Source organism: Dendrobates tinctorius, unplaced genomic scaffold, assembly GCF_039654945.1.
Source record: "Dendrobates tinctorius isolate UK_male_01 unplaced genomic scaffold, ASM3965494v1 ptg000239l, whole genome shotgun sequence".
Classification (NCBI taxonomy): domain Eukaryota; kingdom Metazoa; phylum Chordata; class Amphibia; order Anura; family Dendrobatidae; genus Dendrobates; species Dendrobates tinctorius.
Window position 1 is genome coordinate 1704981 of NW_027361906.1, and position 144179 is coordinate 1849159.

Sequence of the window (144179 nt, forward strand, 5' to 3'; positions counted from 1 at the left end):
ACATGAAGACACTGGTGTGTGTGAAGAGAAGGGAAGGGGGGTTTGTGGGTGGTGCTGCAAAGCTGGCAGCCTACATTGTCATAGAATGGAGGATTTCTAGAAACATCTTTTACAGACAAAACCTCATACTTCACAGACATTGTATATCACACCTCCCCCCTTAAGAGGGCGCTACGGAGGAATGACCTGTTGGTAATAGGCCATGCGCACCTCAGCGGGTTCGCCCCGGCGGGACAACCCATCGGCATTGCCGTTTTCACTGCCCTTCCTGTGTTTTACAGTAAAGTCATACTGTTGAAGGGCAAGGCTCCAGCGGAGCAACCTTCCATTGGTTCCGGACACTGTGTGCAACCAGCTCAGAGGGTTGTGATCGGTTACCACCGTGAAGGCGCGCCCGTACAGGTAGGGCTGCAAACGTTGCAGTGCCCACACCATGGCCAGACACTCCTTCTCAATGGTCGAGTATGCCACTTCCCTCGGCAAAAGTTTCCGACTCAGGTACAACACGGGGTGCTCCTGGTTCCCCGAGTCGACCTGGCTGAGCACCGCACCGAGGCCGAACTCGCTGGCGTCGGTCTGTACCAGAAACAGGCGACTGCTGTCGACTGCTCTCAACACTGGAGAGCTGCACAGGGCTGCTTTCAAAGCTTGGAAAGCCGCCTCACAGTCATCTGTCCAGTTGACTGTTTGGGGTAGCCTCTGCTTGGTGAGGTCAGTCAAGGGTTTTGCAAGGACGCTATAGTCCTGTACGAACCGCCTATAGTACCCTGCAGTGCCCATGTAGGACTTCACCTGTTTCTTGGTCCTGGGGGTGGGCCAGGACACGATTGCGTCCACTTTTCCTGGCTCCGGACTCATGAAACCCCCGCCTACCCGGTGCCCCAGGTAGTGGACCTCGCACATGCCCATCTGGCACTTTCCCGGCTTGATAGTCAGGCCTGCCTGGTGAAGACGCTTGATCACCTCCTGGAGATGCTAAAGGTGTTCCTCCCAGGTGGAACTGAAGATGGCGATGTTGTCTAAGTACGCCACTGCGTACTCCTCCAGTCCCCGAAGCAGGTGGTTGACCATCCGCTAGAAAGTGGCAGGGGCATGACTGTGGACTCGTACAGTCGAAAGGGGGTGATAAAGGCGGATTTCTCCTGCGCCTCAGGGCTCAGGGGAATCTGCCAGTATCCCCGACTCAAATCCATGATGGATATGTACATTGCTTTTCCCAACCGCTCAAGCAGATCCTCGATGCGCGGCATCGGGTGGGCATCAGAGGTTGTGATGGCGTTGAGCCCCCTCTAGTCCATGCAGAACCGGGTGGTTCGATCCTTTTTAGGCACAAGGACTACAGGTGAGGCCCACGCGCTTTTTGACCGTCGAATCACCCCCAGCCTTAACATCTCATCGATCTTTTGACGCATGACTTGTTGCACCGCCTCAGAGATCCGATAAGGTGTTCGCCGTAATGGGGCGTGATTCCCAGTGTCCACCTCATGAACCGCTAACTCCGTCCTCCCAGGTCGGCTGGTGAACATGGCCCGGAATGGTTCCAGGGCTTCCACCAACAGCGACCGCTGGGATACGGTTAGCAAACCACTTATCTCCATGTCCTCAATGGACCTATCGGCCTTGGCCTGGGCCAGCATGTCCAGGAGGAGATCAGGAGGAGATCTTCCTCCCCATCCTCGGACAGGTTGCAGACCGGTAGGACGCAAGCTTCACGTTCGTGGTGCGCCTTCAGCATGTTGACGTGAAAGGCCTTGCGCCTACCCCGAGCATGGTCAAGCGTGACCACGTAGGTGACCGGGTTGAGCTGTTGGTGGACGATGTATGGGCCTTCCCAGGCTGCCTGAAGCTTATCCATTGGTACGGGGACCAGCACCCACACCTTTTGACCCAGCTGGTAGGTCCGCTCCCGAGCGTTCTGGTCATACCAGTGCTTCTGGTCAGCCTGAGCCTGCGTCATGTTGTCATGCACCAACTGTGTCAAAGTCTACATCTTGTCACGGAAGCGCATGACATAATCCACGATGGACACTTCTGTAGGGTTTCGCTCATCTTCCCAGGATTCTCTTATCAACCCAAGGGGTCCCCGGACTCGCCTGCCATACAGGAGCTCGAAGGGGGAGAACCCGGTCGATGCCTGCGGAACTTCTCTGTAAGCGAACAGCAGGTGTGGGAGGTACCACTCCCAGTCGTGCCCTTGGGTCTCAACCAGCATGCGGAGCATCTGTTTGAGGGTACCGTTGAAGCGTTCACACAAACCATTAGTCTGTGGGTGATACGCACTCGATACCAGGTGTGTCACCTGCATTTTCTCACAGAGAGCCTCCATTAAGCGAGACATGAATTGGGTCCCTTGATCGGTAAGCATCTCCCTGGGAAATCCTACCCTTGAAAAGATGGTCACCAGTGCGTCAGCCACCTTATCTGCCCTGGTTGAAGACAGAGCTACTGCCTCTGGGTACCGGGTAGCGTAGTCTACCACGGTGAGGATGTATTGCTTTCCCGAGCTGCTGGGGACAGCCAGCGGGCCTACAATGTCCACCATGATTCTCTGAAAGGGCACCTCTATCACCAGCAAAGGAATAAGGGGAGCCTTAAGAGAAGGCCCCGCCTTACCCACTTTTTGACAGGTGGCACAGGAGCGGCAGTAGTGTGTTACATCTGTCCCTATCTTGGGCCAATAGAAGTGTTGAGACATCCGTGCCTTTGTTTTGCTGATCCCCAAGTGTCCAGCGAGTGGAATCTCATGGGCAATCTGCAACAACTCAGTTCTGAACTGTAGGGGGATGACTAGCTGTCTTTCCCTCAACCACTCCTTTTGGGAATCTCCGGGTACTGTCTCCCAGTACAACCTTCCTCATTCCCAGAGCACCCTCTCCTTATCAGACTCAAAGGTGGGCGTCTTGGCGAGACCTCTCAATTTCTCCAGACTCGCATCTGAGTGCAGAGCAGCCTGGAACTCCTTGCTGGAGGCTGCCAGAAGTGACATCAGGGTTCCTTCCTTACTGGGACCCTCTGGAACCGGCTCTGGGTTCACCTCTGGTTCAGTCTCTCCTGTAGCAGACGAGGGTTCAGAAGACAGTGCGCTACCTGCGATCTGGGCACTCTGACTGCGTGTGACAGCTGCTACGTATGCTGTCTCCCTGGGGATTTCTACAGACCCACCAATCGGCGCTGCCATGGGCCCTACCTCCCCATCCACCCCCAACACTTCAGGAGCAGTGCTACTTATGGGCCAGTTACCTTCCAAGGTGGCACTGGTCAGCTTCATGGCATTACCTTCCTCATGGTCCCCATGCACCTCCCCATTTCCTTGAGCACAGTTGCTTGCTCCTGCCAGGGGTTCCTCAGCCGTCTCACTCCGAAGAGTGACGGGGCTGAGCACTTCGGTACCTGTGGACACATCTACCGTTTCAAAGAAAGGGTTAACAGGTTCAGTCGGCACAGATACATCATCATTATCATCATCATTCCTAGGAACAGAATGGTTATCAGATTGCTTGGGTACATTCACATCACCATCGGCATCATACCTGGGGAAAGAAGTGTTGTTAGTTGCATCATTACTCATCAAGGCATTAGCAGGTAACACATTCAGTTTCCCATCATCATCATCACCAACAATAGGGTTAACGTTACCCTTATTATCAGAATGGGAAGGGTGTCAGGGACATAGCATGCAACCATCCGCCCCAAGTCAGTCCCCAATAAAACATCAGTGGGCAAGTTTTCAGACACTCCCACCTCCCTCAACCCGCTCCCAGCACCCCAATCAAGAAAAACCCAGGTCACTGGCAAGGGACAACGGGTGTCTCCAATCCCGGTGACAGTCAGGGTTTTCCCCTCAACAAACTCTTCAGGGGCCGCCAGTCCTGGACGGATGAGGGTTCGTTCAGCCCCGGTATCCTTGAGGCCTGTAGCAAGACAGGTCCCCACCTGAACAGGTTGAACGTTGTCATCAATCCTCCCAACCACACCTCCCACCAAAAGAACAGAAGCGTTTGGCCCAGAGGCCTTGGCTGGGGGGATCTTCGGCCTATCCACAGAGCTGTAAAAGAAGTTACCAGGCCGCTTGCAGTGGTGACACAGGCGACTGTCAGTAGTAGGCCTGGTGTTGGTAACAGGGACAGGGGCTCCGGAGAGATGGCTAGCTGGGGCACTGGGGTTGGTTGCAGGCTTACCCCCTCTCCAGCTGGTGGTGACTGGCCTCCGCGTCTCTGACTTCCGGTTGACCTCGTAGTTGTCGGCGATCTGCGCCGCTTTGTCCGCTTTCGTTGGTTCGCGGTCCAGGATGAACTGTCAGACCTCAGCTGGGCAGAGATGCAGGAACTGGTCTTTGATCATCAGGTCCCGTGGCAGCTCAAAGGTGTTCACTGACAGTCCATGGATCCACTGGTCAAAGTGGGTCCTGAGTCCTTGCACCACATCACTGTAGCTATCATGTGGGCCACGTTGGTGGTGCCGGAACTTCTTTCGGTATACCTCAGGTGTCAGCCGAAATTTGGCGATCATTGCCTGCTTTATGGCGTCATAGTCATCATCGGCTTCTGGCGGAAGAGAAGCAAACGCCTCCAGAGCTTTGCCTTTTAGCCCTGGGGTCAAGTACCTGGCCCATTGGGCCTTCTCCAGCTGGTACTGTCTACAGGCTTTCTCATAGGCTCGCAGAAACGTGTCCAAGTCCCCATCCTTTTCCATCATGGGAAAATGCTCTGCCCGGGGTTTAGGAGTCTGGGCGCTGCTGGGCTCACTGCTTCGGGCTGTGGGGGTATTCCCCCCTTGTCGGAGCATCTCCAGCTCATGGGCCCTCTGCGCCTGGCGCTCGGCTCTTTCAGCCTCTCGTTCGACTTGGGTCTCCTGCCGATATTGCTGGATCAGCCTCCTCCGTGCCTCACTGTCTTCGGCAGGGAGTGCGTCCAAGGCCGCTTGCAGGTAGGGGTCCAGCCTGGCCTGGTTGCATGTGGGGCCAGCGCTCCGGAGTGGAGCCTCTGCTGCAGCCCCATTGTCACTTGGGTCAACTTCTGCATCCGCTGGACCCTGGGTGTTGTCCAGCTGCACCAGAGCCGTGATCATTTGATCTTCTATTCTTCTACATAGTAGCAGTATTATAGTAGTTATATTCTTGTACATAGGGGCAGTATTATAGTAGTTATATTCTTGTACATAGGAGCAGTATTATAGTATTTATATTCTTGTACATAGGGCAGTATTACAGTAGTTATATTCTTGTACATAGGGGCAGTATTATAGTAGTTATATTCTTGTACATAGGAGCAGTATTATAGTAGTTATATTGTTGTACATAGGGCAGTATTATAGTAGTTATATTCTTGTACATACGGGCAGTATTATAGTAGTTATATTCTTGTACATAGGAGCAGTATTATAGTAGTTATATTCTTGTACATAGGGCAGTATTATAGCAGTTATATTCTTTTACAAAGGGGCAGTATTATAGAAGTTATATTCTTGTACATAGGAGCAGTATTATAGTAGTTATATTATTGTACATAGGGCTGTATTATAGTAGTTATATTCTTGTACATAGGAGCAGTATTATAGTAGTTATATTGTTGTACATAGGGCAGTATTATAGTAGTTATATTCTTGTGCATAGGGCAGTATTATAGTAGTTATATTCTTGTACATAGGGGCAGTATTATAGTAGTAATATTCTTGTACATAGGAGTAGTATTATAGTAGATATATTGTTGTACATAGGGCAGTATTATAGTAGTTATATTCTTGTACATAGGGGCAGTATTATAGAAGTTATATTCTTGTACATAGGAGCAGTATTATAGTAGTTATATTATTGTACATAGGGCTGTATTATAGTAGTTATATTCTTGTACATAGGAGCAGTATTATAGTAGTTATATTGTTGTACATAGGGCAGTATTATAGTAATTATATTCTTGTACATAGGGCAGTATTATAGTAGTTAAATTCTTGTACATAGGGCAGTATTATTGTAGTTATATTCTTGTACATAGGGGCAGTATTATAGTAGTAATATTCTTGTACATAGGAGTAGTATTATAGTAGTTATATTGTTGTACATAGGGCAGTATTATAGTAGTTATATTCTTGTACATAGGGGCAGTATTATAGAAGTTATATTCTTGTACATAGGAGCAGTATTATAGTAGTTATATTCTTGTACATAGGGCTGTATTATAGTAGTTATATTCTTGTACATAGGGGCAGTATTATAGTAGTTATATTCTTGTACATAGGGGCAGTATTATAGTAGTTATATTCTTGTACATAGGGGCAGTATTATAGTAGTTATATTCTTGTACATAGGGGCAGTATTATAGTAGTTATATTCTTGTACATAGGAGCAGTATTATAGTAGTTATATTCTTGTACATAGGGGCAGTATTATTGTAGTTATATTCTAGTACATAGGATCAGTATTATAATAGTTATATTCTTGTACATAGGGGGCAGTATTATAGTAGTTATATTCTTGTACATAGGAGCAGTATTATAGTAGTTATATTCTTGTACATAGAGGCAGTATTATAGTAGTTATATATTCTTGTACATAGGGCAGTATCATAGTAGTTATATTCTTATACATAGGAGCAGTATTATAGTAGTTATATTCTTGTACATAGGGAGCAGTATTATAGTAGTTATATTCTTGTACATAGGGGCAGTATTATAGTAGTCACATTCTTGTACATAGGAGCAGTATTATAGCAGTTATATTCTTGTACATAGAGGCAGCATTATAGTACTTATATTCTTGTACATAGAGGCAGTATTATAGTAGTTATATTCTTGTACATAGAGGCAGTATTATAGTAGTTATATTGTTGTACATAGGGCAGTATTATAGTAGTTATATTCTTGTACATAGGGCAGTATTATAGTAGTTAAATTCTTGTACATAGGGCAGTATTATAGTAGTTATATTCTTGTACATAGGGGCAGTATTATAGTAGTAATATTCTTGTACATAGGAGTAGTATTATAGTAGTTATATTGTTGTACATACGGCAGTATTATAGTAGTTATATTCTTGTACATAGGGGCAGTATTATAGAAGTTATATTCTTGTACATAGGAGCAGTATTATAGTAGTTATATTCTTGTACATAGGGCTGTATTATAGTAGTTATATTCTTGTACATAGGGGCAGTATTATAGTAGTTATATTCTTGTACATAGGGGCAGTATTATAGTAGTTATATTCTTGTACATAGGGGCAGTATTATAGTAGTTATATTCTTGTACATAGGAGCAGTATTATAGTAGTTATATTCTTGTACATAGGGGCAGTATTATAGTAGTTATATTCTAGTACATAGGATCAGTATTATAATAGTTATATTCTTGTACATAGGGGGCAGTATTATAGTAGTTATATTCTTGTACATAGGAGCAGTATTATAGTAGTTATATTCTTGTACATAGAGGCAGTATTATAGTAGTTATATTCTTGTACATAGGGCAGTATCATAGTAGTTATATTCTTATACATAGGAGCAGTATTATAGTAGTTATATTCTTGTACATAGGGAGCAGTATTATAGTAGTTATATTCTTGTACATAGGGGCAGTATTATAGTAGTCACATTCTTGTACATAGGAGCAGTATTATAGCAGTTATATTCTTGTACATATAGGCAGCATTATAGTACTTATATTCTTGTACATAGAGGCAGTATTATAGTAGTTATATTCTTGTACATAGAGGCAGTATTATAGTAGTTATATTCTTGTACATAGGGCAGTATCATAGTAGTTGTATTCTTGTACATAGGAGCAGTATTATAGTAGTTATATTCTTGTACATAGAGGCAGTATTATAGTAGTTATATTCTTGTACATAGGGCAGTATATTAGTTTTATTCTTGTACATAGGGCAGTATTATAGTAGTTATATTCTTGTACATAGGGCAGTATTATAGTAGTTATATTCTTGTACATAGGGCAGTATTATAGTAGTTATATTCTTGTACATAGAGGCAGTATTATAGTAGTTATATTCTTGTATATATGGGCAGTATTATAGTAGTTATATTCTTGTACATAGGGAGCAGTATTATAGTAGTTATATTCTTGTACATAGGGGCAGTATTATAGTAGTTATAGTCTTGTACATAGAGGCAGTATTATAGTAGTTATATTTGTGTACATAGGGAGCAGTATTATAGTAGTTATATTCTTGTACATTGGGGCAGTATTATAGTATTATATAATAATTTCTCCTTCCACTCAATATTCTATTAATATTCTTGGATACAGCACTCTGTGAACAGCTGGCTTCTTTAGAAATGACCTTTTGTGCCTTCCCCTCCTTGTGTAGTGTGCCAATGACTGCCTTCTGGACATCTGTCAAGTCAGCAGTCTTCCCCATAATTGTGGAGCTACTGAAACAGACTAAGGGACCTTTTTCATCGCTTATTATTCTAATTTACTGAGATAATGACTTTTGGGTTTTCATTGGCTGTAAGCCATAATCATCAACATTAACAGAAATAAACACGTGAAACAGATCACTCTGTGTGTAATGACTCTATATAATATAGGAGATTCACTTTGTGTATTGAAGAACTGAAATAAAATTCACCTTTTGATGAAATTCTAATTTAGTGAGAAGCCCCTATAAACAGTATTAATAGGAGCGTCACAACAGATAGTCGTCTATACTGCTTAAAACCAGCAGGTGGTGGTATTAAACATAACTTATTACACTCCTCGACATTGAAATCACAAGAGCAAGAAGGAGCAGTTGCTGACTTATGGAAATCACAGGCTGGACACACACTTTACTTTCTCTGCAAATGATGAAACAATGGAAACTAAATTTTCAAAACATCTCGATTTATTCAGTCTGGAGTATGAGCGCCACACGCAGACATCTCCCGACACTTACTGCCTCGGCTGCAATCAGTGAGGCTATTAATGGTCGTCTGAGGAAGGTTCTGCCGCTGTATACACTTGGGCAAATTATAAAGATCCACTGCTGGCAGCTCCTGTGTAATCACCGATCAGCGATGTCTCCTTTCTTGGTGCTACAATTCCAAAGTTGAGGAGTATATTAAAGACTTCTTTGGAGTAAAACTGAAGATGTTTAAGCCCCCAACCTCTGATAAATTATTACTCATTACCAGTCCCTGCAGTTTCCATCTGATGAGCGGCTTCTTCTCTTGGTCAGGGGCTGGCTCTGGCCCTTGTGTCATGACCACCTCTCTTCTGTGCTCTTATCTGTGCAGTGCTGACGTTCGCATCTTGCTTAGAACATCTATTATCAAATACCCTATTAGGGCTCCCCAAAACTATAACAAGGGTCCCTCATTCAGAACCATCATCATTGCAACAGAGCAAACAATGATTACAAAGACTGTAAACAACTTCTCCTTACAATCACTGATATCTTGGGCAACATGTAATGTTTCATTTCCCCTGTGGAGAAGCTGTAGGGTAACGTAACACTTGCTGCTTGGAGATTTCTATCATCTTAATTTCTGGTGATGTTTTTATCAAAATTACTTTTTTTAGCAGAAACTTGACAACATCTTCCTGAGATGAAACATTGAAATTGATACTGTATGTTTCAATTACAGGTCATGTGGGGTGTTCCCAGTATGTGGTAGGTCTTGTGGGATGTTCCCGATACACAGCGGGTCTTGTGGAATGTTCCCGGTATACAGTAGGTCTTGTAGGATGTTCCCGGTACACAGTGGGTCTTGTGGGGTGTTCCTGGTATACAGCAGGTGTTGTGGGATGTTCCCAGTATACAGTAGGTCTTGTAGGATGTTCCTGGTATACAGTAGGTTTGTGGGATGTTCCTGGTATACAGTAAGTCTTGTGGGGTGTTCCCGTTATACACCAGATCTTGTGGGGTGTTCCCAGTATACAGTACTTCTTGTAGGATGCTCCCGGTATACAGTAGGTCTTGTGGGATGTTCCTGGTATACAGTAGGTGTTGTGGGATGTTCCCGGTATACAGTGGGTTTGTGGGATGTTCCTGGTATACAGTAAGTCTTGTGGGGTGTTCCCAGTATACAGTACTTCTTGTAGGATGCTCCCGGTATACAGTAGGTCTTGTGGGATGTTCCTGATATATACAGTAGGTGTTGTGGGATGTTCCCGGTATACAGTGGGTTTGTGGGATGTTCCTGGTATACAGTAAGTCTTGTGGGGTGTTCCCAGTATACAGTACTTCTTGTAGGATGCTCCCGGTATACAGTAGGTCTTGTGGGATGTTCCTGGTATACAGTAGGTGTTGTGGGATGTTCCCGGTATACAGTGGGTTTGTGGGATGTTCCTGGTATACAGTAAGTCTTGTGGGGTGTTCCCAGTATACAGTACTTCTTGTAGGATGCTCCCGGTATACAGTAGGTCTTGTGGGGTGTTTCCAGTATATGGTAGGTCTTGTGGGGTGTTCCCGGTATACGGCAGGTCTTGTTGGGTGTTCCCAGTATATAGTAGGTTTTGTGGGGTGTTTCTGGTATACGGCAAGTGTTGTGGGGTGTTCCTGGTGTACAGCAGGTCTTGTGGAATGTTCCCGGTATATGGCAGGTCTTGTGGGGTGTTCCCGGTATACACCAGATCTTGTGGGGTGTTTCCGGTATACAGTATGTCTTGTAGGATGCTCCCGGTAAACAGTAGGCCTTGTGGGGTGTTCCTGGTATACAGTAGGTGTTGTGGGATGTTCCCGGTATACAGTGGGTTTGTGGGATGTTCCTGGTATACAGTAAGTCTTGTGGGGTGTTCCCAGTATACAGTACTTCTTGTAGGATGCTCCCGGTATACAGTAGGTCTTGTGGGGTGTTCCTGGTATACAGTAGGTGTTGTGGGATGTTCCCGGTATACAGTGGGTTTGTGGGATGTTCCTGGTATACAGTAAGTCTTGTCGGGTGTTCCCAGTATACACCAGATCTTGTGGGGTGTTCCCGGTATACAGTACGTCTTGTAGGATGCTCCCGCTATACAGTAGGTCTTGTGGGGTGTTTCCAGTATATGGTAGGTCTTGTGGGGTGTTCCCGGTATACGGCAGGTCTTGTTGGGTGTTCCCAGTATATAGTAGGTTTTGTGGGGTGTTTCTGGTATACGGCAAGTGTTGTGGGGTGTTCCTGGTGTACAGCAGGTCTTGTGGAATGTTCCCGGTATATGGCAGGTCTTGTGGGGTGTTCCCGGTATACACCAGATCTTGTGGGGTGTTTCCGGTATACAGTATGTCTTGTAGGATGCTCCCGGTATACAGTAGGCCTTGTGGGGTGTTTCCAGTATATGGTAGGTCTTGTGGGGTGTTCCCGGTATACGGCAGGTCTTGTCAGGTGTTCCCAGTATATAGTAGGTTTTGTGGGGTGTTTCCGGTATACGGCAGGTGTTGTGGGGTTTTCCTGGTGTACAGCAGGTCTTGTGGGATGTTCCCGGTATATGGCAGGTCTTGTTGGGTGTTCCCGGTATACAGCAAGGTCTTGCGGGGTGTTCCCGGTATACAGCAGGTCTTGTGGGGTGTTCCCAGTATACGGCAGGTCTTCTTGGGTGTTCCTGGTATACAGCAGCTCTTGTGGGCTGTTCCCGGTATATGGCAGGTCTTGTTGGGTGTACCCGGTATACAGCAGGTCTTGTGGGGTGTTTCCGGTATACGGCAGGTCTTGTCAGGTGTTCCCGGTATATAGTAGGTCTTGTTGGGTGTTCCTGGTATACGGCAGGTCTTGTCGGGTGTTCCCGGTATATAGTAGGCCTTGTGGGGTGTTTTCGGTATACGGCAGGTGTTGTGGGGTGTTCCCAGTATACAGTAGGTCTTATGAGGCATTCCTGGTATAAAGTGGGCCTTGTGTGGCGTTCCCAGAATGATACTCTACCCTGTATATAAATTAAGTCTTATCAGTCAACTGAGCGTGATCCTCAACTCTTCACTGCTGGTGTCTACTTGAAGGCCACGCCTACTTGGCTAACAAGTCTAGTTTTATATACAGTAAAGAATAGGACAAATCTCAAGGACAGAGAGGAGCCAGAACAAAAGAAAAACATCACCAAATTCAGGAGAACAGCGACATATTAAAGACAAGTCACAGCTCCTCTTTAAGGAACCCTAACAGATCTCCCTGACTGTCCCCAACTACTTCAGTGGGTGCAGATTTATTTAATTGGATGAGGTTACTAATGCTGTAGTGTTCAAAGAATGAATCTTTATCCTGTAGCATCACATATTTTAATGAAGGTCTAGTTCTGCGGGGGAGTCTCTTCGCCCTGACTAGTCCTGCCTCAGGTCTTCTAATCATGACTCTCCAGGAAGACGTGATTAGAAGATCCAAGGAAGGATCTGTCACCACACAGTACATACCCACTATCCCTCCAGAAGAGGAGCGGACATACCAGAGGCCCAAGAGGTAAGGGGGGCACGATCACCTCTAAAACAGGTGGAATTGTGCATTATGATGGGCTATTGGACTGCAAATGGTCCATCTATTGTTCTTGCCCAGGAACCCTCTTTTCTATGTGTCCACCAGCGCTCCAGACAATTGGTGGCAATTTGCTCTGTATGTGGCTTATGCCAAGAATTATACCTCAGCCTGGATTATGCCCTGGGTAGGGAATTTAATTTTACATTATTGGCCTCATCAGTGTTTTTTAGAGTCATCCTCTGCGATTTCTAATTTCTGAATTGTAATTTTTTTCTTTCTTCACGCCAAGGGTTTTTTTTTGTTTTTCCGCCAAAATCATAGAATGCTAGAACGTTAGAGTTGGAAGAGACCTCCAGAGTCATCGTGTCCACTCCCCTGCTCAATGCAGGAGTCACTAAACCATCTCAGACAGATGTGTGTCCAGGCTCTGTTTGAAGGCTTCCATTGAGGGAGAACTCACCACCTCCCATGGCTGTAGTTAGCTGTGTTAGGTTTTGTTCTTTGCAGGTCAAGTTCTAGTTTTGATTGCCACCATCCTTTTTACCATACAATGTAGCGAAAAACTGAAAAAAAAACCTAACCACAATTCCGCCATTGTTTTTTGCGCTTCTTCTTTTGCGTATTATTTCTTCACTTTGGTGCAATGACGGTAAAGCCAAACCTGTAAAGATTTTTTTTCTATTTTCGTGGTAAATGAAATTCTGAGACCCATTTTTTTATTTTACTCTTGATGGAACTGGGTGAGGTTTTGTTTATTTCTTTTGCGCCAATCTGAAGTTTTGATTGATACCATTTTCATGTACGTGACATGTATTAATCACTTTTTATTGCATTTTTTGGGAGAGGTGCGGTGACGTAAAAAAATGAGGGTTCATTAAAACAGCCCTGGCTCACATCGCTAACTCAACTTCTCCAGCGATGCTCTAGGAGTGCTGAACGCCTATGGAGAAAAACCTGCACACCAGAAGACTTCATCCACTTCAAATTTATGTTAAGAGCCTATAACGCTGCCCTTCACCTCTCCAAACAGACCTACTTCACCACCCTGATCTCACTAGCCAACAACCCCAAGAAACTTTTTGACACTTTTCACTCCCTCCTCAGGCCAAAAGCACAAGCCCCTATCACTGACATTTGTCCTGATGACCTGGCCTCTCTATTTACAGAGAAAATAGATAATATCCGTCAGGAAATCTGCTCCCAACCACCAAGTGCTGTGACTCCCATCCCTTCCTGCATCTCCCCTGGCTCACTTTCCACATTTGATCCCATCACAGAAGAAGAAGTCTCCAGACTCCTCTCTACTTCTCGTCCAACTACATGCACTACCGACCCCATTCCCTCACATCTCCTCCAGTCTCTCTCTCCAGTCGTCACAGCCCACCTAACTACAATCTTTAATCTCTCCCTCTCCTCAGGCATTTTCCCATCCTCCTTCAAACACGCCATCGTTACTCCATTACTAAAGAAACCCGCTCTCGACCCATCCTGCACAGACAACTACAGACCAGTCCCCAATCTCCCCTTCATCTCTAAACTTTTGGAGCACCTAGTTTACTCCCGCCTTACCCATTACCTCTCCACTCACTCCCTTCTAGACCCTTCACAGTCCGGCTTCCGCCCCCTACATTCGACTGAAACTGCACTCATCAAAGTGACCAATGACCTTCTGACAGCAAAACGTAACGGTGACCACTCTCTGCTCATTCTTCTTGACCTATCTGCAGCTTTCGACACTGTTGACCACCATCTCCTACTCTCTAGGCTCCAGTCACTAGGCATTAAGGACACTGCTCTCTCCTGGTTCTCTTCCTATCTCTCTGACCGCTCCTTCAGTGTTTTGTTCGCTGGCTCCACATCATCTCTCATCTCCTCTTCCTCTCGCTGTCGGGGTACCTCAGGGCTCAGTCCTTGGCCCCCTTCTTTTCTCTCTCTACATGGCCCCAACTGGACAGACCATCAGCAGATTTGGCTTTCAGTACCATCTTTATGTTGATGACACACGACTATATACGTCTTCCCCCGACCTTACCCCTGCTGTACTACAGAACGCCAGTGACTGTCTGTCCGCAGTCTCCAATATCATGTCCTCTCTCTATCTGAAACTCAACCTCTCCAAAAGTGAACTTCTTCTGCTCCCGCCATCTACTAACCTCCCTAAATCTGACATTTCCCTCTCCATGAGTGGTACCACAATAACATCCCGGCAGCAGGCGCGCTGTCTGGGTGTTATGTTTGACACCAATCTCTCCTTCACATCCCATATACAATCTCTTGCCCGCTCTTGCCGCTTACACCTAAAGAACATCTCTAGAATCTGCCCTTTTCTCACCATGGAAACAACAAAAACCCTCACTGTAGCATTGATCCACTCCCGCCTGGATTACTGCAACGCTCTATTAATTGGCCTCCCCATCACTCGACTATCCCCTCTCCAGTCCATACTTAATGCAGCAGCCAGGGTCGTCCATCTGGCTAAACGGTACTCGGACGCGTCCGCTCTTCGTCAGTCGTTAAACTGGCTGCCCATTCTTTATAGGATCCAATTCAAAGTACTTGTTCTCACCCACAAAGCTCTCCACGGTACGGCACCCCCCTACATCCCCTCCCTCATTTCTGTCTATCGGCCTAGCCGATCGCTGCGCTCTGCAAACGACTTTCGACTAACCTCTGCACTAATCCGTACCTCCCACTCCCGACTCCAAGACTTCTCCCGTGCTGCTCCTGTCCTCTGGAATGCTCTACCCCAAGAAATTAGGACTAACCACAATTTGCATAGTTTTAGGCGCTCCCTCAAAACACATTTGTTCAGAGCGGCTTATCACGTTCACTAATCAAAATCATTCTATGTGTAAGTGTGCATGAGTAGCCCATTCACTATCTCCATCCATCCCTCACTCCCTCAAGATGCCTGGACCATCATTGTAAATACACAATTGTAAATACACACCAGTACTCTGTATCTCCCCCACCTCATTTTAGATTGTAAGCTCTCACGAGCAGGGTTGTTTTATTTTGCTTTAATCATTGTATTATTGTTAGCGTTGTTACTTATGACTGTTGTGTTTGAAACTGTTAAACTGTAAAGCGCTGCGGAATATGTTGGCGCTATATAAATAAAGATTATTATTATTATTATTATTATTATTAATTGTACATTTTCATAGATCAGACTTTTATGTATGCGATGATACCACATATGTTTATTTTTTGCTTATTTTTGAATTGGGAAAAAGGGGGTCCTTCAAACTTTTAGAATTTTTAAATATTTCTAAAAACTTTTTATTTTTTAGTCCCCTTAAGGGACTTAACCCTTTTTATGCTGCAATATTACACTGTAACAGAATATAGTAGATACTGTATGATGATGGCTACAGCTGGGCTTCATGGAAACATGGAAATACAAGATGGCTGCAACAAAGGGTCTTCAGTAAGCCCCCTACAGAAATGGTAAACCATTGGCACCTTGTGATCGTGGCATGGTGGCCGATGGGCGCTGGAATGGTCTCTTCATGAGGACGTTCCAGTTACAGTAAATGCCACTAGATTGGCAGCAGCACTTAGGGGTTTAAACTGCGGCGATCGGCGGTAGCTCCAATCGCTGCAGTTAGAGGCAGGTGCTGGCTGCATCACACCGCTGGCACCTGCCCTGTATTGAGGGGTCTCAGCTTCTGAACATCCTCCATAAATCCGCACCCGACTATTTCTTCCCTCGGCCTTGTTAACAAGCCATTGATATGTTTCTCACCCTATGAGCTGCTTGGTCAACCCTGGAGGATCCAAAGCGAGCACAGGACAGGGCACAAGAAGTGAAGGACTGGCCTAGGACGGGTGAGAATAATCTTTTGTTTTAACCCCTTCCAGGCCCTCTGTTTATTATCTTTTGAGACTTGGAACATGATAAACTTTTTGAGCTAATTTGTTGCTTCTTTAAGGGCTTATTCCCGATAATAACACTTATCCAGAAGGGATAGCTTGTTGATCCCTGGGACTTCCAGCAAACTCAACATTGGGGCTCTGGAACGCTAAGAAAGGGACTCTGCAGCCCCATCTGACATGAAGCTGGGGTGCGCATGTCTGACCTCCGCTCCATTCACTGTCTACCCTGCTCGGTCATTTCCATCAGTCTCATAATCAGGAGTCTTATAGACAAAGAAGGGAGCAGAGGACGAGCAGGTGCACCGCTGCTCCATAACGGATAGGGCTACCGTGCTCCGATCTCGGGATCTCTACAGGTCCCTCATCGATCATAAAGCTATCCTCTAGAAGGGAAAACCTGCTTTTTTGGGAATAACTCTTACGACTTGTTCACAAGACCGTATTTTTGCTCGGAGTGCTCTCCGTAAAAAATCTGATCACACTCGGACCAACGTTATTCAATGGGGGCAGTGCAGACTAGCCTTTTTTTTCACGCCCCCTGAGGAAGGCGTAATTCTCCGAAACGTGCGTCGGAGTGGCTGGTGGACCACGTGTGACCCCGCTGCTGCACTCTGCAAGGTATATACAGCATATTAGTATATTATATGGACAATTTGTATAACTTGTCACCTCTCTGCAGCAAGTATGGGGCATGTGCAATATTACTTTTCCTATGATGTAAGGGGTCTTGTTCTGCTTTACTAATATGAGTACAGGTTAACTCTGTATATGTACAGTTACATTTCTACTGATATGGGTCTCCCAGCCTTTTTGCAAGGGTGCTGATGTCGTTGCCATATTTGTTCCCTGCTTTTATCATTGTCCTGGTATATTGAATAAAGATTTTGCTTATTTTCTCTACCTTTTTGGACTTTATGACTACTTGGTGGTGGTTTTGTTTTCTAGGACCAAATCTAAGTGTGGAAAAAAATGGCAGCATGCACTAGTTTCTTCTGTAAATCAGATGACACAAGTTTCTGGGTGTGGAAAAAAAAAATCGGAAGCCATAAGGAGCCACAGGGTAACATCTGATTTTTGTGGATCTATTGCAATTCTGCAACATAGATCTTGGTTTTGAAAATTGCCGTAAAAAATGGATTAACAAGTGAGAAAACATAGTTTTCTAAATGAAACTCTGGCAATCTTTTATTCGCTTGTGTGACCCCGGCCTTAGGCGCCTTCACGCGGCAGTGAAAAACACAGAGAGCACTTGTGCCAATGACGCTCTGCAGGCATACTTCACATGACCAATTTTTTTCATCAGACTTGAAGGTCAGCACAAATGGCCGGAGCCAATGAAAGTCTAAGGGTCCGTGAAAAAATCGGACAACACCCAGATGCATAATGTCCTGTCCCTTTTTTAAGGACTGCTTGATAGGAGACGCTCGAAGCAGTTTTGAAAACTCTGATCAAACCCTTAAGTCTCGTTCAGATGCCTGATTTTGTCACACTTGCGAATAAATTGGACGAGGGCAATACGATGAAAATGGTTTTCTATGATTCTCTGCTCATCTGCGATTTTTTTTTCAACTCATATCGGAACGAGATCGTACTAAAAAATATGGTTAAGAGAATCGGATCGCACTCACCCATACAAGTCTATGGGTGTGAGTGAAACATCGCACTGCAGTCAAGAGGTCACCCGAGTGCAGTGCGATTCCTGCGGATGACGGCAATGGAGGAGATGGAGGAGTTAATTTATCTGTCTCCTCCACACCTGTGCTGCGAACTTCTCATGCGGGAGGATCGGAGCTCAGAGCACTGACACTCGGCTCATTAGCATATCGCATCCAACGCTCTCACATCCAATGGCATACGCTAGTGTGACTCCAACCATATGAGAAAAAGGGACCAATGAGTGTGGTTTGAGTGTGATCAGAGCGTGGTCCGAGTTCTAGCAGAGCGTGATCAGTGTGGTCCAAGTTTTATCAGAGTGTGGTCCAAGTGTCATTAGTTTTTCATGTACATGGAGAGAAAAAACAGTTTCTCCACCCTCTCTTATGTGACAGTCCATGAAAACTGGAACGCACTCAGATGGAATCAGAGTGCGGTCGAATTTTTTTCACGGACTCATAGACTTGCATTGCCAATTTTGATTCCACCCTCGGATCAAAATCAGACATATTGGACCTCTTAGTCTGCGAAAAATCATGGCTGTGTGAATTGCCCCATAGACTATCACAGGTACGCGTGCTCTCCGTGAAACCACGGATAACTCTCATATCAATAAATCAGAAGTCTGAATGAGCCCTTATGGTAAAAACTGACCAAACTCTGATGAAACTCTGACTACTTTTTGAGCGTAAAAAAAAAACAAAATCCCTGACGCGCGAAGGAAACCTGTCGAAAACTACGGGGTCATTTTGAATAAAATCTAACTTAAGGCGTAACATAAAGCAATGTGATGGCACCAGGTCCCAATCATTGATCACAACTCTGAACAGAACTGCCTGACAGCCAGGACCACTGGATAATGACGTCAGCCAATGAGAGCCAGCCCCTAGCCGCGCCCCCTGACTCCTCAGCCAATCCCCTCACAGTAGGAGTAAACAGTTCCACCCCTCCTCTCGGCTCACTGGGTGTCAGTTCCTCAGGCCACGCCCATTTCGAATGTTTCATGACTCTGAGCGAAGAAAGAAAGTAACATTGTATCACATCAATGGAAGCAGCAGCGAGTGAATGGGAGCAGGGGAGCTAGAGAAGCAGGAGCAGGGGCCAAGCCAGCAGCGGAGGGCAGGCTCACAGCACTGAGTGCCTGCATGGAGAAGCCCTGCAAGTCTTCATAGGGCTGCAGCTCATCTCTGAACCCTTGCACCCTGCAGGGCTCCAGCTTGCTGCTGTCTGCTGTGACACTGCTGCAGTGGCATTGAGGTGAGCACCCTTTGTCCCCCCCCCCCCATTCCATTGCCTTTATAAGATCTGGAAGCTTCTCATCTGATTATATCTGTATATTATATAGAAGGTCCATCACCTCTGCATCATTATCATCAGCAGCAGGACCGGCGCTTCTTACCGCAGGGATGCGGATGTTTTTAATGCTTACTTTTGACAGGGATGGCTGGGAATTTAACTGCTGCATGTCAGGATCATATGTAGCGACGCGCTCATAAATAGTACCGCAATACGTGTCACGTATAGAGAGGGTTCATGATCCTGGGGGAGTCTGAGGGATGATGTCTAGGTGGATATAGACCGCCCCTAACTTTAAGAAACCATCTCTCCTGTCTGCAGTTCATTCATTCATTCATATATATTACATTATTAGGTTTTCCGCGCTGTAGTATTATTATAGTATTCTAATGATGGCTGCTGCAGCCTCATAGACGGACACCGCAGCGTTGTAGCAGACACATAGATGATCCATCCGGCGACCTCATTCTTTTTTTTTTTCAGCTGTGGATATGTTTCCAGTACAGACATATGAAAGGTTCATAAAGGGTCGTTTAATTTCGGCTGCACGTCCACAGGCGATATTTTTAGCAGCTCTGTATACTTACCATAAAAAAGAAAAAAATCCTCAGGTCATTAGTTATCTGCTGTACAGACTTGTCAGATAGACTCAAGTGAAATTAACCATGCATAAACAGTGGTGACTTGACTCCTGGCTTGAATGGAAACTTTTCTGGTTATTTGACATTAATTCTTGCAGATGTAGCAGAGCTGAGATGGTTGGCGAAGTGTTCTAGGATTAGCGACAAATTGCTGGGTTAAAATAATGCAGGAGATTGAGAGAAGAAATAAAAGCACCTGTATCATTCACCATATGGTTTTTTTTTTACATTCTTTTTGTAGATGATTAACTCGGCTCTGCTACATAAGTTTAACAATGAATGTATTGCGGTGTTTGCTGTTCTCGCCTGATGTTGTCTCTTCTGCTTTGCAGACCATTTTAGTTGTACTTGAACCTGTCGGTGCTGTGAGATTCCCGATGCCTCCATCTCCTCTGGACGACGCTGTTATTGTGGCACTATCCAGACCCGTGAGACCACAAGAGCTCAACCTCTGCCTAGACTCTTCCTACTGTGACACCGCCTCGGTGAGGGGTAGCTGCAGGTCTTTACTCAGCACAAGCGTAGCGTCGCTCACCGCTGCTAATCTGACGTATATGCCCTCTTCCAACGGCTCTGCTCGCTCCTTGGGTTGTGGATGTAGCAGTGCCAGCTGTTGCAGTGTGGCAGCGTACGAAAAAGATACTCAGAGCCAGACTATAAGCAGTACCACAATCACCAGCAGTGCCGCCGGTCCCTCCACCTCTTCTTGCCCTCCCAACCCAATGGTCAACAATACTGAAAACAGTGGCGCGTTAAGTCCATCCGGCGGGGTTGGCAGCCCTGTGTCTACTACCACCACCACCAAACAGTTTGCCAACATAAAAATCATTTATCCCAATGACTTGGCCAAGAAGATAGCGAAATGCAGCAAAACTCATCTCCCCAACCAGGGGCCCATCATCATTGACTGCAGACCCTTCATGGAGTATAACAAAAGCCATATCCAAGGGGCCGTTCATATTAATTGCTCCGATAAGATCAGCAGGAGGAGGCTTCAGCAGGGGAAGATAACCGTGTTGGATTTAATATCATGCAGGGAAGGCAAAGACTCATTCAAGAGGATATTTTCCAAAGAAATCATCGTTTACGACGATAATACTAATGAGCCGAGCCGGGTCATACCATCGCAGCCGCTCCATACGGTTCTAGAGTCGCTGAAGCGGGAGGGGAAGGAACCTCTGGTGCTCAAAGGTAATAGTCACACTGTAATAAGAGAGAGATTTACGTTTATATGATTGATTTACTATTGGTTCTTTAAATATTTCTTCCAAATCGTTGTTGACAATTTTTCTTACTTTCCTGCAAACCCTCTATGGCACCCATTTTTCATCCATACCTTTCAGAAACAGATAAAATTGTGCCAACTGGTTGGATTGACATCTACACACTATGCTTAGTGCCCAACTCTGTCCCTGCCAACATTGCCACTTCGGCACTGATGTGGATGATGTCCCTTTATGAAATTTTGCATCTGCGCATGCGTGGAGAATCACTTTGTACTCCCCTCAACAGGGCAGCGGGAGTCACGCATTTGCCGATCTTCTAATCAATGGCAATTTTTCAGAGGCTGTAGGAGACGTCACTCAGATCAGTCAGGGACAGATGGAGCGCTAACCGTGCCCATTACCGTACCGCACAGGAAAGTTTCAAGCTGTGGTGGGCAGCAGTGGTGCTATAGAGGGGGTTGTAGGGAATTGAAAGAAATAGATATTGATGTGGCGGTAAGAGTTTATATAGGAAAAAGGCTTCCTTAAATTTATCTGTTCCTAAGATCTCTGGGTAACAAGATGGCTGCCATGTATGAGGATTGTAAACCAGTGCATCAGGATTTTTTCAAAGCAAATCATTGGAGGTGCAGCTAGGCTTTCCTTTACCCGGGGCAAGCATTCATTTTGTTGCTCTAGCTATGTATCCCTCCCAAAGGAGGTTGTCTTGTGGACACCTCCCTATCGCCCCCCCCCCAGGCGCTCACGCCTGTAGCTCGCTCCTAGGTAGACACTTGTGTGGGTGAAGGTGTAAGATGTGAGTTCATATGTAGAACGCTCTTTTCAGACAGGACTTTCTCATGGGGAGGCATTACACTTAATGGTTACAACTCAGATGAGGCACAAGCATGGTGGTCACACATAGGCGGAAGCACTGTCTTCTTAAACCACAGCAGATATTAGAGGAAAGTCTCTAAAACTAGAGCCACCTCCTAAAGTACAGTAAAGTTCTCACCCCCAGTGGGATGGGGACATCAGTAGATGTGTCTGAATGTCTGAAGGTAGACCAAGGGTCGTTTTCATGGGGGATGGTTGCATCAGTTTACTCCTGGTAAGTAGGGTTCAGATATATGGTGAAGCAGTAAAGACATAGACTGTATATACGTATGTCACCAGAATGTCAGCCTGGAATAGATCCCTCATCTGAAATTTATATCAAGCCCATATAGACGACTCTCATTCCCTAAGGCTTCCATTTCTGAGCAGCCGCCACCACTTGACCATTTGCCAGACTTCCGGGTCTTCTCCACCATGACCTCTCTGTCAGGGCTCCCAGAGGTTCTATGCTGGGCACTGTGATGGGTCAACCTGCCTTTTTGGTGCCCTATTTAATATCGTCCATACTTTCCAGCATCACTCCAGGGTTCCCAAGGACTATGGTCCATGCAAGTAACCCAACCTCCTGCCTAATGGCAAGCGGGTCTTACGTCTGCTGGCAACAACCGGAGGCGGCTGCCCTACATAGTGGCCGAGTTGGATCCTTGCCAACTCCATCACTTTACAGTATGACACAAATACAACAGTGTTTAGGAGAGTTGGGTCATGCCTTATTTGAGAGGCCATGCTGACTGTCTCCCAACCTTCTCAGAAACGTATGAGACTTTGGAATGGAAGACAAGAAATTGGGAAGGATTTATACTCACTAGTGAGGTGTTATTTTAGGATGCGTTCTACAGTTTAGCAAGGGTGCAGCCTCTGGGACCCCAAACAGTCCTAAAAAACAAGGGGCAGCACTAATTTAGCGCTGCTTTGCCATCTACGGTTTCCTGGACAGTGACGCACCTGGCTACCAGCAACCTGTCTGTTACGTTTATCGGGACATCTCTGCAGTTCTCCTGCACAGTGAGGGGATTGGGGGGCCTGAGCATGACAAGAAACAGTGGAGGGGACACAGCCCTAAATCAATGCTGCTGCCTCTTCATTCTCAGCTATGGTGAGAGGTATCAGAGGTTGAGCGCCCGATCATCAAGAGCTGGAATGCCCTTACCATATGTCTTTATCTGATATGGTGGGAAGCAGCTACGGACTGGGGTTGAAATTCAGCCCAGGCATTTGAAATTACACAGGCCCACGTTGTCCCCGTCCCCAAGCACCAGATGGGATATATTACTATTACCCTGGATGGAGGAAAGCAAGATTTTCTATAACACCAATATTTCTAATGATACCAGAGGCCTGCTGGGGTAAGTGACGGAGTCAGCGACTTTGTGCTACATCACATCTCTTAACAGTATGGGTGTCATGAGAGCACCGATGCTGCTAACAACATAGCAGACAAGGCAGCCTATGACCAGACAGGCCTTTCTGGCATTTGCCAGAATTGCCAGATGGCCAATCCGGCCCGGTGGGAGGTACCATTTAAAGGGCTTCGATGCTTTTGGGTTTTGTGATGTCCTATGTGGGTTAGCTGAGCGGACGCAGACAGAAGAGGTCCCTGTGTAAGATCAGTGTATGGGCCCTTTGCCGTCCAATAGCTCCTCCATAATGCACAATTCCACTTACTTTGGAGGTAGTGATGGCCCCCTTACCTCATGGACCCCTGTTGCGAATGTTAAACCAATAATATGTCTTTCGCTAATTAGCGCTCATTTAATGTGGGGTGACGGGACTCTATCTATTATCTATCTATCATCTATCTGTTATCTATCTATTATCTATCTATCTATTATCTTTCTATCTATTTATTATCTATCTACCGGTATTTATCTTTCTCCTATCTACCTATCTATCTATCTATCTATCTATCTATCTATCTATCTATCTATCTATCTATCTATCTATCTATCTATCTCTATTATCTGTATATTATCTATATATCTATAGTGGTTAGCGCTGCAGCCTTGCAGCGCTGAGGTCCTGGGTTCAAATCCCACCAAGGACAACATCTGCAAGGAGTTTGTATGTTCTCCCCGTGTTTGCGTGGGTTTCCTCCCACATTCTAAAGACATACTAATAGGGAACTTAGATTGTGAGCCCCATCGGGGACAGTGATGGTGATGCGTGCAAACTGTAAAGCGCTGCGGAATATGTTAGCGCTATATAAAAATAAAGATTATTTAAAAAATAAAGATTATTTATCTATCCTAACTGCAGACAGTAGACTTTTGGGCAATGGTGAGTTATCTTCCCTGCGGCCGTCCCTCTGGCACAGTCAGTAGAACAGGTTGACTTCTGTAAGAGGAGAGACGGAGCAGAGGAGCTGTCACAATGTGTTGATGCTTCTTGAATGTCACCTGTAGCCAACGCTCAGTGCAAGGAGTTCAGCCAAATGTCTGCACTGCGGACGGTATCGCCCTGCGCGATATCATAGATAGCTTCTTAGGAAAAAGCATATAATATAAATCCGAAAAAGGAACACATCCTTGACAACATCGTCCATTGTACTGATGCCATGAGCGTTGCCAGCTGATCACCTCTACCCTTCTCCGCAGTGGTCTAGGGTTTGCACACTACTTGCACAAATTGCCTCTTCAGAGAGGAAGAGGACCAGAACTCCAGCGCCAACTATTGTAGTAGCAATCCTAAAAGTCAGTACCGACTGTTGAACGAGTCTTGCCACATGGCTTAGGATTTAAGCCTAACCAGACGCTCTGTTTGTAGATACGTGTTTCAGGATGATGGCCCCTCATCAGTGCAAAGCAGTAAGTCTCATTTGGCTGTATAAGAGGCCTCTGATGGGGTTCTAAGGGGTAATTGCTCTCTCTGTGATGAGTGCCATGTTGGTGTAAGGAGACTTCTAGACATTGCAATTCTCCTCTGGGAAATTAGACATGCACATTGGCTCTTCAGAGAGGAGCTGTCATGATCCCAGTGCAGGTTTCTGAGCTGCACGTCAGGGGTTAATGTCTGGAGCTCAGTGCAGGTTTTGACCTGCACACCTGGGGTTAATGATTGTGGCCTCTTTCTGGTTCTGGGAGAGCTTCATAATCCCCTGGGAAGCTCCAACCCCTGTCAGTTATACTTTTGCCTTTGGCCTAGTGTGCTGACCCCTGTGTGCCTGTTTGTTGCTATAGCTTGTTTATATGGTTCTGACCCGGTTCTGTCCCCCGTTGTGAGTTTGCCTGTTGATTTTGCACTGCGATATTATCTGTGTATGACTCATTGCCTGTGATCTGACTACTCTCTGCTCGCCCCTCTTGCACCTTGCAGCTATCTCTGTGTATGACTCATTGGCTACGTCCTGACTATCCTCCCTGTCTATGCCCCCTGGTAACTTTGTCTCGCAGTTACCCTGCTAGGAGTTCTCCTGCAGCTCCTAGCTCTCTGGAGTTTAGGCCACGCCCCTAGCAGTCACATGCTTCAGGTCCTGCGGCCATCTAAGACTTGGGGGCACAACAGCATCTTGGATAGAGAGCCGGGACTCAGGAGTAAGGAGTCCCCGAAGCAGGCTACAGCTGTCTGCCGTACAAGTAGAGTTCTTGGGAACATCTGTCAGGAGGCACTCCAGTGTAACTCAGTACTAGGAGTACTTCACACTTAAAGGCGCTATAGAGGAGACGTTCAGAAAGGTACATGTTGGCGGAGTGTTGGAAGGGAGCATTCCACCTTGCCTGGAGGTTGATTGAGCCTCTGACCCGGAGGACACGGCACGGAGGCAGGCACCTGTGTGTACTACAGACTGTGAGTAAAGCTTTGGAACTACAAGCCCTGGTGTCCTCCATTGATTCCTGCGCTAACACACCCAGCACTGCTACACCTGGGTACCAGCTTCTACACCGCTGGTGCCTCTCCTCTACCCCTACATCTACACTGCCCTAGGGCTACAGCTTCACCTGTGGGGAGCTTCACCATCTTGGCTGCAACACACCACCAGCCCCAGAGGATCTGCACGCAGCGTCGGCTCAACATCTCACTTGCCGAACATCACAGGTGGCGTCACGAACTATTTCATTAACTACATTCCACCATTCAAACTATCTCCCCTATTAATTGGGCGCCCAGGGCCACGGACCGGGTCAGCGCTGCTGTGACACATCCCGCCGACACCGGCCCAGTACCGAGTACCCTACAGCCCTGGGAGGGCGACCCAAGGGCAGAGGGGTGTGTAACGGGGCTTACAGACCGCATCGGGCATCGCAGCCTGAGAACGTAGAGGATCCTGTCTGTGGATTTATTCTGCTGATCTAATGACCTCCCCGGGGATGAGCGGTGCCTGCGTGCTAGCTGCTCATGCTTTCTCTCTCTTTAGAAACAACATCCTCATTTTGTGCATTTTTTTTTAATAGGGGAACTGGTGTCTATGTAATGACTGCGGCCATCTTAAAGGGGGTGTGTCATTATTTTCCATGTAATTATCTCTATTATTAAAATCCTAAAATCTTAATGGTTTTTTTTACTGTAGACACTGAGCCTTAAAATAAACTGAGACTTCCTGTTCCGTAGAAATCAATTCTCAGCCGTCATTTTGTCATCATCACAGACAGGATTACAACATCTGTCTGTACAGTAGATAACACAGCATCCACCATGTCACAGCTCACCTCCTCCTCTACAAACACGGGTAACACCTCTATATACAGTAGATAACTCTGCATCCATTATTCACTATAGGTGATATCACAGCTCACCTCCTCCTCCTGTACAAAGACAGTTAACCCCTCTATATACAGTAAATATCACAACATCCACCATTCACAATAGGTGATGTCACAGCTCACCTCCTCCTCCTGTACATTGACTGATAACACCTCTATATACAGTAGATAACACAGGATCCACCATTCACAATTGGTCATGTCACAGCTCACCTCCTCCTCCTGTACATTGACTGATAACACCTCTATATACAGTAGAGAACACACGACTCACCATTCACAATAGGTGATGTCACAGCTCACCTCCTTTCTCTACAATGACTGATAACACCTCTACATACAGTAGATAACACGGGATCCACCATTTAAAATAGGTGATGTCACAGCTCACCTCCTCCTCCTGTACAATGACTGATAACACCTCTATATACAGTAGATCACACAGGATCCACCATTCACAATGGATGATGTCACAGCTCACCTCCTCCTCCTGTACATTGACTGCTAACACCTCTATATACAGTAGATCACACAGGATCCACCATTCACAATAGATGATGTCACAGCTCAACTCCTCCTCCTGTACATTGACTGCTAACACCTCTATATACAGTAGATCACATAGGATCCACCATTCAAAATAGGTGATGTCACAGCTCACCTTCTCTCTCTCCATGCCCAATGATGTATTTACAGATCCTGTCCATGTTGCTTTTCACATAATCACGACAGTAAATGGAATGAAAAATTTCCAATCTCTGAAAATAGATTGGGACAAATGAAAAAAAATCAACATGATTCAGAATAAGGTTTAAATAATTAAAAATATAATATACAGTGGGGAAAAAAGTATTTAGTCAGTCAGCAATAGTGCAAGTTCCACCACTTAAAAAGATGAGAGGCGTCTGTAATTTACATCAAAGGTAGACCTCAACTATGGGAGACAAACTGAGAAAAAAAAATCCAGAAAATCACATTGTCTGTTTTTTTTTCATTTTATTTGCATATTATGGTGGAAAATAAGTATTTGGTCAGAAACAAAATTTCATCTCAATACTTTGTGATATATCCTTTGTTGGCAATGACAGAGGTCAAACGTTTTCTGTAAGTCTTCACAAGGTTGCCACACACTGTTGTTGGTATGTTGGCCCATTCCTCCATGCAGATCTCCTCTAGAGCAGTGATGTTTTTGGCTTTTCGCTTGGCAACACGGACTTTCAACTCCCTCCAAAGGTTTTCTATAGGGTTGAGATCTGGAGACTGGCTAGGCCACTCCAGGACCTTGAAATGCTTCTTACGAAGCCACTCCTTCGTTGCCCTGGCGGTGTGCTTTGGATCATTGTCATGTTGAAAGACCCAGCCACGTTTCATCTTCAATGCCCTTGCTGATGGAAGGAGGTTTGCACTCAAAATCTCACGATACATGGCCCCATTCATTCTTTCATGTACCCGGATCAGTCGTTCTGGCCCCTTTGCAGAGAAACAGCCCCAAAGCATGATGTTTCCACCACCATGCTTTACAGTAGGTATGGTGTTTGATGGATGCAACTCAGTATTCTTTTTCCTCCAAACACGACAAGTTGTGTTTCTACCAAACAGTTCCAGTTTGGTTTCATCAGACCATAGGACATTCTCCCAAAACTCCTCTGGATCATCCAAATGCTCTCTAGCAAACTTCAGACGGGCCCGGACATGTACAGGCTTAAGCAGTGGGACACGTCTGGCACTGCAGGATCTGAGTCCATGGTGGCGTAGTGTGTTACTTATGGTAGGCCTTGTTACATTGGTAACCGCGTGGTTCTGGGATTTTTGCTCACCGTTCTTGTGATCATTCTGACCCCACGGGGTGGGATTTTGCGTGGAGCACCAGATCGAGGGAGATTATCAGTGGTCTTGTATGTCTTCCATTTTCTAATTATTGCTCCCACAGTTGATTTCTTCACTCCAAGCTGGTTGGCTATTGCAGATTCAGTCTTCCCAGCCTGGTGCAGGGCTACAATTTTGTTTCTGGTGTCCTTTGACAGCTCTTTGGTCTTCACCATAGTGGAGTTTGGAGTCAGACTGTTTGAGGGTGTGCACAGGTGTCTTTTTATACTGATAACAAGTTTAAACAGGTGCCATTACTACAGGTAATGAGTGGAGGAAAGAGGAGACTCTTAAAGAAGAAGTTACAGGTCTGTGAGAGCCAGAAATCTTGATTGCTTGTTTCTGACCAAATACTTATTTTCCACCATAATATGAAAATAAAATGAAAAAAAAACATACAATGTGATTTTCTGGATTTTTTTTTCTCAGTTTGTCTCCCATAGTTGAGGTCTACCTATGATGTTAATTACAGACGCCTCTCATCTTTTTAAGTGGTGGAACTTGCACTATTGCTGACTGACTAAATACTTTTTTTCCCCACTGTATATGTTGTAATGACTTTAAAGAGGACGTTCCCAAAGCCGAAAAGTGGCATCAAGTATCGAGAAACGCCCTTGACCCCCAAACCGCTCGCCGCATGTCAGGACAAGGCCTGTTGGTGACCCTTGATCGATCGCTGGCAGCTGTTTCTCTGCTCCCCTCTGGGAGCTTCCACCATGCCGCTATTTTGCACAGCATGCAAGGTAAATCCATACTTGACAAATCCTTATGAAATCTGTAGTTATCATTGTAATATTCTGAGAGAAAGCCACAAATACGATCTAGGGTTTATATAACTATAAACCTGCCATATAGTGTTCCAACAAAGCCGCTATAATAATGCTACAACTGATGCCATTGCTTTGGGCATTATTATATGAGTTCTATATGATATAGTGTTCTACTTATATTACTGCCATATAATGGATGCATAAGTGTCATATGGTGTTATAAATAATTCTGCCCTAAAGTGTTCAAATATTACTGATATACTGTGCAAAGGAAATGAGATAATGCTAACACAGAGCCACCGGGAAAGGAAGTTCGCAGCAAGGAGATATGGTGGTGGAACCTTGGAATGGTGGAGGAAGCGGCCACATTTCCCTCTTTGCCGTAATCTGGTCCTAAGTTCTTTAGGTTTATAATAGAAATGATGCGGTAAAGATGTTCTTTCCTTTCCGCACTATAATTAATGGCTTCTTTAAGTTCAGATCGGAAGGTGATGTAGATTATTCCCACGCTTGATGTGCAGGGCGTGAGCCGTCCACTCCTATGTGTACACCCATGTGTCCCGCGCCGCTGTAATTACACAACACGGGTGAAGTAGAAGATTCAAGGAATGTTCAGAAGTGATAGGAAATGACTGCTGCTAATCCTCATTAGTCACGAGCGCAGACTAATCGGGGGGGGGGGGGGGGTTGTAAAAGATTTTCACTTATCAATATACAATGTTGGGTGTTATCCTCCTTTCAACATACACAACAACGTCCTTCGTATCGGGCCTGAGAGGTCTTCGAACTGAAGTGTTTTCCTTGTTTGTGTCTGATTACTTCCCGCTGTGATCACATGCTGTGACTGCTGCAGCCAATCCCTATCCTCAGTCATCCAATGGCTTAAATACTACCCCAGTGCTGAGGCCAGTGATTGGCTGCAGTGGTCACATGGATGTTGTACAACCTGTGATGGCTGTATGAAGAAAGCAGAGACTAACCCAAAATCTGTAACCGACCCCTACTAAGTATATATCATTGATAATATTGTGTCAGAAAGACCCATGAACCTCACAGTACCAAGGAGTGAGTGCGGGTGAGTTCTTTGCACCCCATATAGCGGTGACAACCTCCTCCACCAGTTAAGTGCTCCCTCAGATCATCCATTAGGTGGATGGAAAATTTCTAGAAGCAGATACAATTCAACACAACGGTGGAGCAAGGAGCCGTGAGGTCCCTGCTCCACCATCCACTGTACCACCGGAGGCTTAGAGCAGAAGGCGCAATGACCTCACTAGAAGGCACCTGCTGCACTGAGCCTCACACTACATTCCACCCCAACTAAAATTAGCGAAAACTAAACCCTTACCCAGAGCCGACCTCTATAGAACCACGCACTATGCTGAGCCCGTCTGCTCTGATAGTCTTGGGAGCAGTGCTAGGTAGGCATTTAACTTGCTGAATTTAATTGGGGTGGAATTTAGTGTTTCCTCTAAGCCGAGGACTCTGGAAACGAAAGTGTTAAAACAGCCTGATAATGAGGTTGAGAAGCCTGTGCGGGCATCATGATGTATGAGGGGCACTGTGCGGGCATCATGATGTATGAGGGGCACTGTGCGGGCATCAAGATGTATGAGGGGCACTGTGCGGGCATCATGATGTATGAGGGGCACTGTGCGGGCATCATGATGTATGAGGGGCACTGTGCGGGCATCATGATGTATGAGGGGCACTGTGCGGGCGTCATGATGTATGAGGGGCAATGTGCGGGCATCATGATATATGAGGGGCACTGTGCGGGCATCATGATGTATGAGGGGCACTGTGCGGGCGTCATGATGTACAGTATGAGGGGCACTGTGCGGGCATCATGATGTATGAGGGGCACTGTGCGGGTGTCATCATGTATGAGGGGCACTGTACAGGCATTGTGATGTATGAGGGGCACTGTATGGGCATCGTGATGTATGAGGGGCACTGTGCGGGCGTCGTGATGTATGAGGGGCACTGTGCGGGCGTCATGTATGAGGGGCACTGTGCGGGCATCGTGATGTATGAGGGGCACTGTGCGGGCGTCGTGATGTATGAGGGGCACTGTGCGGGCATCATGATGTATGAGAGGCAATGTGCGGGCATCAAGATGTATGAGGGGCACTGTGCGGGCATCATGATGTATGAGGGGCACTGTGCAGGCATCATGATGTATGAGGGGCAATGTGCGGGCGTCATGATGTATGAGGGGCACTGTGCGGGCGTCATGATGTATGAGGGGCAATGTGCGGGCATCATGATGTATGAGGGGCACTGTGCGGGCGTCATGATGTATGAGAGGCAATGTGCGGGCATCATGATGTATGAGGGGCACTGTGCGGGCGTCATGATGTACATTATGAGGGGCACTGTGTGGGCATCATGATGTATGAGGGGCACTGTGCGGGTGTCATCATGTATGAGGGGCACTGTACGGGCATTGTGATGTATGAGGGGCACTGTATGGGCATCGTGATGTATGAGGGGCACTGTGCGGGCGTCGTGATGTATGAGGGGCACTGTGCGGGCGTCATCATGTATGAGGAGCACTGTGCGGGCATCGTGATGTATGAGGGGCACTGTGCGGGCGTCGTGATGTATGAGGGGCACTGTGCGGGCGTCATGATGTATGAGGGGCACTGTGCGGGCGTCGTGATGTATGAGGGGCACTGTGCGGGCGTCGTGATGTATGAGGGGCACTGTGCGGGCGTCGTGATGTATGAGGGGCACTGTGTGGGCATCATGATGTATGAGGGGCACTGTGCGGGCGTCATCATGTATGAGGGGCACTGTGCGGGCGTCATCATGTATGAGGGGCACTGTGCGGGCATCGTGATGTATGAGGGGCAATGTGCGGGCATCGTGATGTATGAGGGGCACTGTGCGGGGATCGTGATGTATGAGGGGCAATGTGCGGGGATCGTGATGTATGAGGGGCAATGTGCGGGCATCGTGATGTATGAGGGGCACTGTGCGGGGATCGTGATGTATGAGGGGCACTGTGCGGGCGTCGTGATGTATGAGGGGCACTGTGCGGGCGTTGTGATGTATGAGGGGCACTGTGCGGGCGTCGTGATGTATGAGGGGCACTGTGCGGGCGTCGTGATGTATGAGGGGCACTGTGCGGGCGTCGTGATGTATGAGGGGCACTGTGCGGGCGTCGTGATGTATGAGGGGCACTGTGTGGGCGTCATCATGTATGAGGGGCACTGTGCGGGCGTCGTGATGTATGAGGGGCACTGTGCGGGCGTCGTGATGTATGAGGGGCACTGTGCGGGCGTCGTGATGTATGAGGGGCACTGTGGGGGAATCCTATCACACTGGGGACATTATACACTCACTGGCCACTTTATTAGGTACACCATGCTAGTAACGGGTTGGACCCCCTTTTGCCTTCAGAACTGCCTCAATTCTTCGTGGCAGAGATTCAACAAGGTGCTGGAAGCATTCCTCAGAGATTTTGGACCATATTGACATGATGGCATCACACAGTTGGCGCAGATTTGTCGGCTGCACATCCCTGATGCGAATCTCCCGTTCCACCACATCCCAAAGATGCTCTATTGGATTGAGATCTGGTGACTGAGGAGGCCATTTGAGTACAGTGAACTCATTGTCATGTTCAAGAAACCAATCTGAGATGATTCGAGCTTTATGACATGGCGCATTATCCTGCTGAAAGTAGCCATCAGATGCCTGTTCTTAGCTGAGAGGAGTGGTACCCGGTGTGGTCTTCTGCTGCTGTAGCCCATCTGCCTCAAAGTTCGACGCACTGTGCGTTCAGAGATGCTCTTCTGCCTACCTTGGTTGTAACGGGTGGCAATTTGAGTCACTGTTGCCTTTCTATCAGCTCGAACCAGTCTGCCCATTCTCCTCTGACCTCTGGCATCAACAAGGCATTTCCGGCCACAGAACTGCCGCTCACTGGATTTTTTTTCATTTTCGGACCATTCTCTGTAAACCCTAGAGATGGTTGTGCGTGAAAATCCCAGTAGATCAGCAGTTTCTGAAATACTCAGACCAGCCTTTCTGGCACCAACAATCATGACACGTTCAAAGGCACTCAAATCACCTTTCTTCCCCATACTGATGCTCGGTTTGAACTGCAGGAGATTGTCTTGACCATGTCTACATGCCTAAATGCACTGAGTTGCCGCCATGTGATTGGCTGATTAGAAATTAAGTCTTAACACACAGTTGGACAGGTGTACCTAATAAAGTGGCCAGTGAGTGTATATTGTGAAGAGGAGCGCTGTTGGGGCATTTTACCAAATTGATGACACAGTGGTTGGTCATTTACTGTGTGTAGAGGGTCACTGGGAGCATCATACTGTGAAGGGGCATGAAAATAAGTGTGTTGCCTTTCAAAGTTGGGAGATAGATAATAGATAGATAATAAATAGATAGATAATAAATGGATAGATAGATAGATAGATAGATAGATAGATAGATAGATAGATAGATAGATAGATAGATAGATAGATAGAAAAAACAGACAGCAGCCCAAACTTGAGCTGATTTTGGGTGCAATAGTCCTGAGTAATGCGGTAGTTTAATGCAAAAATATAAATAGGAAAAAAACCAGGCAGCGCTCCAGTTACAAGAACAATGTGGACTTTAATCCAGCACCAAGTGGTGCAACGTTTCGATATCACAGCACGGTCTTTGTCAAGCACACCTAGATAGATAGATAGATAGATAGATAGATAGATAGATAGATAATAGATAGATAGATGATAGATATATAGAGATAGATAGATAGATATAGATAATAGATAATTGATAGATACAATGGATACTATACTGTAGATAGATAGATGATAGATATATAGAGATAGATAGATGATAGATAGATAGATAATAGATAGATGATAGATATATATAGATAGATGATAGATAGATAGATAGATAATAGATAGATGATAGATATATAGAGATAGATAGATATAGATAATAGATAATTGATAGATACAATGGATACTATACTGTAGATAGATAGATGATAGATAGATGATAGATAAGGAAAGAACAGTATTTGCTGTAACTAAAACAAGTTAATAATGTGCAGAAGGAGAGTTCTCTTAGTCTGACACCAGACCCGGGTCACATGTACCCCGCTGGCCGTCATTTACGCCCGTCCTTTATGCTCTACTTGGGATTTTGCTCCTTCCACAACACTGGCACGATGTCGACTTTTCAAGCACATGCCACTTATGCCGCCCTCGGCCATCACACTGTCCTTCTGCGCGGCGTCACAGCTGCAACGTTGGATGAAGCTTGAAATATTGAAGGCAGAAGCCAAAGGTTGTCATGTGCAGTTGTTTAGAGGATCCCGAATGTTCTAGTCGCCATTACACGGCCATAAATAGATGAGAAGGGCCGGAGATTGGCTGTTAATGAGATTCCGCCTGGTTTATCTACTAATCTGCATTTTTTTTCCCTATTTTTTTTTTTCTCAAAGTTTTCCTGACCTCCCTGTAAACATGGATGTCACTTTCATGGGGTAATGAACGTCACTTGAGATTCGGGCGGCACAGGCTAAATATAGGCGAGCCTGCTTTAGATTCAGTGACCGGGTGAACGTCGTCTGCTGATACTTGGTGCAAAGTTCTGAGCTCTGGAACAGATCCTGGTGCTGACAAAGAAGAGAGAAGGCCATTCCCTGTAGATATTGGGCATTTATGGGCCATTGTAGGCAGTAGGTGGGTTACTTTGCTCGTGTAGCTTCCCAGCTGCACTGGTGGGAGACCGCCGCCTCAAGAAGTTTACTCTCTGGTCCTCCGCTGGTTTAGGTGTCACCATGTGGCTTTCGTTCAGAGTTGGGGAACATAACCCTTCCTGGTATATAGATTTAGAATTCATTTGATGGTGGCAGTGGTCTAGTAATAATCCACCAGACGAAAAGCTACTGGGGACCAAACCACCAGGACATCAGGGATAATGTGCCATCAGGAGGTAGACACTTCCTCAGGTTGTATCTTGTTATCTTTTGGGTTACTAGCTCAAGATACAGCATAATCTTCATGGAGCTAAGGGACGTACTGAGGAGAAAGCCACCGGGATACCAGGGACAATGTGTCCTTAGAAGGTAGACACTTCATCAGGTTGTGGATGATTATCTGTTGGGTTACAAGCCCAAAGAGCAGCCTGATCTACATATATAGCCAAGAACATTAAACCTAAAGATTTTTTTTATTCATAAAGTCCATAGCATTTCCAGTTTTTACTTCTTTCTATAGATTTAGAGTTGATTTGATGGTGAAAATAAAAGACTGGTGATATTGCCTGAGACCGGCAAGTACTGGGGACTAAGTCATGGGACACCAGAAACACGGTCACCATGGAGTAGATGAGCCTGGATTTTTAGTATTTTACTGGCCCAAGGTTAATAGTCATTATGAAGCAAAGATCTATGTTTGTGTTAATAATCCCCCTAGACCAAAAACTACTAAGCATTGAACCACTGGCACACAAGGGACACTGTGTCACAATGCACCGTGGAGGAGATGAGATTGTGAATGCTTTTGTAATTGGTTTACTAGCCATTTTTTTATGGAATCAAGGTCTATGCTTGTGGTGATTATCCATTAATACCAGCAATTACTGGGAGCTAAACCACTAGGACATCAGGGCCACCATGCCACGAGCCTCAGGAGAGTTGGTGTGATTGCGCATGCTTGTGTTACTGGTTTACTAACCTAAGATTGAGGAGCTTCATGGAACAAAGGAGCATGTACCTGACAATCACCTAGACCCAGCCACTGGGACACCAGGGATACTGTATCACAAGTCTTACTGGTTTACTAACCCAAAAAATTAGGGCCAAGCAGATGTTTTTATATTATATCACGTACTGGATGCTAAGCCACGAGAACACCTCGATCACTCTGCCACCAGGGCATATACACTTCTGTCAGCTGTAGATGCGTCATCTTTAGCCATTGTAATCTTTATCCCATTGGAAGATATGAATGTGCATTTACTTAGGTTTTTTGGTTGCAGAAAGTTTAAGTGGAAAACAAACCCTTATATCCTGAAGATGGGACTGATCATACAGTCCGAACCGTCATCCAACTTCATTCTACTGGTGTAGAATGTATTTAAAGGGAATATTCCAGCAGGTTTTTGCTACCTCGTCTGAGAGCAGCATAATGTAGGCAAAGAGATACTGAATCCAACGATGTATCACATAGATTACTGGGCACAGCCGTTCTCACACAATCGGAGCTTTTAGATTTAGAATGAAGCAGAGCTGAGAAAGCTAACCCCGCCCACACCAGACTCTCCAAGTACAAAGTCCATAGACAGTGAGGTGCTTATCACAGGAGGGGGCGTTGCCAGACTAGTCCCAGAAATATTAATCTCTTGATAAATCTTTCACAGTTAGTAAACTACAGCATGCACTCTGACAAGTGACATATCCCTGAATTCGGTGTTTCAGCCTCTTTCACATTCTGTCTTCAGATTACATAGCAAAAACCTGCCGACAGATTCCCTTTAAATATGGAAACCAGAAACTGCAGGTGCTATATGATTATCCCCTAGGACATCATTGCTATAGTGCCACCAGGGACTAGATGTTTGTGGTGGTGGAAGCTCATCTGAACTACTAGTCTTGCCTTATGGCTGAGCAGAGAAGAGTGATTGTCCACTGGGCGTCTGTGATGTTGATATTATGCCACTAGACCACCAGGGAGTTGATATATGGTCATTGAGATATCTAATAAGTCACCAGGAAAAAACTATCGCCTTTCTTCTTACAATCTGATCTAAATACCTTTGAGGGATCAGTTCCCCATTCCTCAGCTTGCTTAAACACGAGGTCTTCCTAGACTATGGCTGCCGCCACCGTGGGCTGGGGATGTCATGGAGATGGAAAGAAACATTTAATTATTCAATTAAGTAATTAATCTTCTGCTAACGACGACCATCTGGATCGGCTTCATGTGTTGTCTGAAGTCACCTCCCCCATCAGGAGGTGCGGAGCGTCTCCCACCGACGTCTGTGAACATTATGGGGTATCTCGGATATAGCGAAGAAAGTTAAAACTTTTGTATATCGAAAACTTTGAGAATTCCCCAAATTACTGCAAGATCTCTTGCATTCTTGAGTTGGGAATTTTTTTTGTCTTTTTTCCTTGCGGCCGCATTACCGTTATTTGCACCAAATTTATCACCGTGTCGCACAATATTTGGTAAATTTGGAGCATTTTTTCGATATGCCATTACTTCCGGCTAGGACTTATTTCCCTCTTTTTGTCACGGCTCCCCTTACTGGAATCAGTCGCGATTCCTAAATGTGGTTTGAGCTTTGTTTGCACAGATGACCTCGCCCAGATTACACCCACTTTTGAGGGGTGGCAAGAGTAACGTAAAATAGCAAAAATTCTCAAACTTTTCCACTAAAAAGGCATTTGATCAAATTTACAACTTTTTTATGGCAAGAAAAACTGGAGCAAAAGCCTTGATGAATCTCCCCAATGTCTCCATTTATTGAAATATGACGTTGATTCACTGACTTTTATCATAGGTACCAAATTATATCATGAACATAATCATATACACTGGTCATAAGGTTCTGTACTGGATATAGATCATGGGGTATATACTATACACTGGTCATAGGGTTCTGTACTGGATATAGATCATGTGGTATATACTATACACTGGTCATAAGGTTCTGTACTATATAAAGATCATGGAATATATACGATATACTGGTCATAGGGTTCTGTACTGGATATAGATCATGGGGTATATACTATACACTGGTCATAGGGTTCTGTACTGTATATAGATCATGGGGTATATACTATACACTGGTCATAGGGTTCTGTACTGTATATAGATCATGGGGTATATACTATACACTGGTCATAGGGTTCTGTACTATATAAAGATCATGGAATATATACGATATACTGGTCATAGGGTTCTGTACTGTATATAGATCAAGGGGTATATACTATACACTGGTCATAAGGTTCTGTACTATATAAAGATCATGGAATATATACGATATACTGGTCATAGGGTTCTGTACTGTATATAGATCATGGGGTATATACTATACACTGGTCATAGGGTTCTGTACTATATAAAGATCATGGAATATATACGATATACTGGTCATAGGGTTCTGTACTGTATATAGATCAAGGGGTATATACTATACACTGGTCATAGGGTTCTGTACTGTATATAGATCATGGGGTATATACTATATACTGGTCATAAGGTTCTGTACTGTATATAGATCATGGGGTATATACTATATACTGGTCATAGGGTTCTGTACTGTATATAGATCATGGGGTATATACTATATACTGGTCATAGGGTTCTGTACTGTATATAGATCATGGGGTATATACTATACACTGGTCATAGGGTTCTGTACTGTATATAGATCATGGAATATATACGATATACTGGTCATAGGGTTCTGTACTGTATATAGATCAAGGGGTATATACTATACACTGGTCATAGGGTTCTGTACTGTATATAGATCATGGGGTATATACTATATACTGGTCATAAGGTTCTGTACTGTATATAGATCATGGGGTATATACTATATACTGGTCATAGGGTTCTGTACTGTATATAGATCATGGGGTATATACTATATACTGGTCATAGGGTTCTGTACTGTATATAGATCATGGGGTATATACTATATACTGGTCATAGGGTTCTGTACTGTATATAGATCATGGGGTATATACTATATACTGGTCATAAGGTTCTGTACTGGATATAGATCATGGGATATATACTATATACTGGTCATAGGGTTCTGTACTGTATATAGATCATGGGATATATACTATATACTGGTCATAGGGTTCTGTACTGTATATAGATCATGGGATATATACTATACACTGGTCATAGGGTTCTGTACTGTATATAGATCATGGGATATATACTATATACTGGTCATAGGGTTCTGTACTGTATATAGATCATGGGGTATATACTATATACTGGTCATAGGGTTCTGTACTATATAAAGATCATGGGGTATATACTATATACTGGTCATAGGGTTCTGTACTGTATATAGATCATGGGGTATATACTATACACTGGTCATAAGGTTCTGTACTGTATATAGATCATGGGGTATATACTATATACTGGTCATAGGGTTCTGTACTGGATATAGATCATGGACTATATACTATATACTGGTCATAAGGTTCTGTACTGGATATAGATCATGGGGTATATACTATATACTGGTCATAAGGTTCTGTACTGTATATAGATCATGGGGTATATACTATACACTGGTCATAAGGTTCTGTACTATATAAAGATCATGGAATATATACGATATACTGGTCATAGGGTTCTGTACTGTATATAGATCATGGGGTATATACTATACACTGGTCATAGGGTTCTGTACTGTATATAGATCATGGGGTATATACTTTATACTGGTCATAAGGTTCTGTACTATATAAAGATCATGGAATATATACGATATACTGGTCATAGGGTTCTGTACTGTATATAGATCATGGGGTATATACTATACACTGGTCATAAGGTTCTGTACTATATAAAGATCATGGAATATATACGATATACTGGTCATAGGGTTCTGTACTGTATATAGATCATTGGGTATATACTATACACTGGTCATAGGGTTCTGTACTGTATATAGATCATGGGGTATATACTATATACTGGTCATAGGGTTCTGTACTGTATATAGATCATGGGGTATATACAGTACTATATACTAGTCATAGGGTTCTGTAATGTATATAGATCATGGGGTATATACTGGTCATAGACTTCTGTACTGTATATAGATCATGTCTATAGTTTATCCCTGTCCCCGTGATTACTCCTGAAGGTGGAGACGTCGGTTTCACGAGCCTTGCTATGCTCCTATATCAACCTTTATCTGTCCCCTTACTCACCCAGGGTAGTGGGAAGTCGAAGTGTATAGGATTACACTAACCAGATAAGCAAGGGAAGATGGACAGGGATAAATGAAAATCTAAATGGCGAACACAAGGAAAAATAACATTTTCCAAAATTTCAAAAAAGAGACAACATTTGTTAGGTAACTCACCAAGCCCTGACTAATGCACTGGCAGGATACAGCAAGGCCCCAGTGATAAAGGCTGGGGCAGCACAGGTGCATTCCACTGATGAAGACAGCCAGTAACCCATTAAGGTCTGGCTGCCTATTGTAAAATGCACACTAATAAGGCTTGCATAAGACATAGGTCACACTGATAAGTGTGATGCATAGTGTCTGAGCAGCCTATTCATGACGCCCATATTAGGCGGGCCGCTCACCATTGTATACATGCATCACACAAAAAACCAAGCCAACATGAAGGGCTCTAGCTGTATCCTGCAAAAATGATAAAAAGTGCAAAAAGATAAAAAGATATGGGGTATTAGTTACTAGTTTGGCCAAAGCAGATAAGCTCACAACCCACCGTCAAGGGTCCCCAGATATTGTGAGTCTCTAACACTAAATCTAAATGGCGAACACAAGGAAAAATAACATTTTCCAAAATTTCAAAAAAGAGACAACATTTGTTAGGTAACTCACCAAGCCCTGACTAATGCACTGGCAGGATACAGCAAGGCCCCAGTGATAAAGGCTGGGGCAGCACAGGTGCATTCCATCAGTGGAATACACCTGTGCTGCCCCAGCCTTTATCACTGGGGCCTTGCTGTATCCTGCCAGTGCATTAGTCAGGGCTTGGTGAGTTACCTAACAAATGTTGTCTCATAAATGAAAATCCCAGTCATACAAAATACACTCACCAAACAACAGAGTGGGAAACATGGGAGTTAACAGAAGGAGAAACCAAATAGGGGAGGATGAGGATGTGCACACAGACAAAACTCTAAGCAGCAGTCTCCAAACACTAACTCCAACCACAAACTACACCTCCAACTCTAAACCAGGCATAATAAGTAACACTGGCCATTCCTATGTGCCCTAGGCGAGCATACATAGCAGAGGGGAGTGACCAACACTGAACAGCTGATGCAATTCAGGTAGGAAAGATCTAGGAGCTTCAACTGAACAGATTAAAAAGAAAAAAGCTGCACTATTTAATAAGATGGTGAAGTACTTTCTAACCAGAACAGGAGTTTGTGAAACCAAACGCCGTGATCTTCTGGCTCCTCTCTGTAACAAAAATATTATAAAAATAATAAAAGTAATAATATTATATATTTTTATTTTTACAATTTTAAGTCAGATTTCTGCAAAATCAGAAAAGAACAAGGAGGTCGTAGGCCAAACTATAATGAGATTAGTATTTTCTTAAAATGCGTGTTTGGGGAATAAGGGTGGCAAACGGCCCCCGGGTGCTGGCAGCTCACGCTACACCACGGGGGGAGTAGTAAGGACACTAGAAACCGTTCTGGATGCGTCAGATTTATCATCGTCGTATAACACGTTGGTGCAAATGGAGGCAACGCAGACTACAGAAAAACTGACTTCAAGAAGTCCGCTCGTCCCTGAGACTCCGCGTAATCTTTGGAATCATTTTCTCCGTAGCTCTTGGATCCTCCAGGGTTATTTGCCGGTGAGAGGTAGCAGAGCGGAGTTTGTCTTCTGATCCCATCCTGAGGTTTTACATAGGATGATACAACCTGCACATCCACAGAAGCTGGATGACAAATTCGTCTCTGCTACATCTGTGCGCTTATAGATTCAGAGATGATCTCCCTGCAGATTCCATCTTGCCCTGAGGATGACCCGGAGCTGTACATACACCACCCGCCATGTATAAGGTCTAGTGCGGCCCGCGTGTCTCGCTGCTGTCGTCCTGCAGCCGCCTGCTTTATTTTTGGGAGATGTATTCTTGCACTCTGCTATTCAGTCATAATTTATCGCCGGGACAACTGATCCCCGTGTTTTGGTGTTTATAAACACTGGTTGCTAGCCGTCAGGCCAAGATTATCCCGCCTTCCCCCCACCATCTTCCACGCAGGCCATGTTTGGTCCTACATCGCAGGCAGGCGGTCTGGCCGAGGATCAGCACTGCGACATCACACAGGATAGAAAGTGATCACAGCCCCGGGGTGTAATGACTGCCTCTGCTCCGAGGCACTGTGTGAACCGCGGGGACTGTACAGGACCACCACATATTTTATATATCAGTATTTTGGTGCCCTAGGCAGAAGAAGCCAATGGCCGCCACCCTAAAGCAAAGGAATGACTCAGAAACGCCGAATGCACATCCCACCCTTCCCCTCCGATGGGTTAGGTAGAAAATTCTGAAGACCCCTTACACTAGAGTTGTTACCATTTTAACAAAAAAAAGTTACGAAAGTTAAAAAAAAAGTGGTGAACTTTAGGGATGCGATTTTAAACGTTAGATACAGAATCAATCATTTTTTTACTGACCATTTATACAATACAGGGGGAAAAAATAGCGATATTCATCCCTGACGTCCCATATTTTAAATATAGAACCCAAGGGATAGTTATGGAAACTAATAAAGCGTAACTATAATTGGGGCTGTTTGGTTTCAATGAAGGTATCCAGCATTTGGCAAATACCCTAATAGAAAATAAACAGTCCCCCAGTATAAATGAAGGGATACGTCTGATGGTGCGTCCGACATGCGACAAATACAGATTGCTCAAAATTAATAGTTGTTTCTGGTGACACATTTATGAAGTGATGGTTGTTCTGGTGCTGTATTCATGTAGTGATGATGATTCTGGTGATATATTCATCACCAGAACAACCATCAGTACATGAGTACAAAGCGAAAATCATCATCAGATCATTAGTTCATAATCAGAGCAGCAGAGCCATCAATAGAACATGAATATGGCACCACAAACATCATCAGTAAATACATGCATCACCAGAACCACCATCAGTACATGTTACCAGAACCACCATCAGTACATGAATGTCACCAGAACCACCATCAGTACATGTTACCAGAATCACCATTAGTACATGAGTGCATCAACAGACCCACCATCAGTACATGTTACCAGAACCACCATCAGTACATGAATGTCACCAGAACCACCATCAGTACATGAATGTCACCAGAACCACCATCAGTACATGAATGTCACCAGAACCACCATCAGTACATGTTACCAGAATCACCATTAGTACATGAGTGCATCAACAGACCCACCATCAGTACTTACTACTGATGGTAGTACATGAATGCATCATTTAGATTCACTATCAGTACTTGATACGTCACCAGAACCACCATCAGTACATGATTAGATCACCAGAACCAATAGTACTTGATTACAAGAACCAAGCTTAGTACAACAATCAATTGTAATATCAAGTCAGCCCCATAAACAATTGTATCGCATGAACCTACAACCCTACAACTCCCAATGATAAGAAGATCCTGGGCGTTGTTATTAACAGCCATCATAAGACTGCGGACCATACAGGAGCCACAGTACCGATGGGAATTAGTCAGCATCACAAAAAAGCTTATATCCAGGTACCTTATAGATTACATCTTACATGTTTTTTTTTTTATCTCCATCTTGTCTAGATGCCATGATGACTTTTCACATCCACAGCTCTTCTCCGCAGACCTCTCTCATCTCTGTTTTTTTGCAGCATATCCCGACACGGTGCCCTTAAAAAAATAAGAGTGTTATTAAAATGCCCTCTGCATAAAAATATCTGTCCATGTTATGACCCTAAATATGCCTCCTATGGTAAAAGGCCGCCACGCTGTCTGCCCTTATGTGCTATAATCGCCACACCAACTGCCCTTATGAAGCACGGCCTATACCATGGCTGTCCCCTCTCTAATTTTCCATTACACTTTCTATATCTGCACACTGTCCCCCCACCATGCTAACCCCTCTCCATATTGTGCCTCCATTTCACGCGGCCCCATCTCCATATCCATTCTGTGTCCTTTATCACACTATGCCCTCACACTGTCCACCACGCTGCCCTCATCAAACTGTATCCCCTCCTCACACACTGTCTCCCTACACAGTATGATGGTCGGTCATCACATCCACCCCAAACAGACCCCATGTATACTATGATGGCCCCCACAGCACCCTATACAGTATTATAAACAAGACCTCCAAACAACATGATATTCACCACAGCCCCCTATCCAGTATGGTCACCACAGCCCCCCAGTATAATGACCTTCACAGCCCCATAAACAGTATTGTCACCACAGCGCCTCGTTTACTTTGATGTCCCTCATTTCATGCCCACCTGCCCAACCCCTCATTTCATGCCCACCTGCAAAGCCCCTCATTTCATGCCCACCCGCACAGCCCCTCATTTCATGCACACCCGCACAGCCCCTCATTTCATTCCCACCCGCACAGCCCCTCATTTCATGCCCACCCGCACAGCCCCTCATTTCATGCCCACCCGCACAGCCCCTCATTTCATGCCCACCCGCACAGCCCCTTATTTCATGCCTACCTGCACAGACCCTCATTTCATGCCCACCTGCACAGACCCTCATTTCATGCCCACCTGCACAGACCCTCATTTCATGCCCACCCGCACAGCTTCTCATTTCATGCCCACCCGCACAGCCCCTCATTTCATGCCCACCCGCACAGCCCCTTATTTCATGCCTACCCGCACAGACCCTCATTTCATGCCCACCTGCAAAGCCCCTCATTTCATGCCCACCCGCACAGCCCCTCATTTCATGCACACCCGCACAGCCCCTCATTTCATTCCCACCCGCACAGCCCCTCATTTCATGCCCACCCGCACAGCCCCTCATTTCATGCCCACCCGCACAGCCCTTCATTTCATGCCCACCCGCACAGCCCCTTATTTCATGCCTACCTGCACAGACCCTCATTTCATGCCCACCTGCACAGACCCTCATTTCATGCCCACCTGCACAGCCCCTCATTTCATGCCCACCCGCACAGCCCCTCATTTCATGCCCACCTGCACAGCCCCTCATTTCATGCCCACCTGCACAGCCCCTCATTTCATGCCCACCCGCACAGCCCTTCATTTCATGCCCACCCGCACAGCCCCTTATTTCATGCCTACCTGCACAGACCCTCATTTCATGCCCACCTGCACAGACCCTCATTTCATGCCCACCTGCACAGCCCCTCATTTCATGCCCACCCGCACAGCCCCTCATTTCATGCCCACCTGCACAGCCCCTCATTTCATGCCCACCTGCACAGCCCCTCATTTCATGCCCACCTGCACAGCCCCTCAGCTTATTCCCCCATCTGCACAGCCCCTCATCTTACAGACATGATGAGTGTACAAGGAACATGTTACAACAAAGTTAATGAATATAAAGTGTCAGGTGTGTATAATTTTATGGCAGGACTCACCCCATTATAACATCATTATAAGCACCAAAATCCGGCGTCTAGAAGTTGAAATTGTCTAAAAAATAACACATTAAATGCTCATCTAGAGAGGCGCACTGAGTGTTCCTGAGACAATCGCGCCATCTTGGATGAGGTCAACTCCTCAGTACATGTGTAGTAATCGCAGGTACGCGGGATGCGGTGACGAGACGGGAGCCGGAGTGAGCTTTAGAATGCAACCCTTATATATAGGGGCTATCTCGAGTAACTAGCAAGCTAACAACAGTTATCCTTGCAGAGATCCAAACAATAATACACAGGTAAACACGACAATAACTACCCGGTCGGAACCGGTAACTATGAGGCCGCGGTGCGGCCGACTACGGGTCCAAGAACTAAGATTGATCAACTACAACGTGTCACTTATCCTCCTCTGACGTCCGGCAGAGTGGTGGTCGGTGTCTATTCGGCGTCTCAGCTGCTGGGCCCTGGCGTTCCTACACCCAGGTGGAGCTAGGGCATAACAGGCCCCTGAAGAGTTCCTCTGTGTGGTGCCTCCCGGTGGAGTCGGGATGGCGGTGGCCGGGGCCCTGGATGTGTAGGCCGCAGCTGAGGGCTGAAGTCGGTCAGCGGCGGCCGCGGGTGGCAGTGGACAGGCCACAGCCATGGGCCGGACTTGGGCAGCGGCGACTGCGGGTGGCAGCGGGCAGGCCGCAACCGCGGGCTGGACTCGGGCAGTGGCAGCCTCGGGCAAACTGCAACCGTGGGCTAAAGTGACGGGAGCGTGGTTGTTTGGTCGGCGTCCCTCTGCTGGGCTGCTCAGTCTTGTCTCCTCCCTGACTGTGGTGAGTCCCCCTCCAATCTCTCTGGTCGTCGCCCACTCCTTCTGGCTCTCTGGAGCCACCTAGGCTTCCTGCTCCTCTCCTGCTCTACCGAGTGCCCCCTGCTGGCGTTCTCAGTTCCTTTTATACCTGCTCCGCCCCCACTCTTTCTAGAACTGTCTTTGGTCCGTTCTCTAATTATGTCCTCCTTGGTTCCGGCCCGGTTACACAGTGGGAACTCTCCCTCCTACACATGCTGTGTGTAAACCCATGTCTATAAGGATATGGGGAGCAGTGTGCCCGAGAGGGACTCCCTACTCAGCCTAGGTTCCTAATAGAATTATAGCCCATAGTATAAACATTGTATATGATGGCACTGGCTGCGGTATAAGATTTATGGATATACTATGGGCGGTCCCTGGCACAACAAAGTCTCATCTTGCGGGAACAGCAGCGTCGACAATGGTGCCGCTGTGGGAGGGGGGTAGCCAGTGTTTTCATTTTATTTTAATTGGGGTCCTGAATTAATGAAGTAAAGGAAGTCCAAGTACTGAATAACCCCTTTACATATCCCATTGTCTAAAATCTGACAGCCATGGTTTTCCAAGCCCAATTCTGGAATTGCACAGTGTCCTGCCTTATGTTATAATTCCCCGGTATGTTATTCTTTTCTGGAACTAAAACAATACAAGAAGTTTTGTATGCGGTGATCATCGGCATGTCCAGATCTTCTGTGACACTGACACATTTTGCTATAGATTTAAGTCATACATCTGAGATAGTAAGTCTGATTTCTAAGACTGTAAAGTATATTAACCCTCCCCAAGGTAATGGCCTAGACCTAAATTATAATGTCAGATATCTGAGATGATAGTAATCCAGAACTCTGAGATAAGTTAGTCAACTGAGATAAGTCAGAATTTTTAGATTTTTGGGATAATAAGTCAGAGCTTCAAATAATGAATAGGTTAGTTAAGTGACAGCTTAGGACTTATGGATAATAAGCCGGTCTTTGAGGTACTAAGTCTGTTCTTAAGATGGTAAGGTAAGCCATTTTTTGAGATAATACACCAAATTTTGGAGTTAACAATGCAGTTCTTGAGATAAGCCAACTTTTGAGATAATTAGGCAGCTGTTGAGATAATAAAGAAGTTCTTGAGATAATTAGGCAGTTCTTGAGATAATAAGGCAGTTCTTGAGATTATAAGCCAGTTCTTGATGTAATTAAGCAGTTATTGATGCAATGAGGCAGTTCTTGATTTAATTAGGCAGTTCTTGAGATAATTAGGCAGTTCTCGAGATAAGTAGGCAGTTATTGAGATAATAAGGCAGTTCTTGAGATAATTAGGCAGTTCTTGATGTAATGAGGCAGTTCTTGAGATAATAAGGCAGTTCTTGAGATAATTAGTCAGTTCTTGAGATAATTATTAGTTCTTGAGATAATTAGGCAGCTCTTGAGATAATTAGGCAGTTATTGATGTAATGAGGCAGATCTTTTGATAAGGCAGTTCTTGAGATAAGCTAGTTACATGGATAACAAGACATTTCTTGACATAATAAGCCAGTGCTTTAGATTATAAACCAGTTATTAGATAAGCCATCTTTTGACATAGTAAGCCAGTTCTTGAGACCATAAACCCATTTTTGAGATTATAAGGCAGATCTTGAGATAAGGCAGTTTTTGTGATATCAGCTAGTTCTTGAGATAATAAGGCAGTTCTTAAACAAGCCAGCTTTTGACATATTAGCCAGTTCTTGAGATAATAAGGTAGGTATTGAGATATAATGGTTATTCCTGTCATAATAAAGCAGATATTTAGATAATACAGTAAATCAATTCTTTAGATAATGCATGAGGATAAGGCAGTTCTTGAGATATGAAGGTACTGTAGCTCCTGAGATAATAAGGTAGTTCTTCAGATATGGAGGTAGTTCTTGAAATAAGGCAGTTCTTCAGATATCAAGGTAGTTCATGAGATAAGGCAATTCTTGAGATATGAAGGTAGTTCCTGAGATAATAAGGCAGTTCTTCAGATATCAAGGTAGTTCCTGAGATAGTAAGGCTGTTCTTCAGATATGGAGGTAGTTCCTGAGATAATAAGGCAGTTCTTCAGATATGGAGCTAGTTCCTGAGATAATAAGGCAGTTCTTCAGATATCAAGGTAGGTCTTGAGATAATAAAGCAATTCTTCAGAAATCCAGGTAGTTCCTGAGATAATAATGCAGTTCTTCAGATATCAAGGTAGGTCCTGAGATAATAAAGCAATTCTTCAGATATCAAGGTAGTTCTTAATATAATAAGGCAGTTCTTCAGATATGGAGGTAGTTCCTGAGATAATAAGGCAGTTCTTCAGATATGAAGGTAGTTCTTTAGCTAATAAGGCAATTCTTGCGACAGTGAGACAACTGTTCAAATAATCAAGTTTTTGAGAAAATCTGTGTTTTGTAATCTGGTGATGCTTTTTAACAATTTGGGTTGTCACTCATAACTCCTATCATGGAGAGCACATTGTATTGCGGTGTCCCTCGGAGCCCCCTATACGGTATATCATATAGGACGCATGTTTTTCCATTATACACTTTCAGCCAGCACAGTGACAGTGATGAGACACAGTGAGGCGGTGGAATTTTTCGCTTTCCTTTGCTGAAAGTGTGAATGAATTATTGATTACTCCCTGCCAGTAAGATCATGAGGAACACCATATACAGTATGTCTATCTGCTAATAAATACACAATACATCACAGGAGCAGCCGATATTCGGTGTAACCGCCACTGTCAGTTCACGGCTCCGCACCCCGGGGGGATCTTACAATGAGACTTGCATCCTACACTGAACATTTCCTTACTTTTACCTTTTTTGTATCCGTTTATTCCTGAACATTTTACTGTTTGTTAATGATTTCTCCGTAGTAGAAGCCTTGAAGGACCTTTCAGACGTCACCATTGATCTCAGAATTTCTTTTTGGGTTAGGTATAAATTGGCTTCAGATTTATATTTCCCAAATTGCAGTTGAGTTAGGTCTAGTTGTATACAGCCCTTCCAATCTGATCTGCTCTCAATGCCAGTAAGCTGCTGGAAAGCTCTGAATTTGGTAACGTTTTAGAGAAAGGGAAGCAGAGGAAGGGTCTACATTTTTTGGTCACCTGGCTGTGTTTTCAGCAGCTGTGGAAACTCCATTAACACTCTCTCTATATATTAAAGTGAATGTACGTATGTATGTGTGTGTATCACCAACCAATCACGAAACATCAGAGTGGGACGCGTATGGAGAGTGGGGCTGCGGACGGATACAGCAGGACGGTGCATGGAGAGCGGGGCTGTGGAGGAAGAGAGCAGGGCTGTGGAGGAAGAGAGCAGGGCTGTGGAGGAAGAGAGCAGGGCTGTGGAGGGACAGCGGGACACGGATGTAGAGCGCGGCTGCGGAGGGATAGAATGGGACGGCGGGTGGAGAGCGGGGCTGTGGAAGGAGAGAGCGTGATGGCGGGTGGATAGCGGGGCTGCGGACGGATTCAGCAGGACGGTGCATGGAGAGCGGGGCTGTGGAGGACGAGAGCGGGGCTGTGGAGGGAGAGAGCGGGAGAGCAGGGCTGTGGAGGGAGAGAGCGGGGCTGTGGAGGGAGAGAGTGGGGCTGTGGAGGGACACGGATGTAGAGCGCAGCTGCGGAGGGATAGAATGGGACGGCGGGTGGAGAGCGGGGCTGTGGAAGGAAAGAGCGTGATGGCGGGTGGAGAGCGGGCTGTTAAGGAAGAGAGCAGGACCCACAGTTAGGTACTATGCCCGGGCAACGCCGGGCTCTTCAGCTAATTAACTATAATTATCAAAAGGCTCCATACAGTGTAATACATTGTCTCTCGATTCCCAGCTCTCAGGTCCTTCTTCACGATAGAGCCGAGCAGGATAACCCTTAATTAGCTGTTGATTAATTCCCCCGCTCTCCTTAATGGATATTGATGTGTTGTTTATGCTGTGAGTAACCCTTTCCTTCCTTTCATGTGATATTGGACTGGCTTAGAGGAGGTACAGTGAAGGAAATAAGTATTTGATACCTTGCTGCTTTTGTGAGTTTGCCCACTGACAATGACCTGAACAGTCTATAATTTTAAGGGTAGGTTAATTTTAACATTGAGAGATAGAATATCAAAAATAAAATCCAGAAAATCACATTGTATATATTATATAAATTTATTTGCATTTTGCAGTGAGAAATAAGTATTTGATCCCTCTTGCAAACAAGACTTAATGCTTGGTGGTAAAACCTTTGTTGGCAAGCACAGCAGTCAGACATTTTTGCAGTTGATGATGAGGCTTGCGCACATGTCAGAAGGAATTTTGCTCCACTCCTCTTTGCAGATCATCTCTAAATCATTAAGATTTTGAGGCTGTCGCTTGGCAACTCGGAGCTTCAACTCCCTTCATAAGTTTTCTATGGGATTAAGGTCTGGAGACTGGCTAGGCCCCTCCATGACCTTAATGTGCTTCTTTTTAAGCCACTCATTTGTTGCCTTGGCTCTATGTTTTGGGTCATTGCCTTTCTGGAAGACCCAGCTATGACCCATTTTTAATGTCCCGGCGGAGGGAAGGAGGTTGGCACTCAGGATTTTACAGTACATGGCTCCATCCATTCTCCCATTGATGCGGTGAAATAGTCCTGTGCCCTTAGCAGAGAAACACCCCCAAAACATAATGTTTCCACATAAACATAATGTTTCCACCTCCATGCTTGACAGTGGGGACGGTGTTCTTTGGGCCATAGGCAGCATTTCTCTTCCACCAAATACGGCGAGTTGAGTTAATGTCAAAGACCTCAATTTTTGTCTCATCTGACCACAGCACCTTCTCCCAATCACTCACAGAATCATCCAGGTGTTCATTGGCAAACTTCAGACGGGCCTGCACGTGTGCCTTCTTGAGCAGGGAGACCTTGCGGGCACTACAGGATTATAAACCTTTACGGTGTAATGTGTTACCAATGGTTTTCTTGGTGACTGTGGTCCCAGCTGCCTTGAGATCATTAACAAGTTTCCCCCATGTAGTTTTAGATCTCTCACCTTCCTCATGATCAAGGATACCCCACGAGGTGAGATTTTGCGTGGTGTCCCAGATCGATGTCGATTGACAGTCTTTTTGTATTTCTTCCATTTTCTTACTATAGGACCAATAGTTGTCTCCTTCTCACCCAGCGTCTTAGTTATGGTTTTGTAGCCCATTCCAGCTTTGTGCAGGTCTATGATCTTGTCCCTGACATCCTTAGAAAGCTCTTTGGTCTTACCCATGTTGTAGAGGTTAGAGTCTGATTGATTAATTGAGTCTATGGACAGGAACCTTTTATAAATGTGACTATATAAGACAGCTGTCTGTAATGCAGGTAACAAGTGGATTAGGAGCGTCTAACTGGTCTGTAGGAGCCAGAACTCTTAATGGTTGGTAGGGGATCAAATATTTATTTCTCACTGCAAAATGCAAATAAATTTATAAAATGTATACAATGTGATTTTCTGGATTTTATTTTTGATATTCTATCTCTCAATGTTAAAATTAACCTACCCTTAAAATTATAGACTGTTCATGTCTTTGTCAGGCTAAATTCACACTTGCGTTTTTTGTGCTGCATGCGCAGTGCAAACGCGCATAAAAAACGCATCATGCGTTTTTAATGCATTTTCTTGGTTTTTGCGCATGGTTTTTACAAAAAAACGCATGCGTTTTTAAGAGCAGACGTGCGCATGACCATGCGCACGTCAGCGCTTCCATAGACTTTAATGTGTTTTTGGGTGAATTCCGTGCGCATGCGTTTTTTTGAGACAGGTCGGACGTACCCAAAATGCAACAGGTTGCATTTTGTGCGCCTGGGCACACACTAGAAAAAAACGCATGCGCATACAAACGCGTACAAATGCATAACAATGCGCACCCATGTTAAATATAGGGAAAAAACGCATGCGCATGTATGCGCAAAAACGCAGCGCAAAAAAACGCAAGTGTGAAACCAGCCTCAGTGGGCAAATTTACTAAATCAGCAAGGGATCAAATACTTATTTCCTTCACTGTATCTATATCTACCCTAGAGGAAAAACATAGAGCCCGTTACTCTCCTTCAAAATGGGTGGTCTTAGCTTATTAAATATTTGCAACAGTTCTTGAAATACTATGTCCTACGAGAAACGGTTAAAGGATCAGGGTATGTTTGGATTTTGGACATCATCATCGGCTCCCTCCATCTTCGGTCTCTTCTGGTCCTCAGGGCAGGTGGTGTCCTCTTCAGGATCTTCCTTCACTCTGTACCGGTACTTCCTGAAGTTTACACAGTGAGGGCAGGGTGAAGCAAGATGCGGAAGAGGACTTTATCTGCCATGAAGATCTGAAGAGACAGAGTGAACGTGGAGGGAGCAGATGATGGACCAGGCTGGGGTCTGCAGGTAGAAGCAGGTGAGTGGAAGGTGGATATACTGTTTTATTTGTGTAACACCCCTTTAGGGCTACCAAGGTACACTGGGTGTTATGGGGGAGGGTCTCACCTCTCCAGGGCGCTGTGCCTCCACCCGAAACTTGATTGGAGTTCTCTCTCAGGGACTGCAGAAGGACAGTTATCTTCTGCCAGGGGCTGATTCGGGAAACCCCTGCCACAGCTCAGTACACACTCAAGAAGCAGGAGTAAAACAGTTTAACAGGTTTATTGCTATGCAGCAGAATTGAGGTGGGTTTAAAGGAATAACATACAATACAAATAACGATTCTCTATAAAAGTCATATACACATCACAGTCTACTTCTACTCCGACCGTGCAAATATATCGTTAGCAGGTCCCCCCCCTCTTTTTGTATCAACTCAGTCCAAACGTTGGGGCCCAGTTGCCGCGGATGTTGGTGCTCAAATTAGAACCGTGGGTGCACTTAGATGAATATTACTGTCAATAGTCTGGGTTGTAATGTACTCACTGTAAATAGCGCTGGTAGAACCACAAGTCTCAGAAGGGCACTCACTGTGTGTCTCAAACGGTCAGAGGATTCTTTGGACACCAGCTGGGGGCGGCAGGATTTGGGCCTTTATGCGGTGGGGGTGCCGGCCGAACTCTCCGGGTCTTTGATGTTAATGGCCTCAAAGGGTGACAGGACCAAGCTCTCTCCAGCAGCGCAGGTATCTCAGCGGGGGCCACCACACTCTGCAACGTAGGGGAATGCAGATCCACACTGCTCTGTTTCTCACAGCAAGCTGCCACGCTCCTTCCTCTCTGAGCCTTTACTTTCACTTTCTCATCAGCTCCCTCCCCCAAGTCCCTCCTCCTCCAATCCACTCTCTCTCCTTCTATCTTTCCAGGCCGTGTCATCTGACTGAAACAAGGGTCCCTGGGAATTGTAGTCCACTGCCTCTCAGGGGAAAAACGATTAATGTCTGTAGGTCCCTGTTTAACAGCCGCTGCAAAACTCTTTTTAGTATCTGTAAGCTCCAGTATGCCGGTAGCTGCTCTGACAGTTCCCTGTGCAGGTGTTACATTTGGGTGGGTTACTTTCTTTACTAACCCTCTATAATTGCGAGATTCTGACAAGAAGTGAATCCCCAATGGGGCAATGGTGGACCTTGGGCTTCAACCAAGGGCATTGATCTCTATCTGTAGACTTACTAATCAGTAGACCATGAGCCAATGGTGGACGCTGCGCTTCAACCAAGGGCATTGATCTCTATCTGTACACTTACTAATCAGTAGACCATGGGCCAATGGTGGACCTTGGGCTTCAACCAAAGGCATTGATCTCTATCTGTACACTTACTAATCAGTAGACCATGGGCCAATGGTGGACACTGCGCTTCAACCAAGGGCATTGATCTCTATCTATAGACTTACTAATCAATAGACCATGGGCCAATGGTGGACGCTGGGCTTCAACCAAGGGCATTGATCTCTATCTGTACACTTACTAATCAGTAGGCCCATGGGCCAATGGTGGATGCTGCGCTTCAACCAAGGGCATTGATCTCTATCTATAGACTTACTAATCAATAGACCATGGGCCAATGGTGGACGCTGCGCTTCAACCAAGGGCATTGATCTCTATCTGTACACTTACTAATCAGTAGGCCCATGGCCAATGGTGGACGCTGCGCTTCAACCAAGGGCATTGATCTCTATCTATAGACTTACTAATCAATAGACCATGGGCCAATGGTGGACCTTGGGCTTCAACCAAGGGCATTGATCTCTATCTGTACACTTACTAATCAGTAGGCCCATGGGCCAATGGTGGACGCTGCGCTTCAACCAAGGGCATTGATCTCTATCTGTAGACTTACTAATCAATAGACCATGGGCCAATGAGGGACCCTGGGCTTCAACCAAAGGAACTAATCTTGCTGATCAGTAGACCTTGTCTCCAGAAGTGACTTCACACGTGATGATTTCACTCATCCAGTTAGTGTATATCTGTCCAGGTATTTGTGTGTATATTTAACTATTCATGTGTCTGTGGGTATCTTATGGATCTCCAAATGTCCAACTTTTTGGAAAACCACCCCATTCTAAAGACCACACGTCCTGTGAGACATTTTCAGTTCAACCATATATTATGAATTCTAGTCATCTTCTCTGACAAGACCAATCTCTAGGTGGCCAACTTCAATGTAATTTTGGGTAGTTTTATTGTAGGCAGCATCATCATATTCTGTACAGGGATTGTCATCACTCGGATCAGTACTGGACGTCATTGGGACTCACACAGTTAGAGGGCAATTTCATAGGAAGCAAATTAGCCAAAAACTGCTGCAGAAAACTTGGGGGAAACAGGAACCACATCCAAAATTCATGGAGATCTTATCCTTGATGGGATTTGAATCCAGGACCCTAATGATAACCACTGGATATATTAGTAATCTATCTTCAGTCATAGAATCCTAGAATGTTGTAATTGGAAGGGACCTCCGGGGTCATCGTGTCCACCCCCCTGCTCAATGCAGGAGTTACGAAACCATCTCAGACAGATGTCTGTCCGGCCTCTGTTTGAAGACTTCCATTGAAGGAGAACTCACCACCACCTGTTTCACTCATTGATCTCCCGCAATGTCAAAAAGTTTTGTCTAATATCTTCTGTATTTTCTCCTTTCAGTTTCATCCCATTGCTTCTCGTGTTTCCATGTGTAAATGAGAATAATGATGATCCCTCTACACTGTGACAGCCCTTCAGATATTTGTAGACAGCTATTAAGTCTCCTCTTAGGCTACTTTCACACTTGCGTTTTTTTGCGCTGCGCACCTTGCGCAGTGCAAATGCACATAAAAAATGCATCATGCGTTTTTGTGCATTTTTGTGCGGTTTTGGGCGCACTTTTTTTTAAAAAAATGCATGCTTTTTTGCGCTGATGTATGCATTAACATGCGCACGTCAGCGCACCCATAGACTATAATGGGTGGTTGGGTGAAAAAAAAACGCATTACATGCGCATGCGTTTTTTGGAGGCAAGTCGGACGCATAAAAAATGCAACAGAGTGCATTTTGGGCGCCCGAGCGCACACTACAAAAAACCGCATGCACATACAAACGCGTACAAACGCATGTGTATGCGCACCCATGTAAAGAATAGGAAAAAAAGCGCATGCGTTTTTTTGTTTTTGTGTTATGGTGAATCTACATGAGCGCTGTCCCTTTAATAACGTACAGAATAGGAGAAGTTAAAATCTGATCTATAAAAAAAAAATCCATTTTTCGGGCGGATTGTTGCGTATTATGCGCTTGGCTCTGGCGATGTACTGAATGCTGGATTTCAGAACTGAGGAAAGTGATTATTCCGGATGAGTCAGTGCTGTGATTTGTGACCAGGAGCGGCAGCGCTGACGGCGGGAGGTTTCCTTTTAATCATCTTTTTAGGAATAGACTTATTTTAGGATGGAGTTAGAAGCCGTTTGTGTCAGTGGAATCGATGGCTCGGCGGCGTGTGGAAGAAGGACTGATCGTCATGTGCAAGGGCCCCGGAGACTCTCGGAGAAGACACTGAACTCGTGACATTATGTCATGAAAATCCTCTGAAGCCTGAGGAGCTGGAAAGGAACAGGGGGTATTAGAAAATGTCTCAATGTGTTTAGATCATTGAACAGGAGGAGGAGGTGAGCTGTGATATCACCTATTGTGAATCCTGTGTTATCTACTGTATATAGAGGTGTTATCAGTCATTGTACAGGAGGAGGAGGAGGTGAGCTGTGACATCAGCTATTGTGAATGGTGGATCCTGTGTTGTCAGCTGTATATAGAGGTGTAATCAGTCATTGCACAGGAGGAGGAGGTGAGCTGTGACATTAGCTATTATGAATGGTGGATCATGTGTTATCTACTGTATATAGAGGTGTTATCAGTCATTATATAGGAGGGGAGGAGGTGAGCTGTGACTTCACCTATTGTGAATGGTGGGTCCTGTGTTATCTACTGTATATAGAGGTGTTAGTCATTATATAGGAGGGGGAGGAGGTGAGCTGTGACATCACCTATTGTGAATGGTGGATCCTGTGTTACCTTCTTTATATAGAGGTATAATAAATCATTGTACAGAAGGAGGAGGTGAGCTGAGATATCCTCTATTGTGAATGGTGTATCACCTTTGTAACAAATGTTAGTAATCCTGCCTGTGATTGCCCTGAGATCACTGCTGCCCCGGCACTTCATGTCTTTGTCCATCCAGCTTATGTAGCATTGTCACATAATGCTGAAGTGAATATGGCCACACCGCGCTGAAATTACCCCAACACACCAATGTACAATGTGTCGGGGCACATTGATGATACAGTCTGCATTGGTGCTTGGTCACCTGCGGCGCCCCCTATTGTTGTGCCCTTGTCCTGGATCCGCCCCACTACACGTCCTCCCTCTTCCCAGCGTTATATAATGGCGCTCTCTGCGCGTCTGAGCTCATCTCTTGCACGTGTGACACTTTCTAGGTCACGTTGCTACAAACTATCGCTGCAAAAAACACCATATTCCCGACTTTCCTTACAATTGTTCTAGTCGGAGGCTTTTTACCGAGAACCAATAACCTAAAGGAAACTTGCAGAGCATGAAAATTGGGCCTAAATGCTCTGCGGCTCACGGCGATCACCGCTGCCACCTGTCACATAGTGGTAATAATAAAGAAAGGCTCCTCCATTACCCCCTTTACTCCCCATTATGTCAGCACGGTCCGGCGCTACTGAAGGAGGCCGATTCCAGATGACTAAATCCTCTGCATCTGTACAGAACATATCAGGGAATTGCTTAGAGAGCAACTTCATAATTTAAAGGGGACCTGTCCTCTCACCTGACAGGTGTGCACAGCACATACTCACGTTTCAGGAGGCCACAGCCGCTTTTCCTATTGCTTTGTGCTGTTCATCTAATAATCCGGGAAATGTAAAATAAAAGGATAATTGTGTCACAATTCCTCTGTCAATATATAACAATCTAAATGCCAAAAAAAAGTGTGGCCGCGGTATAAAATAGAAAGAAAATTAAGAAGCCACGATTAGGAAATCTCTTCATAGCGGAACATAGAACAGTTCAGAAGGTGAAAGTTACATTAAATTAGAAAAAAAATCACTTATTTAGAAATTGATGTCAACAACATGGCAGAATAGTGAGTGCAGCTCTGGAGTATAATGCAGGAGGTAACTCAGGATCTGTAATGTAATGTATGTACAGTGACTGCATCAGCAGAATAGTGAGTGCAGCTCTGGGGTATAATACAGGATGTAACTCAGGATCAGTAATGTATGTACACAGTGACTGCACCAGCAGAATAGTGAGTGCAGCTCTGGAGTATAATACAGGAAGGATGTAACCCAGGATCAGTAATGTAATAATGTATGTACACAGTGACTGCACCAGCAGAATAGTGAGTGCAGCTCTGGAGTATAATACAGGATGTAACTCAGGATCAGTAATGTATGTACACAGTGACTGCACCAGCAGAATAGTGAGTGCAGCTCTGAGGTATAATACAGGATGTAACTCAGGATCAGTAATGTATGTACACAGTGACTGCACCAGCAGAATAGTGAGTGCAGCTCTGGAGTATAATACAGGAGGTAACTCAGGATCAGTAATGTATGTACACAGTGACTGCACCAGCAGAATAGTGAGTGCAGCTCTGGGGTATAATACAGGATGTAACTCAGGATCAGTAATGTATGTACACAGTGACTGCACCAGCAGAATAGTGAGTGCAGCTCTGGAGTATAATACAGGATGTAATTCAGGATCAGTAATGTATGTACACAGTGACTGCACCAGCAGAATAGTGAGTGCAGCTCTGGGGTATAATACAGGATGTAACTCAGGATCAGTAATGTATGTACACAGTGACTGCACCAGCAGAATAGTGAGTGCAGCTCTGGAGTATAATACAGGATGTAACTCAGGATCAGTAATGTATGTACACAGTGACTGCACCAGCAGAATAGTGAGTGCAGCTCTGGGGTATAATACAGGATGTAACTCAGGATCAGTAATGTATGTACACAGTGACTGCACCAGCAGAATAGTGAGTGCAGCTCTGGAGTATAATACAGGATGTAACTCAGGATCAGTAATGTAATGTATGTACACAGTGAGTGCACCAGCAGAATAGTGAGTGCAGCTCTGGGGTATAATAAAGGAGGTAACTCAGGATCAGTAATATTACATCAGTTTGTATTTTCTCCCCGTGTAAGATTGCCTGGCACATTTACAGCAGCATTCTTCAGAGGAAATGCTTCCAGGATAGTCTATGTCACCATATGGCCATATCTGCCTGTAGCTCAGTATTATGTACATGTATGATCACCGCCTCGTGCACATGACTTTACCATGTAGATAAAGCCTTGTTCTAAATGCAAGAATGTGCAAAGGTCAAGACTAGATTCTCCGCTGACATTTCTTATCATGGGAGCAATGTATCTCCAGCTGCTAATAATGAGTTTACGACGAGCCATCGGTAACGTACAGGTGAATGATCGGTCTCTGGGATGTATTGATTAGGCCATCTATACGGTTGGCGCTGCCCGGCAGCTGCTGTCTGGGCACATTTATCTGTGGCTGATGCCAACATGTGAAGGAATCAGGATATGTACCGAGCACCGCCGGGGCTCAGCGCGCTGTTTGCCTTACGTCATGCTCTGTAACACCTGAATTTCAGGTTCTTTCTGACAATGAACCAAAGCGGCAGATAAACATGAATGGAAGCGCCGCGCATTACGTAACTTTACTTAATTTAAAGGTAAACTCCACATTTTATATATTGACGGAATTCTATTAAAACTCCCCCAATGGGGTTTTCCAGGCTTTTGATATAGATAATTTTATTATTTAATTTTTTTTTTTTTTCTAATCTCGCCTGATGCCAAAAAAAATACATCACAAAATATTCTTAACCCTGCGGAACCTTCATTTTTACGCCAGGCTGCTTCTGATTTCCCGAAGATGACGTACCGATATTCCTGATCCGTCATTTCTGTTCCTCACCGCTGTGCCTCTGCCTCTGCTGGTGACATGTTGCTGCACAGCAGGCAGTCTGTCGCCTCGCTTGTGCCTTACACCTGGATCGATGTATCTAAAACATCGTGGGGTGACAATAAATCCAGATAAGATCCTATAGTGGCTGTAATAAGGGGTGTCAAATTAGGCAACTGCCCTGGGTCACCATGTCGGAAGAGGCCCTAAAGAATGAGAAGCACTATATGGCAGTATTATTACAAGTAAATTCTACCATTTTCTAGGCCGCTTTAGAAATTGATATTTTCATTCCTCGTTTTATATACGCACCATTTGGTGGTATCATGTGGGCTCGATATGGCGGTATTATCTTGGTACTGTATGGCAGTATTACGTGGTCTAAAATGACTGCTTTTGTGTTAGTGTTAAGAAAGTAAAAATGATTTCTCTGGACAGCGAAATAGCTCCATGCCAGATGGAAAGGAACGAGATGTGACTTTGGAAATATCTGGACACGCGCAACAAAGGGGAGCGTCAGCTCCTATGGCAAGGACACAATTATGGCAATTGCAAGCAGAAAATAACGCTGTGAATAATAATAATAATAATCTTTATTTTTATATAGCGCTAACATATTCCGCAGCGCTTTACAGTTTGCACACATTATCATCACTGTCCCCGATGGGGCTCACAATCTAAATAATGTGCTGAGGTCATCAGTCCGCGTCCTCTGGATCCCCCCAGCTTATTTATCAGCACGGCGGCTAATTAGAGGAGCGTCTCTTCCTATAATGAGCTCTGTCTATTGTCTTATTTGGGGGTTTATAGTTCAGTCCCAGCATTTATGTCAAGCTGTTATTTATAGATTTATTTCATGATTTGTTTCCTTTGGGGTTTTTTCCCCTCAGGATTTATGAATTTGTCCCTTTATTAAATATATATTAGAACAAGACCAATATCACTACAGTTTTACTACATGGAAAGATCCATAATCTTGTACATAGGGGGCAGTATTATAGTAGTTATATTCTTGTACATAGGAGCAGTATTATAGTAGTTATATTCTTGTACATAGGAGCAGTATTATAGTAGTTATATTCTTGTACATAGGGGGCAGTATTATAGTAGTTATATTCTTGTACATAGGAGCAGTATTATAGTACTTATATTCTTGTACATAGGGGCAGTATTATAGTAGTTATATTCTTGTACATAGGGGCAGTATTATAGTAGTTACAGTATATTCTTGTACATAGGGGGCAGTATTACAGTAGTTATATTCTTGTACATAGGGGCAGTATTATAGTAGTTATATTCCTGTACATAGGGGGCAGTATTATAGTAGTTATATTCTTGTACATAGGGGCAGTATTATAGTTGTTATATTCTTGTACATAGCGGCAGTATTACAGTAGTTATATTCTTGTACATAGGGGCAGTATTATAGTAGTTATATTCCTGTACATAGGGGGCAGTATTATAGTAGTTATATTCTTGTACATAGGGGCAGTATTATAGTAATTATATTCTTGTACATAGGAGCAGTATTATAGTAGATATATTCTTGTACATAGGGGGGCAGTATTATAGTAGTTATATTCTTGTACATAGTGGCAGTATTATAGTAGTTATATTCTTGTACATAGGAGCAGTATTATAGTAGTTATATTCTTGTACATAGGGGGCAGTATTATAGTAGTTATATTCTTGTACATAGGGGGCAGTATTATAGTAATTATATTCTTGTACATAGGGGCAGTATTATAGTAGTTATATTCTTGTACATAGGAGCAGTATTATAGTAGTTATATTCTTGTACATAGGGGCAGTATTATAGTAGTTATATTCTTATACATAGGGGCAGTATTATAGTAGTTATATTCTTGTACATAGGGAGCAGTATTATAGTAGTTATATTCTTGTACATAGGAGCAGTATTATAGTAGTTATATTCTTGTACATAGGGAGCAGTATTATAGTAGATATATTCTTGTACATAGGAGCAGTATTATAGTAGATATATTCTTGTACATAGGAGGCAGTATTATAGTAGTTATATTCTTGTACATAGGGGGCAGTATTACAGTAGTTATATTCTTGTACATAGGAGCAGTATTATAGTAATTATATTCTTGTACATAGCAGCAGTATTATAGTAGTTATATTCTTGTACATAGGGGGCAGTATTATAGTAGTTATATTCTTGTACATAGGAGCAGTATTATAGTAATTATATTCTTGTACATAGGAGCAGTATTATAGTAGATATATTCTTGTACATAGGGGGGCAGTATTATAGTAGTTATATTCTTGTACATAGTGGCAGTATTATAGTAGTTATATTCCTGTACATAGGAGCAGTATTATAGTAGTTATATTCTTGTACATAGGGGGCAGTATTATAGTAGTTATATTCTTGTACATAGGGGGCGGTATTATAGTAATTATATTCTTGTACATAGAGGCAGTATTATAGTAGTTATATTCTTGTACATAGGAGCAGTATTATAGTAGTTATATTCTTGTACATAGGGGCAGTATTATAGTAGTTATATTCTTGTACATAGGGGCAGTATTATAGTAGTTATATTCTTGTACATAGGGAGCAGTATTATAGTAGTTATATTCTTGTACATAGGGGGCAGTATTATAGTAGTTAAATTCCTGTACATAAGAGGCAGTATTATAGTACTTATATTCTTGTACATAGGGGCCGTATTATAGTAGTTATATTCTTGTATATAGGAGCAGTATTATAGTAGTTAAATTCCTGTACATAAGAGGCAGTATTATAGTACTTATATTCTTGTACATAGGGGCCGTATTATAGTAGTTATATTCTTGTATATAGGAGCAGTATTATAGTAGTTATATTCTTGTACATAGGGGCAGTATTATAGTAGTTATATTCTTGTACATAGGGGCAGTATTATAGTAGTTATATTCTTGTACATAGGTAGCAGTATTATAGTAGTTATATTCTTGTACATAGGAGCAGTATTATAGTAGTTATATTCTTGTACATAGGGAGCAGTATTATAGTAGATATATTCTTGTACATAGGAGCAGTATTATAGTAGATATATTCTTGTACATAGGAGGCAGTATTATAGTAGTTATATTCTTGTACATAGGGGGCAGTATTACAGAAGTTATATTCTTGTACATAGGAGCAGTATTATAGTAGTTATATTCCTGTACATAGGAGCAGTATTATAGTAGATATATTCTTGTACATTGGGGGGCAGTATTATAGTAGTTATATTCTTGTACATAGTGGCAGTATTATAGTAGTTATATTCCTGTACATAGGAGGCAGTATTATAGTAGTTATATTCTTGTACATGGGGGCAGTATTATAGTAGTTATATTCTTGTACATAGGCGGCAGTATTATAGTAGTTATATTCTTGTACATAGGAGCAGTATTATAGTAGTTATATTCTTGTACATAGGGGCAGTATTATAGTAGATATATTTTGTATATAGGAGCAGTATTATAGTAATTATATTCTTGTACATAGGAGCAGTATTATAGTAGCTATATTCTTGTACATAGGGGGCAGTATTACAGTAGTTATATTCTTGTACATAGGAGCAGTATTATAGTAATTATATTCTTGTACATAGGGGCAGTATTATAGTAAATATATTCTTGTACATAGGAGCAGTATTATAGTAGTTATATTCTTGTACATGGGGGCAGTATTATAGTAGTTATATTCTTGTACATAGGAGCAGTATTATAGTTGTTATATTCTTGTACATAGGAGGCAGTATTATAGTAGTTATATTCTTGTACATAGGAGCAGTATTATAGTAGTTATATTCTTGTACATAGGGGCAGTATTATAGTAGATATATTCTTGTACATATGAGCAGTATTATAGTAGTTATATTCTTGTACATAGGAGCAGTATTATAGTAGTTATATTCTTGTACATGGGGCAGTATTATAGTAGTTATATTCTTGTACATAGGGGCAGTATTATAGTAGTTATATTCTTGTACATAGGAGTCAGTATTATAGTAGTTATATTATTGTACATAGGAGCAGTATTATAGTAGTTATATTCTTGTACATAGCAGCAGTATTATAGTAGTTATATTCTTGTACATAGGAGCAGTATTATAGTAGTTATATTATTGTACATAGGAGGCAGTATTACAGTAGTTATATTCCTGTACATAGGGGCAGTATTATAGTATTTATATTCTTGTATATAGGGGCAGTATTATAGTAGTTATATTCTTGTACATAGGATACAGTATTACAGTAGTTATATTCTTGTACATAGGAGCAGTATTATAGTAGTTATATTCTTGTACATAGCAGCAGTATTATAGTAGTTATATTCTTGTACATAGGAGCAGTATTATAGTAGTTATATTATTGTACATAGGAGGCAGTGTTATAGTAGTTATATTCTTGTACATAGGGGCAGTATTATAGTATTTATATTCTTGTATATAGGGGCAGTATTATAGTAGTTATATTCTTGTACATAGGATACAGTATTACAGTAGTTATATTCTTGTACATAGGAGCAGTATTATAGTAGTTATATTCTTGTACATAGCAGCAGTATTATAGTAGTTATATTCTTGTACATAGGAGCAGTATTATAGTAGTTATATTATTGTACATAGGAGGCAGTATTACAGTAGTTATATTCCTGTACATAGGAGCAGTATTATAGTAGTTATATTCTTGTACATAGGAGCAGTATTATAGTAGTTATATTCTTGTACATAGGAGCAGTATTATAGTAGTTATATTCTTGTACATAGAAGCAGTATTATTGTAGTTATATTCTTGTACATATGGGCAGTATTATAGTAGTTATATTCTTGTACATAGGAGCAGTATTATTGTAGTTATATTCTTGTACATATGGGCAGTATTATAGTAGTTATGTTCTTGTCCATAGGGGGCAGTATTATAGTAGTTATATTCTTGTACATAGGGACAGTATTATAGTAGTTATATTCTTGTCCATAGGGGGCAGTATTATAGTAGTTAATATTCTTGTCCATAGGAGAGTATAGACTGTGTTTGTGAGCTCCCAGCAGGGCGGAGGCATGGCTTCTGACCCAGGTGGAGGGGAGGGAAACTGGGCTGATGATCCAGGGAAAGCCCCTAGCCTGGAGTGTGGCCTGGCGCATGGACCTCATGGTAATTTAAAGCTGGACATGGTGGCTGGTGAGTCTTCTAAACCTGCTTGTTATGTTGCTGGATTGAGTGGTAAAGTTACAAGGCAAAGCATTTTTAAGCTGGAAATGCAAATCAGCAAATTACAAGATGAAATTAAGAATGAGACTGATCCAAAGATAAAACTGATGAAATTTGAGAGCCTGGATGTTTGCAGACGAGAGCTGGACATTCGGAAAGAAAATCTGGACAAAGATGTGAACTCTGTGCCCAGAAAGGAAACTTGGGCTATGGAGAAAAAGAGGGGAGCCAGAGCCCAGAAGGAGAATAGAAAACACTCCATTAGTAATAAGGACATAAATGATTCTATGATTCTAAATCTGAATTTGTGCATGATGTGGAGCAAGGACACAGTAGCCCTCTGTGTCTGTACTGTTACACACTTAACATTATGGCTGGTCCATACAATCAGGGCAATTGTTACCACCCACCTTTCATGTCTACCTCTTTCCTCATAGACTGTAAGCTTGCGAGCAGGGCCCTCATTCCTCTTGGTATCTGTTATGATCTATGTGATTATTGTTATGCTGTAATGTCTATTGTCTGTACAAATCCCCTCCGAAATGTAAAGTGCTGCGGAATATGTTGGCGCTATAGAAATAAAATTTATTATTATTAAAGGACGTCTGCTAAGAAATGCAGCACTTATATCAGCCGCACAATGTGAGGGGTCTGAGGCAACAGACAATTCTGGCAGCGCTGCAGAGGAGAGTGTGTCAGCAGACAAGGGGTTAACTGCAGTGCCCTCTGTGTTCAGCAATGAAGGGAGTTCCGCTCCTGTGAGAGATAAAGTAAGTGCCCCCTGTACTGACACTGTGTGTGAGACCCCGTTCAGTGGTGCTGGTGAATGCTTGTCTGCAATAGATACAAACATTATAATGGGCTCTGAACCCTCCATGTCAGTGAATGGAGACAATGTTATACATCAGTCAGTGGTAATGGAGTCTATGTCACGCATGTCAGTGAATAGCGACCACAGTGCAATATAATGGACTCTGAACCCTCCATGTCAGTAAATGGAGACCACATTGTGCAACAATCAGTAATGAATCTGGGTGTTTTTGCAGCACAAACCGGTGTCAGTAATCATGGGGCTGGGGAGAGCTCCAGCACTGATCTACCTGCAGCTGGGGAGAGCTCCAGCACTGATCCTCCAGCTGCTGGGGAGAGCTTCAGCACTGATCCACCTGCGGCTGTGGAAAGCTCCAGCACTGATCCACCTGCGGCTGGGGAGAGCTCCAGCACTGATCCACCTGCGGCTGTGGAAAGCTCCAGCACTGATCCACCTGCGGCTGTGGAAAGCTCCAGCACTGATCCACCTGCGGCTGTGGAGAGCTCCAGCACTGATCCACCTGCGGCTGGGGAGAGCTCCAGCACTGATCCTCCTGCGGCTGTGGAAAGCTCCAGCACTGATCCTCCTGCGGCTGTGGAAAGCTCCAGCACTGATCCACCTGCGGCTGTGGAAAGCTCCAGCACTGATCCACCTGCGGCTGGGGAGAGCTCCAGCACTGATCCTCCAGCTGCTGGGGAGAGCTTCAGCACTGATCCACCTGCGGCTGTGGAAAGCTTCAGCACTGATCCTCCTGCGGCTGTGGAAAGCTTCAGCACTGATCCACCTGCGGCTGTGGAAAGCTCCAGCACTGATCCACCTGCGGCTGGGGAGAGCTCCAGCACTGATCCTCCTGCGGCTGTGGAAAGCTCCAGCACTGATCCTCCTGCGGCTGTGGAAAGCTCCAGCACTGATCCACCTGCGGCTGTGGAAAGCTCCAGCACTGATCCACCTGCGGCTGGGGAGAGCTCCAGCACTGATCCTCCTGCGGCTGTGGAAAGCTTCAGCACTGATCCACCTGCGGCTGTGGAAAGCTCCAGCACTGATCCACCTGCGGCTGGGGAGAGCTCCAGCACTGATCCACCTGCGGCTGTGGAAAGCTCCAGCACTGATCCACCTGCGGCTGTGGAAAGCTCCAGCACTGATCCTCCTGCGGCTGTGGAAAGCTCCAGCACTGATCCTCCTGCGGCTGTGGAAAGCTCCAGCACTGATCCTCCTGCGGCTGAGGAAAGCTCCAGCACTGATCCACCTGCGGCTGTGGAAAGCTCCAGCACTGATCCACCTGCGGCTGTGGAAAGCTCCAGCACTGATCCACCTGCGGCTGTGGAGAGCTCCAGCACTGATCCACCTTCGACTGTGGAGAGCTCCAGCACTGATCCACCTACGGCTGTGGAGAGCTCCAGCACTGATCCTCCTGCGGCTGGGGAGAGCTCCAGCACTGATCCACCTGCGGCTGGGGAGAGCTCCAGCACTGATCCACCTGCGGCTGGGGAGAGCTCCAGCACTGATCCTCCTGCGGCTGTGGAGAGCTCCAGCACTGAACCTCCTGCGGCTGTGGAGAGCTCCAGCACTGAACCTCCTGCGGCTGTGGAGAGCTCCAGCACTGAACCTCCTGCGGCTGGGGAGAGCTCCAGCACTGATCCTCCTGCGGCTGGGGAGAGCTCCAGCACTGATCCACCTGCGGCTGGGGAGAGCTCCAGCACTGATCCACCTGCGGCTGGGGAGGGCTCCAGCACTGATCCACCTGCGGCTGGGGAGGGCTCCAGCACTGATCCACCTGCGGCTGGGGAGGGCTCCAGCACTGATCCACCTGCGGCTGGGGAGGGCTCCAGCACTGATCCACCTGCGGCTGGGGAGAGCTCCAGCACTGATCCTCCTGCGGCTGTGGATAGCTCCAGCACTGATCCACCTGCGGCTGTGGAAAGCTCCAGCACTGATCCACCTGCGGCTGTGGAAAGCTCCAGCACTGATCCACCTGCGGCTGTGGAGAGCTCCAGCACTGATCCACCTGCGGCTGGGGAGGGCTCCAGCACTGATCCACCTGCGGCTGGGGAGGGCTCCAGCACTGATCCACCTGCGGCTGTGGAGAGCTCCAGCACTGATCCACCTGCGGCTGGGGAGGGCTCCAGCACTGATCCACCTGCGGCTGGGGAGAGAGAGCTCCAGCACTGATCCACCTGCGGCTGTGGAGAGCTCCAGCACTGATCCACCTGCGGCTGTGGAGAGCTCCAGCACTGATCCACCTGCGGCTGGGGAGGGCTCCAGCACTGATCCACCTGCGGCTGGGGAGGGCTCCAGCACTGATCCACCTGCGGCTGGGGAGAGCTCCAGCACTGATCCACCTGCGGCTGGGGAGAGCTCCAGCACTGATCCACCTACGGCTGGGGAGGGCTCCAGCACTGATCCACCTGCGGCCGGGGAGAGCTCCAGCACTGATCCACCTGCGGCTGTGGAGAGCTCCAGCACTGATCCACCTGCGGCTGTGGAGAGCTCCAGCACTGATCCACCTGCGGCTGGGGAGGGCTCCAGCACTGATCCACCTGCGGCTGGGGAGGGCTCCAGCACTGATCCACCTGCGGCTGGGGAGAGAGAGCTCCAGCACTGATCCTCCTGCTGACCAAAATCAGTTCAGGAGACTGTTCTCCAATGTAACAAGACTAGTGAACCCTCCACCTCAGAGGAGGAACGCAGTCAGGATAAAGTACACAGGATCAGAGGAGAACATCCCATCCAGAATTTATATTGGAAAAGTTCTTCTGAAAGACTTTATGAAGTTTAAGGCGTCTGAGATCTATGCTCTGATCCATGTCCCATCCAGCAGGATCTATGACATCAGCTTTAAGCTCCAGTGTGATCTGGATATGTTCTGGAAGATCTATAATGACACTAGAGATGATGAGATCTGGGATCATCTCCATTGTATCCAGCTGTCTAAGCCGCAGGAAATAACAGCCACTGTCCTGTTCCAGTCTGAGGTGGTGGCGCTGGCAGATCTGCAGCACTGGTTGAGCCGGCAGTGCATGGTGAGAAGTCATCCTCAGAAGATCTATGATGAGGAGCAAATATGGAACGGAGGATATTCTGTGAAAATCCAGCTACTACAGGAGAATGGTGTAACCAGACATCTGCCGCACTCCTTCTACCTGGGCTCAGAGAGGGGGATATGCTATTACCCCGGTCAGCCACGTCTGTGCCATAGATGTGGGGGCAGGCACCTCGCCATGAACTGCTCTCGTATCACGTGCTCATTGTGTGGACAGTTCGGGCATACAAAGAACAAATGCACAGGAACCGTCATCTGTAACCTGTGCTCAGGACCCGGCATACGTTTCGTGATTGCCCTCATGCAGAGCATAATAAATATAATGGCCAGACCTCCTTGGAAATTATGGAAAAAGAAACCACAAGAGGTGCAGATGTTGTCCAAGAAGCCGGCACTGATGAGGTGATAAGTCATAGTAGCAACCAACTTGTTTCAGAGTCTGATGTATTACAACCTGCACTGCTAGAACCACCAGCAACTGAAGAAATGACGAAAGTACCACCAGACACCGAGGAAACATCTAAAGTTTCATTAGCCACTGAAGAACCATATAAAGTACTGTACATTTAGCCGCTAAGGAAAGACGTAAACCTAAACCACCATCATTGACCACTAAAGTAAGATCTAAAGAATGGACATCCACTAAATTAGGGCCGAAAATACCAGTAATTAAAGAGAGACCTAAGGTGTCTGGAAAACTTGTCACCAAACAGTCCAAGCAGCAGCCCAGTACATCTATAGAAGCCGCTAATCTGCAGTGTCCAGTGTGGATGAGGAAGGTTATATGTCTGTAAGGAGGAAAACAAAAAAAAGCCGATGCTGAAGCCTTCAAAAAAGCCTTTGTAGATTCCTTCACGGAAGTCAAAGTAGCACAGAAACCCTCTGTGCCACCAGTGCTGGCGATAAGTCCAGGACGTTACAATGTACTGGGAGAAGAAGACAAAGAAGAGGCAGCACAAATGGAGCAAGGTTCTTCATACACCATGGAAAATGTCTCTGATGAGGTGGATCCTGACCCTCCCGTGTCCACGAACAGATGGGGCACTGCAGGCGACAGCAGTAGAAGGAAGAAGACCAGAAAGTCCAGGTGATCAGACTGCGGCTGAGAATAAGCTCCACTAATGTGAATAGACATATCTGATGGACAATGCCAATGTGAACGCAGCCAAGAGAGACTGGAGACTGGGTCCGTCATTCTGGTCCTTCGGGATGGGGAGAAATGAGTGTGGGGGTTTCTTTGTAATACTATGGATGTGCAGGTGGACAGAGTCCTGGAGATCAGTCCGGGTCGCTGTCTCATGCTGGACTTTATACTGGATTCCAATCATTATAGAGAGAAACATTTATGTTCTGTAGACCAGGACAAAGCGGAGAGAAATGTTGGGATTTGTCAATGTTTTCTAATGTTGTTGTGTATGTGATGTAATGGCGCAATATTTATCTCCTTTATTATCTTGTGAATATACCATAATATTCTGTAATATATGGTTCTGAGTTTTAAATAAAAAGATCATTAAAGTAGTTATATTCTTGTAAATAAGGGCCGTATTATAGTAGTGATATTCTTGTATATAGGAGCAGTATTATAGTAGTTATATTCTTGTATATAGGAGCAGTATTATAGTAGTTATATTCTTGTACATAGGGGTAGTATTATAGTAGTTATATTCTTGTACATTGGGGGCAGTATTATAGTAGTTATATTCTTGTACATAGGGGTAGTATTATAGTAGTTATATTCTTGTACATAGGAGCAGTATTATAGTAGTAATATTCGTGCACATAGGAGCAGTATTATAGTAGTTATATTCTTGTACATAGGGGTAGTATTATAGTAGTGATATTCTTGTATATAGGAGCAGTATTATAGTAGTTATAGTCTTGTACATAGGGGGCAGTATTATAGTAGTTATATTCTTGTACATAGGGGGCAGTATTATAGTAGTTTCTTGTACATTGGGGGCAGTATTATAGTAGTTAGATTCTTGGACATAGGGAGCAGTATTATAGTAGTTATATTCTTGTATATAGGAGCAGTATTATAGTAGTTAGATTCTTGTACATAGGGAGCAGTATTATAGTAGTTAGATTCTTGTACATAGGGGGCAGTATTATAGTAGTTATATTCTTGTACATAGGGGGCAGTATTATAGTAGTTATATTCCTGTACATAGGGGGCAGTATTATAGTAGTTATATTCTTGTACATAGGGGGCAGTATTATAATAGTTATATTCTTGTACATAGGGGGCAGTATTGTAATAGTTATATTCTTGTACATAGGGGGCAGTATTATAGTAGTTATATTCTTGTACATAGGAGCAGTAATATAGTAGTTATATTCTTGTACATAGGGGCAGTATTATAGTTGTTATATTCTTGTACATAGGAGCAGTATTATAGTTGTTATATTCTTGTACATAGGAGCAGTATTATAGTAGTTATATTCTTGTACATAGGGGCAGTATTATAGTAGTTATATTCTTGTACATAGGGGCAGTATTATAGTAGTTATATTCTTGTACATAGGGGCAGTATTATAGTAGTTATATTCTTGTACATAGGGGCAGTATTATAGTAGTTATATTCTTGTACATAGGGGCAGTATTATAGTAGTTATATTCTTGTACATAGGAGCAGTATTATAGTAGTTATATTCTTGTACATAGGGGCAGTATTATAGTAGTTATATTCTTGTACATAGGGGCAGTATTATAGTAGTTATATTCTTGTACATAGGGGCAGTATTATAGTAGTTATATTCTTGTACATAGGGGCAGTATTATAGTAGTTATATTCTTGTACATAGGGGCAGTATTATAGTAGTTATATTCTTGTACATAGGAGCAGTATTATAGTAGTTATATTCTTGTACATAGGAGCAGTATTATAGTAGTTATATTCTTGTACATAGGAGCAGTATTATAGTAGTTATATTCTTGTACATAGGGGCAGTATTATAGTAGTTATATTCTTGTACATAGGGGCAGTATTATAGTAGTTATATTCTTGTACATAGGGGCAGTATTATAGTAGTTATATTCTTGTACATAGGAGCAGTATTATAGTAGTTATATTCTTGTACATAGGAGCAGTATTATAGTAGTTATATTCTTGTACATAGGGGCAGTATTATAGTAGTTATATTCTTGTACATAGGGGGCAGTATTATAGTAGGTATATTCTTGTACATAGGGGCAGTATTATAGCAGTTATATTCTTGTACATAGGGGCAGTATTATAGTTGTTATATTCTTGTACATAGGAGCAGTATTATAGTAGTTATATTCTTGTACATAGGGGGCAGTATTATAGTAGTTATATTCTTGTACATAGGGGGCAGTATTATAGTAGTTATATTCTTGTACATAGGGGCAGTATTATAGTAGCTATATTCATGTTTTATTTTTCAAATATGAGAGCCATATGTTATTTAGCATGGCTTCCGGCCTGCAGGTCTCTAAAAGAACCAATTTATAGATCTTTGTAAGCTTTCTTTAAGTCAGGGATAAATATATGTCTGTTAGTAGATGTACATAACTGTTCTGCAGAATGTTCCGTGTTGCATTGTGGTGCATGCTACACAGGTCAGGTCACCCACAGTCATCTCCTCTATTCACTTCCTTTCTCCCATGAAGTTGAATGTAAAACATACCGATACTTTGTGTATTTGACTTTACTTATGTTTTTCAAAAGTTGGTTATATTTTAGAAAAAAAATATTTACACTGATCTGCGGGTCAGTAAATAAGTACAATATGCGAGATAATAAAGAACGGGGTTTACGAAGGGCACATTACTGGAAGCAAAACAAGCACGAAATCTCAGACAAGGGGAATGGTATGTTTATAGGAGATAGATAGATAATAGATAATAGATTTGCAGTAGATTGATAGTCTGAATAATGAGCTCTTCCTCTTCCTTCCGCTGACCTGATTATAGCAGTGTAATGTGCTGTGCGGGATCTTGTAGCCCTGTGTGTAGGGATTTTATTTCGTCCCTGTATTGACTTTCTTTTGTTTGCTTTCTCCTTGCTGCGTGTACACGGATGCGGACAGTGTGCGCAGTGCCCAACGGCCGCTGCACTACCCCTGAGGAGAGTACACACAGGTGTGTCACCATCATGTCATGTGGCTCACCTGGTGTATCATAGACTGAAGGTTTATAGGGTTTCCCATCAGGGAGCTCCCCACTAATGGGGCTTCTAACAGTGACCACTCCGGCCATCCTACTCATTCAGGCGTTATGTGGAATTAACACTTTATTACTGACATATCTGTGTACGACAATAATAATAATATAATAATTTTTATTTATATAGCGCCAACATATTCTGCAGCGCTTTACAATTAAGCGGGGACATGTGCAGACAATAAACTCAATACGAGTTAAGACAATTTAATCAGTGACATTAGGAGTGAGGTCCCTGCTCGCAAGCTTACAATCTCCAAGGAAATGGGGGGACACAGTAGGTGAGAAGTGCTTGTTATTTCAGGTCTGGCAATTATAATAAATAGGGATTTTCATATAAAGCTGCACGATCCGGTCATCAGCCCGTGTGTTTAAGTGCAATAGTCAAGTATCAAGTGCAGTTATCGTGTGCATGGAGGGTGTGAAGACAGATTTATAGTAGGGTGCAGATTCAGAGTAATATTTGGGAGGAGGGAACAGGGCAAAGTTAGCTTGCTGAGTAGTTGATGTGGTAGGCTTGTTTGAAGAGATGGGATTTCAAAGCGCGCTTGAATAGGTCGGGGCTAGGTATCAGTGTGATCGCCTGGGGAAGTGCATTCCAGAGAGCTGGAGCAGCACGAGAGAAGTCTTGGAGTCGGAGGTGCGAGGTACGGATTACGGAGGATGTTAGTCTTAGGTCATTTGTAGAAGGGAGGGCATGTGTAGGGCGATAGACAGAGATGAGAGAGGAGATATAAGGCGGTGCAGAACAGTGGAGAGCTTTGTGGGTGAGAGAGATGAGTTTATACTGGACCCTGTAGCGAATAGGTAGCCAGTGTAATGACAGGCACAAGATGGAGGCATCGGTGAAGCGGCTGGACAGAAATATGACCCTGGCTGCCGCATTCAAGATGGATTGGAGAGGAGAAAGTTTGGTAAGAGGGAGACCGATCAAAAGAGAGTTGCAGTAGTCCAGACGAGAATGAATAAGAGCGACAGTAAGAGTTAGCAGTTTCAAAGGTGAGAAAAGGTCGGATTCTGGAGATGTTTTTAAGATGCAGGTGACAAGAGCGAGTGAGCCACATATCCCCGGTAGACCAATAATTCACCTCATTCAAGAGTGCAAAAGGGTTTAATAAGGTTGTATGAAATGAATGACCACATCGCCCTCTTCACCATGGGCTGTGCGGGATTACAGCTCAATGATCCGCAAAAACAAAGCAGCCACGTTCTTCAAAACTCCACTTCTTGATATCATGAGTAGTGTCTCCTGTCCTGGGCCCCTTCCCGGTGTGTGTATATATATCCCCCATCCTGATATATATATCTCCCATACTGATATATGCCCCTTATCCTAGGCCCTTTACTGGTATATATGTCCCTCATCCTGGTTTTTACTGTATGTCCCTCATCCTGGGCACCTTCCTGATATATGTCACCCATGATGGTCCCTTTCCTGGTATATATGTCCCTCATAATGGGCACCTCCCTGGTATATGTGACCCCCATCCTGGGCACCTCCCTGGTGTATATGTCCCCCATCCTGGGCACCTCCCTGGTATATGTGACCTCCATCCTGGGCACCTCCCTGGTATATGTGACCTCCATCCTGGGCACCTCCCTGGTATATGTGACCTCCATCCTGGGCACCTCCCTGGTATATAGGTCCCCCATCCTGGGGACCTCCCTGGTATATGTGACCTCCATCCTGGGCACCTCCCTGCTATATGTGACCTCCATCCTGGGCACCTCCCTGGTATATATGTCCCCCATCCTGGGCACCTCCCTGGTATATGTGACCTCCATCCTGGGCACCTCCCTGGTATATGTGACCCCCCCCATCCTGGGCACCTCCCTGGTATATGTGACCTCCATTCTGGGCACCTCCCTGGTATATATGTCCCCCCATCCTGGGCACCTCCCTGGTATATATGTCCCCCCATCCTGGGCACCTCCCTGGTATATATGTCCCCCCATCCTGGGCACCTCCCTGGTGTATATGTGACCCCCCCATCCTGGGCACCTCCCTGATGTATATGTCCCCCATCCTGGGCACCTCCCTGGTATATGTGACCTCCATCCTGGGCACCTCCCTGGTATATATGTCCCCCATCCTGGGCACCTCCCTGGTGTATATGTGACCCCCCCCCCATCCTGGGCACCTCCCTGATGTATATGTCCCCCATCCTGGGCACCTCTCTGGTATATGTGTCCCCCATCCTGGGCACCTCCCTGGTGTATGTGAACCCCCCCCCCATCGTGTGCACCTCCCTGGTATGTGATCCCCATCCTGGTATATAAGTTCCCCCAATGTCCTGTCTTCTGTCAGGGTCTTGGATCCTGGGATTTTCTCCACCAGTTTTGTAGCTGTTCAGCATCGTCCTTTGAACTTTTTTTCACATTGATATATAATATACAACTTTGACCTCTACTTCTGCGTTTCTTCTACTCCCCTCCCCCCATTGTAAAGGCTTGACCGCTCAAGTCTGGGGAAATAGTTGGGAACCAAACAATATCTCTTTGGACAACTATCTAAAGTGCCTGACCTACTTTATAGTGAACACTTCTCAAGGATTATCCTCCTTAATGGAAGTTGAAGGCGTTATTGACAAAAACTTGGCGGCCACTTACAAGTTCTTCTACACAGCCGGCAGATGTCCTACTCCAGTCCTGGTCATTGGACTGAAATGTCTGTACATTATCTACCAATACCTGGCAAGCCGCTGACAGACACCATGTCAGTAGCATCTCTCATCTCCTGATACAAAAGTGAGAGACTTTAGATAAGAGCAAGCGCTATAGGACCAGACTAGACACAACAATGCCAGATGGAGGAATTCTATAGGTCTAGATCAGATGGAGGAATTCTATAGGTCTGGATCAGATGGAAGAATTCCATAGATCTGGATCAGATGGAGGAATGCTATAGGTCTGGATCAGATGGAGGAATTCTATAGGTCTGGATCAGATGAAGGAGCGCTATAGGTCTAGATCAGATGGAGGAATTCCATAGGTCTGGATCAGATGGAAGAATTCCATAGATCTGGATCAGATGGAGGAATGCTATAGGTCTGGATCAGATGGAGGAATTCCATAGGTCTGGATCAGATGGAGGAATTCTATAGATCTGGATTAGATGGAGGAATTCTATAGATCTGGATCAGATGGAGGAATGCTATAGGTCTGGATCAGATGGAGGAATGCTATAGGTCTGGATCAGATGGAGGAATGCTATAGGTCTGGATCAGATGGAGGAATGCTATAGGTCTGGATCAGATGGAGGAATGCTATAGGTCTGGATCAGATGGAGGAATGCTATAGATCTGGATCAGATGGAGGAACGCTATAGGTCTATGTTGTGAGTTCATTTTCCCCTTCGTCACTGAGGTCTGGTGTACTCCCTATTCTGGTAAAGGAAGGTAATGAGCCTGATTATCAGGCACCTGAGCCTAATGAGGACGACTGGCTCAGTGGAGTCACGGACTGGATATAAGGCTGCCGACGCCCTTCTGCCCTGCGGGTGACTTCTCTGTGGACTTCTAGGACACCAGTCTGATTCCTGCTCCTCTAAAGCTAAGTTTTCTGTTTTGCCTGCTGGCATTTTTGTTTTGTTTTTTGTTTTCCTTGCTTTTCTGTATTCTGCCATTCCCTGCTGGGGTGAGCTGAATCTCCTTTTGCCTGTAGCTCTGTCTTCAGAATATTCCTGAGTACTGACATAGCTTTTTTGAAGCCTAGCGTCTTCAGGGCCTTTTTCACTGTCAGTCTGTTGGCTCTTATTTTCATAGGGTTTTTCACGGATTGCAGACAGCAGCCTTCCTGTCCTTTTCTATCTAGTTAGATTGGGCCCCGTCTTTGCTCAGTCTGTCTTTCTGTCTGTGTTAGTATTTTCATCTTGCTTCACCGTCATTATATGTTGGGGGCTGCCTATTGCTTTGGGGTCTGCTCTGGGGCAGTTTAGATTTCCCCTTTCTTTCTTTAGGCCTATTTAATTCTCCGGCTGTGATCGAGGGGTCTAGGGCATCGTAGGAACCCCCCACGGCTACTGTTAGTTGTTGTGGATAGGATCAGGGGTCTGCAATCCGATAGCTGCCAACCTCTCTGGTTTTCTGGACTTAGCTAGCATTTCTGTTTTTGCCTCCTACGGTGACTCAATCATAACAGGTCTAGTTCAGATGGAGGAATGCTATAGGTCTGGATCAGATGGAGGAATGCTATAGGTCTGGATCAGATGGAGGAATGCTATAGGTCTGGATCAGATGGCAGAACGCTATAGGTCTAGATCAGATGGGGGAATGCTATAGGTCTGGATCAGATGGAGGAATTCTATAGGTCTGGATCTTATGGATAGAAAGTCATTGCTAACATTCTGTCACATTTTGCCCTTTTTTGATTGGCTGCAGAATCTTCTATGTCACTGAAGTTATATCCTGAATCATTGACATCATCATTCTTCATTTATTACTTTATAATTAACATTTTTTTTGTCTAACTTTAAAATTCAATATGTTCCTATAGCCGCTCATCACTGTGCCTGACATCCCCCTTCCAGACAGCTCTACATAGCCGTCTATGACCTGGGGTTTTCCTTTGGGAAAGTCCATGAAAATAAAAGTGTTACGCTGTGGAACAAATCATCCAATAGATCTTTGCACCGATGATATAGATAGTGATGGAACTTCTGTCCATTAGCAACGCTTGTCTGACAGCCAACATGTACACCAGATCCTCCCCCATCTTTCCAGTAACCCTTAGGGGCCAGGCTTCCGTGCCAAGGTGGCTACCGCCATCGTGGAAGTAACGGTTGCGACTAGTTATGCCCAAATTTATAATGGCTGAAATGGACGTTTTTCACAATTTTATGATTTTTTTCTTGGATGCTTTTTGTATAACTGCATCGCATCCCTCCACGTTCCCCTCAGTAATCTGCCATCTGCCAGGTGCGGGGTGTAATGCGGTAGTGTTTCTCCCTCTTTCCAGGGTGTTCTGTTTCTATATAAATAAATGATCTCACCGTATCAGAAGGCATAACTGCTGTGTACACAAAACCCCCAACGACACTTTGCTTTCCTTCCCGTGTCACAGCAGAGCTCGATCCGTTCTGTTCAGCTGTAAAAGGGTTGTATAATGGACGGGGTTGGCTTTTATCGCCTTCCACGCCACTTTACGTTATTTTTTCCATTAATCAGTAATGGTTGTGACTATTTGAAATTAATATAATTAATATAAGGTAAAAAGAAATAAGTGATGTCTTCCTTATCTTCCAGTAGATTGTCGTTCCCCTTTTTCAGAAAGTCCCTCATTCAAAATCATACTTGATATGTAGGAAGGGGGTGGGAGGGGGATGCAGCTGCAGTTTTTCTCTCTGTGAGGCCTCATGCTGTGAGAGGGGAGGAGAAGGTGCAGGAAGTGATATTTGATTGGCTATAACAACCATGCATGGTGATGTGAACCAATCATAAGCATGATTAGCAGAGGGAAGAGAAGAAGAACCCAAATCTGCAGGTTAAAAGGGTCCATTTTTCATAAACACGGTAAAACTGCAAGAACTCTACTAACAAAGAACTAGATTCAATGTCAACACTATATATGAATACTTAGAGGACTTGTCACCAAGTCAGAAGTGGTCAGCTTTTGCTCTTATTTTATTCCCGCTGCTTCCTGGAGTTTTCGTCTTTTTTTTAATTAAATCCGCCATTGATTGATATGGGCCTTTTTATTTGGTGCTCATTTTTATGGTCTTTTTGAGTGCTCGGTGCTCATAAGATTATCCAGGAGAGTGTCTTCAGGCTGCTTTATGAAAAATGGACCCTTTTAACTTGCAGATTTGAGTTCTTCTTTTCTTCCCTCTGATAATCATGATTGGTTCACATCACCATGCATGGTTGTTACGGCCAGTCAGATATCGCTTCTTGCAGCTCCTGCTCCCCTCTCACAGCATGAAGCCTCACAGAGAGAGAAACTGCAGCTGCATCCCCCTCCCTTCCCCTCCAACAAGTGAAGTATGATTTTGTATTAGGGACTTTCTGAAAAAGGGGAACGCAAGCTATCGGAAGATAAGGAAGACATCACTTACTTCTTTATACTTAAAATTACATTTTCAAATAGTCACAGAGAGAGAAATTGCAGCTGCATCCCCCACATTTTTTTAACCCTATACAACCAAGAAGGTGACGACTGAATGGCTGACACCGAGTGGTGACTGCAGTCTATAGAATGCGTCTCACATATGTTCCCATATAGGCGAGGTGGCGGAACAGATTACAGCTGATTCCTGTATTCTAGGCTTGGCGCGGCAGCTCCATATGGAGCCATAAAACAATACAGTTGAGGATTACCATCAGGCAGACGTGCGATCAGTCTCATTTCCCTTTTTTTTTTTTTCTCACTCGGGCAAATAAAATCCCCTGCACCTGTTCACATTACATCATCCATTCCCCGGGAAGCGCGCGAGGAGCATGACACAGAGCCACTGTTCTGTATTGTCCGATGGCTGACGTCATTGTGTGCTCGTCGCCACAGAGTTCGGGTAGGTGGGGGATCCTCACAATGATGACACTATGAGGAAGACACACAAAACGAAGGCGAATCAACAGGAGCGACGCGTGGACGCTGAGCGCCCTGCCTGCTTCAAGGTCCCATCCCAACACGTAGTAGATGTAATAATATTAGCAAACATCTCCAATTAGATATGTAGTATAGTTCTTCTGATTTGCTATGTCTCTCTCCTCATGTGTAGGCATTGCAGGACCTTAGGTATCCATGGTTATGACCACTGATAAAGCGACAGCTAGTTGCTAGTGGTCGTAACCATGGATGGCTAAGGTTCTGCAATGCCTGCACATGAGGAAAGAGATACAGTGAATCAGAAGAACTATACTACATTTCTAATTGGAGTTAATTGCTAACAATAATATTATTATTACACATAATACGTGTTGGAATAGGATCTTGGAGGTGGGAATACCCCTCTAACAGTCACATCCGTAAATTACGGTGTGTATTTTTGATGTTGCAGAATTTCGGCACCAATTATTAGGTTATTTTGAGTTTTCTTCATTGCATTTTTTAATACTTTTTCGGGTACTTTTTGGTCTCTTTTGTATATTACTTGCATTGTTTGCAGTTTTTTTGGCAGAGCTTTCTTTGTAAAGTCATGTGAGGATTATTTGCATTTTGTCCCACACTTCTGTTACAGAAATGCAATGAAAACACATGCACTTTGTTATATGCATGGATGCTCTATGGTGCACGCCCAGTTGCTTAAAGGGAAAAATTGTACCTTTATTGCCAGGAGGTATAACTTTGGAACAGAGGGACATAGCAGGAAAAGAAAAGCTGTTCCAGAATCGGTGGAAAAGTACCAACTAGAGGACGTACTCAGTTTGAATAAAAAAAAAAAAATCAGTGAAAAGTCCCCCTTTAAGTCCCGCCCCCTGGATCATCAACCTATAAAAGGTGTGCACAAGCCAAACCCGCTCTGTGGCTTGACACAACTTAGGACAAAAAAAAAACTGCTCGAGAATCCATCTGGAATAATAGCATGTACTCAATAAAAACAATCCAGTGAAATATCGTATATAAATGGCGTAATTTTGGTAATCGGACACATATGAGTTGTGTGTATTATGGGATGGGAACAGGACAGGAAATCTCTTTACAATGCATAGACTTTTTTTTTTAATCTTTAGGTTTTTTATTTTAATTAATTTTAATAAAAAAAAAATCTACATGAAATGTAAAAAAGTAAAAGTTTTTTTGTTTTTATTTTTGTATCTTTTTATTGATTTTTGACTTTTCAGGGAATTTTCAGCTGTGATTGTTTACAGTAACGCTTCCTCATATTTTTAGGACTACGCCCTCGTTTCAAAGTGTGAGATGAGGTCGCCGTCTCATGTCTGGGCGTTGGCGTGCCTGACAATAACCTGTAAATCCCCTCATTTTGTCGGTTTATTATTACTCCTGTGATTTGCTTCTGTTTTTACCTTCGGGCTTTCCCCTTTCTATTCTTTATTGATCTCGCAGTTATAAGGTTCACAGGACACTTTTACAGATATCAAACTAAAAAAATAAAAAGAATTATATCGCTGCCATGGGAACTGACAGAAAATAATCTTTTGTATGCAAAATAGCCGGTATTCAGCGATCATATGAGTGTGATGATTTTGCTGGGGGCAGTGACCTGTCTCCTTAAATGGTTGAGGACGACCATACTAAGAGATACTGTCATTAAGAGAATGCTATGTAGCTAGTGAGTTCATGGTAATGCTAACAGCCCCAGCAGAAGAGTAATGTGTTGATCTTGATGGAGACAGTGACCTGTCCACTTATCACTGTTAGGGGTCATACATTTTTCCTTTTGTAAGCAAAATACTCAGTATACACAGAATATGGGTCACGGGAATGAAAAAATGCCATGTAGCCAGTACGATTATGGTAGCGGTGACAGCTGCTTGAGAGGAGTATGTTGATCTTGATGGAGGACCTGTCCGCTGATCACTGCTAAAAGAATTGCAGTGTGATAATAGATTTTCTTTTGTAATAAATATACCCAATATAATGCAAATATGGGTGATGAGATAAGAAAAATGTCATGTAGCTGGTAAGAACATGGTAATGATACAGCTGCAGGAGAGGAATATGTTGATCTTCATGGAGACAGTGACCTGGCCACTTGTATGCAAAAAACTTGGATCACAGAAATCACTGTCTGCATGACGTTAATGTTATTGAGCACAGGATCGTGTCATGAAGATAATGGCATGTAGCCAATAAGGTCATGGTAATGATATTAGCAGCTGGAGAGAAATATGTTGCTCTTGATGGAGACAGTGACCTGTTTTTTTGTATGCTGTATATCCCTATATATCGGTCATGGGTCACGGCAATGCGTAACTTGTCTGCTCAAATGGTTACTTACTTAATCAATGACAGGTACTTCATAGAGGTGCTGTGATGAAGAAAATTGAGGGTGAAACACTGTGTTGTCTATTACCATTGAGATCATTAAAATGATGACAGCAGCAGTAGATTAATGTGTTGATCTTGAAGGAGACAGTGACCTGTCCAGTTATCTTTGCTATTAGAACTGCCGAGCGATGTGACATTATCTTTTGTATGCAAAATATTTAATATAAAGCTGTCATGGGTCACAGAAATGCTCAGATTTTGTTGGCAGGCAAAGATCTGTTTGCTCACTTGATTGTTATTGAGAACAGGACCGTTCCTGATCATAAAAGAATGGAAGAATTCGATGTAGCTAGTAATTCTGATAGTAATAAGAAGAGAAAGGTGCTGAGCTGGATGGAGACAGTGACCTGTCCAGTTATCACTGTTTAGGGAAACTCCACCATAGCGATACATTCTCTTTGGCAGTGTGTTGATTTTGTAGGAGGCAGTGACCTGTCAGATTAAGCGATTGTGTTATTGGTGACAGGTCCATACTTCATAGGGGTACTGTTACAATGAGAACTGAGGGTAAAGCCATATTGCCAATAGATCATGGTAATTATGATAGTAGCAGGAGATGAATGTGTTGATTTTTACGGAAGCAGTGACCAATCCAATTAACTAAGCATTGCAATGTCATTGGATGGGCAGATGACAATGTAATTTGTGTTTTGTAAAGTTGCATCTTTTGCGGTAGTGTTAATAAAACAAACCTTGGTGTCCAAAAAAAGCTGAGATACACTTAGATACTTCAGAATTTCTCTTCTTTTTACAGTTCCCATCTTTGCTTTGTAGTATGGTCACTATAGATTACAGCGCAATGGAAGATGATTGTACTTTTATCTAATGGTGGAAACTTCTGTTCACAATCTACTAATTTCCCGGCCTGGACCTCGCTCACTGCTCATTTATATGCTGCACGGTTATAATGAGGACAGATGCAAGGTCGTCCTATGCTCACAGCTTAGAGATGCAGACGTCGAGCCAAAGGTGACCGCGTATAATGTATTGAGGTCCATGATCAGAATTCATTCAACGTGATTTTTTTTTTTTTCAAGACATAACCTAGATTTTCTTATGTAGGACCAAACTTGTTTTTTTTTTATTGAGAATTCCCAAAACACTTGGTCTATACAGATGTGCATAAAGGAGGGGCCCCTGTAACATGGAGGGGCTTAAAATATGCTACAAAGTGTGGCATCTCTGAATGCAGACCCCAGAACAGACCTCTATCGGCACGGCAAGCATTTCTGGGTCTATATAAAGGTTTGATCACAAAACTCAAGATAAAAAGCGGACGGCACCGCTGTTACAGTGTGACTTCAAATGATGTGCGGCATACAGAAGCCCAGCAGCTGGGAATCTCGGGTGCCAGACCTGGAAACAGTCAATCCTGGGAATCCATGCAAAGAGAAAAGGTCGCACTCATCGAGATCGAAGTTTCACTGATTTATTGACATATCATGAACATGTCAAGTCGGGGGAGTGACATAAGGAGTGCAAGAAAGGCTGACAACGGCCGTTTCGCGCTGCTCGAGCGCTTCAACGGGTCACGTTGAAGCGCTCGAGCAGCGCGAAACGGCCGTTGTCAGCCTTTCTTGCACTCCTTATGTCACTCCCCCGACTTGACATGTTCATGATATGTCAATAAATCAGTGAAACTTCGATCTCGATGAGTGCGACCTTTTCTCTTTATATAAAGGTTTGGTCCCATGTTAGGTCAGAAATCAGGGGTCTGGTCTTGGATCTCTAATCGGGGGGGGGACTTGAGTCTACCTTTTAGACCGGGGTCAGACTTGCATGTGCAATGCGAGAAACTCCCGCAAGTCTCTTGCATCAATACCCGGCACTGACGTCGGCACTTGGGACCTTAGTGGGCCGCTGTATGTATTTCTATGCAGCCGCACACTCCGGTCCCGAGTGACGGCGTCAGTGCCGGGTATTGATGCGAGAGACTTGTGCGAGTTTCTCGCATTTCACATGCAAGTGTGACCCCGGCCTATAGGGAGTCTGTTACTTGGATCATATAAATTTAGAGGGTCTGTATTTATGTTAGTTGGTCCAGGATCTCCAATAAATCTATATTTATTGAGGGGTCTAGTGTGTGGTTTATATTTTGGATTGTGCTTAAAGGGGTATTCCCATCTCCAAGATCCGATCCCAATATGTATTAAGTATAATAATAATATTAGCAAGTACTTCCAATTAAAAATGTAGTATAGTTCTCCTGATAACCTATGTCTCTTACCTCCTGGGTAGGCCATTACAGTAGCCTAGGTATCCATGGCTGCGACCATTCACATAGTGACTGTTAGTTACTATGTGTAACCATGGATACCTATGGTACTGGAAGGCCTTGCACATTACGTAAGCAACATAAATAATCAGAGGAACTATACGGCCTTTCTTATAGGAGGCATTTGCTAATATTATTATTACACCTACTACATATTGGCATATAAATGTCTGGTCTTTTTATTCTGTATACAGGAATCTAAGGTCTCTATAGAAGGATCTGGTCTGGGGTCCTAAATCAGGAGGGGACTGGTCTGGGGTCTGTATTTTCAAGTGGATCTGTATTGGGTTCCTGTATATTTAAAGGGTTAGTATTTAGATTGGCTGCTCCAGGATCTGGATTAATTTGGGGGTTAGGAACTAATCTGATTTTATTTACAGGTCTGTATTTGTTATGTTTCTGGTCTGGGGTCTATATACATATTTAGGGGGTTTTAGAGTGTGGTTTGCATTTATTTTGTTGTTTATATGTCTTTTATATAAATGAGTGGCGCAAAAAGTCCAAAAATGTTGCACCCATCGTCAGCAGCTCCTTTTGTTTTGGTGATGTTTGTTACTGTTTGTTTGTTTTTTGTTTTATCAGCACTGAGTTGTTTTGTTGTTTTGCTTGTTTTTTTTTTAAATTTTATTGATGTCTTGAAAGTTAGAAAATTAATAATTTTTCCCCTTTTTTTTTTTTTTTAACCAGGTGGCCTCACCAGTTTTAAACAGAACCATGAAAACCTGTGTGACAATTCCCTCCAACTCCAAGACTGTCCGGACGGAGGCGGCGCATCAGCGGTGACAATTACACTACCTCAGGCTGTCCCCAGCACTCCGGACATTGAGAATGCAGAACTCACCCCCATTCTACCTTTCCTCTTTCTCGGAAATGAACATGATGCCCAAGATTTGGAGAAGATGCAGAGGATGAACATCGGATACATCGTCAACGTCACCACACATCTGCCCCTGTATCATTACGAGAAAGGGATCTTCAACTACAAACGTCTACCAGCAACGGATAGCAACAAGCAGAATCTCAGGCAGTACTTCGAGGAGGCGTTTGAATTTATTGGTAAATTTCTCAATTTTCTTTTTTTTTTTTTTTTTTTTTTGGGGGGGGGGGATGAAGTGAAATGCCATTATTCTGAGATTAGAATAAATACCGTAGATCTAATTTTTTTTCCTATAAACAGCGCCACTCCTGTCTATGTGTTTGTGTCTGGTACTGCAATTAAATCAAATTTGAAGATAAACTGTCAGGTTTCCTTATCCTTGCAAATATCCCCTATTACCATTACCACTAATCCTGTCCCTAGCAATGAAAGTTGTTTTAGTGCATACAGAAGACACTGGCTGAGCTATTTGCTTGGGATGTGGCTCTTATCCGTAATTACGCTGGTTTGGGGGACCTGTTACCTAGAGAATCTAAGGGGTAATGATTTTCCTTGCAGAGAGTGACATGTCAAGCCTGACATGCCAAGGTGAGGAGACTTTTAAGCCTTGCAATGCTCCTCTGGAAAATATGCAAATCCTCTCTTCAGAGAGGAAGAGGAGTAAAATTCCAAGGTCACCTATTGAAAGTAGCGTTCCTAAGTCAATATCGACCCTCCAACGAGACTTGTCATATGACGGTAGCCAAAATCTCAATTTGCTGACACTGTGTTTCGGGGTACTGCCCCTCATCAGTGCAAAGTGTGAGATCTGGTTTGGCTGTGTGAGAGTCGTCTGACCGATATCCAAGGGGTAACATTTCTCCTTACCGGAGAGTGATAGGTCAAGCCTGACATGCCAAGGTGAGGAGACTTTTAAGCCTTGCATGTCAGACTTGACTTGTCACTCTCCACAAGGAGAAATGTTACACCTTGGATGCCTCCTACCCAGCCAAAATTGTCTCACACTTTGCACTGACGAGGGGCAGTATCCCGAAACACAGTGTCTGCAAATTGAGATTTTGGTTTTAGCTGTTATCCTAAGTCATATGGCAAGGCTTGTTAGAGGGTCAATATTGACTTTTAGGATTGCTACTTCCAGTAGGTGGCACTAGAGTTCTAGTCCTCTTCCTCTCTGAAAAGACAATTTAGAAAATCTATGTAACATATTCCCACTAATTAAATTCTACCTGCAGTACCATGCCCATCCTCTTGGTGTGCTGTTTAGAAGAACCATGTCTATTAGCTGTGTTGATAACCAAATTTCTGTATTCCAGTCTATTTAGTGCAGTACTTCAAAAGGGCACCGGCATCGTGTGGTCAAATGATCCCATATTTAGGGTTGGTCCAGTTTCTAAACTATTCTCCACTTTCTTTTCTAGAGGAAGCTCACCAATGCGGGAAAGGCCTTCTCATCCATTGCCAAGCAGGTGTGTCTCGCTCTGCCACCATTGTGATTGCCTACCTAATGAAGCACACGCGGATGACTATGACCGACGCCTACAAGTTCGTCAAAGGAAAGCGACCAATCATATCTCCCAATCTGAACTTTATGGGACAATTACTGGAGTTTGAAGAAGACTTAAATAACGGGATAACACCAAGGATTCTTACACCAAAGCTTATTGGGGTGGAGACTGTGGTGTAGCAAAAAAAAAAAAAATTATGGATATCTAAGAAATATTTTTCAAAAACATCAACCAGATTTAAAAAGAAGAAAAAATAAATCTAAAGAGGAATGTTAAAAAAAAATTTTTTTGGTAAATTTTTGAGAAAAAAAAAGTCATAATCATCCGTAGTCTGTGCAGGTTCATAGACTGAGGAAAGCAATGTTGTCAGGCATTCACCTACTGTGTAGAAAAGAAAATGTAACACGTTACTCGAGACGATAGCGCCAAAGATAGTGATGATGGAAAAAAAAGTTGAAAACGAAATATGCCATAATAGAAAAAAAAAATTATATATATATAAATATTCTTATGGCCAGAACAGGAAGGGTTAATTTTGGGTGTGTAATGTTATATTTTTGTATTCAGGTTGATACGGTATCTACAACCCGAGACCTTGACCATTACTTGGCCTCAGTGGCTTAATGTGCAATAATTTTTGTTTTGAGTGTGAGAATGTTTCAAGAGTGAATCTATACATAGTTATGGTGGCCATTTTGCTGGATCCTACCATTGTCCATTAAAAAGAGCTCCTTAGATCCTATGAGGCATACTTGTTCAGAATATCCACGGATGCCCCCCCCCCCAAACTCCCAAAGTTCCCTAATTTTTATGGGACTGCCCCTTAGGAAAGAAAAAACTATATTCTATGCCCTATAAAAATTCCAGGATGTTTTTGAGCTCCTCAGGGGCGGGGCTTAATATATTCCGCAAATAGGAATTTAAATGTTCGTGAGGCTTGATGTATCTTGTCCGACCTGTAAAATGGTGCTGCTCACTATGTGTATGAGACAGGTCCACTTAAAGTGGTGAAAAAAGCGCCAGCACTAAGACATAAGAGGTCTAGAAAAAGATGAAAAAATAAGCAATTTATTATTCTATATATTTTTGTTTTCATTTGAATCTGGTTACGGTGCCATAAACCTTGTTAAATATGTATATCAGAATGTAAAAAAAAAGAGGTTTTATTTTAATTATTTTTTTGCACAAAAATATAGGCGTGTTCCTGTTGTCTGTGTAAAATGTCATTTTGACTATAAAACCGGCAAAAACTAATTTTGATCATGTGTCTGTTTCATTGATTTCATTAACCTACGAATTCATGGGGCTAAATTCACACCTGTGGAAGGACATAGAAATAAAACTGAAAGCAGACCCCCTTATTTTGTTGCTATGATTTGCCATCCATTACAGAGATGTTTGGTATTTGTTGCCCCCTACAGAAACCCTGAGCTGAATCCCCTTGTTTATAAATATCAGTTCCTCAGGGGAGGGGTTACCTCTACAGATTCTCACCAGCCAATAACTAAGAAGACGGGACTAGCCTGGAACATCTTCTATCCTAGCTTCACCTGGCTTTCTCTCTGGTTATTACACCTTTGGTTTTCACATTCAGATTTGGGTCCCGATACCCCAACAATACACGACTGCCGTGGTCTCCAACTTGTTCTTGTCCCATCATGCCTAAACTGCGTGAGAAAATCCTAGGTTGTTTCAAGTGCCTCCGATTTGATTGTAAAATGACCGATTTAGAGAAATTTGCAAGTCAGACTGCTGTTTTGTCTCTCCCCTGTGCTTTACACTGCAGCTCTGATTCCTCAGATTGACTTCCTAATGTAGCAAAATCTGTTCTGTAAGTATTAGCACCCAGTGTGGAACTGCGCGAAGCATTGTCTATAAGGTGTAAGGACGAATGGTATCAAAGGAGGAATTCTACACAATAATACCGGCACAAGAGAGAATACATGAACGGCAATAGTCAGTACAACTGCGCCCCCTACTGTCCTCTCCATTAGAATTACACCTGTTGCATTTAACCGCAAACCCACCAGAGACTCCAGAGGACAAGTCTCGATGCCTTCAAGATCTCCGCTTGCTGTAAGTGAATGGAAACACTTTATCTACACGCCGAGAGCTGAAAACCTGGACAGACCTACTACTTATCACAGCAGAGGATTTGTTACAGTTGTCTTTAGTCCAGACCATCTTCTGTGAGCTGAGCCTCATGGGTGATACATGTTGCTCCCCACTAATACTTTGTGACATGCTGTAAAAACAGGGGAGAGATCTGAAGGTCCTGATACGTTTATCTCACCGGTGATGGACAGGACTGGATACAATTGCATCAACCCAGGGCGTAACGATCACTATGGCAGAGGGTGCAGAGGGTCCGAAGTCGCAGTGGACGCCCAAACTGCTGCATGACCACCTGACGGAAGCAGTGAATACAGCGAGCAATGGAGTCCAGGGCAGCGCCATGAAAACAAGCAAAGGGGACTGTTTAGCTGGGAGAGGTACGGCCGCCCGCAGGGAATCGCTGTGCACATCCACGTTCACCTATAGGGGTGTTCTCACGCTTGTAAGTTATTCCCTATGCGATGGATGGGGGATAACTTCCCGATCACTGGGCATCTAACCTGAAAAGTTCCCGAGAACCGTGGGCTGTAAGGACACCGTATGAATGGAGCGGTGGTCGATGATGTGCACCTCCGCCTTATTCATTCTTATAGACCGGCCGAGCGGAGGTGCGCACGATCGGCCATCTCTCCATTCCTATGAGGTCTTTAGAGCCCCAGTTCTTGGGAACTTATCGGGTTGGATGCCCGGCGATCGGGAAGTTCTCCCCTATCCCATGGGGAGAGGATAACTTACAGACTTGAGAAAACCACTTTAAGTAAAGCGGAGCGGCATTACCTACATCTGTATCTTGTGTCTCCGCCGGCCTCGGCACGGCGCTGCGTTAGGGTCCGGGGCGCACGGCTGAGCGCGTGAACGGCTCATCAAGGATTTTGTGTAATGTCCAGTATGCTGTGTAGTGTATGGCGGTGACGTGGGGAGATATGACGGTTGACCTAAGGGATTAGCCATGGATATGACCCCATTGTGCCTCTGTGGTTGGGCCATATAAACAAGACCATTGTGGTCACGATTATCGGGGCATATTATATATGATTTCACTTTTATGGTGCACAATCGCTGGGTACCTTGCCTGCTCGTATAGGGCAATCCAGCCAGACCGGTCACTGGAAGCAAGGATCACACAGCTACGACTTGTCATAGTAAAAAATAATTTAGTCCTGGAAAACTTCTTAAATTAATTATCTTTGACTTCACACGTGAATGGAGTAGGCGTGCCCATGCCTGCTTGTTTACTACCTATCCATCTTCAGTTTCCACTAACACCATCCTCCATGATGACTCCTGGAGGGAGGAGGGAGATGCAGCTGCAGCTTCCTATGGCGCAGACCAGCATGATCAGACTTTCAGAACATGTCCTGGAGGAGGTTTTATCCAATCGCACCTACTTCTTCCCTCTCTACCTTCACTTTCTATACTTCTGCATTCTCCGGTGAGGTCTCTCAAAGGTTCAGGGCTAGAACTTCTGCTTTTTTCACAGTCCCGATTTAGTATCTGATCAGAGGGTTCATCATGATAACTACGGAGAATGATCGTGTGCGCCGGATTAGGATTATAGTGTGTGTTACCTTCAGAAACATCGCCACTCCGGTCCAATGTCTGTAATTTCAGGTTAGGCTCTATTAAATTCAAAAGGGTTCAGTTGCAATACCACGCATGTTTTGTAATGGTTTACAACATGTTTAATACCTATTTTAAGGTGTCACTTATCATAATGGCCAGACCGGGACTTTTGGATCTTTTCTGGTGCTCTCTTTGGCACGGGAGGGCAATACGAGCTGTGACCCACAATACAGACCCCTAAAAGACTGCTGCCATCTGGAATAGTGGTCAGGAGCTCTTCAGCAGCGACTTTAGGTACCAAACACTTTCAGACTCTACATTTCCTGCTGCTTAGAGCATATTTTGCTCTTGTAACTTCTCTGCTTACTGCCATTGAATCGAAGCTTCTTGGTTTATAACCATAGACTGAAAAAAAAAACTGTACAGATACAATACTTGCAGACAAGGAATTATCACTAAAAGTAAATATTGACAGATGCTGATCATAATGTTTTTTTATTCCTTTTTTTTGGTCCTCCCACCATTCCATACAGTGCAGCAACACTCTCACATGAAGTGGTCCACGGATCTGTATAACCTAGTAAAATAAAGCACGTCGGAGCGCACGTTCCCTCTGTCAGTACTATGATGATAATGACTGCTGTGGTCTCTTGCTAATTGCTTATGTGCTGGGGAACATGTGAAATGTATCCTATGTGCAAAATTTTCAAAGTGTCTCTCCAGTTAAACATGGCAAGCTGACAGGGCACATCCCTCCCAACCCTGGACCTCCATACACTACTATATCTAACTCTCATCCTGCACCGCATAGAAACCCTGCCAATCTTATAAATATTTGGTGCTCGCCTTCACTTGTCTCTTTTAATTGTGCCCTTTGGAACTCAAGGACAGTGAGCAATAAACTCCTCTACATCCAAACTTTCTTCCTTTTAAAGTCCCTTTACTTTCTGGCTCTCACTGCAGCCTGGATATAGCAGTCGTACACCACCCCCACAATTGCTCTATTGTATGGTGGGCTACAATTTTCACATGCCCCCAGACCTAAGAGCAGACAAGGTGGTCATGTTGGTCTGGTTCTTTCATCACAATAAGCTTTCCAGGTCATCCCCCCTGTTTCCTGACTTATGTTTCCTTAATTCAAAGTCCAAACTGTTAGACTCTTCAAACCTTTTCCCTGCGAGTGGTGATTGCATCGCCCTCCAATCTCCTCCCATCAGTTTCTGGATCACTTTGTCACTTAATAATAATAATCTTTATAGAGCGCCAACATATTCCGCAGCGCTTTACAGTTGAACAGTTTCAAACACAACAGTCATAAGTTACAATCTACAATGAGGTGGGGGAGATACAAAGCACAGGTTTGTATTTACAGTGATGTATTTACAATGATGGTCCAGCCATCTTCAGGGGGTGGGGGTTAGATGGAGATAGTGAATGGGCAACACACACACGAGCATAAAATGACTTTGATTACTGAATGTGATAGGCCGCTCTGAACAAATGTGTTTTGAGCGAGCACCTAAAACTATGCAAATTGTGGATAGTCCTAATATCTTGGGGTAGAGCATTCCAGAGGATTGGCACAGCACGGGAGAAGTCTTGGAGTCGGGAGTGGGAGGTATGGAATAGGGCAGAGGTTAGTTGAAAGTCATTTGCAGAGCGTAGCGGTCGGTTAGGCCGATAGACAGAAATGAGGGAGGAGATGTAAGGGGGTGCCGCACTGTGGAGAGCTTTGTGGGTGAGAACAAGTACTTTGAATTGTATCCTGTAATGAATGGGCAACCAGTGTAACGACTGGCGAAGAGCGGACGCGTCCGAGTAACGATTAGCCAGATGGACAACCCTGGCTGCTGCATTAAGGATGGACTGGAGAGGGGAGAGTCGAGTGAGGGGGAGGCCAATTAATAGAGCGTTACAGTAGTCCAGGCGGGAGTGGATCAGGGCGACAGTGAGGGTTTAAGTTGTTTCCATGGTGAGAAAAAGGCGGATTCTAGAAATGTTCTTTAGGTGTAAGCGGCACGAGCGGGCAAGAGATTGTATATGGGAGGTGAAGGAGAGATCGGAGTCAAACATAACACCCAGACAGCGCGCCTGCTGTCGGGGTGTTATTATGGTGCCACCCACGGAGAGGGAAATGTCAGATTTAGGGAGGTTAGTAGATGGCGGGAGCAGAAGTAGTTCAGTTTTGGAGAGGTTGAGTTTCACATAGAGAGCAGACATGATGTTGGAGACTGCAGACAGACAGTCAGTGGCGTTCTGTAGTACAGCGGAGGTAAGGTCAGGGGATGATGTGTATAGTTGTGTGTCATCAGCATAAAGATGGTACTGAAAGCCAAATCTGCTGATGGTCTGTCCAATTGGGGCCGTGTAGAGAGAGAAGAGAAGGGGGCCAAGGACTGAGCCCTGAGGTACCCTGACAGTGAGAGGAAGAGGAGATGAAGTGGAGCCAGAAAACAACACTGAAGGAGCGGTCAGAAAGATAGGAGGAGAACCAGGAAAGAGCAGTGTCCTTAATGCCTAGTGACTGGAGCCTAGAGAGTAGGAGATGGTGGTCAACAGTGTCGAAAGCTGCAGAAAGGTCGAGAAGAATGAGCAGAGAGTGGTCACCATTACGTTTTGCTGTCAGAAGGTCATTAGTCACTTTGACGAGTGCAGTTTCTGTCGAATGTAGGGGGCGGAAACCGGACTGTGAAGGGTCTAGGAGGGAGTGAGTGGAGAGGTAATGGGTAAGGCGGGAGTATATCAGGCGCTCCAAGAGTTTAGAGATGAAGGGGAGATTGGAGACTGGTCTGTAGTTGTTTGTGCAGGATGGGTCGAGGGTGGGTTTCTTTAGTAATGGAGTAATGATAGAGTGTTTGAAGGAGGAGGGGAAAATGCCAGAGGAGAGGGAGAGATTAAAGATTGTAGTTAGGTGAGTTGTGACGACTGGAGAGAGAGACTGGAGGAGATATGAGGGAATGGGGCCAGTTGTGCATGTAGTCGGACGAGAAGAGGAGAAGAGCCTGGAGACTTCTTCTTCTGTGATGGGATCGAATGTGGAGAGTGAGCCAGGGGAAATGCAGGGAGGGATGGGAGTCACTGAACTTGGTGATTGGGAGCGGATTTCCTGATGGATATTGTCTATTTTCTCTATAAAGTGCGAGGCCAGGTCATCAGCGCAAATGTCTATGATAGGGGCTTGTGCTTTTGGCCTGAGGAGGGAGTGAAAGGTGTCAAAAAGTTTCTTGGGGTTGTTGGATAGTGAGGAGATCAGGGTGGTGAAGTAGGTCTGTTTGGCGATTTGAATGACAGAGTTATATGTCCTTAACATAAATTTGAAGTGTATGAAGTCTTCTGGTGTGCGTGTTTTCCTCCATAAGCGTTCAGCACACCTAGAGCATCGCTGGAGAAATCGGGTTTGCGATGTGAGCCAGGGCTGTTTCACTCTGTGTTTGGAGGTTCTGAGGGTGAGGGGAGCTACTTGGTCAAGGGTGCTTCTAAGAGTGTCATTGAAGTGATGTACAGCCAGATCAGGACAGGAAAAAGAAGAGATTGGGGACAATGATGAGTGTAGGGAGTCTGAAAGTGTATGAGGGTTAATGGCTTGTAGATTTCTGACTGAATGGTAGGTAGGAGGGTGCTGGGGTGAGCGAGGATTTGTGAGTGTAAAGGAGAGAATGTTGTGGTCAGAGAGGGGAAGCGGTGAGTTATCTAGGTAGGAGATTGAGCAGAGCCAGGTGAAAACCAGGTCCAGGGTGCTACCGTCTTTGTGTGTTTCAGAGGTTGAGAGCTGTGAGAGGCCTAGAGAAGTGGTTAGTGATAGAAGCTGGGATGCAGATGTGGAAGTTGGGCTGTTAATGGGGATGTTGAAGTCTCCCAGGATAAGGGTTGGTAGTTCTGAGGACATGAAGTGCGGCAGTCACTTGGCTTCCACACTTCCTATCCTGTGATATTTACACTCTCATCATGGGAGATTTTAACATCCCCATTGATGACCCGCTCTCCCTATTTGCTTCTCATCTTCGTTCTCGAACTTCCTCCTTTGGCCTTTCACAACTTACTAACTCTCCTACTCATGAAGACAGGAATACTATGGACCTGGTCTTTTCACGACTCTGCTCAGGGCATAACTTTACTAACTTCCCTCTCCCATTCTTTGACCAAAACCTTCTTTGCTTCTCTGTCATGAACTGTCTCAACACCCAAGACACCACCACCTACCACACATGCAAAATCAATACCCAGCAGCTTATGAACAGTCTACAGATATCTTTAACTCCTATCTCCTCCATCTTCAGTCCAGACTCAGCATTGTCACATAGCAATACATTGCAGAGTACCCTGAGTGAAGCATCACCTGCTACACACAGACAGACCCGGCATAGAATGCAGCCCTGACACATGCTGCAAACACATTTTCTCCAGCGCTGCTCAACGTGTGTCAAGCGTCTGTGAAGAAAATCACTTTCAACAGAAGATTTCATCCACTGTGATTTCATGCTCAAAATTTATAACTCTACTTTCCATCTGGCTAAACAAGTCTACTTTATCACCCTCATCACATCTCTAACCAACAATGCAAAATTACTCTTTGAAAACTTCCACTCCCTCCTGAGCCCTAAAGTACAGACCCCCATCACCAACCTAAGCACTGATGATCTGGACACTTATCTCCTACGAAAAATCAATCATATCCATCAAGACATTTTTGCACAATCCCCACAGAGCTTGAATCCCCTTCCCTCCGGCACCTCAAGTAAACTTTCCAACTTTGAGCCTGCCACAGACGAAGAAGTGGCCAGGCTTCTTGTTACTTCTCTACATCCTGCAACAGTGACCCTATTCCTTCACATCTCCTTCAGTACCTCTCCCCAGCTGTCAATACCTACCTAACTAAAATATTTAACCACTCTCTTTCTTCAGGTATATTTCCCTCTTACTTCAAACTATCCATCATAACCCCTTTACTCAAAAAGTCATCTCTGGACCAGAACTGCACTCCTAACTACAGACCGGTCTTTAATTTTCCTTTTATCTCTAAACTCCTGGAACGCTTGGTACACTCCTATCTCATTCACTGCCCTTACTAAAGTCTCTAATGATCTACTAATAGCAAGATCCAATGGTCATTACTTCCTGCTGATTCTTCTGGATCTCTCTGCCATATGTGCCACTGTGGATCACCAGCTCTTCCTCACTTTGCTCCGCTCTATCGGCCTCAATGTCGCAGTTCTCTCTTGGTTCTCCAAGAAACGACCTGGAAACCATCTGCAGAGACTTTGAAGACTTAGGCAAGAAAGTGAAAGAACTGGGAGCGCAGGTGGTCTTCTCTTCCATCCTCCCAGTGGATGGCCATGGAACAAGGAGGTGGAATAAGATTCTGCAGGTGAACAACTGGCTACGTCGATGGTGCCGTCAGCAACGATTTGGATTTCTGGATCACGGAGTGAACTACTTATACGATGGACTACTTGCTAGAGATGGGGTGCACCTTACGAAGACTGGAAAGCATGTATTTGGAAGTCGCCTTGCTACACTTGTAAGAAGAGCTTTAAACTAGAACAACATGGGAAGGGAAGCAAAAGACCAGAAAAAGCCATACACCTGACAAATGCTATTGAGAACTCTGCTATTAGAAGTGGAAAGGAAGAACAAAGACAAAAGAATCTAATTAATAAAAATATTGGAGAAAGAGAAACCAATCACAAACTAAAATGTTTCTATACTAATGCACAAAGCATGGGCAACAAACAAGGAGAATTGGAACTACTAACGCAGGAAAAGAAATATGATGTCATTGGAATCACTGAAACTTGGTGGGACAATACACATGATTGGAATACAAGACTAGAAGGATACAACTTATTTGCAAGAAACAGACTTGATAAACGAGGAGGGGGTGTCGCATTGTATGTTAGAAACGCGTATATCTGCACAGAGATTGAAGCTTCAGAGACTGGGAGTTCTGTGGAAACTGTTTGGGTAAGAATACAAGGACAGAACAATGGAAAGGACACCATTGTAGGCATTTATACAGGCCACCTGTGCAAGCTGAAGATATGGATGAACTCTTTATGCAGGGCTGCCACTAGGAATTTCGGGGCCCCATACTGGCAAAATTTTCGGGGCCCCCTTTAGACTCCGCCCAGGCTCCATCCAGCCCCGCCTCCACCACTCGAACTGTCCACAGTCCCACCGCTCTCTTGGATAAACTCCACTTCTCACCTATCACACATTAACAGTTCCCATCACCAGGTCACACATATAGCCAGCAGCTTTTGCTTTGGCCAAAAGATTGTTTTAAGTCGCCACCATAACAGGGTAGACACTTTTGGCCAGGCCCTACTCTACTGTAACCTATTAAATATTTGTTAAAATATGCAATACAATTTAGGTATATTTTTATTTATTTTTCAATTTTTTAAAATGACCAATAATATCACATACAAGGAACAAATACCGCTACACCATGTCCAGACCACATATTACCACCACATAGTGACCTATAATAAGACATACAAGGAACAAATACCGCCATACCATGACCAGACCACATATTACTACCATAGTGACCGAATAATATCACATACAACGAACAAATACCACCGCACCATGAACAGACCGCAAATTACCACCACAAAGTGACCAAATAATAGAATATACAAGGGACAAATACCACTGCACCACGCCCAGACCACATATTACCACCACATGGAGACTGAATACTACAATACTGACATTAATTAAAAAAACATAATACTATGACCATAAGAGACATTATACACACAAGATCTGTACTTAGTATGCAGTGTCTGTGTACAGGTAATATAGTGATCAATGACATTATACACAGGAGCTCTGTATATAATGTACAGGTAACACAGTGATCACCGGTGACATTATACACAGGACCTCTGTACATAGTGTCAGTGTACAGGTAACACACTAACTCACCAGTGATGTCTCTAGGTGAAGTCCTTCATCTTTGTTTTTCATCTTTCATCCAGCACAGATCGCCATCACGTCTTCCAGCCAGGACTTGTCTCTGCAGGAAATAACACAGTTATCTAGAGCTCCGCTTGCAGAACACATTACTTATTTTTTCCCAACTTCTACATTACACCACATGAAGAAAAAAAGGCGACATAGTATCACTCTACACAGTAACAGGACCGCCCCCCCATTTACAACAGTATCCTCAAGAAAATAAAATACATCACTGCAGTAATAATATCCCTTAATTAGCCCCTATGGTAATAATATCCCCCATCCTGACTCCCGTGTGTCTCATTTTTGGCTTCAGCCATATGTTCTCCCATCCCACCCTCATCAGTATCCATTCTGCCCCATATGATCTCCCCTCCTGACCAATCTGTCTAAATCGTATCCATCCTGCCCCATGACCCTGCTCCATCTATCTCAAATCATGCCCGGTGTCTCACATTCTGCCCCCTCCTGTGTCTCACTGTCACATTCTGCCCCCTCCTGTGTCTCACTGTCACATTCTGCCCCCTCCTGTGTCTCACTGTCACATTCTGCCCCCTCCTGTGTCTCACTGTCACATTCTGCCCCCTCCTGTCTCACTGTCACATTCTGCCCCCATGTCCAGCATTCTGCCCCAGTCTCTTGCATTCTACACCCAGCGTCCACCATTCTGCCCGCAGCGTCCAACATTCTGCCCCAGCTCACAGCCTGCCCCATGTCCAGCATTCTGCCCGCAGCGTCCAGCATTCTGCCTCAGTCTCCAGCATTCTGCCCCAGCTTCGAGCATTCTGCCCCATGTCCAGAATTCTGCCCCAGCGTCCAGCATTCTTCTGCCCCATGTCCAGCATTCTGCCCCGTCTCACAGTCTGCCCTCATATCCAGCATTCTGCCACCAGCGTCCAGCATTCTGTCCCCAGCGTCCAGCATTCTGCCCCATGTCCATTCTGCCCCCAGTGTCCAGCATTATGCCCCATGTCCAGCATTCTGCCCCCAGCGTCCAGCATTCTGCCCCATGTCTATTCTGCCCCCAGTGTCCAGCATTATGCCCCATGTCCAGCATTCTGCCCCAGCGTCCAGCATTCTGCCCCATGTCCATTCTGCCCCAGCATTCTGCCCCATGTCCAGCATTCTGCCCCCAGCGTCCAGCATTCTGCTCCCAGCATTCTGCCCCTAGCGTCCAGCATTCTGCCCCCAGCATTCTGCCCCCAGCGTCCAGCATTCTGCCCCCAGTGTCCAACATTCTGCCCCCAGCATTCTGCCCCCAGCGTCCAGCATTCTGCCCCCAGAATTCTGCCCCCAGTGTCCCACATTCTGCCCCCAGCATTCTGCCCCCAGCGTCCAGCATTCTGCCCTCAGCATTCTGCCCCCAGCGTCCAGCATTCTGCCCCCAGCATTCTGCCCCCAGCGTCCAGCATTCTGCCCCCAGCATTCTGCCCCCAGCGTCCAGCATTCTGCCCCAGCGTCCAGCATTCTGCCCCCAGCATTCTGCCCCCAGCGTCCAGCATTCTGCCCCCAGCATTCTGCCCCCTTCTGCCCCAGCGTCCAGCATTCTGCCCCCAGCATTCTGCCCCAGCGTCCAGCATTCTGCCCCCAGCATTCTGCCCCCAGCATTCTGCCCCCAGCGTCCAGCATTCTGCCCCCCGCATTCTGCCCCCAGCGTCCAGCATTCTGCCCCCCGCATTCTGCCCCCAGCGTCCAGCATTCTGCCCCCCGCATTCTGCCCCCAGTGTCCAGCATTCTGCCCCCCGCATTCTGCCCCCAGCGTCCAGCATTCTGCCCCCCGCATTCTGCCCCCAGCGTCCAGCATTCTGCCTCCAGAATTCTGCCCCCAGCGTCCAGCATTCTGCCCCAGCATCCAGTATTCTGCCCCCAGCGTCCAGCATTCTGCCCCCAGCGTCCAGCATTCTGCCCCCAGCATTCTGCCCCCAGCGTCCAGCATTCTGCCCCCAGCATTCTGCCCCCAGCGTCCAGCATTCTGCCCCCAGCATTCTGCCCCAGGCCCCCTGGATAGCCGCTCTCAAAAAAAAAAAAAAAAAAAAATTCTTCTTACCTTGTTATCTGGCTGTGCTCCAGCGGTGAGGCTCCCTCCCTCTCCCAGTCCCACGTGGCACACTCACTGACTGAATGAGGAAGTGGAGGAGCAGAGCAGTGTGTGACGTCAGGTGAGGGCGGAGCTGTGGCTGGACCATTGTGCAGGGGGGGATTTCGGCGCTGGCTGGACCATGGTGCGGGGGGGGCCTGCCCGAGGGGCCTGGGGGGCCCGGCAGGCGCTGAGTCTGAATTTAAAATAAAGCTGCAGAAGCCTGTATAAAATGTATGGGGGCCCCAGCGCGGATCGGGCTGCCAGCATGGTCGGGCCCCCTAATCACCGGGCCCCATACACATGTAAGGCCTGTCATGCCCTGATGGCGGCCCTGTCTTTATGCATCGAATGGCCAAGTTCTCCAAAAAATATGACATAGTTGTCATGGGAGATTTCAACTATCCAGACATTTGTTGGGAATCTCTCTCAGGCAAAACTAACAGGTCAAGGAAATTCTTATCCTCTCTTGCTGACAACTTTATCTTCCAAAAGGTAAGGGAGAAAACAAGGGGAACTGCTACCTTGGATCTAATCCTTATAAACAGGGAGGAAATGGTTGAGGAGGTAAAGGTGGCTGGGACCCTAGGAGGTAGCGACCATGCTATTTTAGAATTTTGGATAACTAGAGGCGGAAGACCTGTGAAGACTCAGACGTCAAGGTTAGATTTCAGAAAGGCAGATTTTAAGGGATTCAGAAAGAGAATTGGAGGGATCCAATGGCTGGATATCCTTAAAGACAAAAATGTCCAGGAAGGATGGGAAATCTTGAAAAATGAAATTCTCAAAGCACAGTTGTTAACAATTCCGAAAAGAGGGAAGAATAGGAAGCATTTAAGGAAACCAGGATGGATGAACACAGAACTTAAGCACATGCTAAAAAGGAAGAAAAAATGTTTATAAAATGGAAAGAGGGAGGCATATCTAAAGAAGAATATAATGCTGTCTGCAGAACCTGCAGGGCACAAATCAGATTAACTAAAGCTGAAAATGAATTGAGGCTTGCAAGAGATGTCAAAAGCAATATTAAAGGATTTTGGGGATATGTCAACAGTAAAAGAAAAGTCAAAGATGCTATAGGATTTTTACTGGATGAAAATGATGAAATGGTAAGACAGGATGTTGAGAAGGCTGAACTTTTAAATTCCTATTTTGCATCTGTTTTCTCTCAGAAAGGAAATGTAACATCAACTGTTATTCACTGTCCTATTAAGGGAATAGAAGAATCCAGGATATCTATAAACAGAAAGATAGTGAGGAAACACTTAGCTAACCTAAATGAATTCAAGTCTCCAGGTCCAGATGAATTACACCCCAGAGTACTGAAGGAGGTAGCAGAAGAAATTTTTGAACCCCTCTCCATAATCTTTGAAAATTCTTGGAGAACAGGAGAAGTGCCAGAAGACTGGAGAAGAGCAAATGTTGTTCCTATCTTCAAAAAGGGGAAAAAGGTGGACCCAGGCAACTATAGGCCGGTGAGTCTGACTTCTATACCAGGAAAGATCTTTGAACAAATTATTAAACAACATGTATGTCAATACCTGGATAAGAAGGAAGTGATTAAACAGAGTCAGCATGGGTTTGTAACTAATAAGTCATGTCAGACTAACTTAATTTCCTTCTATGATGGTATCACTGATTGGGTGGATCAAGGAAATGCTGTAGATATAGTATATCTTGACTTCAGCAAAGCATTTGACAAAGTCTCTCATACAATCCTTATTGAAAAGATGACTAAGTATGGAATGGACAAGGCAACTGTTAGGTGGATTCATAACTGGCTTAGTGATCGGACCCAAAGAGTGGTCGTAAATGGCTGCACATCCAGTTGGAAGAATGTCTCAAGTGGGGTACCACAGGGCTCTGTCCTGGGCCCTGTATTGTTCAACATCTTTATCAACGATTTAGATGAAGGAATTGAGGGTAAACTGATTAAATTTGCTGATGACACAAAGCTAGGAGGGATAGCTAATACTAGAGAAGAGAGAGAGAGGATTCAAAAAGATTTAAATAAACTGGAGACGTGGGCAGCAACTAACAGAATGGTTTTTAACAGGGAGAAATGCAAAGTACTACATCTGGGCAATAAAAATGAAAAAGGCATATATAGAATGGGAGGAATAGGGCTAAGTGACAGCACGTGAAAAAGACTTGGGTATACTAATAGATCACAGACTGAATATGAGTCAACAGTGTGATGCAGCAGCAAAAAAGGCAGATGCAATTCTAGGATGTATTAACAGAAGCATACAGTCTAGATCACGTGAAGTCATTATTTCCCTCTACTCCTCTTTGGTCAGACCTCATCTGGAATATTGTGTCCAGTTTTGGGCACCACATTTTAAAAAAGACATCAACAAACTGGAGCAAGTTCAGAAAAGAGCGACCAGAATGGTGACCGGTCTGCAAACCCTGTCTTATGAGGAAAGGTTGCAGGATTTGGGAATGTTTAGTTTGCAAAAGAGAAGACTGAGAGGAGACTTAATAGCTGTCTACAAATATCTAAAGGGCTGTCACATTGTAGAAGGATCAACTTTATTCTCATTTGCACAAGGAAAGACTAGAAGCAATGGGATGAAACTGAATGGGAGGAGACACAGATTAGATATTAGAAAAAACTTTTTGACAGTTAGAGTGATCAATGAGTGGAACAGGCTGCCACGAGAAGTGGTGAGTTCTCCTTCAATGGAAGTCTTCAAACAGAGGCTGGACAGACATCTGACTGGGATGATTTAGCGAATCCTGCTTTGAGCAGGGGGTTGGACCAGATGGCCCAGGAGGTCCCTTCCAACTCTACGATTCTATGATTCTATGATTCCACCTATCTCTCCAAGACTAGCATCCTCCATAATCCAAACCTCGCACATCTGCCTCCAAGACTTCTCTTGCTGCACCAGTTTTCTGGAATGCACTATCCAAACGATCGGACTAATATCTAGCCCCATATTTTTAAGCGTGCTTTAAAAACACATCTCTCTAGACAAATCTATCACCTCAACTCACTAATAGGCTCCTATCTGTCTCCATACCCTCCTTGCACCCAATGGCACTTGGTGACTGCACCTAGACAGATCCTGGCTGGTACCGGATCATACAGCTTAATATGAAAACTCTTATTTATTATGATGATGGCTGGACTGTACACGACAAGCACGTTCTACCAATTGTGTCCCCCTATTTCCTTAAATATATAAATTTTTTCTACTGGCCAACACGGTACCAAACCACTTTTTTCCTATTTTCTTATACATTGTAAGCTTTCAAGTAGGAACCTTACTCCTCCTGTAACTGTTGAAATGTGTTATATTGTATTGTTTTTATTGTCTGCACATGTTCCTATTTAATTGTAAAGTGCTGTGGAATATGTTGGCGCTATATAAATAAAAAATATTATTATTTATTATTATTATCCGGGTACCGCAGCAGCTGACTGCAAGGGTCAGGACAGTAGACACAGACTCGGAGTCCAAAGTAGGTCTGGATTCTGATTGAACAGATATTGGAGCTGGTTCAGATGGGATCGACACTGAGGTCTCATACACAGGTCCTGGTTCAGATACCACCGGAGTGTACCGTCGGAGTGGTCGGTTACAGGTTCGGGTACCCCCGCTGCGGTTTCAGGTTTAGGTACTGTAAGAGCGGATTCAGGTACCACAGGTGCAATTTCAGGATCAGGTGCCACCAGAGCAGTCTCAGGTTCAGGTATGGCAGGCGTGGTTTCTGGGTCAGGTGCCGTCGGAGCAGTTTGTGGTTCATGTACTGATTCAGACAAGTCTGGTACTAGTACAGGTAAACTGCACAGATGCAGGGACCTAACAGCAGGCTAGCAGCTTACATAATGACTAAAACAATTGTTGCTCAGGCACCTTCCAACAGGTGTAGGTGCCTTAAGTACTAAGTGCTGCCAGGAGACGTGCATGGCATGCACTGTACCTGGAACACTGGAGCCGCTGCAGGAGATGGGGCACGGCGGCTTGGGTGGTAAGTTGGCGTCCCTGCTAGGAGGGAAGATCAGAGGTATGCAGGAACGCCAGCGTTACACCTGGACCCATCCTGGTATATATGTTTTCCATACTGGTATATATGTTCCCCATCATGGTGTATATGTTTCCCATCCTGCAATACATTATATGTCTCCCATCTTCAACCCATATATATATATATATATGTATGTCCCCTAAACTACTGCGGTTCCTTAATACATAAAAATTTTAAAAAAATGATTTTACTCACCGTCTCTCCGCTCCCCTGCAGCTTGGCATCCTCTTCTACAGCCGACAGTCAACGTTGTCGTGCGAGCCATGGCACATGACATTACTGCCACGCGCCCCCAGTCATGTGCACGCCGACATCAGCTGCCGGTCTCTCATTGGCTGGCAGTGTGTATATCAGTGCACGGGCCCAGCGTCCACTGTGCTGCGATACATTTCAGGTGAATGTGCATCCGGGGGTGTACATCCAGTTGAAGTTCGCGCTGGTGACGGGGCACCCCTGCAGCATGGTCTTAATCACGGTCGCGACCTTCGCAACCACGACCGTTACACCCCTGCCAACTGCTGTCTCCTGTGTCTGTAATGGGAAAGTCTGTATTCACTGTAGACAAATTTATTCAAGAATGGAGAATATTGAAAATGAATGATCAGTCCAGGAGGAAAATAAAGCAGATTTCTCTGACAAAAGAAGTAGTATGTTCATTCTTAGGGTGGCTTCAGCTGGGAAGCAACTCTCTGATCGTAGTTTAAAGGGAATCTGTCAGCAGTTTTTTGCTAGGAATCTGAGAGCAGCATGATATAGGGGCAGAGACCCTGATTCTAGTGATGTATATATTACTAGACTGCTTGGTGAAGTTTTGATAGAATCCCCATTTTCTCTGCTGCAGATCTAGCAGAGCTCAGATGCTGAGCTGTGTATAACCCCGCCCACACCACTGATTGACAGCTGATCACACTGCATTGTCAGCAACCTATCAATCAGTGGTGGAGGCGGGGTTACACAGATTGGCTGGACTGTCTGGCACGTGACACAGAGTCCTGTAGTGGTAATTTTCTGCTGATAAAACACTGTGTTGAAACTACAAAAATCTGCTGAGTGAGTGTCACATTACTGGAATCAGGGTCTCTTGCTCTACATTATGCTGCTCTCAATTAATTAGGAAAAACCTGCTGACAGATTCCCTTTAAATAATAGAAAAAAAAGACACCGATGCAGTCGCAAAAAAGATGGTAAGGCCAACTTTTTTTCCCTGAAGCGTCTTCTTAAAGATTTTGGCGTCATCTTAAAGATGTTGCGTGCACATACCCTAAGAGGATTGACTGAGAGCGATCAATATTAGCCAGCCATGACTGTCCACAGGACTATTTTTGCAGCTGGAGAATTTGCACTTCGATCCACTAATGGTTTAGGTTCCTTCTGAAAACTGAGCTGAACCTTATACTCTCCCCTCCAAGGCGACACATGATAGACTTGCCTAAGCTATATTTAATGCCGCACATACAGATTATACATCGCCCGGCGTATGTCAACATTCAAAAATAGCCAAAATATCAGCTGTCGGATGCCTCACTGGTTGTGTCACACCGATATATTTATCTGCAAAGGTCTTTTTCAGACCTGCAAATAGCAGCTCCAGATCCTCGAGTGGTCTTCTTACAGCTAAAATTATTCCCAGCTGCACCCAAATATTACTGCCTGTCGCCCCGTGCGGGCTTTAATTAGATTAGCAAGATGGAGCTGGTAAGATTGGGTTCTAGAGTGGAACCCTTTTTAAAAAAGACAATAGGGGTCCACATTGTGGTTACTGTCACTTTAAGGCCGGAGTCAGACGCAACGTTTAAAAAAAAATCGGACCAATTTTGTCAAGTGAGAATCGCACAAATGTTCTCCGTATGTAATCCGTTTTCAATGCGATGATGTGATTTTCTCGCATCTAAGGATCCGTGTGGCCTTACCGCTGACGTCACTTAGGCTGCGCAGACTCCCTGCCTGACTCGCGGTGAACTCGACAGCGTGGGAAGATGTTCTGAAACTTTCCCATGCTAATGAGTTCATGTCCGGTCAGGCGAGGAGGCTGCGCAGGCAGATTTTCCTACATTCCTCCATGATTTACAGCCGGGGCGGTCGCATTAGCACGGCTCCCGGTTGTAAACTATTTAACCCTTTGAGATGGATTGTAGTGTGGGACATGACTGTACGGCGGACAGGTATGGGATATTGTTGCTTTTTTATTTTTGATTTTTTTTTTTACAGAAGATCGATGGCTTCGCTTGGATTGGGAGTTTAATAAAGATGGAAAAAATGTGTGTTTAATTATTTCATTAAAATACTTTATTCTTAATGTCTGTGACTATTGGATTAATACTGCATATGTGTCTGATTGACACCTCTCCATTATTAACCTGGCCTAATGTCACCTTACAATAGCGAGGTGACAATTACCCGTTTTTACCCCATATGCCACTTTTACACGGCAATGGGAAATGCGCCTTTTCTGGGGTGGCTGGGGGCATATATTTTTAGCCAGGGGAGTCAATAACCATGGTCCCTCTCTAGGCTATTAATATTTGCCCTCAGTCACTGGCTTTCCCTCTCTGGCGGAGAAAATTGCGCGGGAGCCCACGCCAGTTTTTTCCATGAATTTATCCTTTAATTTAACACCTACAGCTCCAAAATTTTACACACATACACTACTAGCATTATTAGTGAGGGACATTTATAAATCTAACGGATATGCAATGGTTTACTGTATGTAAACCATGTCTCATATCCTGTCGGGTATATATATACCTATACTATGTGTATACATGTATTCTATCTATTCTATTTTAACCTGTCGGTGTGAGTTTACAGTATAGTGCACTGAATTGCCGGCTTGTCTAAAGGACACCGGTGCGTATTTCTCGCAAGTCACACACATGGTCCATGTGTAATCTGTTTTTATTCTAACACCCATAGACTTGCATTGGCGAGTCTCGGCCGAGATACGCGAACAATTGCAGCATGCTGCGATTTCATTCGCACGTATTATCCGGCCGAGAAAAAAACGGATAATGCGAGCTGCCCCATAGATTAACATTGGGACGAGTGCTATGTGATTTTTTATCGCCTAGAACGCGTCCGTATTCTACAGTAGTGTGGCTCCATCCTAAGGGCTCATACCCACTTGCGAGAGACTCTATAAAAACCGCCCATGCAACGTTGCACACTCCTCAACATTGAAATTGCAACACCAAGAAGGAAAAGTCGTGGAATTACGGAAATCACAGGATGGATGGACAGGTCACTGATGTGCAAATGAGGAAAAAATGGAAACAACATTTTCAAAACATCTCAAGTTATTCAGTATGCATGATGAGCACCACATGCAGAAATTCCGGCACTTACAGTCTTGACTGTTAATTAGTGAGGTTACTAATGATGGTCTAAGGAATGTTCTGCCGCTGAATGCACTGGGACAAATCATCAAGATCCTCTGGTGGCAGCTCCTGTGCAATTACTGACTAATAACATCCCTGATGTAAACGATGGGAGTCACTGCAGCACTTTTAGGCTGCTCATAGTGGCACAAGCAACATACAGCCTGGCATTGTCGGTTTGAAAAAAGACACTTGGAACATTTTGGAGAATCCAACACCATCAAGGAGCCCCACAAACTGATCCTGAAGTCATGTGTTATCTTGCCCTTAAAAAACAATGTGAGACAAAACAGTAGTACACGACTACAGGGTCAGACTACACCGGGTTGCTTGCAGTCTGTAACAATGTAAACACATACGCAGAGCATAGAAGCTGGATGCATAACGCAGTAGAAGGCCAATGGTGTTGGCCACGTATTCTGAAAATCGAGGCATCTATGTGTACTTGACAACAGTCCTGTGAACAGAAGCATAATAGCGGAAACAAGATAAGGTTTATTCAACCACTATCCAAAAATGGGTGTTCTTTGGTGATTTGGAGTCATTCTTGGCATTCCCAAGGGAATCCCTAAACATTCTGATTTTGGCTACTGAATTTTTGGCCAGTGATGACTCTGCTGTTTTTGTAACGTCAATAGGCTATAAAAAAGAACCAAGTGAGCATACCCCGCTCTTCCCATATCGCCATTACAATCCCACTTGCCAATTTGTGGTATTACTTGTCCAGGAACCACGCTAAGGTCACCATAGGAAATGTTTACCCTTAACCATGCTCATTTTTCAGATAACTCATCCTCCATGCCATGTCCTTGCTACCACCACACACTCCGTTTTCTGCTCCCTGAATATTATTTGGACGGCCAGGCTCCATCTAATGAAGAAGCTTTAGGCTGGAGAAACCCTTATACGTTCTAGTTTCCAGGAGGTTTTTGAGGGCTTAGGCATCCAGGAGATTTGACAACTTCTCCAAGAGACCTTCTGGAAGTTTTAGAAGAATTGACCTATGATATACAGGGTGGGCCATTTATATGGATACACCTAAATAAAATGGGAATGGTTGGTGACCCAGATCGGCGCGCTGAATTTGCAGAATGGGCAAAACAAAAATTGGAACAGGACCCTGTTAGCACTGCTCCCCGTTCCACGGCCCCCGCTGCTGTACTCACCGCCTCCGCTTCCGGCCCGGCTTCCTCCTCTGACACTGCCGTGGCGCGCGCCCCCGCTCCTCTCTCCTTCCGGCAGCCGGCCTCCCGACGTGCGCCTCCACTTCCCTCGGCCGCGCGCATGGTACCTCTGCGCACGCGCCGGAGGGTTAGATCGCGCGCTCCTGCCATCAGCCACCTGCCTGCATAACCTGACCGAACCCTCTCCTTACCTATCAGAGCCCACCACCAGGTATTTCAGGCCGCCCTCCCTCAGTGGAGGCGCCTGACTATTGAGTTACTTCTCGCTTGTCTAGGCCGTGCTCGCTGCTGCCTGCAGCGTGCTCCTGTTAACCCTCGTTGTCTCCTGCCTTTGCCTTGCCTCCTGTTAACCTTCTGTGTCTCCTGCCTGTGCCTCCTATTTAACCCCTGTGTCTCCTTCCTTCTCAGTGCGCCACCATTCCTGCCTCCTGCTGATTCCCGTTGTCCTCCCTCCGTCTCAACTTCCTCCGCCTCTGGATCCTGGTAATTCCGTCTCCTCTCTGGGCCTCCCTCCACTCCTCGTCATCTGCTCACCCTCTTGAGCCGACCCCTGGTCCTGGCTGCCGTGGCGCTTGAACTCCCCGAGTCTGTTCCCTAACAGTCCCTGTATAGGGGTTGGTCCACTTGGTGCGCTCGCTCGGGGAGGGTTCGGCATCACGGTCCAGTGGGTCCACTCTCGCTTCCGTGATCCTGGGCGTAACAGACCCTCAGTTTACACAGAACATTATGTTCAGTGATGAGGCAGACTTTTTGGAGTGGGACTTTTATATGGATACACCTAAATAAAATGGGAATGGTGACAGTTTTCTTGCATTGAAATCTGCGGCAGTGACCCGGGTATTGCGTTCACCAGACATCAACACAATTTCTATCCGCTCCTCACGTGTTAACCTCTGCGACATGTCAAAGGCTGTAAATAAAGATAAACTTGTGAATAACTCATGAAAGAATAAAGTTATGTTAAAACCAAGCACACCATTGTTTTTCTTGTGAAATTCTCAATAAGTTTGATGTGTCACATGACCCTCTTCCCATTGAAAAAAAATAAAGTTGGATCCAAAGCGGCTGACTTCAAAATGGCCGTCATGGTCACCACCCATCTTGAAAAGTTTCACCACTCCCATATACTAATGTGCCACAAACAGGAAGCTGATATCACCAACCATTCCCATTTTATTTAGGTGTATCCATATAAATGGCCCACCCAGTATATTTTTGCCATGGATGTGTGTTGTATAGTGTGGGCTCAGGAGCCATATCAGGCAGGTGCCATTTGTGTTACATAGCCAGCATCTGGAGAAACACCTGGAGCCAGCTCCGATCGGTACTTTTTACTCGTTTAGAAACCGCAGTTATTCTCTGACAACATCATTTAAATGGCCTTCTTATGGGGATGAAAGGGTTATCATGCCGGTAGGCTCCTGAAAATCTCCATGGCTGCCATTTTAGCCCTCTTATGAAGCCCAGCCTGTACCTGTGGCTGGGCTTCATAGGAGAGTGCCAGCTTCACAATTTACTGCAATGCTGTAATATTGCAATATATAGTATCAGTGATCAAATGATCTCTAGCTCAAGTCCTCTAAGAGGATTAAAAAATGTTAAAAAAATAAATGAAAAAGATTAATCCGCCCCATTTTACCTGTTCAAAAATACAGAAATAAAAAAATAAACATATTTGGTATTATTGTATCTGTAGGGTCCATTTTATTAAAACACAAAATTATTTAAACCGCAATTAAACGTCGAAAATCAAGAAAAAACAGAAACGCCTGAACAGCCATTTTTCAGTCGACAGTTCAAGGTCAAATTTTTTTAACCACTGATACATAAAAAAAGTAGTTTGTTATTGTCGTAGTTGTAGTAAATCATTTTTCCAGGTTATTTTCAAAGCACAGTAAACGCCATAAAATCAAATCCAAAAAAACAATGTCGAAAATGTTTTTTTTTACCAGTTTTCCCTAATTGGAATTTCTAATATAAATGGTGTTGTTCAAAACTACAACTTTTCTTGAAAAATTGCAAGGACCTCATATGGCTGTGTGTTTCCGGGAGGGAAAATCGAAAATGCAAAAGGGAAAAATGGCCAACTTGTGAAAGGGATAACTATGGCCTCCAGCTCTGTTTAATATCAGTGTCCAGTGTCAATTATCACCAGAATCCAGATTATCATTTTATAACGTGTCTTAATAAAAGCAAATAAAGCCCGGAGTGAAATGAAGAAAGCCCGAGCCTTGTGTCCACTTCACAGGGCTTGCCGGTGCTGACAGATCAGTGTAGCCCAGGTGGGTGCTCGGCGGTCCTTGATCCTCACTCTCTAGGCCGTCTTTAAATCTCGCACTTTAATAGTAACAGACGAGTCATGCTAATAATATAGTATTTCACGGGTCATCTGTGAGCTAATTAGAAATGTAGCGGTGGACGAGAGTTTTAGTCACCTCCGGTGCCTGCGCTATTTTGGGTAGCCCGCACTTTCATCTGTCATCGGAAGATTCCTAGCACGTATCTTGTTTATAATGCTCTACTTTGACACATCGTCAACTCCACGTTTCAGCTAAAGCCAAGATGAAGGTCACGTCTCTTGTAATATCTCCAGCAGCAGGGATTGGCACTGGTAGAAAAGACTCAAAAAGGTAAAGGAAAGGATCTCCTGAACAAGGAAAATAATCCCAAATAATCAGACTTTGGGCCTAATTTCTCAAAACTGTGTTAAAGACAAAGATCAAAGATTGTCGGAGAGTGACGAGAGCGATTGACAGCTTTTCTTCCATGAGTTTGTTTTCGTATAGCGATGTCAATCGCCGGTGTGTGGGAGGACAATCGGTAACGATGGATAGTCTGGTGGTAATCTCAATCATTTGGCTCAGCTCGGCAAAAGGAGTCAGCTCCCTGAGATTATGCCAAGGAGAACACATATTGATACTAGAATTCCTGAAATCCAGTGCGGACAAAAACCTGTATTTTACAGATCGGGGGGCAAAGACTTGGTTAAATCCATGAGGAATACAGTCATTTTACCCCCAATGGAAGTTAATCAGAAATTTCAAGTGGCTCTCACTCGGTTGCCAGCTGTCTTCGTTCACAGAAGAGAAGGATTATTACCTACAGGCTTTCTCTGTGAGTGAATAGGCAAGATGGACCTACAGGATTTTCCTATGATCATGAGGGGAAGTAGGACTCACAGGCTTTCTCTATGAGTGGGCGGGGAAGCAGGACTTACTGGCATTGTGTAGGAGTGGTTGCGGTAAGGAGGACTCACAGGATTTCTCTATGAGTGGGCAGGAGAAGCAGGACCCTCTAGGTGTGGTCGTGGTAAGCAGGACTCACAGGCTTTCTCTATGAGTGGGTGAGAGAAGCAGAACTCACAGGCTTTCTCTATGAGTGGGCATGGGAAGCAGGACTCACAGGCTTTCTCTATGAGTGGGCGGGGGTAGCAGGACTCACAGGCTTTTTCTATGAATGGGTGGGGCAAGCAGGACTCAAAGGCTTTCTCTATGCGTGGGCAGGAAAAGCAGGACTCACAGGCTTTCTCTATGAGTGGGCGAGGGAAGTAGGCCTTGGTACGTTATGTGCATTTTGCCCAGATCTAGGCTGTAGTTGTCTGTTTTTGGAATCCACCATCTCAATGTTCATTCCTAATCCCTCCTCACCTCATTCTACATTTCTCTGAATGAAGAGACCTTCAAGAATTTTTAGACAGGTTTTGTGAAGGGTAAGAGATTTGCTGACTCTTCCAGGAGTCCGGTAGGTCTCCCTTTATTATGGGAACCTCCTGGACATTTGGGGAAAGTTGACAAGTATCCACTATATGATGAAGTGTGGTGGGGCCCGGATTGGGGGGTGGTCCACTGCTTACCACGACCAGACGATGCAAAGACGAGACGGAGGCAGATTCCAATTGTAACAGGTCCGAGTTTATTAGCCGTCCTCCTGGCGACCGTAGCCATACACCGCAGCACGTTTACAGCTCTCCGTTTCCAGGCCCGGGTACCTTCACTTTTCCTTCAGTCGTGATGACGCCCCTGCGGATCTTTCGCTGGAGCTGTCCTAGACCAATCTACCGCCAGCGCTTCACCTGCCCGAGGTCGTCGTCCAATCGGTACCCCCGGGGCCTCGTCTGTCCTGCGGTCCGTTGTGTCAGGGCCACCTCCCTGACTGTCTCTTCCTGTCAGTCCCCTGGTCGAGCTCTTCCACCGTTCTCAGTCTTCTGTCCTGAGTCTTCTCCTCCTGAGCTTCTCCCGGGACTAGCCTAGCCTGGAACCCCAACCTGTCCTATTTATCCCCTCTCTCACAGGGAATTTTCCTCCTGGGTTCCTATCTCCCCGCCCCCCATGACTAAGCAGTTTCTATAGCCGTAAGCTGATGTCAAGTCCTGAACTACACTCCCCCCTGCCATCTTGTGGCCAAGTCTTGGTACTGCACTCCCTTTTCTGTCTTTCCCTGTTGTTACCTTTCTGTCATTGCCAATCTCCGTCTGTAGTGCACAAATCGTCCCCTCCTACTTCCAGTCAAGTCAGTCCGTCAAGTCACCTTCCCCACAGAAGGCCCAAGGACATGTGCTTTTTTGGAGTCTTACTAATGTCTCCATTTGTAACTCCACATAGTTCTAGTGCCCCCTTTTGTGCCCTCCTTTATTTTTCCCCCTTTGTACACCACATAGTTAAAGTAACACATTTGTGCCTGCAAAAAGTAAATGCTCCTTCACTACCTGAAACCCCTTGGATTACTACCTGCTCTAGGCACAGATCTAAATTGTATTGACCCCTAAGACTTCCACAACCACAACTACTACTAATAAGCCATTGTATTCTACTACCAATATTTGTTATCAATCCACATGCCACCTGTCATGATCTGACAGTTTTAAATTGCACTGGGTGAACTTTTTTTACTTTGGAAAGTTCCAAGGTGTCTTGACTGTCCCCGGTGGTGGTTAGTGGTATTGCACTTTAGGTTTTTGTGCACTTAATTATGGATCAGGTGTGACACCCTATAAAGGTGTGCTAGGGGTGTGCAATCGCTGCCTGTGATATTGTGAGTTTGTTTTCACTTTGAGTTTGAGAGCCTGGAGGAAGGATGGAGCTGGTGAGGAGTCCTGCGCAGCTTAGCCAGGGGGACGTGTTTCAGCTATGGTGTCTGGACGAAGGGCTGGCATTGCGTGGTGGGGTCGCAGTGATGGTGTCGGCGGGAAGTGTCTGCATAGACTGGTGGAGTGGCGACTATGGAGAGTGGCACTCACCATGTGGGACTTGGCTGCTGACCTGGACTCAAGCATGCTCGATTTCGTGTCAGAAGCTGAACTCATCCTTGGGACTCTGGTACTAAGCAGCTGCAATTGGTGGTGGACTCTGCTTCAAGGCTGCACTAAGGTGAAGGATCCTGTTATGGTGATGGATCCGGGTGGAGGAGAAGACGCACGCAGGTGGTGGGCTCTGTTGCTAGGAGCGCACGCAACAGAGCAAAGCTAAGTGGTGTTTCCCCTGTGTTGTCTCTTTCCTCATGTGTGTTATTAGTGCAGTGGTGGGATTAGTCTCCGCACCGACCCATTCCCTAGTGAGGGTTTAGGGTCAGGGTGAGCAAGAACGTTAAGGTACGCGTGCGGCGACAGGTGCGGAGCCTGTTTAGGGAATGTAAGGAGTGCAGGGACACTGGCTCAGGGGAGCTTAGGAGGTCTCCACGTCCCCCATTCCCTATCGCAGGGCCCACCATTGTTAAAGTTTCCCAGGTTCCCCCTTTATTATTTAAATTCGCCTTTCTGGAGGCGGGGTTTCCAGATTTTATGTATAACTTGTAATTCCCAAATTCGCCAGGTGGAGGCGGCGTATCCACCTGCACGTTTTATTATTTAAATGCGCCCCACTGGAGGCGGTGTATCCAGGGTCACGTGTGTCACATGGGTTCGCCTTGCGGAAACATCTGCGTCCTGACACACGTGACCATGACACCACCGTCAAGAAATCAAGCCAACCCCCTTCCTGCCACCTCAACCTCTGGCTATGGATTTGGTAGAGCTTCCTTTTTGCTTCTAGTAAATGATTTCTACTCTTACTATCGGACATGATCACATTTTTGCTTTTCTATAACTAAATCTATTTTTTTCACTCTGCGATAATTTTGTTTTCAAATTAATTCTTGTTTTTCTCCAGGTTTTTAATTAGGCAACCTACGGTGGGAGTGCACACAGGGGCTGTAATTGGAGAGCATTTCAGCCCACACACATAATGATTACTTCCCTCTTATTCTCCATAGGGTTCTTTTTGGAAGGGAGATAGTAGTTGTTTCATATCATTTTGTGGTCGCTACGCATTCATTATTTTGACCATGAAGGAGCCATGGTAATTTCATGAAATGGGTTCTTTAGAATTTTGAAATGTTGCAGCGCAGTTCTGTACTATATACAGGTTGTACCTTTTATGCATCCAGAAGAACTGGACAGATACCAAGTAAAGGTGCCACCATCAGAGTCATTGGTCAATAGATTGGTCAAAGGGTCTCTGTCAGTCTCTGTTAGGGTGCGGTCAGACGGTTATACAAATTGGAGATCAGACCCCAATGCTCAAACTGGCCCCGGCTATTCCGACCCGAGCATGACAGCTGCATAGAAATATATGCCAGTCCATGCATTGCGATTTGATGTTGGTCCGATTTATATGGCTGTCTGACCTCGCCCTTAATATGGATGGTTTTGCACCCCTGAGTATGGCTAGAATGAACAGTCTTAGAAACAGCGGCTCAGCTGGCACTTTTGTTTAAACTCGTTTCTGAGTTAAGCAGAATAGATCAGAATCCCATTGCAACGCATCTGCCCTAGGTATCCCGAGCTCCGCTTCCTTCCCTTGGGTCCGCTGCCCTGTGTTGTGCTCCACGTTGGGTTTTGTAAGTTGCCCAGAGTGGATCAACGACATAATTTCCTTAGACCTATTTAAGACCCATTTAGACACACCTGTGTCTTAGAATTGAGACTCTAGTCCTATGTTTGGTGTGCTCCACCATTTGTGCTATTTAGGCTTGAATTTCATTCTTGCTGAACACCTCTACATCTGTTTTGCTGCTCTTGAGGTTCCTGAGTGTACCAAGTTCTCACTATTCATGTGCGTTCCTGCTTGCTGCACTGACAGCCGGGGTCTGTGTGCCCACCCAAACCAAAGAATTAGAGGATCCACCTCACCTATTGAATCTATCACCCATCCAGTGAGGCATCACTACATCGCTGTACTTTGTCTTGTACGTCACACACCTAAAGTGGCTTCTGGTCGGCTACAGTGAATGGTTGAAGCAGGGAATCGTACTAGTTGAAGGCTAACTATAGTGCCACTGTATTCCACTAAATCTTTTTCTAGGGAACAATGGACCAAAATCTAGTGTCTGGGACAACCTCCACCCACACCGGTGCCCGGTGTAAGTGGCACCAATGATGAGGGTAGATTTGTATTGAGTGTTCCTTTTAGCTAATTGTTCTTACTACAGGGTCAAATCAGAAGAACCATTGTTGGCCAGGAATCCAGGATACAAAATGTCATGAAACATGTTAACCACAAAATTGGCTAAAAAGTAAAGAGTGATCATCACTCTTTTATCTTTAGTACCTTGATGCTAGTGTTTTATTTAATTGCTTTCGAAAATCAAATCTTCCTGCTGAACAATTTACATTTATGTGGTCAAAAAAGATAGTTAACTCCACGCTGAAGATATTCTTTCATTGTGACTCAGTCCTGGCAGCCCATTCATCATTGTGCTGTCTAGTAAACAGCTTCGCAATCTTTTCTTCGGTGAGAGCAATTTAATGTCTTTACCACCATCCACCAACAAAAGCACGCTGATTATGATGATCGCTTTGCGTTTGACTACTCTATTAATTTTTGACCTCTTTGTATCTCACTACTTCTGCTCATCTTCTCCATTTCCCTGCATCAGCTTTCTGGAGTTTGTCTATACGTTTTCTGCCCCATTGTTTTGTGCTTAGGTTCTGTACTATGCTCCTTACTTATTCATTTGTTTTACCTTTGTCTTTGTACTCAACTTGTTTATATTGTCCAAACTAGATGACAATGAAACTTCCATTATAATATACGGTATGCTTTTTTGTTTCGGTTCCACTAATTCTACTCAGAACATTTTGATACTTAAAGGCAATGCGTCATCAGAAAATGACCTATTGATTAAAGAGAACCTTTCACCAAATGTTTCATGTTGAGCTGGACACACAATGTAATAGTGGCTGCAGAGCAGAATAAAACTTTTTTTAAATTAATTTTGCCTCTTTGTTGCAGAGATATTACCTTGGGAGTTAATTTTTGTTAAGTCCAAGTGGATATTATCAGATAATTTTCACTGGGGGGCGTGCACTTCATCTCCTTGTATGAGTTGTCCAATCATGAGCATGCAGCACGAAACAGCCGAAAAAGGACACACACCCACAATAGCTCAGGTTTTTCAGTGTGTGAGATGTAATACAGCTCTGATCTCCTGGTCTAACCTCCTGCATGATTGGAAAATACTGCAAGATTAGAGCACTGATGACTCACTCCTTTCAGATAAGATCACTGTGGATAAAGGAGCAGCACGGCTGGGTTTAGTTGTGTCACAGCACAACACCGTGCAGGACGCTTGGCATTTGCCACAGAACACCAGGATTGGCTTTCACAGATGAAAGCAGGTTCACACTGAGCACATGTGACAGACGTGACAGAGTCTGGATCCGACGTGGAGAGCGATCTGCTGCCTGGAACATCCTTCAGCATGACCGGTTTGGCAGTGAGTCAGTAATGGTGTGAGGTGGCATTTGGAGGGCCGCACGGTGTTGGGCTGTGAGCACAACCCCCATCTGTGGATGTCGGGCACTCAGACCATCCTCGTGGAGTCAGTTTCTATCCGTTTGTGCAGACACATTAACATTTGTGGCCTGCTGGTGGTCATTTTGCAGGGCTCTGGCAGTGCTCCTCCTGTTCCTCCTTGTGCAAAAGCTCATGTAGCGGTCCTGCTGCTGGGTTGTTGCCCTCCTACGGCCCCCTCCACTTCTCCTGGTGTACTGGCCTATCTCCTGGTAGCGCCTCCAGCCTCTGGACACTACGCTGACAGACACAGCAAACCTTCTTTATTAGGGGTGTCTTGATAATTGCCAATAATTTACATCTGTTGTCTATTCCTTTTGCACAACAACATGTGAAATTGATTGTCAATCAGTGTTGCTTCCTACGTGGGCAGTTTGATTTCACAGAAGTTTGATTTGCTTGGAGTTATATTCTGTTGTTTAAGTGTTCCCTTTATTTTTTGAGCAGTGTATATGGTTTCAAATGAAAAGGGCGTGAGGATTTCAACAGTACCCAGAAAGTGAATTTCTCACTTTGCTCGAGTGTTCACAGACCTCTTTGTCCTAATATTTAATTGTATCCCCCTCGATTAAACTCAATTCAGAAATGTTTCCAAAATTACATGAAATGGACTTACATGGAATATTCACCGTAATTATAGTCGTTATAGAAAACAGGTATTTTCAAATGTCTTTAATCCCCCCGTAATGATAGTTGTGCTGAGCCCACTTGCTTGGATGATAAAAGCTGGGTACACGGCATTAACGCTGCTGAAATCTTGGCGACTCAGCTTTGAATCACAGCCAAACAAATGATGAAACAAAGCCCCGGTGTAATCGGAGCAACTGACAGTGACAAATTGAGAGGGATTATCTACGGCTGAATTAAAACATTCTTATAACGGGGATTTATAATTAAATAGTAGCAAAATGAATCAGGCGGAAAATGCTGTTAAAGTGTTGTGCGTGTGGAATTAGGCACAGGTGGCAGCGTTATATGGAGGCGTCGCACCAGTCCAGGTTAATTTTTCCCCCATTTCTTATGTATAAAATTTGTTTTTGCTCTCATTAAAGACAATATTTAAAAAGAACAATAGAATCCAGGGGGGTTTTGCTACCACTAAACATCAGGATGTGTTTGGGGTCTTTTATCCAATGCCCAAAATATGTTAGTGATTTTGGTACATTCAATAGTATCTGTGTCTACTGCTTCCATCATGGAACCCCCATGGAGGCACTTTTTCCAAGGGTGGTGACGAACTTAGAGATACTTTTATTTTTTTGATCCTTGCATCATATTTCATCCTGTACTAAAAAAGAGTTATGTGGACCCCTATAGCAAGGATTACCATGGGGGTCTCCATTGTGATACTGTTAAGTCTACCAATATCTGTCAATGATGGGATCTCAATAAATGATAGGTGAACCCACAATATGTGCCATGTCTTAATAGGGGACCTAAAACGGTCACGGTCTGCCGTGATGGTATATGTACCCTTGTCTGGGAATAGTATGGTCTATAAATTTATGCCCAAATTTAATCGACCTTCCATGGAGGACAACTCAGTGTGGAAACCACTTGTACTCACACAGGAACCCTGGTAGACCTTGCTTGGTCAGGGTGTGGTGCATGGAGTGTAGGAACATACTAGGCCGGTGTCCAGGTCAGAAATGGAATAAGGGTCCGTGAGGACTTGAGGCTCAAGAGCTAATGGGAAAATGTTAAAACATAACTTTTACTGTACAATAAAAAAGGTCATAAAAAGCAAAAAAAAAGAGATCAAAAAGATTAAGGATCCATAAGCTTATGCGTTTCGGGTTAGTTGTTCACGTTTATGCACATTTCAGGTCCCCATACTCATTTACCTAAAGTTGGCTGAACCCATCAATATAGGCATGATCGGCCAACAGTCTAATGTGTATGGGGGCCTCCCGACTCAGACAGTTTGAGTTTTAATGCCCTGACCTTTTTGCTGTCCAGTGTCCACCATGAAATCACGTGGACATTTAACAGAGCCGAATATGGGAGTCGAGAGAGATAGGCAGAATGATGATTTCACAGGGGTGGATACCATTAATGCACCCTGTGCAGCCACACTGGTGCACAAGAGGTAACGGGGACCACATCCAACTCCAAAGCAGGAGGAATTGTGCATTGTGATATATACTGCTCTTGTGTCTTCTGTGTGTATCCGCCAGTGACTGACAGCTGTTCACGTGTATATAGGGGCCTCTACCTGCACTCACATCTCTCCTACTGAACTTTACTCAGCCAGGCAGCATGGAATCAGCCAGGCTCTTCCAATAGTGACCACCATTGTGACCAACTTACTCCATACTTGCCCTCATAAAGTATTATAGAGGAACATTCAGGTCGGTGTGTGACGGGGTATACGACAGAGCAAGAAGGGACAACAGGCCGAGGGACGATCCAACGAGATTTATTAAGGCAGGGAGCATACAACATCAAACATCCATAATGTCCTTGGAGTCCATGAGAAGTCCACAATAAGTCCACACAATGGAAACAACTCCGGGCACCTCACGATAGTCCTTGTGCCAGATGCGATAACAATAATCCTTGCAATAGTCCACAGGATTCCACACAATCCCACGGACTTCACGAGCTGGCCTCAACTCAGTTCGTGACTCCTTCACGTCCGCACTCAAATCACAACTGATCTTAAAACAAGAATGTATTGTCAGGGCTCCTGGGATCAGCCCATCTGAAGGGGGGTAGGGGTCACACCTACTATTCAATGGTTTGGTCCATCAGAAGATTCTAGAAATGTAAGGGCTCCACTGAGTCTACAGGATGTGTATTGTAGGTTATCTTCTGCTTAAGAAACAATAGCCAAAGTTCCACTAGCTGTTGACACAAGCCTAAATTAGATTATGGTCCAGGTACATCACAAGACATTGCAAAGTATTGGGGAAGGAGACATGGTTAATTTACAGCAAATACAACCAGAGAAAAGTTAAATGACATATTATACAAAATACAGGACAGGGCAAAACTACAAATCATCACAATCCCTTCCCCTCCCAATTTGTGTACGTACTAGGGACCTCTACAGGTCGCTTGTTAAGTACACTCAGGCATGGCTGACCAGACTCAGGGCTCCTCCTGCCTGGACAGTCCTCTGTATTTTGGTGTTGGCTGCCTCTTCTATACTGTATGGTAAAGTTATAGGGCTGCAGAGCCAGGCTCCATCGTAGTAAGCGTCCATTGTCCCCAGAGACTCGGTTCAGCCAGGTGAGGGGATTGTGATCAGTAATGACAGTGAATTCTCGTCCATACAGATACGGCCTTAGTTTCCTAAGGGCCCACACTACAGCCAGACATTCTTTTTCAACAGTTGCATAGGCCACTTCTCGGTCCAGCAGTTTCCTGCTAAGGTAGGCGATGGGGTGTTCGTCCCCAGCTGCATTCACCTGGCTGAGGACAGCTCCCAGTCCATAAGCAGAGGCGTCCGTCTGCACAATGAATCTCCTCTTGCAATCTGGAGCAGCCAGAACAGGGTCGCAGACCAGGGCATCCTTCAGCCGGTTAAAAGCCTCATCACAGGCTGGAGTCCAGATCCCCAGCCGGGGCATCGTTTTCTTGGTCAGGTCGGTAAGAGGCTTGGCCACAGTGCTGAAATGAGAAACAAATTTTCGGTAATAACTGGCAGTGCCCAAAAAAGCCATAACTTGTTTCTTAGTTTGGGGTACAGGTCAGTCTCAGCCTGGATTTTGGCAGGTTCAGGACGGAGCTTCCCTCCTCCTACTCTATGCCCTAGGTACTGGACTTCACCCATCCCCAATTGGCATTTATCGGGTCGAATGGTTAGGCCGGCTGCAAGAATCAGGTCAAGAATAATGGCTACTTGATTCAGATGTTCCTCCCACGTCTGGCTGAAGATGGCGATATCATCCAAGTAGGCACAAGCAAAGTCAGCACATCCCCGGAGGATCTGGTCCACCATTCTCTGGAAGGTTGCCTGGGCATTCTTCATTCCAAAACGCATGCTTAGAAATTCATACAGACCAAAGGGGGTTATAAAAGCGGACCGTTCTCTCCCTTCCTCCGTGAGAGGGATTTGCCAGTATACCTTACTGAGATCCAAGGTAGTGACATATCGGGACCCAGCCAGTCGGTCTAGAAGTTCATCAATACGGGGCATTGGTTAAGGATCGCTGACGGTATGGTCGTTTAGTCGTCGATAGTCCACACAAAATCGAGTACTCCCATCCTTCTTGGGCACTAACATCACAGGAGAGGCCCAAGGGCTATGGGAGGCCTGGATTACCCCAAGCTGTAACATCTCCTCCAGTTCGTGCTGCATGGTGTTTCGAACAGATTCAGGTACCCGGTAAGGAGCCTGTTGTATGGGACAGATACCCTGAGTGTCCACATGATGTTGGGTGACGGTGGTTCGACCTGGTTGGGATGAGAAAGCAGCCTGTCTCTGTTGAAGCACTCCCAGCATCTGGTTTTTCTGCAAGGAATCCAGGTGATCTCCCAGAGGAACCTGTTTCACACTGGATGGGGCTCTCGCTGCTTCCACGAGATCAGGTAGGGAGTCCTCATCCTCTTGACCGTCTTCTGAAGCTAGCCGACAGCTTGCTATCATTGGAAGGTTCCGGTCATGGTACTCCTTAATCATATTCACATGGACAGTCTTTTGTCTTAGCCCCTGATCATCTAAAGCAAGAAGATAATTGGTATCATTTACTTTTCTGAGAACCCGGAAGGGACCCTCCCATGTTGTGTGCAGTTTATTCTGCCGATGGGGAACAATCATTAAGACCTGTTGTCCTTCTACAAACTCCCGATAGCGTGCTTTACGGTCATACCATGTCTTCTGTTTGGTTTGCGCCATACGCACATGACTCTGGGCTAAACTAGCGAGTAGAGCCAGGGTTTCTCGCAGCTGTAGGACACAAGGGACAACAGGGGCTCCTGTATCTTCAACTTGTCCCTCCCAATATTCTTTTAGCAGGGTTAAAGGTCCTTGGACCTTTCTTCCATAGAGTAGTTCAAAGGGGGAAAACCCGGTGGACTCCTGGGGAACTTCCGGATAGGCAAACAAGAGATGGGGTAGGTACTTCTCCCAGTTTGAATCTCTGTCAGTGAAGGCCCTCAGCATATTCTTCAGAGTGCCATTGAATCGTTCACAAAGTCCATTTGTTTGGGGATAATACAGGGTCGTTCGGATCGCTCGTACTCCACAGGTGCGCCGCAGACACTGGACCAGCTCTGACATGAACTGGGAGCCTTAATCTGACAAGATCTCACTGGGGAATCCTACTCTGGTGAAAATGATAACCAGGGCCTCGGCCACCTTGGCTGCAGAAATACTTGACAAGGCCACAGCTTCTGGATATCGGGTGGCATAGTCCACAACAGTGAGAATGTACTGCTTTCCAGATTAACTTGGTTTAGCCAGAGGTCCAATGATATCGACAGCTACTCTTTGAAAGGGTTCTTCTATTATAGGGAGCAGTTGCAGGGGTGCCTTTGGGTGATCTCCGGGTCGCCCTCTACGCTGACATATGTCGCAAGTTCGGCAGAAATGCGCAACGGCTTCGGAAATCCCAGGCCAATAGAAAGATTGAGTCAATCGTCTCTCAGTGCAGGTTTTGCCTTGATGGCCAGCAGTAGGAATGTCATGAGCAAGGTGTAATAGGGGAATTCTGTATTTCTGAGGAACAATCAGCTGTTTGCTATAAGTCCAGGGCTTATCTAGGGAGTCAGCATTGGTAACCCGATACAGAAGTCCATTTTCTCTGATAATTCTTTCCCCGTTCTCCCCCAACTGCCCTATCTCAGCTCAAGCTCTAAAACTAGCTAGGGTGGGGTCAGTATCTACCTCTTGTCTAAACTGAACTTTATCCCAACTAACACTCACATTGTCCCCACAAGAAGAACCACTCACTGGCTGTGACGGCAGTTCTGGTGGCCTCATTTCCATGGATGGGTTGTACACGATCACATTTGCTGCTCTCTTGGCTTGACTTCTGGTTACCGCACGGACAAAGTGGCAATGAAGATTTCCCACATCATTTCCTAGAAGAACGTCTGTAGGGAGGCCGCTCATCACACCGACCACACATTGTTTTGCCCCAAAGCCATAATCCAGGGTCACACTCGCTCTTGGAATATATCTCTGGGTACCTCCAGCCAATTCAATGGCAATTCCTGGTCCCTTTTGAATTGCTTCTGGTTGAATTACTCGGGGATCGGCTATGGTGAGAAAAGTCCCAGTGTCACGGAAGCCAACAACTTTTTGGCCATCCAGCACGACCTCCTGTAGATGTTTGTGCTGAAGATCAGAAGAACAGGTGGCAGGGGCTCGCACCCCATAGACTCCGGGTAGGGGAGCCAGGATATCAGAGTCACTTGGCAAGTCATCAGGGACTGAATCCAGCTCTTCTCCTGGTGAGGGTGTCTGTAGATAATGAACAGGCACAGGCGGTCTGTAGCTGTCCTGCCTCCGAACACCTGGACATTGGAAATGCAGATGCCCAGGCTGCCCACATCTATAACATCTGCACTCTGGGATTCTTCCTCCACGTCGTAGTCCCGAAGGTGGAGCAGGAGTAATGCGAGGCACAGTCACACAAAGGTCACCATGAGTTGATGGTCTAGTGGGATGGTGAATATTGGAGGCCAAAGGACCAGGGGCCGCCAGCGTTGGGGGGCTGGTAGTTTTTATCTCACTGAGTAGTAGTTTTCTCCACTGAGGCTTGATGGTGAGAGCCTCATCAGCTAGAGCTGCAGCTTCCTCCACAGTGGCTGGTCTCCTTTCACGCACCCATTCCCGGATCTCAGCGGGGCACTTGAAGTAAAACTGCTCTTTTAGGATGACTTGGAGGAAGGTCTCCCAAGTTAAGGCCTCCTCTCCCTCCAGCCAGCGATGACATATTTGTTTAAGTCTGTGGGCATACATCTTGAAGGACACTTCCTCATCACAGGCTAAAGTACGGAACTGGGTCCTGTAAGTGTCTGGGGTCACAGCATAATGTTCTAGAATAGTCTGTTTAATCTCCGCATACTCACAGCTCCAACGAGGGTCCATAGCTCTATAGGCTGCGGCAGCTCCACCCTTTAAGAGCCCCACCAGATGTCGGACTCGCTCCCTTTCCGGGACTTCCATTAATCAACACTGATGCTCAAAGTCCTGGAAGAAGCCTTCAATGTCACCTGAAGCCTCATTAAACAGCTTGAAGTCTTTGTGGGACACTCTGGGGAGTTCCCTCATGGTGGGTGCTGGGGTTACAGTCTGTCTGGAGCTTCTAGCTGCTTCTACAGTGAGCTGCCACTCCAGCAATGCCCTCTCTTGAGCTCTATGAATGGACTCCCTCTTATCTTCTATGGTAGCATCTTTTTCCAGCAATGCCATCTGCCTCTCCAGCAATGCCCTCTCCTTAGCTCCGCGCATGACCTCCCTATTATCTTCTATGGTAGCCTCTTCTCCCAGCAATGCCAACTCCTCCTCTTACCACACAACCCACTGACTTTTTTTACTGTTTGTTTGTAGGTTCACTGCAGTCCAGTTCTTGTACTCTGCGGTGCTGGTTCCAGATGTTGATGGGCCGTTGTCCTCCATTCCTTCTACTCTGATCTCACTGCTGCCACCAGTTTGTGATGGGGTATACGACAGAGCAAGAAAGGACAACAGGCCGAGGGACGATCCAACGAGATTTATTAAGGCAGGGAGCATACAACATCAAACATCCATAATGTCCTTGGAGTCCATGAGAAGTCCACACAATGGAAACAACTCCAGGCACTTCACGATAGTCCTTGTGCCAGATGCGATAACAATAATCCTTGCAATAGTCCACAGGATTCCACACAATCCCACAGACGTCACGAGCTGGCCTCAACTCAGTTCATGACTCCTTCACGTCCGCACTCAAATCACAACTGATCTTAAAACAAGAATGTATCTTCAGGGCTCCTGGGATCAGCCCATCTGAAGGGGGGTAGGGGTCACACCTACTATTCAATGGTTTGGTCCATCAGAAGACTCTAGAAATGTAAGGGCTCCACTGAGTCTACAGGATGTGTATTGTAGGTTATCTTCTGCTTAGGAAACAATAGCCAAAGTTCCACTAGCTGTTGACACAAGCCTAAATTAGATTATGGTCCAGGTACATCACAAGACATTGCAAAGTATTGGGGAAGGCGACATGGTTAATTTACAGCAAATACAACCAGAGAAAAGTTAAATGACATATTATACAAAATACAGGACAGGGCAAAACTACAAATCATGACACGGTGTTCATCATGGTGACATCATTGCTTCATTCTTCTTACTTTTTTTGAAAGAACGAAAATGAAATTGATGGATGAACCAAAAATGGAATGTTCAGAACAACACGGCTCAGAGTCACACACGGTAATGTAGCGGTAAGGGAGGAGATATTCAAGTGGATGGCTGGCTTTAAAAACATTATTGTTAGGGTCCTCATAGTTTATCCAAAATGGAGAATGGTTACAAAGAGCAACTCATGCACTGACGGATCAATTGTTCAGTATATAGCAAACCCATTAAATTGAATGTTTATTGTGTAAATCTTATGATTATATTGCAACTCATTTAGAAAAACAGGAAATGTAAAAAAGCTGAGGATAAGGAATAGTGCAAAAATAGGGTCTTATCTGGTAGATAAATATCAGAAATTGTATCAATATATGCTGACCTGATCCAGGATTGTATGGCGTATGGCTGCTGCAGATCCACGAGTGAAAATCACCAAAAAAGCATAAAAAACATGGAAAGTTTGTGGTTCAAATTCGCGCTGCCAGCTGGTGAAGAAATGTCAAACGCCAGAGATGATATCAAATTTAGGGTTTCTTCATTAAAACAGCAGTTAATTTTATATCATCTCTAATGTTTTACGATTTCTACCCCAGCTCGCAATGCGGATATGTATCACAAACTTTACCTGTTTCGGAAAAATAGGAAACACACGAAAACCTGCAACTGACCCCGACAGTTCCTGTAGAGACAAGAGATCCCGACTCCGCAGTCTCTAGTGGTTCCTGCATGAGCTGACATAGCCCTAACCACAAACTAGACGAAGACAACGCTGAGCTATGCTGACTGAAAGGCTATCGAGTACTTCACGTTCCTCCTAAAGAATCGGAGCACAGAGCAGAGTGCAAATTACCTACAGAAGGAAAAGTGTGCTGAAATAGAAAGAGATCCCACAGTGAGTAAAGCAACCACACAATACAAAATGAAGGATTAAGTACATACTGTTAGAGAATATGCAGCCTAGTTCCTAAAAAGAAACAGAAGGTAAGTATAGGGTAAACTTTCTAAACAGCAAAAAGATAAATCCTAGCTGGTCTTCTACTACCTGGTTTAAGCTACAGCAGCAAGGCTGGACATCCAAATTAGACTTTCACCAGCAAGAAATACCAGCAGGTAGAAAATATATAAAGTCGCACTTGAAAGGTGATAGGACAGACAAATGAGTAAATGAAAATACCTGTTACCCTAAAAAGACTGAAGCAAGGATAACAGAATATAGACACCCAAAGAGAAGGTGTATCTGCTGTGACTTGGCGGACAGAGAAGAGGCTCAAGGGTTCAAACCCAGACTCTTGAAATTAATGCTGCATTTGCCCTGTGGAGGTGTTGCAGGGAAAATGAACACTTACTTCTAGTGTTCAACCCATCATAGCTGATTACTGGGAGACACAGGGGGACTCTCTACTATTACCATAGAATACTGTCAAGGGACATTTATAACAAGAAGAGATTATTCAAAGTGAAGAACCCCAGAATGTTTGGTCATTTGCCATGAAGTTATAATAAAACAATACCCACTGTATCAAAAGAAAGGTTTTAGGCTGCCTTTATTTAAAGAGGAAATGTCAGCTGGTCAGTTTTTGCCCTTATTTATTCCCTATGCTCCTCTGAGTGTGCTGATGCTAGTCTTTTTTAAAAACTGCAATACAGTTCCAGAGTTATTGACCTTTTTATTTGGTGCTAATATTTATAGTCTTTACAAAAGAGGCATGGTTCACAGCGTAATTTTGCAGTGGAGCCTAAAGCCACACCCCTGCAGCATCCAATGAGTTATGCCCATGTAGAGTCCTATGAGTCACACCCACGCAGGATCCTATGAGTCACGCCCATGCAGAATCCTATGAGCCACGCACCCTCATAATCCTATGTGTCATACTCCTGCCGAATCCTATAAGCCATGACTCCTTAAAAAGACCCATATTTCTAAAACTGTATGACACATTTAAAAACAAAAATACAAACAAGCAAATATGAAATTCTCAGGAGCAGGAGGAAAAAAATAGGAGAAAAAACTGGCCACTTTTGGCCTGGTGATTTGTCTTCTGTAAGAGATTTTGCAAGCATTCGAGCCACCAATGATTACTAGAATGAATGGGCTGCATTCTATTTAGACCTTTCCAGTGAATGGGGTTATCTGTCCCAAATTGGCTGGTGCACCTTACTAGTGATGCAGCCCCCCATTTAAGGAAATGAAAAAGTAGGACCCCAACAATTCAGCAAATTATGACTGAGCATAGAGATATGTCATAACTTTTGTCTTTTTGAAATACCCTTATAATTTCTTTGCACCCCAGGACATGATAGTACTTCACGGTAAGTGGAACCTTTCTACTAACCACTGCAGGAGCAGAAGTTGTTCCCGCACTGTCACCAGCGATTGGGTGCAACAAATTATGATCCCGGTGATTAATGAGTTGTTAGACGTCAGACTGGGGTCCAAATTTATATGAGACTCTATTTAAGTTACTGATACATGATGATTGTGTTTGCACATTTTCATTATAAGTAGTGTTGAGCATTCCGATACCGCAAGTATCGGGTATCGGCCGATATTAGCGGTATCGGAATTCCGATACTTAATTCCGATACTTTTTTCATATCGGATTCCGGGATCGGAATCGGAATAGGAAGTTCCCATCATGCTATGAGCCTGCTTGCTTTGATTAAGCCAATGGGAATCCTCCGAAGTGTGGGCACATCCTGTTAGGCATGTAGGCATGTTAACTATTGGCATGGCTGTGATTGGCTGCCGAAATGATGTCATGATTCACTATAAAAGCCACCGCAGCCGCCATTTCTGGTCACTCTGCTGTGAATTCAGTTAGGGACAGGCTGCTGTAGAAGACTGTGAGGGACAGTTAGAAATAGCGATTCCACCAAACATCTAGTGCTTTACCCAGGCTACATAAACCACCACTGTAGCCTTCTTTGCCCTAGCAGCAGTGTTCACAGCTGTCTGCAAGGGCTGTGTGAGTGCAGCTCACGCTGTGGAGTGGGTCCTGCAGCCACGTCAGGCTGTAGGCCACCCAGTGTGATCACTGCTGCCTCATACATCTTTTATTTTTTGAGCTGCATTTTTTAAATAATTTCAATCTAGTGTGCTTCCATCCGTATCCATATACGTTGGTTGCAAACACTAGTAGTAGACAGCGGAGCCTTTCTGCAGCCTTTCAGTGCTAGTGTCCACTTTGCTGCACTGTTCACGGCTGTCTGAGAGGTCTCTGACTGTGTGTGAGTGCAGCTCACGCTGAGTAGTGTGTCCTGCAGCTACGTCTGGCTGTAGGACGCTCAGCGTGCGTCACTGCCTCACACATATTTTTATTTGAGTGCAGCTCATTTTTTCTTCTATTAGTGTGCATCCATCCGTCTCCATCTACGGTGGTTGCAAACACTATATAGGAGTACACAGCGGAGCCTTTCTGCAGCCTGTCAGTGCCAGTGCCCACTTAGCTGCACTGTTGACGGCTGTCTGAGAGGTCTCTGACTGTGTGTGAGTGCAGCTCACGCTGAGTAGAGTGTCCTGCAGCTACGTCTGGTTGTAGGACGCTCAACGTGCGTCACTGCCTCACACATATTTGTCTCTGAGTGCAGCTCATTTTTTCTTCTATTAGTGTGCATCCATCCGTATCCATCAACATTGGTTGGTTGCAAACACTATATAGGAGTAGATAGAGGAGCCTTTTTTTCTGGCTTGTGCCCTGCCGGCGCAGCCAGATTAGTATTACCCAATTTTTTTGGAGCCTCATCTTTTGCATTGTAGGTTACCTGCCTGCATTGTAATAGCTCCAAAAAGTTGGTGATACTATCAGTTTCAATTCTTTGTTCTCATACTTTGAGTTTGTTTCAAACAAAGAAACCACATAAAAAGTTCACCAAACACTACATTTTGAACTTGTGTAGGCCACATCAGCTCCTATTAAAGTCTAGTCCACACACACACACTTCATAAAATTAGTGTTTCTTGTACCTGTAACCAGCTGTTCAGGAATAAGCACACTAAGGCCCCCCTTTGTACTTTTTTGCCTATCTTAAGCAGTCTTGCAAGATGAAGAAGGCAGGGAGTAAGGCGCGGGGGCGTGGGCGTGGGCGTGGAGTTTCAGCAGGGAGAGGACGTGGGGATTCTGCAGGGAGAGGACGTGGGGATTCTACAGGTAGAGGACGTGGGGATTCTGGGACTGCTGCGGGCACCAGTGGATCAGCATCCCCCAGTTTTAGCAGGCAACAGTCCTTTATGCGCAGCTTTGTAGGACCTCAACGTACCCCACTGCTGCGGGAGGAACAAATTGAAGCCGTTGTCGGATGGATGGCAGCTAACGCATCGACTTCAATTACTTCCGCATCCTCTCAGGGTCAGAGCACCGAAGAGCAACCATCTGTCTCTTCACCACCTGCCAAAGTGCCCAGGCAGTCAGAGAGACATGGACAGGAGCCATCACAGTCTCTACTTCTGTTCTCGGAATCTGTTGGCTTGGAAAGAGGGGGCCAGCCAAGCAGCATTCCTGAATGTGAAGAAGAGGGAGTATGCAGTGATGCGCAACTTCTTTGTCCCTCTGAATCTGAAGAGGCGAGTGGGCCAGTGCCTATGGTCAGCACACCTCAGTACGCATCAGATGATGACGAGACTCAGTTGCCACTTTCTGGTGCGTACGGTGCTGGCGAGACAACCCCGGAGAAGCAGCTGTTTGAAGAGGGGAGGGAAGATGATGAGGTCCTTGACCCATCATGGCGTGAGCAACAGGAAGGTGGTGGGAGCAGCTCGGAGGAAGAGATTCCCCTACCGGCCAAAACAGGAGGCAGAGGGAGGGGGAAGACTTGGTTGCCTGTACCCTCCACTTCGGCACCCGTTAGGAGCATTCCTCCTTCCAAAGGCAAACCGGGCGCTCACAAGAGTTGCAGTGCGTGGTCCTTTTTTGACACAGTTGCAGATGACATTTGCTTTGTCAAATGCAAGCTGTGTCATCAGAGAGTCAAAAGAGGGAGAAATGTCAGCAACCTCAATACCACAAATATGTGGAAACATGTGCGCACCAAGCACGAGTTGGAGTTGCAGAGACACCCTGAAGACGTAGGCCAACGTACAGCACCACCTACCACCTCTTCAGTTCGTGTTGGGGCCTCTTCCTCCAGCTCACACACTGCTGGTTCGGCTTCCTCACAGGATCGCCAAGGAAGAACCTCTGCCACTGTTGTCCGGAGACCCTGTCCACCCATAACAGCACGTTCCCATCCATCACAGCCATCGGTAGCACAGGCATGGGATAAAAGGCGCCCTTACTCGGCAAACCATCCCCGAGCACAGTCTCTGAATGCTGGCATTGCCAAACTTCTGGCAGTTGAAATGCTGTCATTCAGGCTGGTGGACACTGACACCTTCCGGGACTTAATGGCATTGGCAGTCCCCCAATACAACGTGCCCAGCCGCTTTTATTTCAGCAGGCGAGCCGACCCTGCCCTGCAGAAACATGTTGAGGGCAAAATAAAACATGCGCTACTAAACGCCGTTAGTAGCAAGGTCCACCTGACCACCGATGCGTGGACCAGTAACCATGGACAGGGACGATACCTTTCCCTCACTGCCCACTGGGTCAATGTTGTGGAGCCGGGTACGGATCTGGAGAGTGGCGCTGTACGTGTTCTTCCAATGCCACGGATTGCAGGACTCCAGTCTGTACACATAGACTCCTCCTCCTACTCAAGTTCCTCAGAAACAGCAGAGCAGGAGCCTGTTACGACCGATATGAGCACAGCCGTGGCCAAACGTCAACAGGCTGTACTCAAATTAATTTCTTTGGGGAATCGAAGCCACACAGCGCAGGAGCTCTGGAATGCTATCAAGCTGGAGAGCGATGTGTGGTTTGGGCCAGCGAATCTCCAGCCGGGCTTGGTAGTGTGTGACAATGGCCAAAATCTGGTGGCAGCTCTTGGCCTAGGCAACCTCACACACATCCCATGTCTGGCACATGTTCTTAACTTGGTCGTGCAGAGCTTTCTGAGGGACTATCCGGATCTTGATGCACTGTTACACAAGGTCCGCATAGAGTGCGCTCACTTGCGACGTTCCAGCACGGCAAGATCGTGCCTCGCTGCTCTGCAGCGACGATTTGGCCTTCCGGAACATCGCATCATATGTGACCTACCCACCAGGTGGAATTCAACGTTACATATGTTGGAGCGGTTGTGTGAGCAGCAGGCAGCAGTCATGGAGTACCAGCTGCATCAGGCGCAAACAAGTCGCACTGTGCGCCGTTCACACTTCAGCACCATTGAGTGGGCCTCTATGAAGGACATCTGCCTCGTTTTGCGTGCCTTCGATGAATCCACGCGGATGGCGAGTGCAGATGATGCACTAGTCAGCATGACTGTCCCCCTTATCTGCCTGCTTCAACAAACACTGCAAGCACTAAGGGATGAGGTTTCAGAAGAGGTGGAGGATGAGGAGTCCCAAATGCCATCTGCTTCTGGACAGTCTGCGCTACGTGTTTCCTCACAAAGGCCTAGGCAGGGGACACTTTGTGAGGAGGATGAGGAGGAGTCGATGGAGGAGGAAGACATCTCTCCAGAGGAGGGAGGTACACAAACCTCTACTCAGTATGTACAGCGAGGGTGGGGTGATGCAGAGCAGGTCGAGGTCACGCCTCAAACAGGGGACAGCGGTTCTTTGGCAGTTGGGAGTCTGCAGCACATGGTTGATTTCATGCTGCAGTGCCTGAGAAACGACCGCCGCATCGCCCACATTCTCGTCTCGGCTGATTATTGGGTGTACACCCTCCTAGATCCTCGCTACCGGGACAGCGTACAAAGGCTCATACCAACGTTGAACCGGGAGCGTAAAATGCGGGAGTACGAAGAGTCACTGGTGCAGTCCATAATGTTTTCCATTCCACCCGACAGCATTGTTGCTAGTGCTTTACAAAGCAGCTCTGTGCGTCGAGGCAGTGGAGGAAACTCTGCACAAAGAGGGAGCAGAGGCAGCGCCGCAGCACAAGGCAAGACCACTATGGCCCAAATGTGGCAAAGTTTTGTGTGTCCACCACAATTGTCTACACCATCAGCGACGCCTCGAGTCAGCAGGAGGCAACGCTTCCGTCAGATGGTGTCAGACTACATGTCTTGCCCTGTCGCTGTACTCCCAGATGGCTCTTCCCCCTTCAAGTTTTGGGTCTCTAAGCTGGATACATGGCCAGAGCTTAGCCAGTATGCATTGGAGGTGCTGGCTTGCCCTGCTGCCAGTGTATTATCGGAACGTGTCTTTAGTGCCGCAGGTGGTGTACTAACAGACCGTCGCACGCGACTATCTTCCGATAATGTTGACCGGCTGACTTTTCTGAAAATGAACAAGGCCTGGATCTCCAAAGACTTTGCCATTCCTCTTACAGACTAAATTAGTGGTTGGCAACTGTATCCAGGTCTGCTGGTGTGTTCATTTTTCTACCACCTGAACTATAATCCCTGTGCTTCAACACAGCCAGTTGTCGCTCAGATGTGTCGTCTGCACAGAGAAACACACTAGCTCCTGTGTTACTGGGGTTCAGTAATGCCAGCTGATCCCCTGCTGTGTGGACGGCAGAGTCACCAGCTCCATCAACATTCAAACCACTACTGATTTTTAACCGTGCCCAACTTAGGTCTCTGGCTCCACTGTCTCTACTATTTCCCCTGACCTCCAACCCCGCCATCTACATCTCTGAAGTGGCGTCAGCACAATCTACACTTGTTCCTGTGTTCCTGTGGCTCAGTCCCATCAGTTTATCCCCTGATGTGTGTCCGGCAAGGTCTCCTGCTCTGTCCACATTCCCATAACCAGTAGTGGGAATGAGGACAGAGCTGGCTAACTTGCCGGACAAACATCAGGGGATCAACTGATGGGACTGAGCACCAGTAACACAGGAACAAGTGTAGATTGTGCTGACGCCACTTCAGAGATGTAGCTGGCGGGGTTGGAGGCCAGGGTAAATAGTAGAGACAGTGGAGCCAGAGGCCTAAGTGGAGCATGGTTAGAATCAGTAGTAGTCCACAACCTCCATAAAAACCGATGCCCATTGGCCTCTGCATGCGGCATGCGTAATCCTGGGCTCCAACAGCGTCAGTTGGTGTTCAGAAGTGTCGTCTCCACAGAGCCAAACACATTCGTTCAAGTGTTAGTGGGGTTCAGCACTGTCAGCTGTTCCCCTGCTGTGGAGATAGCAAGTCTCCTGCTGCCTTCACCTGCCAAAATCCAGTAGGCCCCAGCCTGCTCCTCGCCTAATCCTGGGCTCCAACAACGTCAGTTGGTGTTCAGAAGTGTCGTCTCCACAGAGCCAAACACATTCGTTCAAGTGTTAGTGGGGTTCAGCACTGTCAGCTGTTCCCCTGCTGTGGAGATGGCAAGTCTCCTGCTGCCTTCACCTGCCAAAATCCAGTAGGCCCCAGCCTGCTCCTCGCCTAATCCTGGGCTCCAACAGCGTCAGTTGGTGTTCAGAAGTGTCGTCTCCACAGAGCCAAACACATTCGTTCAAGTGTTAGTGGGGTTCAGCACTGCCAGCTGTTCCCCTGCTGTGGAGATGGCAAGTCTCCTGCTGCCTTCACCTGCCAAAATCCAGTAGGCCCCAGCCTGCTCCTCGCCTAATCCTGGGCTCCAACAGCGTCAGTTGGTGTTCAGAAGTGTCGTCTCCACAGAGCCAAACACATTCGTTCAAGTGTTAGTGGGGTTCAGCACTGCCAGCTGTTCCCCTGCTGTGGAGATGGCAAGTCTCCTGCTGCATTCACCTGCCAAAATCCAGTAGGCCCCAGCCTGCTCCTCGCCTAATCCTGGGCTCCAACAGCGTCAGTTGGTGTTCAGAAGTGTCGTCTCCACAGAGCCAAACACATTCGTTCAAGTGTTAGTGGGGTTCAGCACTGCCAGCTGTTCCCCTGCTGTGGAGATGGCAAGTCTCCTGCTGCCTTCACCTGCCAAAATCCAGTAGGCCCCAGCCTGCTCCTCGCCTAATCCTGGGCTCCAACAGCGTCAGTTGGTGTTCAGAAGTGTCGTCTCCACAGAGCCAAACACATTCATTCAAGTGTTAGTGGGGTTCAGCACTGCCAGCTGTTCCCCTGCTGTGGAGATGGCAAGTCTCCTGCTGCATTCACCTGCCAAAATCCAGTAGGCCCCAGCCTGCTCCTCGCCTAATCCTGGGCTCCAACAGCGTCAGTTGGTGTTCAGAAGTGTCGTCTCCACAGAGCCAAACACATTCGTTCAAGTGTTAGTGGGGTTCAGCACTGCCAGCTGTTCCCCTGCTGTGGAGATGGCAAGTCTCCTGCTGCCTTCACCTGCCAAAATACAGTAGGCCCCAGCCTGCTCCTCGCCTAATCCTGGGCTCCAACAGCGTCAGTTGGTGTTCAGAAGTGTCGTCTCCACAGAGCCAAACACATTCGTTCAAGTGTTAGTGGGGTTCAGCACTGCCAGCTGTTCCCCTGCTGTGGAGATGGCAGTCTCTCCTGCTGTCTCCGCATTACAAAGACAGTAGGCCTCTGCCTACACCCTCCTATTTCCTGGGCTTCAACACAGCCAGTTGTAGCTCGGAAGTGCCGTCCACACGGAAAGAGACACTTGCTCCCGTGTCTCAGTGGGGTTCAGTAACGTCAGCTGATCCCCTGCTGTGTGTATGGCAGTCTCTCCTGCTGTCACCTTATTCAAAATACAGTAGGCCTCTGCCTACACCCTCCTATTTCCTGGGCTTCAACACAGCCAGTTGTAGTTCGGAAGTGCCGTCCACACGGAAAGAGACACTTGCTCCCGTGTCTCAGTGGGGTTCAGTAACGTCAGCTGATCCCCTGCTGTGTGGATGGCAGTCTCTCCTGCTGTCACCTTATTCAAAATACAGTAGGCCTCTGCCTACACCCTCCTATTTCCTGGGCTTCAACACAGCCAGTTGTAGTTCGGAAGTGCCGTCCACACGGAAAGAGACACTTGCTCCCGTGTCTCAGTGGGGTTCAGTAACGTCAGCTGATCCCCTGCTGTGTGGATGGCAGTCTCTCCTGCTGTCACCTTATTCAAAATACAGTAGGCCTCTGCCTACACCCTCCTATTTCCTGGGCTTCAACACAGCCAGTTGTAGTTCGGAAGTGCCGTCCACACGGAAAGAGACACTTGCTCCCGTGTCTCAGTGGGGTTCAGTAACGTCAGCTGATCCCCTGCTGTGTGGATGGCAGTCTCTCCTGCTGTCACCTTATTCAAAATACAGTAGGCCTCTGCCTACACCCTCCTATTTCCTGGGCTTCAACACAGCCAGTTGTAGTTCGGAAGTGCCGTCCACACGGAAAGAGACACTTGCTCCCGTGTCTCAGTGGGGTTCAGTAACGTCAGCTGATCCCCTGCTGTGTGGATGGCAGTCTCTCCTGCTGTCACCTTATTCAAAATACAGTAGGCCTCTGCCTACACCCTCCTATTTCCTGGGCTTCAACACAGCCAGTTGTAGTTCGGAAGTGCCGTCCACACGGAAAGAGACACTTGCTCCCGTGTCTCAGTGGGGTTCAGTAACGTCAGCTGATCCCCTGCTGTGTGGATGGCAGTCTCTCCTGCTGTCACCTTATTCAAAATACAGTAGGCCTCTGCCTACACCCTCCTATTTCCTGGGCTTCAACACAGCCAGTTGTAGTTCGGAAGTGCCGTCCACACGGAAAGAGACACTTGCTCCCGTGTCTCAGTGGGGTTCAGTAACGTCAGCTGATCCCCTGCTGTGTGGATGGCAGTCTCTCCTGCTGTCACCTTATTCAAAATACAGTAGGCCTCTGCCTACACCCTCCTATTTCCTGGGCTTCAACACAGCCAGTTGTAGTTCGGAAGTGCCGTCCACACGGAAAGAGACACTTGCTCCCGTGTCTCAGTGGGGTTCAGTAACGTCAGCTGATCCCCTGCTGTGTGGATGGCAGTCTCTCCTGCTGTCACCTTATTCAAAATACAGTAGGCCTCTGCCTACACCCTCCTATTTCCTGGGCTTCAACACAGCCAGTTGTAGTTCGGAAGTGCCGTCCACACGGAAAGAGACACTTGCTCCCGTGTCTCAGTGGGGTTCAGTAACGTCAGCTGATCCCCTGCTGTGTGGATGGCAGTCTCTCCTGCTGTCACCTTATTCAAAATACAGTAGGCCTCTGCCTACACCCTCCTATTTCCTGGGCTTCAACACAGCCAGTTGTAGTTCGGAAGTGCCGTCCACACGGAAAGAGACACTTGCTCCCGTGTCTCAGTGGGGTTCAGTAACGTCAGCTGATCCCCTGCTGTGTGGATGGCAGTCTCTCCTGCTGTCACCTTATTCAAAATACAGTAGGCCTCTGCCTACACCCTCCTATTTCCTGGGCTTCAACACAGCCAGTTGTAGTTCGGAAGTGCCGTCCACACGGAAAGAGACACTTGCTCCCGTGTCTCAGTGGGGTTCAGTAACGTCAGCTGATCCCCTGCTGTGTAGATGGCAAAGTCTCCTGCTGCCTACACAGTCATACCACTACTGATTTTTAACCGTGCTCCAATTAGGCCTGTGGCTCCACTGTCTCTCGTATTTCCCCTGTCCTCCAACCCCGCCAGTTACAGCTCCGAAGTGGCGTCTGCACAATCCACACTTGTTCCTGTGTTACAGGTGTTCAGTCCGGTCAGTTAATCCCCTGATGTGTGTCCGGCAATGTCGCCTGCTCTGTCCACATCCACATTCCCATTATGGGAATGTGGACAGAGCAGGCGACATTGCCGGACACACATCAGGGGATTAACTGACCGGACTGAACACCTGTAACACAGGAACAAGTGTGGATTGTGCAGACGCCACTTCGGAGCTGTAACTGGCGGGGTTGGAGGACAGGGGAAATACGAAAATCAGTGAAGCCACAGGCCTAAGTGGAGCTTGGTTCAAATTAGTAGTCCACAACCGATCTTAAAATTTCTTCAATGCAGCCTCAGCCTGCTCCGTGCTTGTCCCTGGGCTTCAACACAGCCAGTTGTTGCTCGGAAGTGCCGTCTTCACAGAGTAAAACACTAGCTCCTGTGTTTGTGGGGTTCAGTAACGTCAGCTGTTCCCCTGCTGTTTTGATGGCAATCTGTCCTGCTGCCTCCCAATTGACAGCACATCAGGCCTCAGCCTGCTAAGTGCTTGTCCTGGGCTCCAACATCGCCAGTTGCTGCTCATAACTGACTTTGGCACGGGTACTCCCTCCTGCCCAGCTTGGTTCCAGCCCTGCCTGCTGTTTCCGGGAAGTGTCAATGTCAGTTTGCCACCCCAAGTTGCCATGTCGTGTTGCGGTTGGGTTAGCCGAGGCTAGGGTGCCAGCAGTTTAGGTGCTTCCTATGTGGACTGCGGGTTCTGGTAAGAAAGGCTTGTTCCATAGTGCCAGTAGGACAAGCACCCCCTGTAGGACTGTGTGATTCGGTAACTGCGGCCAGCTTGCGGCATGCCAACTTTGCTTTTCAGGGGTAACTTCTGATACCCCTCCGTGTTCCAGCACCGTCAGCTGGTTCTCGTCAGAGCCTTTGGCCTAGGTGCCTCCATCTCGGTATCCGAGTTCCGGCAACGTCTGCTGGTCCTTGGTAGTGCTTTGTAGCACAGGTACCTCCTGCTTAGTAACCGTGTTCCAGCACCGTCAGCTGGTCCTCGGTTGTGCCATTGGCTCTTATTCCTTCTGCTGCCCCTCCGGGTGCCAGCACTGTCACCTGGTCCTCGCTATTTCCATTTGCTCTTGCAGCTTATGCTACCCCTCCGGGTTCCTGCACCGTCAGCTGGTTCTCGGCAGAGCCTTTGGCCTAGGTGCCTCCATCTCGGTATCCGAGTTCCGGCAACGTCTGCTGGTCCTTGGTAGTGCTTTGTAGCACAGGTACCTCCTGCTTAGTAACCGGGTTCCAGCACCGTCAGCTGGTCCTTGGTTGTGCCATTGGCTCTTATTCCTTCTGCTGCCCCTCCGGGTGCCAGCACTGTCAGCTGGTCCTCGCTATTTCCATTTGCTCTTGCAGCTTATGCTACCCCTCCGGGTTCCTGCACCGTCAGCTGGTTCTCGGCAGAGCCTTTGGCCTAGGTGCCTCCATCTCGGTATCCGAGTTCCGGCAACGTCTGCTGGTCCTTGGTAGTGCTTTGTAGCACAGGTACCTCCTGCTTAGTAACCGGGTTCCAGCACCGTCAGCTGGTCCTCGGTAGTGCCATTGGCTCTTGTTCCTTCTGCTGCCCCTCCCGGTGCCAGTACCGTCAGCTGGTTCAAGAGGACAAAGAACAGGAAGACAACCACCAAGATGCAGAACAACAAGAGACAGAAGACCAAGAAGCATAAAAAAAACAAAGCAGAAGAACATTAAGCATAAGACTAATACTCTGAGCAAATGATATTATCTTATTTATAAGCAGAAGAAGACTAAGCAGTGTATGGGGGTGAGTCCGTTCCTCCTCGTGGTGCCCCTGGAAAAGGCCTGCTGCTGCAGGCCAAACTGAACGCGGACAAATCCTGTTGTAAATCTTTTGTGACAGGCAGAACGGAAGGTGTAAACTTCTAACTTTTCCAGATAACAACTACAGGAATGCCTGACACAAACAAGAATATGATGAAGAAGAATAGGAAGAAGATGAAGAAGTTGAATATGTAGAATAATAATTGTTGAATAAGAAGAATATGAAGAATGTAAGAAAAGGAAGAAGAAGAAGAAGAATGTAAAAAAAGGAAGTAGAAGAATTTAAAAAAGGAAGAAGAAGAAGAATGTAAAAAAAGGAATAAGAAGAAGAATGTAAAAAAAGGAAGAAGAAGAATGTAAAAAAAGGAAGTAGAAGAATGTAAAAAAAGGAGGAAGAAGAAGAAGAAGAATGTAAAAAAAGGAATAAGAAGAAGAAGAAGGTAAAAAAAAGGAAGAAGAATAAGAAAGAAGAAGAAAGAAGAAGAAGACATACATGTCTGGCAAAATATAAATGAGGCTAACATAGTCAATATCTTTGTAACTCCTAACATCTTTAAAAAAAAAGTTTAATTCCTGCTATTCCATTTGATTGGGCTAAACCTCTATGGCTTTAATGTCTCCTCCACCTCCCACAATACATTCTACATTATTCTTAGTTGTTTTTCTTCATGTAGAATTAACCTACAAGGAAAGAAAGGTTTTTTTTTAATTCCGATATTTTGGCCCCATTGACTTGCATTGGTTCCCGGTATCGGAATCGGCGATACCGATACTTTTTTTAAAGATCGGCCGATCCATTCCGATCCGATATTTTCAAGTATCGGCTGGTATCGCTCAACTCTAATTATAAGACAATATTATATTGTGCGAAATTTGAGTTTATTAGTTCGCCCTGTTAGATCTGTCAGAGAGCAGAGCCCTCCAGACAGAGAGGAAAGGTTGAAGCCGCTGCCGACGTTACGGAGACCTGATGTATCTGTGAAACGTCCAGTAGGAGAAATGATCGATATTTTACCTGTGTTGTTGTTAGTTCTGAAACACAAAAGACATCTAGAAAAGGTCAAAGTCTCCGACAAATACGAGCCGAGCCTGAGCAAAGGGTAAAACTCATCCAAACGCTGGAAAACCAAAACACATCCACGTACTAAGAGCTAATCATGATCAGCAGCACAGCACAACATGCAGATGTACTGGAGACACAGGACAGCTTCACCTGTGACATGCTGCTATAACCTGGGCATCATCTGTATATAATTATATATGTACAGCTAGTATAACCAGGGCATCATCTGTATATAATTATATATGTACAGCTGGTATAACCTGGGCATCATCTGTATATAATTATATATGTACAGCTGGTATAACCTGGGCATCATCAGTTTATAATTATATATGTACAGCTGGTATAACCTGGGCATCATCTGTATATAATTATATATGTACAGCTGGTATAACCTGGGCATCATCTGTATATAATTATATATGTACAGCTGGTATAACCAGGGTATCTTTTATATATAATTACAGTATGTGTGCATAATATCATAGTAACATAGTTAGCAAGGCCGAAAAAAAGACATTTGTCCATCCAGTTCAGCCTATATTCCGTCAGAATAAATCCCCCGATCTACGTCCTTCTAAAGAACCTAATCACTGTAATATACAATATTGTTATGTGGCGCCCCCAGGAGTATGGTCGCCACAGTGGCATTACCTTCCTCCTAGGGAGTGTGATGTCATGCTTGGAAGCAATAAAGGGTCTCTCTGTCAGGTAAATACAGCACACAGCACAATTCCCACTCCAGGCCAGCAGGGGGAGCTCTGAACCAAAGCTGGAGGAAGAGCTGCTCTCTGGGGGCCAGGAAGGGGAAGTTAGTTCATGTGAGGAGGGCGAAGTGTGTGGATGAGAGGAGAAGAGCTGGAGGATTGAGCAGAGTTCAGGCTCACTTCTAGCTATAGCGCATGGTTCCGGGGTCCGATCCCCGAGGCTGTTTGTGAAATTGATGTTCCTGCAGCAGAAACCGGAGGAATAGGAGGCTGTAAATGCTCTGTTCCCACAAAAGACTCAGAGGCACAACAGCAACGTGTAAGCCAGAAGAAGGAGGCTACAGCTGTCTGCCATACGAGGGGGTTCTAAAAGAGAGCAAGCAAGAGGAACTTCAGTGTAACTCAGTACTGCATGTACCTCAGATAAGCGCTAGAAAGGAGACTACACAACCCATCTGCATAGAGAGATTCCTAAGTTGCTTCCAGGCTGGCCAACTCCTGTTCCATCTGTGATTTGGATCCTGGACTGCATTTGCAAAGCAAAGTAAAGGTAAAGGAAACTGCACCCTGTTGTGTCATTGCCTTCTTCCTGCAACCCCATCAGCACTGCTACATCTCTGTGCCTAACACTGCACCCTCTTCCTCAAGACCTAATCTCACTGCCCTGGGACTACAGCTCTACCTGTGGGGAGCTATTACATCTTGCTGCCTTATACCATCTGTCCCAGAGGGTCTGCCTGCAGCGTCGGCTTAACCCCTTCATTGCCGAGCACCACAGGTGGCGTCACGTATCATCCACTTATAAACTTTAACCAGCCACGCTTAACCCCTTTTACATGGACGCCCAGGGCCACAGACCGGGTCTCCTCTACTGTGACACTTCCCTCTGAGATACCGGCCTGGTACAGAGTACCCCACTGCCCTGGCGGGCGATCCATTTTGGAGTCACGAACAGGATTGCGAAGCCCGGTGCCCCCCGGGTCCTGTGTGCCAGAGACTATTGCGCCATTACCCCTCCACTTGGTGCGGGCGGGAAGCCAAAGCGGCGGGCTGTCGTGGGCGGAGCCAGCCAGAGAGCGCAAAAAGTGAAGTGCTGCGCGGGAAGAGACCAGTGCGCAGGACGTGAGAAGCAGAGGCCTGCAACCCCGGCATCCCCCGATCATCCAGCCTGCGGAGAGGCAACCGATAAGCCAGTGCAACCCAAGGCCTGGCCAACGTTAACTAGGGGGGGAGGAGAATGTCAGAGGCACGCCCCCCACAGCGCCGCAAGATGCAGAGGCCAGTGTAGCTGCGGCCCCAATGGCACCGCAGAATCCAGCAGCCAGTGCCGCTTCCAGAGCGCAGCAGGAACAAGCGCCCATCTCGGCAGTCCCCATAATGCCGCTGTCCATGCCCTATATACCGGGAGCCGCCTGGTTACCGCAGTACTCAGGGGAGTCACATACCCTGAGTGAATTTAAAGAGAGACTGTGCAGTTTGTTTGAGGTGTATCCTCTTTCTGAAAGCCAGAAAGTGAACATCCTTATTGGGCAGCTAACTGGTGCAGCGCAAAGGGAAATAAAAGCCTGGCAGGACACTGATAAAGAGACTGTTAAAAAGATCCTGGCCAAGCTAAGAAGCACCTTTGACTCTCATACTGCAGCTGAAATAAAAATGAAATTCCTTGGGTGTAACCAGAGAGCGCAGGACAGTATACGGGACTATGCTCTTAACCTGCAGGAGGCGCTGTGAGCCATAAAGCAGATTGACCCAGACAGTGTAAAAGATGGAGACAGACTGTTAAAGGAGCAGTTTATTGAGGGACTCCTATCCAGTACCCACAGAGCACAGCTGCGCATCATAGCCCTACAAAACCCTGACATAGACTTTGCAGACTTCAAAGACAGGGCTATCCGGGTGCTGCATGAACCAAATGTCTGCCGTCCAGAGCCCCCTAGGTGCCCAGTGATCACATACCACCAAGAAGCAGCATCTTTCCCTCCCAGCCCTGTTGGGGCTGATGCACAGACTCTGGATAATGATCCATCTACAGAACTGCGCCTTCAGGTCCAAGAGCTGGCCAAAAGTATGGCTGCACTTGCCAAAACTGTGCAGTCCATGCAGGTGTCCTCAAAGGAGAAGATCCAGCTGGCCTCCAGTCCAGAGGATGTCCCGTGGCTACCGAAGAAGAGGATCCCGCCACCTCCGAGGAAGAGACAACGATCACTATGACCAGAATGGATGTCCCATCTGTCGTTGCTGCTGCAAGGCAGGCCACATCGCAAGATTCTGCCACCCTGGGGCAGAGGGCCAACCCCCAAAAGTAGGACCACAAGGCCCAAAGATCTGGCGAGCCAAGTATGTTGGAGGGCGACCGGTCCTCCCAGTGGTGATTGACGGCATCCCCATGAACGCTTTGCTGGACACTGGCTCTCAGGTGACAACTATGCCATATATCCTTTACAAGCGGTATTGGGCTGACTCTGAACTTACTTGCGGCCCAAGTGATGAACTGACAGTAGTTGCCAGCAATGGTCAGTCTTTGCCTCAAGTAGGATGTAAAGAGATTACCATTAAAGTGGGGTGAGTAGAGTTAAAATCTCAAGGTCTGATAGTTGTAGACATTGATCGACTAGACTGTAACCCAATGATGACCTTAGGTACTAATGCAATAGAAAATTGTCTTGCCGAGGTTATTGTTTTGTTGCAACAGGTAGCCGAGACTGCTGGTTCCAGTGAACAACGAGTCCTGCAGAAGGAGATAAAGGCCCTGATGCAAAGACAGCAGGTAGAACTGTCTGGCGGAGAAATTGGCAGCGTCAGAATGAGTGATTCTTTCCCCGTTGCGATACCTCCCAGATGTGAAATGGTAATTTGGTGTCGGGCAGCCATCGGCCTCAGAGGAAAAGATTACCAAGCATTGGTAAAGCCAGTATACTCTGATAGCCGGCCCACTGTCATGACAGCCAGAGGGGTAGTTGATTTCCGCAAAGGGAGAGTACGCCTCTTGAATTGTGGGGAGGAGGAGGCCACAATACCTCGGTATGCCACAGTTGCCAAGCTGCTTACTGTCAGTAACAACGTAATACGGGCAGCAGAGCCCTTGGTCTCATCCGTCCAGGTGGAGGACAATGGCTCTGTAAAGCAGCAGGAGGAGTGGTGTCAGCAGCTGCTTGTGGGGACTGACTCCACCCCTTCATATCAAAAAAGTGGAATTTACCGAGTGACTCAGGGGTATGAGCGGGTATTCAGTAAACACCCCCTAGACTTTGGGAAGGCAAAAGGTTTCATCACCATATCCCCACTGGAGATCATCCTCCATTAAAGAAAGGTACCGGCCTATACCCCCAACACAATATCAATGTGTCAAATGTATGTTGCGGGAAATGAAGGAGGCTGGGGTGATCAGAGACAGTTGTAGCCCCTGGGCAGCTCCAATAGTCTTTGTGATAAAGAAAGATGGTACCATGAGAATGTGTGTTGATTACCAAAAAATTAACAGCATTACACATAAGGATGCCTACCCATTACCCAGAATTGAGGAGTCATTAGCTGCACTTAAAACTGCTAACTATTTTTCCACCTTGGATCTCACTAGTGGGTATTGGCAGGTTCCCGTGGCAGAGGCAGGCAAGGAGAAAACAGCGTTTACTACCCCAATGGGTCTCTGTGAGTTCAACTACATGCCGTTCGGGCTCTGCACCGCCCCTTGAACATTTCAATGGCTAATGGAATGCTGTCTTGGACACAAGAACTTCGAGACAGTTCTGTTATACCTTGATGATGTCATTGTTTTCTCCAAGACTTATGAAGACCATCTGAAGCACCTGGCTGAGGTGTTTGAAGCCTTGTCCAACTTTGGCCTGAAAGTGAAGCCTTCCAA

At 45.4% G+C, this 144179-nt stretch overlaps 1 protein-coding gene across 1 annotated transcript; it reads left to right on the forward strand.

Annotated features, from left to right (window-relative positions):
- The first annotated feature begins 18934 nt into the window (after window positions 1-18934).
- On the forward strand, window positions 18935-87994 carry DUSP10 (dual specificity phosphatase 10). The gene is made up of 4 exons (XM_073556786.1): window positions 18935-19160; window positions 20173-21031; window positions 85040-85408; window positions 86648-87994. The coding sequence occupies exons 2-4, from the start codon at window positions 20218-20220 to the stop codon at window positions 86911-86913; spliced, it is 1449 nt and encodes a 482-aa protein (XP_073412887.1). The 5' UTR covers window positions 18935-19160; window positions 20173-20217; the 3' UTR covers window positions 86914-87994.
- Window positions 87995-144179: the final 56185 nt, after the last annotated feature.

Coding starts and splice junctions, on each gene's coding strand:
- DUSP10 (XM_073556786.1), top strand. CDS start 20,218: ATGCCTCCATCTCCTCTGGACGACGCTGTTATTGTGGCACTATCCAGA. Junction 21,032..85,039: donor GGAACCTCTGGTGCTCAAAG/GTAATAGTCACA, acceptor TTTTTTAACCAG/GTGGCCTCACCAGTTTTAAA. Junction 85,409..86,647: donor GGAGGCGTTTGAATTTATTG/GTAAATTTCTCA, acceptor TTTCTTTTCTAG/AGGAAGCTCACCAATGCGGG.